At 43.9% G+C, this 113,601-nt stretch overlaps 5 protein-coding genes and 2 long non-coding RNA genes across 10 annotated transcripts; 2 read left to right on the top strand and 5 right to left on the bottom strand.

Annotated features, from left to right (window-relative positions):
• Positions 1-397: 397 nt before the first annotated feature.
• On the bottom strand, positions 398-9,228 carry LOC121838995. Its single transcript, XR_006078522.1, has 4 exons — positions 9,044-9,228; positions 8,854-8,889; positions 8,571-8,718; positions 398-929 (listed from the first exon to the last, which is right to left on the bottom strand). It is a non-coding gene; the product is annotated as an uncharacterized LOC121838995 (long non-coding RNA).
• An 11,887-nt stretch (positions 9,229-21,115) lies between these two features.
• gpr186 (G protein-coupled receptor 186) lies at positions 21,116-23,725 on the top strand. The gene is made up of 2 exons (XM_024443421.2): positions 21,116-21,444; positions 22,232-23,725. The coding sequence occupies exon 2, from the start codon at positions 22,250-22,252 to the stop codon at positions 23,249-23,251; it is 1,002 nt and encodes a 333-aa protein (XP_024299189.1). The 5' UTR covers positions 21,116-21,444; positions 22,232-22,249; the 3' UTR covers positions 23,252-23,725.
• A 20,384-nt stretch (positions 23,726-44,109) lies between these two features.
• wasf2 (WASP family member 2) lies at positions 44,110-61,302 on the bottom strand. Its single transcript, XM_024441135.2, is given in 10 exon segments — positions 44,110-45,317; positions 45,405-45,721; positions 45,723-45,890; positions 46,109-46,270; positions 46,479-46,600; positions 52,547-52,664; positions 52,759-52,912; positions 53,328-53,462; positions 53,961-54,124; positions 61,170-61,302. Coding segments are annotated over 9 exon segments (1,467 nt in total). The 5' UTR covers positions 54,094-54,124; positions 61,170-61,302; the 3' UTR covers positions 44,110-45,159.
• Positions 61,303-61,718: 416 nt separating this feature from the next.
• On the bottom strand, positions 61,719-79,473 carry LOC112264496 (methyltransferase-like protein 24). Of its 2 annotated transcripts, none has more exons than XM_024441134.2 (5): positions 78,941-79,473; positions 66,841-66,939; positions 65,990-66,120; positions 65,262-65,454; positions 61,719-62,934 (listed from the first exon to the last, which is right to left on the bottom strand). In XM_024441134.2, the coding sequence occupies exons 1-5, from the start codon at positions 79,208-79,210 to the stop codon at positions 62,623-62,625; spliced, it is 1,005 nt and encodes a 334-aa protein (XP_024296902.1). In that variant the 5' UTR covers positions 79,211-79,473; the 3' UTR covers positions 61,719-62,622. The 2 variants fall into 2 exon arrangements, with proteins under 2 accessions (XP_024296902.1, XP_024296901.1); XM_024441133.2 differs by having other exon boundaries at positions 65,262-65,514; positions 78,941-79,471.
• On the top strand, positions 69,298-75,161 carry LOC121839048. 3 transcript variants are annotated; one of them, XR_006078586.1, is made up of 8 exons: positions 69,298-70,146; positions 70,244-70,380; positions 70,472-70,601; positions 70,879-71,021; positions 71,180-71,425; positions 71,558-71,759; positions 71,861-71,988; positions 72,072-75,161. It is a non-coding gene; the product is annotated as an uncharacterized LOC121839048 (long non-coding RNA). The 3 variants fall into 3 exon arrangements; XR_006078585.1 differs by having other exon boundaries at positions 70,879-71,425; XR_006078587.1 differs by having other exon boundaries at positions 70,879-71,425; positions 71,846-71,988.
• A 1,184-nt stretch (positions 79,474-80,657) lies between the features above and the next one.
• LOC121839047 (AT-hook DNA-binding motif-containing protein 1-like) lies at positions 80,658-85,634 on the bottom strand. Its single transcript, XM_042295422.1, has 3 exons — positions 84,823-85,634; positions 82,654-84,562; positions 80,658-81,845 (listed from the first exon to the last, which is right to left on the bottom strand). The coding sequence occupies exons 1-2, from the start codon at positions 85,632-85,634 to the stop codon at positions 82,660-82,662; spliced, it is 2,715 nt and encodes a 904-aa protein (XP_042151356.1). The 3' UTR covers positions 80,658-81,845; positions 82,654-82,659.
• A 121-nt stretch (positions 85,635-85,755) lies between these two features.
• ahdc1 (AT hook, DNA binding motif, containing 1) lies at positions 85,756-100,248 on the bottom strand. Its single transcript, XM_024443388.2, has 4 exons — positions 100,084-100,248; positions 88,694-88,855; positions 86,694-88,212; positions 85,756-86,556 (listed from the first exon to the last, which is right to left on the bottom strand). The coding sequence occupies exons 3-4, from the start codon at positions 88,047-88,049 to the stop codon at positions 85,756-85,758; spliced, it is 2,157 nt and encodes a 718-aa protein (XP_024299156.2). The 5' UTR covers positions 88,050-88,212; positions 88,694-88,855; positions 100,084-100,248.
• Between the last annotated feature and the right edge of the window lie 13,353 nt (positions 100,249-113,601).

Raw genomic sequence — 113,601 nt, 5'->3', positions numbered from 1 at the left:
GTTCAGTGGGCACTAAACGGGATAAAGTGTTTTGAAATGGAATGAAACAGGGAGGTACCAACTGGACTTTCTAAATGTTGTCCAACTGAACCTGGCAACTGTTCCCCGATCCAGGCTCTGTTCCCTCTACTATCCTCATGTTGAGGCACACAGACACACCCAGCTCTACTAGCCTCATGTTGAGGAACCCAGACACACCCAGCTCAATGTCACTTCATATCCGTATCATCACATCTAAACACACACACACTCCTTTTTAACTCACTCTCTCTCCCTCTTTATTTCACTCTCTCACACACACACACACACACACACACACACACACACACACACACACACACTCACATAAACCTATTATTTTGCATGATCTTTATTTTCATAAACAACACAACAACAGAACAGATCCCAGATCCCTCCCTCCTGAACGCAGCTCAAGCCAAACCAGTTCAACAACACAAATTAACAAACATGTTTTAACAAGATTGAAAATCATTACACATTCACATAACTACAACCTTCTAAGACAATACTATTTGCCAACTGTAAATTCAGGAGGCATTTAGGCCAACTGACAGGAAAAAGGGAATACACACACACACACACACACACACACACACACACACATGGGCACACACACACATGGGCACACACACACATGGGCACACGCACACATGGGCACACACACACACACACACACACAAACAGGAGTTACACAACATAATGGACGGTCAGTCAAACAAACAAAATGACCGACAGGTGCACATCTGGGACACACAAAAAAGTATAACACACGCACTGGAGTATGGTAGATTGACGTCATGCAAAGCATTGTGACAGCATGGTGAGTCACAGCTCCCACTCATCCCTCCCTCCTTCATCTTTCACTGTCCTCCTCTTCTCTCTCTCCTCTCCTCTAGGCTGGCTGCTCTCTGTGGAGGGGAGAGAGAGAGAAAGAGAGACAGAGATTATTGTTCAGCCTATTATATTACTTCAGCTCTCTAGATGTCACTGTGATGCAAACACACACACACACTCTCTCTCTCTCTCTCTCTCTCTCTCTCAATTTTTTAATTTCAATTTAAGGGCTTTATTGGTATGGGAAACATATGTTAACATTGCCAAAGCAAGTGAATGAGATAATAAACAAAAGTGAAATGAACAATACAAATTAACAGTAAACATTACACTCCAAAAGAATAAAGACATTTCAAATGTTATGTTATGTGCAAATAGTTCAAGTAAAAAAGGTAAAATAAATAAACATAAATATGGGTTGTATTTACAATGGTGTTGTTCTTCACTGGTTGCCATTTCAAATCAAATCAAATTTTATTTGTCACATACACATAGGTAAGCAGATGTTAATGCGAGTGTAGCGAAATGCTTATGCTTCTAGTTCCGACCATGCAGTAATATCTAACAAGTAATCTAGCAATTTCACAACAACTACTGTCACGCCCTGGTCTTAGTATTTTGTGTTTATATATTTATTTGGTCAGGCCAGGGTGTGACATGGGTTTATTTTGTGTTGTGTTTTGGTACTGGGGTTTTAGTAGGTATTGGGATTGTGGCTGAGTAGGGGTGTCTAGCATAGTCTATGGCTGCCTGAGGCGATTCTCAATCAGAGTCAGGTGATTCTAGTTGTCTCTGATTGGGAACCATATTTAGGTAGCCTGGGTTTCACTGTGTGTTTTGTGGGTGATTGTTCATGTCTCTGTGTGTGTTAGCACAAGACAGACTGTATAGGTTTTCACGTTTCTTGTTTTGTATATTTAGTTATTTCATGTTTGTTCATTTTTCATTAAAGAACATGAGTAACCACCACGCTGCATTTTGGTCCACTTCTCTTTCAACGGAGGAAAGCCGTAACAACTATCTTATACACACAAGTGTAAAGGAATGAATAAAAATATGTAAATAAAAATATATGGATGAGCGATGGCTGAACGGCATAGGCAAGATGCAGTAAATGGTATAGAGTACAGTATATACAGTGGGGCAAAAAAGTAGTTAGTCAGCCACCAATTGTGCAAGTTCTCCCACTTAAAAAGATGAGAGAGGCCTGTAATTTTCATCATAGGTACACTTCAACTATGACAGACAAAATGAGAAAAAAAATCCAGAAAATCACATTGTAGGATTTTTTATAAATTTATTTGCAAATTATGGTGGAAAATAAGTATTCATCAATGTTATTGTCCGACGCTATGCGGAACATATCCCAGTCCACGTGATCAAAGCAATCTTGAAGCGTGGAATCCGATTGGTAGGACCAGCGTTGAACAGACCTGAGCACAGGCATTTCCTGTTTTAGTTTCTGTCTATAGGCTGGGAGCAACAAAATGGAGTCGTGGTCAGATTTTCTGAAAGGAGGGCGAGGGAGGACTTTGTATGCGTCGCGGAAGTTAGAATAACAAGGACCCAGGGTTTTGCCAGCCCGGGTCGCGCATTTGATATGCTGATAAAATTTAGGGAGCCTTTCCCTGTGGCAACAGGTCACAAATATTGCTGCTGTGATGGCACACTGTGGTATTTCACCCAGTAGATATGGGTGTTTTCAAATTCTTTGTGGATTCTTTGTGGATCTCTGAGGGAAAAATGTTCACAGACATTTTCACGCCAGAACTTTAACATGTTCTAAAGCGAATACTGGAACAATATTTCTACATAGAACCTGTGGAATGGACAGAGGCGATCCAAAGACCACTAACGTCATTTGGTTGTTATTTTGCGATGTCATTAAAAATGTCATAAAGGAAATATTGTAACTTGAAAAGTAGACACTATATGTGTGATGTTTCCATCCTCTACGTTGTGTATGAAATAGGAAACATAAAGTATTTTTGTTTAGAGAGGGATGTGATCTTAGAAAATATAAGAGGAAATTGTTTCTATAACTTTGTACAAGTAATTAATCACGGCCCCCTTTGAGTGAGGTCAGAGAAAGTGTCAGCCACACGAACCACCCCTTTTGAATAAACTGTATAAAATGATGGGTTAAGAATTAACGTATCAGACCAGAAAGACATTGCTCTGCAGCTTACGTCCAAAGTGGTTCGAACTCTGAAATCTCAACACGAGGTAGAGACGATGAAGTCACCTCCCAGACAATCACTGGTATGGCTGATTAGCTGTCCTAAGTAAAATATGTTGAAAAGCTTATTTAAGTGGGACCATTCTTACTACTCTCATCACCCCACTGAGAGCCATCGACACGTCTGGCTAGCCTATCTACAAAGAATCATCTTCCAAAGCAAGTGGAAGTAGAGTGAGCTCTGTAGCTCTGTTCAGGACTACATGATGGGTCGCCAGATACCGGACCACAGCAGAGGAGAACAACAGTAGAAGAGATGGGTGGGGACACCCTTTGGACAATCAGAGCTTTACAAGCGTGCCACAAAAGGTCCAACATCTTTTCCAAGAAGGCCTGGTTCCATCAGAAATACACAGTGAAACAAAGCATTTACATGTAAATACATTCATGATTTCTTACTCCAAACAGGTGGTGGTTTGTGTGCAAAGTATATGATTACTAATGTTCCAAAATTAAGTGTCTTTATCTCTCGCTCTCTCCATGTCTTTTGTAAGAAGCCAGCATATTGTGTCAGTTCCCTAGGGATTTGTTTCTAATGTATTAAGTGTGTATGTTTATATTTTAGTTAGCTACTAAATAAATAATTAAACCAATTTGTGTAGTATTGAATCATAAGTAAGGCCGGGTATTTGCAGATGCAAGGAGGATACAAAATTCTGATTAATAAGTTGACTGTTTATGGATGTGATAGGTAAAGACCTTAAAAGTTTAATTTGGGAGATGGTAACTCTTTAAAGAACCGCTCTCGTGGTGCCCCAAATCTTAATGAGTTAATAGTTACATGATTAATTTAATCGGGTAAAGATTAAACACAGTTAGTTGATTAGATAAATAACAGTCATCAGATTAATGAAAGTAAAGTCATGACAGTGGCCTTTCTCAATAGCAAGGCTTTGCTCACTGAATCTATACATAGTCAAAGCTTTCCTTAAGTTTGGGTCAGTCACAGTGGTCAGGTATTTTGCCACTGTGTACTCTCTGTTTAGGGCCAAATAGCATTCTAGTTTGCTGTGTTTTTTTGTTAATTCTTTCCAATGTGTCAAGTAATTATCTTTTTGTTTTCTCATTATTTTGTTGGGTCTAATTGTGCTGCTTTCCTGGTGCTCTGTGGGGTCTGTTTGTGAACAGAGCCCCAGGACCAGCGTGCTTAGGGGACTCTTCTCCAGGTTTATCTCTCTGTAGGTGATGGCTTTGTTATGGAAGGTTTGGGAATCGCTTCCTTTTAGGTGGTTGTAGAATTTAACGGCCCTTTTCTGGATTTTGATCATTAGCGGGTATCGGCCTAATTCTGCTCTGCATGCATTATTTGGTGTTTTACGTTGTACACAGATTATATTTTTGCAGAATTCTGCATCCAGAGACTCAATTTGGTGTTTGCCCCATTTGGTGAATTCCTGATTGGTGAGCGGACTCCAGACCTCACAACCATGAAGGGCAATGGGTTCTATAACTGATTAAAGTATTTTTTAGCCAGATCATAATTGGTATGTCGAATTTTATATGTCAGGTGTGCTCCCTCTCCAGCCTCTAGGTCACCAGGCTGCTCGTTATGGTGCACACTTGTCACCATTGTTACGCGCACCTGGACTCCATCACTTCCCTGATTACCTTCCCTATATATGTCACTCCCTTTGGTTCCTTCCCTATATATGTCACTCCCTTTGGTTCCTTCCCCAGGCATTATTGTTTCTGTTTCTGTGCGTTGTTCGTGTTTCTTATTTTGTATTATGTTGTGTTTATTTATTAAAACACTCACTCCCTGAACTTGCTTCCCGACTCTCAGCGAACAACGTTACAAAATAACGTCTCATCTAAGGGAAGCATCAGGGAGTGTTTTTTTTGGTTTGTTTCAGCGGGAATGAAGTCTGGTCCGGGAACCGCTACAGGCTCTCATGCCTCAGACAGATCGCCAGGCTCCCCTGCTTCCACCGGCTCATCAGGCTCTCATGCTTCAGCCGGTTCGCCATGCTCCCCTGCCTCAGCCGGTCTGTCAGGTTCCCTCGCATCAGCAGTGGTGACCAGTCCGCTCCTGATCCTCAGGATAATCCCTTTGGTTGGCGTCCTGTGGCTGGAGCCGAACGCACCGGGGAGGGGGTACCATCACGTATGCTCTCTCTCCAGGGCTCTAGGTCGCCATTCTCCCGCATCTCAGCCGGACTGACAGGTTTCCCACGCCTCAGCAGAGGTGACGGGTCCGCTTCTGATCCCCGGGATCGTCATGTCTGTGCGTTGTTCGTGTTTCTTATTTTGTATTATGTTGTGTTTATTAAAACACTCACTCCCTGAACTTGCTTCTCAACTCTCAGCGCACAGTGTTACATTATGTTCCTTTTGATGGCATAGAAGACCCTTCTTGCCTTGTCTCTCAGCTCATTCACAGCTTTGTGGAATTTACCTGTGGCGCTGATGTTAAGGCAGAGGTATGTATAGTTTTTTGTGTGCTCTAGGGCAATAGTGTCTAGATGGAATTTATATTTGTGGTCCTGGCAACTGGACCTTTTTTGGGACACCATTATTTTTGTCTTACTGAGATTTACTGTCAGGGCCCAGGTTTGACAGAATTTGTGCAGAAGCATCTAGGTGCTGCTCTAGGCTCTCCTTGGTTGGGTACAGAAGCACCCGATCATCAGCAAACAGTAGACAGTTGTTTGAGGATAGCAGGCATTTGTTTAAGGATAGCCCCCCCCCCCCTCCAAGAGGAGAGGGGGGGGTTTGGCCTGTTTTATTACTTAAATACCTTGCAGACACTTTCCCACTTTCCCAAAATTTCAACATCAAACAATGGACACTGGGACAATATATTTCAACATCTGAATGATGAGAGATGGAATATGGAAAATGAATGTATATTTTGTGATGTAATTGAAATAATCAGCAAGACCTTATAACAGAAATATTGTAACTTTAAGAGCTTTCACACTGTATATGTCAGATTTACATGTTGTACAAATTATATGATTAAATATGAAACTATTTTTGAAAAGATAGAAATGTGATTTTAGCCTTCTAAATGAGATAATGACTTTTCATATAAACATAGGCCCAGTCAGTAACCACGCCCACGTGAGCACAGACATTGCGTCGGCATGTTGGAATGCCCCTAAGATCAGAGTGCTTAAAAGGACTTGCTAACGAAATGTATATTAGACCAAAACATGCCGGGTTGCTGTGGTCCTAGCTGTACCCTGAATAATCAACCATTGAGACCAGAGAATGTGAGGCTATGGTCCACACGTTGAAATGTTTAGAGCTTTGTAAACTAGACTGAAACATGCACCGTCTGCAGCCGTGCGTGTAAAGTAGTCTAGGACATTTTGACCAAAGACGAGAGAAGAAGGGGCGGCAGGTAGCCTAGTGGTTAGAGTGTTGGGTCAGTAACCAGCAGGTAGCCTAGTGGTTAGAGCGTTGGGACAGTAACCAGCAGGTAGCCTAGCGGTTAGAGCGTTGGGACAGTAACAGAAAGGTTGCTCGATTGAATCCCCGAGCTGACAAGGTAAAAACCTGTCGTTCTGCCCCTGAAGGCAGTTAACCCACTGTTCCCTGGTAGACCGTCATTGTAATTAAGAATTTGCTCTAAACAGACTTGCCTTGTTAAATAAATAGATCGCTCAGAACACTGTGTGTGGTACATCTGAAGAACCTATTCTAATGAACACTCCAGAAGAAAAGAAGTCTACAACTAAGAAGGACATTGTAACCTATGGTGGAAAACCAGAGACTTACATCAAACCACTTCCCATAGATGGATCGAGTGGTGACGACAGAGAAAGACATCTACACGTAAATATATATTGCATTTCTGTGGTTGTTAGTGTGCTGATATTCTGTATTCTGGTTACAGTGAGCACAGTTTCCATATGTATGATAAGTTGACTCTTTGTCCCTCCCTTTCCATTGCGTAACCAAACGGTCATGCTTTTGTTAGTCAACTAGGGACCTGTTTTCATTGTATGTGTGTTTACGTATTTGGTGTGATGATTTAGTTGATAAATAATTAAGCCAATTTGTGTATCGCTGATTCATCACTTAGGTTAGAGTTCGTGCAGATATCCAAGGTTTATGCGACATTCAGAATGTGACTGATGAGGTAATAATTATTATTTGTCTATAATTGATGTAAGAGATATTTAGATCACTTTTAGAGTTTAATTCAGGAGATAGTAACTCGGTAAACAACTGTTCCCGTGGTGCTCCAAATTCCGAATGAGTTAATTGTTACATGATTAATTTAATTGAGTAATAAGTAAACGTAGTAGGTAAATATTCAGTAAATAGCAGTCATCACATTAATGATAGTCACATCACCTTTTTTTCCAAACACCACTTTCCATCAATTTGTATAGCAGACCCTCGTGCCAAATTTTGTCCAAAGTTTTTTTGAAATCAACAAAGCATGAGAAGACTTTGTCTTTGTTTTGTTTTGTTTGTTTGTCAATTAGGGTGTGCATGGTGAATACGTGGTCTGTCATATGGTAATTTGGTAAAAAGCCAATTTGACATTTGCTCAGTGCATTGTTTTCACTGAGGAAATGTACGAGTCTGCTGTTATTGATAATGCAGATGATTTTCCCAAGGTTGCCGTTGACGGATATCCCATGGTAGTTATTGGGGTCAAATTTGTCTCCACTTTTGTGGATTGGGGTGATCAGTCCTTGGTTCCAAATACTGGGGAAGATGCCAGAGCTAAGGATGATGTTAAAGAGTTTAAGTATAGCCAATTGAAATTTGTGGTCTGTATATTTTATCATTTCATTGAGGATACCATCAACACCACAGGCCTTTTTGGGTTGGAGGGTTTGTATCTGTAGTTCATTCAAAGTAATTGGAGAATCCAGTGGGTTCTGGTAGTCTTTAATAGTTGATTCTATGATTTGTATTTGATCATGTATATTTTTTTGCTGTTTGTTCTTTCTTATAGAGCCAAAAAGATTGGAGAAGTAGTTTATCAATACATCTCAGTTTTGGATAGATAACGCTTCATGTTGTTGTTTGTTTAGTATTTTCCAATTTTCCCAGAAGTGGTTAGATTCTATGGGTTCTTCAATTACATTGAGCTCTTTTCTGATGCTGTTCCTTCTTTTTCCGTAGTGTATTTCTGTATTGTTTTAGTGATTAACCATAGTGAAGGTGTAGGCTCAGGTTTTCTGGGTCTCTGTTTTTGGTTGGATAGTTTTCTCAATTTCTTTCTTAGGTTTTTGCATTCTTCATCAAACCATTTGTCATTGTTGTTAATTTTCTTCAGGTTTTCTGTTTGACATTTTTAGATTTGATAGTGAAGCTGAGGTCAAATGTACTGTTTAGGTTTTCTACTGTCAAGTTTACACCTTCAGTATTACAATGGAAAGTTTTGTCCAGGAAGTTGTCTAAAAGGGATTGAATTTGCCTAATTGTCTCTTGCTCTCTCTCTCTCTCTCACACACACACACACACACACACACACACACACACACACACACACACACACACACACACTCACATGGGGTCGTAGGTGGTATCTTTCTTGAGGAAGCGCATGGCGAAGAATCCCCCAGCCTGTACACACAGCACCAGGATGATGCCTCCTATGAAACTGGACATGTCAAAGCTGGCCTGGGAGAACTCTGATGGCTCTGGAGGAGACTCATCTGACAGGCGGAGATATATGGGGAGGGGGGGGAGAAGGAGAGATATGGGAAGAGAGAGAGGGGGAGAGGGATGAGTAATAATAGAGAGATCAATAAGGGATGGATAAAGTGGTGGAATGTTGAGTTTAATCTCACCTGAGTCCCCTTCACCTTCTTCCGCTATCTCTATGACTAAAAACACATAAGGAAATGTAATCAATGTTATTGTTATTTAGCGAATAGTTTTTACTCACATTGTCTATTTTGTGTGTGTGTGTGTGTTTTGTGTGTGTGTGTGTGTGTGTGCGTGTGTGTGTGCGTGCGTGTGTGCGTGTGTGTTACTCACCTGTGCACATGGCTGGGTCGTTTGTCACATTACAGTTCTGAGAATCACCCTGATCGGATACACACCCAGTATCATTACCTACGAGAGAGAGGAGGGATGGTGTGTGTGTGTAGGTCAGATCCTGACACACTGAATAATTTAATCATCTGGTAAAGACCTGGAGGGTTGTCTTACCTGTGTGTGTGTGTGTGTGGTGTGTGTGTGTGTGTGTGTGTGTGTGTGTGTGTGTGTGTGTGTGTGTGTGTGTGTGTGTGTGTGTGTGTGTGTGTGTGTGTGTGTGTGTGTGTGTGTGTGTGTCTCACTGTTCCCGCAGACCCTCCAGACACAGCCAGTCAGATTTAAGGTGGAGTCTCCGACACACAGGTCACATGACTCAGCCTGGGAGCAGTCTATTGGAGGCAACAGTTGTCAATCAATCAACCAGTGCAGAATAACACACATAAACACACTCAGGGCAGACCTCTGCTTTCCTCATAACAGGAATCAATGAATCATTCAAGATAAATTGAACTTTAGTCACAAAATATTTTGCCGCAAATTGTTTTTTCTCATCCAACAAATACAACCAATAGTAGATGGGGAGGGGAACACAGAAAAAGACTAAATGAGCTAAAACCTAGGATTCACTTAAATCCTAGGCATTGAGCTACACTCATTGAGCTAAACCCTAGGCATCAAGCTAAACCCTAGGAATTGAGCTAAACCCTAGGCTTTGAGATCAACCCTGGGCATTGGGCTAAACCTCGAGGCATTGGGCTAAACCCAAGTCATTGAGCTAAACCCTAGGCATTGAGCTAAACCCTCGGCATTGAGCTAAACCCTAGGGATTGAGCAAAACCCTAGGCACTGAGCTAAACCCTAGGAATTGAGATATACCCTAGGCATTGAGCTAAACTCGTTGAGCTAAACCCCAGGTATTGGGCTAAACCCAATATATTGAGCTAAACCCTAGGCATTGAGCAAAACTCTAGACATTGAGCTAAACCCTAAGGGTTGAGTTAAAACCTAGGTGTTGAGCTAAACACTAGGTATTGAGCTAAACACTAGGCATTGAGCTAAACTCATTGAGATAAACCCTAGGCAATGAGATAAACTCTTGGCATTGAGCTAAACCCTAGGATTTGAGCTAATCCCTAATCTTTGATCTAAACCTTAGGCATTGAGCTAAACCCTAGACATTGAGCTAAACCCCAGGAGTTGAGATAAACCCAAGGCATTGAGCTAAACCCAAGGCATTGAGCTAAACCCAAGACATTGAGCTAAACCCAAGACATTGAGCTAAACCCTAGACATTGAGCTAAACCCTAGGCATTGAGCTAAACCCTGGGCATTGGGCTAAGCCCTAGGCTTTGAGCTAAACCCTAGGCATTGAGCTAAACCCTAGGCATTGAGCTAAACCCATGGCATTGAGCTAAACCCAAAGCATTGAAATAAACCCTAGTGATTGAGCTAAACACTAGGCATTGAGCTAAACCCTAGTGTCTGAGCAAAACCCTAGGAATTGAGCTGTACCCTAGGCATTGAGCTATACCCTAGGAATTGAGCTAAACTCATTGAGCTACACTTATTGAGCTAAACCCTAGGTATTGGGTTACACACTATATATTGAGCTAAACCCTAGGGATTAAAAAAGCCAATTTGACATTTGCTCAGTGCATTGTTTTCACTGAGGAAATGTACGAGTCTGCTGTTATTGATAATGCAGATGATTTTCCCAAGGTTGCCGTTGACGGATATCCCATGGTGGTTATTGGGGTCAAATTTGTCTCCACTTTTGTGGATTGGGGTGATCAGTCCTTGGTTCCAAATACTGGGGAAGATGCCAGAGCTAAGGATGATGTTAAAGAGTTTAAGTATAGCCAATTGAAATTTGTGGTCTGTATATTTTATCATTTCATTGAGGATACCATCAACACCACAGGCCTTTTTGGGTTGGAGGGTTTGTATCTGTAGTTCATTCAAAGTAATTGGAGAATCCAGTGGGTTCTGGTAGTCTTTAATAGTTGATTCTATGATTTGTATTTGATCATGTATATTTTTTTACTGTTTGTTCTTTCTTATAGAGCCAAAAAGATTGGAGAAGTAGTTTATCAATACATATATTGAGCTAAACCCTAGGGATTAAGCTAAAAACCGAGGTGTTGAGCTAAACCCAAGGTATTAAGCTAAGCTAAACTCGTTCAGCTAAACCCTTGGCATTGAGCTAAATCCCAGGAATTGAGCTAATCCCTAATCATTGAGCTAAACCCTAGGCATTGAGCGAAACCTTAGGCATTGAGCTAAACCCTAGACATTGAGCTAAACCCCAGGAGTTGAGCTAAACCCTAGGCATTGAGCTAAACCCTAGGTATTGAGCTAAACCCTAGCCATTGAGCTAAAACCTACGGATTGAGCTAAAACCTAGGTGTTGAGCTAAACCCAGGGCATTAGCTAGACATTAATCAATGAGATAAACCTGTAGGCTTTGAGCTAAACGTATTGATCTAAACCCAAGTCATTAAGCTAACCCCTAGATATTGAGCTAAACCCTGGGCATTGTGCTCAACCCTAGGCATTGAGCTAAACCCTAGGCATTGAGCTAAACTAATTGAGCTAAACCCTAGGCATTGAGCTTAACTCATTGAGCTAAACCCTAGGCAATGAGCTAAACCCAAGGCAATGAGCTAAACCCAAGGCATTTAGCTCAACCCTAGGAATTGAGCTAATCCCTAGGCATTGATCTAAAACCCAGGCATTGAGCTATACCTTAGGCATTGAGCTACACCCTAGACATTGAGCTATACCCTAGGCATTCACCTAAAACCTAGGCATTGAGCTATATCTTAGGCATTGAGCTATACCCTAGGCATTAAGCTACTCTCATTTAGCTAAACCCTGGGCAATGAAATAAAGGCATTTAGCTAAACCCTAGGGATTGAGACAAACCCTAGGCATTGAGCTAAACCCTAGGCATTGAGCTAAACCCTCGGCATTGAGCTAAACCCTAGGGATTGAGCAAAACCCTAGGCACTGAGCTAAACCCTAGGAATTGAGATATACCCTAGGCATTGAGCTAAACTCGTTGAGCTAAACCCCAGGTATTGGGCTAAACCCAATATATTGAGCTAAACCCTAGGCATTGAGCAAAACTCTAGACATTGAGCTAAACCCTAAGGGTTGAGTTAAAACCTAGGTGTTGAGCTAAACACTAGGTATTGAGCTAAACACTAGGCATTGAGCTAAACTCATTGAGATAAACCCTAGGCAATGAGATAAACTCTTGGCATTGAGCTAAACCCTAGGATTTGAGCTAATCCCTAATCTTTGACCTAAACCTTAGGCATTGAGCTAAACCCTAGACATTGAGCTAAACCCCAGGAGTTGAGATAAACCCAAGGCATTGAGCTAAACCCAAGACATTGAGCTAAACCCAAGACATTGAGCTAAACCCTAGGCATTGAGCTAAACCCTAGGCATCGAGCTAAACCCTGGGCATTGGGCTAAGCCCTAGGCTTTGAGCTAAACCCTAGGCATTGAGCTAAACCCTAGGCATTGAGCTAAACCCATGGCATTGAGCTAAACCCAAAGCATTGAAATAAACCCTAGTGATTGAGCTAAACACTAGGCATTGAGCTAAACCCTAGTGTCTGAGCAAAACCCTAGGAATTGAGCTGTACCCTAGGCATTGAGCTATACCCTAGGAATTGAGCTAAACTCATTGAGCTAAACTTATTGAGCTAAACCCTAGGTATTGGGTTACACACTATATATTGAGCTAAACCCTAGGGATTAAAAAAGCCAATTTGACATTTGCTCAGTGCATTGTTTTCACTGAGGAAATGTACGAGTCTGCTGTTATTGATAATGCAGATGATTTTCCCAAGGTTGCCGTTGACGGATATCCCATGGTGGTTATTGGGGTCAAATTTGTCTCCACTTTTGTGGATTGGGGTGATCAGTCCTTGGTTCCAAATACTGGGGAAGATGCCAGAGCTAAGGATGATGTTAAAGAGTTTAAGTATAGCCAATTGAAATTTGTGGTCTGTATATTTTATCATTTCATTGAGGATACCATCAACACCACAGGCCTTTTTGGGTTGGAGGGTTTGTATCTGTAGTTCATTCAAAGTAATTGGAGAATCCAGTGGGTTCTGGTAGTCTTTAATAGTTGATTCTATGATTTGTATTTGATCATGTATATTTTTTTACTGTTTGTTCTTTCTTATAGAGCCAAAAAGATTGGAGAAGTAGTTTATCAATACATATATTGAGCTAAACCCTAGGGATTAAGCTAAAAACCGAGGTGTTGAGCTAAACCCAAGGTATTAAGCTAAGCTAAACTCGTTCAGCTAAACCCTTGGCATTGAGCTAAATCCCAGGAATTGAGCTAATCCCTAATCATTGAGCTAAACCCTAGGCATTGAGCGAAACCTTAGGCATTGAGCTAAACCCTAGACATTGAGCTAAACCCCAGGAGTTGAGCTAAACCCTAGGCATTGAGCTAAACCCTAGGTATTGAGCTAAACCCTAGCCATTGAGCTAAAACCTACGCATTGAGCTAAAACCTAGGTGTTGAGCTAAACCCAGGGCATTAGCTAGACATTAATCAATGAGATAAACCTGTAGGCTTTGAGCTAAACCCTAGGCATTGGGCTAACCCTATGCATTGAGCTAAACCCAGGGAATTGAGCTAAACTCATTGAGCTAAACTCTAGATATTGAGCTAAAACCTAGGTATTGAGCTAAACCCTAGGCATTGAGCTAAACCCAAGGCATTGAGCTAAACTCATTCAGCTAAATTCTAGATATTGAGCTAAATCCTAGGTATTTAGCTAAACTCTAGGCATTGAGCTCAACCCTAGGCATTGAGAAAAACTTATTGAGCTAAACCTTACCTATTGAGCTAAACCCTAGATACTGAAATGAAACCTATGCATTGAGCTATACCCTAGGTATTGAGATAAATTCATTAAGCTAAACCCTATGCATTGAGCAAAACCCCAAGTATCAACATAAACCCTAGGAATTGAGCTAAACCCTAGGCATTGATCTAAACACTAGGCATTAGGCTAAAATCAATGAGCTAAACCCTAGCTATTGAGCTAAACCCTAGGCATTGAGCTAAACCGTAGGCATTGAGCAATAGCCTAGGCATTGAGCTTAAGCCTAGGCATTGACCTAAACCCTAAGAATTGAGCTAAAATCATTAGGCTAAAATCATTGAGCTAAACCCTAGATATTGAGCTGAACCCTATGCATTGAGCTATACCCTAGGTATTGAGCTAAATTCATTAAGCTAAACCCTATGCATTGAGCAAAACCCCATGCATGAGCAAAACCCCAAGTATCAACATAAACCCTAGGAATTGAGCTAAACCCTAGGCATTGATCTAAACCCTAGGCATTAGGCTAAAATCATTGAGCTAAACCCTAGCTATTGAGCTAAACCCTAGGCCTTGAGAAATAGCCTAGGCATTGAGCTTAAGCCTAGGCATTAACCTAAATCCTAGGAATTTAGCTAAAATCATTAGGCTAAAATTATTGAGCTAAACCCTAGATAGTGAGCTGAACCCTAGACATTGAGCTAAATCCTAGGCAGCGAGCTAAACCCTAGGGATTTAGCTCAACTCTGGTCATTGAGCTTATCCTAGGTATTTGGCTAAAACCTAAGTGTTGAAAAAAATCCCTAGTTATTGAACAAAAGCCTAGGAACTGAGCTAAACTCGTTGATCTAAACCAAAGTCATTGAGCTAACCCCTAGATTTTGAGCTAAACCCTAGATATTGAGATAAACCCTAGGCATTGAGCTAAACTAATTGAGCAAAACCTTAGGCATTGAGCTTAAGCCTAGGCATTGAACTAAACCATAGGCATTGCGCTAAACCCTAAACCCTAAGGCATTGAGGTTAAGCATTGAGCTAAACCCTAGGTATTGAGCTAACCCTGGGCGTTTAGCTAAACCATAGGTATTGAGCTAAACCCTAGATATTGAGCTAACCCTAGGAATTGAGCTAAACGTATTGATCTAAACCCAAGTCATTAAGCTAACCCCTAGATATTGAGCTAAACCCTGGGCATTGTGCTCAACCCTAGGCATTGAGCTAAACCCTAGGCATTGAGCTAAACTAATTGAGCTAAACCCTAGGCATTGAGCTTAACTCATTGAGCTAAACCCTAGGCAATGAGCTAAACCCAAGGCAATGAGCTAAACCCAATGCATTTAGCTCAACCCTAGGAATTGAGCTAATCCCTAGGCATTGATCTAAAACCCAGGCATTGAGCTATACCTTAGGCATTGAGCTACACCCTAGACATTGAGCTATACCCTAGGCATTCACCTAAAACCTAGGCATTGAGCTATATCTTAGGCATTGAGCTATACCCTAGGCATTAAGCTACTCTCATTTAGCTAAACCCTGGGCAATGATATAAAGGCATTTAGCTAAACCCTAGGGATTGAGACAAACCCTAGGCATTGAGCTAAACCCTAGGCATTGAGCAAAACCCTAGGCATTGACCTAAACCCTAATCATTGAGCTAAACCTATAGGATTTGAGCTAAACCCTAGGTTCTGAGCTAAACCCTAGGCTTTGCGCTAAACCCAAAGCACTGAGCTAAACTCATTGAGCTAAACCCTAGGTATTGAGCTAACCCTGGGTGTTTGGCTAAACCCTAGGTATTGAGCTAAACCCTAGGTATTGATCTAAACCCTAGGCATTGAGCAAACCCCTAGATAATGAGCTAAACCCTAGTTATTGAGCTAAACCCTAGTTATTGAGCTAAACCCTAGTTATTGAGCTAAACCCTGGGCTTTGAGCTAAACCCTGGGCATTGAGCTAAATACTGAGCGTTGAGCTAATCCCTGGGCATTGAGCTAAACCCTGGTTATTGAGCTAAACCCTGGGTGTTGAGCTAATCCCTGGGCATTGAGCTAAACCCTGGTTATTGAGCTAAACCCTAGGCATTGAGCTCAATCCTAGGCCTTGAGCTAAACCCTAGGCCTTGAGCTAAACCTTAAGGATTTAGCTCAACCCTATTCATTGAGCTAAACCGTAGGTATTGAGCTAAACCCTAGGCAGTGATCAAAACCCTCTGCATGGAGCTAAACCTTAAGCATCGAGCTAAACCCTAGGCATTGAGCTAAACTCGTTGAGCTAAGCCCTAGTTATTGAGCTAAATCCTAGTTATTGATCTAAACCCTAGGCATTGAGCTAAACCCTATGGATTGAGCTAAACCCTATGGATTGAGCTAAACCTCAGGGATTGAGCTAAACCTTAGGCATCGAGCTAAACCTTAGGCATCGAGCTAAACCCTAGGCATTGAGCTAAACTCGTTGAGCTAAACCCTAGTTATTGAGCTAAATCCTAGTTATTGATCTAATCCCTAGGCATTGATATAAATCCTAGGCATTGAGCTAAACCCTAGGCATTGAGCTAAACTCATTGAGCTAAGCCCTCGGCATTGATCTAAACACTAGACAATGAGCTGAACTCTAGTTATTGAGCTAAAACCTAGGCATTGAGTGTAACCCTAGCCATTGAGCTAACCCCTAGGCATTGAGCTAAACCCTAGGCATTGAGCTAAGTGCAATGAGATAAACTCTAGGCATTGAGCTAAACTCATTGAGCTAGACCCTAGGCATTGAGCTAAACTCATTGAGCTAGACCCTAGGCATTGAGCTAAGTGCAATGAGATAAACCCTAGGCATTGAGCTAAACTCATTTAGCTAAACCCTAGGCATTGAGCTAAACTCATTTAGCTAAACCCTAGGCATTGAGCTAAAGTCATTGAGCTAAACTCATTGATATTAGCCCTAGGCATTTAGGGGGTCCGAGCATTGTTTGCCAAACTACCAATGTTTCATTTGCTTACACATATCATGTCATTTCAAATGAGAGGTCATGAAGAATAGGAGACAAGGGAAGGAGTCAAGGGAAGGTTGGAAACAATACTATAAATGTAAGTGGGGCCAAGAGGAACAGAGGGGCCAAAGTTGAGAGTCAGGAAGTTCAAAGGGTGACAGACCACAAACACACACACAAACATGCTCACATACCTACCTGAAGAGTCCGACTGACAATGAGAGGTGATAACCACTGAAAGGACCAGCAATGCTGCACCGAGGGCCTTTAGCTCTAACCCTCGCATCCTGACCACTACAGACCAGTTCAGACTAGTACAGACCAGCAAAGACCAGTACAGACAGGTAGAGACCACAGACTAGTCAGAGAAAAACAAAAAATAGCTTCAGTTCCTCAGGTGGCTTCAAGATGTCAACAGGGATCATAAGGTTCTAAAAGGTTCCAGAAGGTTCCAGAATGTTTCAGAACATTCCAAATGTAAGATTAAGTACTTTTCAGTTGGTTGTAGATCCCTTGCAGAGGCCTCAAACTCAACAAAAAAATAAATGGGGTACTAGCTTTAGAAAAGATTAAATGAAGAGGAGAGGAGTTATCTGCATTTGGGAAAGAGAGAGACAGGAACCGGTGTAACTCGACCCTAGTATACTTGGTTACCTAGCCATCCCCCTCCCCTTCTCCACCACCCTGAAACCCACACCACTGAGACAGATTGACACCTTTTTACCTCAGAGCCCCAGGACACACACACAAAAGCACGCTCACAAGCACGCACACAGGCACACAAACACACACTCATATGCCCGCACACACACACACAGGAATGTGCACACACACACACACAGGCGTGTGTGCCCACACACGCTGATTATCATTCCGACACAGATATTACAGGTACTGTATAGACACTGTCACACAAGGACGTGTATTTTGTCAAATGCGTATTTATGTGGTGTATATATGCAATGTGTTGTTAATTCCTGTCTATACATTGCTTTCTAACTCTATAATTAACATGTTGATTGACACACACACATTGCAATGAATAATGCTTTAAGTCAATAAACACTTGTCACCTTCACCTCATACCAAACCCATGCCTTCTCCATCACATACACTCCTCCCACACACACAACCCAACCTCCTCTCCCTTCTCCTCCTGTCCATCCTCTCCCTCCTCTCACACATCGATTTGAGCTGGAGTGTCAAAGAGGTGTGTATGGGTGTGTGTGTATGAGGAGAGGCAGTATGTGTGCCTGTTAGATAACCGAGGAATTTCCGCAGTCATATGAGCACGAGCTTGAGCTTCCCGTTAACAGCTAATAAATCCCACCTGAGGGCAGTCAGACAGTAAGGAACAGATCTAACTGCCTGTCTCCTCTCTATCTATCCCATCTAGGTGTTAAAAGGTAGTGTAACAGAGGTGGTTCGGTGAACCACATATACTTGATTAGGAGGTTAATCACGCCTGAAACCTGAACACTTGTGTAAGCTCCCCTTGTTGCTGCCTAGGCTTTAGCTCATCGGGTTACTGTGGTGCAACACGCTGAAGTACACTAAACAAAAATGTAAAAGTGTTGGTCTCATGTTTCATGAGCTGAAATAAAAGAGCTGTTGCCAGATAATTTAATGTTTATTTCTCTACCATAAGACACCTCCAACGTAGAGATTTTGGCAGTAGTTCCATCCGGCCTCACAACTGCAGACCACGTGTAACCAGTCCAGCCAGGACCTCCACATCCGGCTTCTTCACCTGCGGGATCGTCTGAGACCAGCCACCCGGACAGCTGATGAAACTGTGGATTTGCATAACCAAATCATTTCTGTACAAACTGTCAGAAACCATCTCAGAGAAGCTCATCTGCGTGCTCGTCGTCCTCACCAGGGTCTTGACCTGACAGCAGTTTGGCGTCGTAACTGACTTCAGTGGGCAAATGCTCACCATCGATGGCCACTGGCACGCTGGAGAAGTGTGCTCTTCACGGATGAACCTCATTTTCAACTCTGCGAGCCATTTGCTGATGTCCCCGTTGTGAACAGAGTGCCCCGTGGTGGTGGTGTGGTTATGGTATGGGCAGGCATAACAGACAACGAACACAATTGCATTTTATCAATGGCAATTTGAATGCACAGTGATACCTTGACGAGATACTGAGGCCCATTGTCGTGCCAGTCATCTGCTGCTCTCACCTCATGTTTCAGCATGATAATGCACGGCCCCATGTTGCAAGGATGTGTACACAATTCCTGCAAGCTGAAAATGTCCCAGTTGTTCCATGGCCTGCATACTCACCAGACATGTCACCCATTGCATGTTTGGGATGCTCTGGATCGACATGTACGACAGCATGTTCAAGTTCCCGACAATATCCAGATACTTCGAGCAGCCTTTGAAGAGGAGTGGGGCAAAAATCCACAGGCCACAATCAACAGCCTGATCAACGGTATTGGAAGGAGATGTGTCGCACTGCATGGCTGGTTTTCTGATCCAAGCCTCTACATTTTTTAAAGGTATCTGTGAAAAACAGATGCATATCTATTCACAGTGATGTGAAATCCATTGATTAGGGCCTAATGAATATATTTCAATTGATTGATTTCATTATATGAACTGTAACTCAGTAAAATATTTGAAATTATTGCAAGTTGCCTTTATATTTTTGTTCAATGTCATATTCAGTGGCTGAATTATAATATCTCCCTCTCCCTCGTCTACCTCTCTCAGTTTTTCCTTCTAATGTGTAAATGACGTAATGCTATATATTTCTCCCAAAGAGAACCGGAAGTCAGTTTCCTTACATGGTTCTATGACAACGAGAAAACGAGGGTCCCCCTCTCTGCGCAGTGCCGTGGCCCGTGCGTAATCACGTAGACACATTGCAGCAACCACTGCAGCCCACGCACGCTGTTTTGTATTACCGGGGAAACCGAGAATCTCAGTTGCCAGGTAAATCATCCATGACCGGGTTTCCCAGATATATCTATCAATCATCTCTCATCAGATAGCCTACATTATTAACCAATCAACAGTAATCAGCTGTTCATGTTTCAAAATAGATAGTAAGCCTATACATGTTCAATTTCGTGCTTTTCAAAACACCCAAGGCCACGTAGGCCTAGAGAGAGAGAGATATATAGTCTACGCACTTTTTCTCAAATCGAGACCTTGGGACTATAAGGTTCTATCTGACATTTAAAAACAACAATTGTATAGTCATATTTAATTGATCTTTAGATGGTTCTTCATATATCTGTGAAGATAGATGTTTGAAAAAATACATTTTAAGTGAAAAAATGAAAAACTAGAATGTTGATGTTGTCATGTGCTTGTTCAGTGACGACAGTAATTCGTCTAACGATCATAATACATTTCTTAATAATGTGCTCTGACTCTATATTGGTAAAATAGTGTTATTCTATCATTTATGTATTCAAATAGCTACAGTTGTCTTAATATCTTAATGTCTAATTCAGAAGTGTCATATAGAACCTTATAGCTGAACCCAGACTGACATTTCGGAGCCAGGATCGATCTGCGATTGCACCCATCCTAAAAAAACGGATTACAAATGTTACAAGATTTTGATACTCTGCACTTTAGGTACCTTTAAGAAAAAACAAAACACTACAAAACAGTTTTGAATTCTGGGATGTGAAAACTTTGATGCTCAATATCTCAGAACTATGCCTTGCGCATATAGGTCAAGAAATTATCATGTATGATTCATCCGAGACAAAGGGTGCTTAGCCAGTGACTCACCTTAGGACACTGCATGTAGGCTATTCATGCACTGAGATCCTATTTTGCTCTTGCTTATTGAATGACGTACACGTTTCTGTTAACTTTTCTAATTCTGCAGAGACAACTACACTTATGAACTCAAATGTTTTCTTATAGTCGTATTCAATACTGCCAAAAAATAAATGACAACAATAGATTATGCAAGCAAATTCTAGCATACAATTACGTTTCAGAACCTTGGACAGCTCCATTAGGTGCGAGCCCCCCCTCTACGCCCTTTTCTCGCTGTCAACCATTTACACTTACAATAATATTTACTGCGGTGTGTGTGAGTGTGTGTTTGTGTGTGTGCGCGTGCGTGCATGCGAGAGTTTCGGAAGCGCCTGTCCGAAATTTTTAAGGAAAAGTTGCGCGCGAGGCAAGCCGCAGTGGGAGGGGCGGGAAGCTGCCGCATTTTTATGAATGAAATTACTCTACAGGAGCCCCCCATCCCACCCCACACTCCCGTCTCTCCGAGCGCCTCATTGGCTAAAGCCTGCCATCACTGACGTCAGTCAGACCTTCCCTAGTGAAGGAACATTCGCGCAGGAGATTCATCCAGTCATTCCGGTGTTCACCACCAGAGAAACGGAGACAACCTAATCGCAAGGAGGATATGTTATTACTCTGATGGGGACAGACAAGCCTTACTGAGATATTACCAACCATCGATATACCACGAGACAAGCTGGACACAGACAGCATCACTGCATCACAGTTTCCTGGATTCTCTGTCAACAGAGCTGATTTGAAAGAATCGTGATCAAGGTCTTGTTAGAAGGTAAGATCTTCTGTTCTGTCTGTCTGTATGTCAGTCTGTGTGTGGGGGCAGTGTATGTAAACCTCAATTTATATCAGAGATAAAGCATGAGGACATGGTTTTCCAAGCTAGTGGGCATCTGTTACACAACACACCACAAGGCACTGTAGGAGAAGAGTGGAGAAGAGACACCAGAAGGGCTGCATTCCAATTCTGTCTTCTCCACCTTCTATCTTGAGTGTGTACTCGTTCACTCCCCCTTGTATATTTAAAAGCATTGGCTAGACATACATATAGGCTAGACAGGGCTTCGTCATCATATATCTCTTACATTTCTTGAGGGGAGTGAACAAGTGCACACATTGGAGAGAGAAGAGTAGATATCAGGCAATGAAATGGAATGGTCCCATAGTAATGTGAGGAGCATGCAAAGTCTCTCCTTTGAGATGAACCAGTATCACCATCACTTGTGGTTCAAGTGCACTACCTCCTGTGCCATAAATGCCCAGACCTTTTGGCAGATGCCGAAGTGGCCTAAGACCCAAGAGAGGAAGCCACTGTAGACTATTGAGATGCAGGAGAGGAGACGAGGAGAGGAAGCTACTGTAAACTATTGAGATGCAGGAGAAGAGACGAGGAGAGGAAGCTACTGTAGAGTAGATGCAGCCCCAGTGCAGGGTGTCTGTCTGCTGCTGTTAAGTAACAATAACAAACCACATGCAGGAACAGAGGGAGAGGGAGACTTGCTGCTAGTCTGTGACATTGTTTGTTAACATCTCTGTCTTCTCTCTCTCTCGCTCTCTCTCAGGTGTCGTGTGTGTGACTCATGATGACCCAGAATGACTCGGACATCTGGTTCGAGGAGTCTTCAGGTTCAGGGATGACTTCGCCCCTTTCCCAGCTGGACCAATCAGATCCCACAACCATTCCTGAGGCCTCTCCTCTCAGCCTATGGGGAGTGGCACTGTGCGTCTCCGGAACCCTCATTGTGTCCGAGAACACCATCGTAGTGGCGGCCATCTTGGCCACGCCTTCTCTCCGTGCTCCTGTCTTCCTGCTCCTCGCCAGCCTGGCATTGGCCGACCTGCTGGCGGGCGTGGCCTTGATCCTGCAATTCCTCTTCCTGTTCTGTGTGGAGCCCACGGATTGGTCAGATCTGATGACGTCGGGGCTTCTGGCGACATCACTGACCGCCTCCCTCCTCAGCCTGATGGGCGTGGCGCTGGACCGTTACCTGTCGCTAAGCCACGCCCTCACCTATGGCTCCCGCCACTCGCGTCGATGCGCTGCTGGTCTGCTGGCACTCGTCTGGCTGGGGTCATGTCTGATCGGCTTGGGCCCAATGCTGGGGTGGCACTGCCTCAATGACATCACATCCTGTTCCGTGGCTCGACCCCTGACCCGGACGTACCTGTCGTTGCTTTGTGGCGGCTTCCTGCTGGTCATCATGGTAACGCTGCAGCTATACACCGGGATCTGCCGCGTCGCTAGGCGGCACGCCCATGCCATCGCCACGCAGAGGCACTTCCTGCCTGACGACCAATCGTACAACAGCAAGCACGGGGGCCGGGGGAAGGGCCTATCTCGGCTGTTGTTAGTCCTCGGAGTGTTTGTCAGCTGCTGGACGCCCTTCGCCCTTTACGGTTTGCTGGGCGACGCATCTAGCTCGCCCCTGTATACGTACGCTACGTTAGTGCCGGCTGCGGGGAACTCTCTGCTCAACCCTCTGCTGTATAGCCTGAGGAACAGAGACATACGCAAGGTGCTGCTGCACGCCTGCTGTCCTCACAGACACACACACAACACACACAGGCCTGTTGACGTGTAGGATGGAGACACACATAGACACACACATACTGTCCCATATAACTGTAACGCATACAAATAGCACATTCTCATCATCACTTGCACTTCAGATAAGAAGCAATCAGAATGTACTGTTCCAGAAGGCAGCCATCTTGGAGTCAGCTGGAATAAGCTCTGTCATTGGCTGTGAGACCTGATGTACTGTATCATTTCATCATGTGCCTCATCCTCAACTAACATGAAGACAATCCACTCTGATGCAATCACAGAGGTGCAACTATCGTAATTCACCTGGGTCCTTGGTGGGACTATACTATGCTGCTGTCGGTGATCCAAAGGTCAAATGCAGAGTAACTTGAAGGACTCTTAAACTCTTATAAAGGGTTTGCACTAATACTGTAAAAGGCACCTCAACTATCTCTGAAAAGGTTTGAGTTTGCCAATGTTTTTTAAAATAAAATGTATGAATGTTGCCTTTTTCTACTTCCTAAATAAAAACGACTTTATTTTGTACTAAAAGTGAAGTGGAGTCTCCTTCTTTCTATACGCACTCATGCATGCGCACACACACACACACACACAGACGTACTTGACTTAAGCCTGTTGACAATTGTCCTGCATCTCGGTTTGGAGCAAGTTTTCCCAGGTCACACCAGTTGAGGCCGCTCTCAGTCATTTCTGCCTGGACTTTCTGGGTTTCTGGGTTTCTGGGTCGCCCTCTGTTTCTTTTTCCCTGTGGGTTCCATTTCAACCACTGGGACAGATGTCAATTAAACGTCTATTCCACGTTGGTTCGATGTAATTTCATTGAAATGACGTGGACATAACGTTGGTTCAACCAGTGGGCAGGGACTGGCGAGTGATGATGGTGGTCGGTTTCTGAAGGGTGTCCAATCCAGCTCAACTCATCTTTTTATTTTTCAGGAGGATGGTGGATGAACATGGTGGATGACTGTAAAGCTGAAAAATGTGGACCTGTGGGAGAATTGACCTACACAAAAGTTTTAATTATTTTCTATGAATCCACAAATCACATTACAGTTGAGAGGGATTCAAATATTTCATAGGTAATGGATATACAACACAAGAGGTTGGTGGCACCTTAACTGGGGGAGGACGGGCTCGTGGTAACGGCTGGAGCAGAATAAGTAGAATGGTATCAAATACATTGCCATTTCCTTCGCCGTTCCAGCCATTATTATGAGCCGTCCTCCCCTCAGCAGCCTCCACTGATATACAGTATGGACACATGGATACAGAAAGATACTTCTTCTCCATTCAGAAAGGCTACCCATGACACCTGACACAGAGCAGTACCTCGCTAGCTGCTTTGCCTTTTTCCTATGCAGGCCTGCAAGCTGAAGGCCACGCACTGTCAGCCTATGTACATGGCCAAGACTCCCAAATATCAGCACTACAAGTTTGCACTGATAACCTGGTATTCCTCCCTCCAGCACCTCCCTCCAGCCTCCCTCACAACAACACTATCTGAACCCCTCCCTCTGGCCTCCTCCAGCACCTCCCTCCGGCCTCCCTCACAACAACACTATCTGAACCCCTCCCTCTGGCCTCCCTCCAGCACCTCCCTCCGGCCTCCCTCACAACAACACTATCTGAACCCCTCCCTTTGGCCTCCCTCCAGCCTCTGCCACAGCAACAACAACATCTGACATATTTGGTATACAAGAAAACATCATCAACATGCAGGAATATGCACTGATGGTGTTACTGCCTATCTCACCTCATTAGCTATCAGGTTGACAAAGCGGTCATGTCTAACGATGTATAAGTCCTTGTATGAACAGCAACCACTAACAATATGTGAAACAGACTCCATTACATTTGACTCATGTAAGATACAAAACGGATCATGGTTTGCAGGGTACCAGAGTGCTAGGTTGTATTTTGTTGGTAGAACCTGAAGCCTTAACAGTGGTGTGAGTGTCCTCGCCAATAGCAGCGTTCTTGTACATGGGATGGTAGCTGGTGGGTGGAGAGAACAAGTTGAAGAGCTTGACCATGAGTATTCAATCAGGCTTGATATGATTGACATTTCCCCTCTGCCTGTGGTCATGAAGCTAAAGGCTGTGAGAGAAGTGGCTTTAGCAAAGGTTCAACATATGTTTGCCAATGTGCATATCCCACAGAAGGTTTTAAGGGAAATAAAGTGGTGAGAAAGTGTCTATCCTTAAACACACACACCACACGTGAAGTTATTTTCCTGAGCCCAAAAAAGGGAGGGGTTTGGGTGTCTTGAATGGAGGATTTAAATATTTATAACCCAGTGTGAATATTCATGATGTTCTTTGTGAAGTGTCAGAACACACGCGCGTACACACTTAGGGCGCGTTCCTTAATTAAGGCGAGGCGATGCAACAACCAATGGGCGAACTTTACCGGTTCACGCATAGACCAAAAAGGTATCCAGAGACAGAAGAGAAAGCGAGACACCCCTCTCAAATGTTATTTTCTGGTTGAATGAAAGTTCAATGAAAGTCAATGAACTAAGTAGACCAGACCCAGCTGGGGTCATAATCTTAGAGCATGAATATAAAATGCTAATATCTTCAGCTGTGAGTGATGACGGCCTTGGTGACAATTTAAATAATTCTGGAATTTGACTTCTCTGTGGGATCGTCTCTATTGGAATTGTCTTTTTCGGCTATGATTCAGTTAAACTGCAGCACCGAAGCAATACTGTAGGTGTATTCAAAAGCGTGCTTCCAAACTGGAACCTTGGGCTCTTGGTCTCAACCGCCGAGGTCATGCAGCAACGCTGCTCAATGACCAAAATATTTTTTGGTGGAAAAACAGAGCGGAGCATCAAGAGTTATGCTAATTATCTACATTTACGTTGGAGGTGTGAATTGCATGCCATTACCACTGCTATGTGACAGGTAGCCTAGAATCCACATTAGCCTAGCCATTAGCCTAGCCATTAGCCCAAACAAAGAAAACAATGTTTGTGCATCCAGGTATACTTATATGGGTGAATCAACTTATTTTTATAGACATTATTTCATATGATTAAATACATGTTATTAACAAAGTTTGCTCCATTTGAAGTATAAATAAGTGATAATGCCGAGAAGCCGTGTTTGGAGGATATATTTTCACGGGTGTTGTCATCGAGGGCCGGCAAACCGTGCCAATATATCCTTCAAACACTGGCTTCAAGGGCATTATCACTTTTATACAGGGTTGGGTAGGTTGCTTTCTAAATGTAATTCATTACAGTTACTAGTTACCTGTTAAGTTGTAATCAGTAACATAACTTTTGGACTTCCCAAACTCAGTAAGGTAATCTGATTACATTCAGTTACTTTTAGATTACTTTCCCCTTTTAGATTACTTTCCCCTTGTACATTTGCCCACTGACAAAGAAATGATCAGTCTATAATTTTAATGGTAGGTTTATTTGAACAGTGAGAGACAGAATAACAACAACAAAATCCAGAAAAACACGTCAAAAATGTTATAAATTGATTTGAATTTTAATGAGGGAAATAAGTATTTGACCCCCTCTCAATCAGAAAGATTTCTGGCTCCCAGGTTTCTTTTATACAGGTAACGAGCTGAGATTAGGAGCACACTCTTAAAGGGAGTGCTCCTAATCTCAGTTTGTTACCTGTATAAAAGACACCTGTCCACAGAAGCAATCAATCAATCAGATTCCAAACTCTCCACCATGGCCAAGACCAAAGAGCTCTCCAAGGATGTCAGGGACAAGATTGTAGACCTACACAAGGCTGGAATGGGCTACAAGACCATCGCCAAGCAGCTTGGTGAGAAGGTGACAACAGTTGGTGTGATTATTCGCAAATGGAAGAAACACAAAAGAACTGTCCATCTCCCTCAGCCTGGGGCTCCATGCAAGATCTCACCTCGTGGAGTTGCAATGATCATGAGAACGGTGAGGAATCAGCCCAGAACTACACGGGAGGATCTTGTCAATGATCTCAAGGCAGCTGGGAACATAGTCACCAAGAAAACAATTGGTAACACACTATGCCGTGAAGGACTGAAATCCTGCAGCGCCCGCAAGGTCCCCCTGCTCAAGAAAGCACATATACATGCCCTTCTGAAGTTTGCCAATGAACATCTGAATAATTCAGAGGACAACTGGGTGAAAGTGTTGTGGTCAGATGAGACCAAAATGGAGCTCAACTCAACTTGCTGTGTTTGGAGGAGGAGGAATGCTGCCTACGACCCCAAGAACACCATCCCCACCGTCAAACATGGAGGTGGAAACATTATGATTTGGGGGTGTTTTTCTGCTAAGGGGACAGGACAACTTCACCGCATCAAAGGGGCGATGGACGGGGTCATGTACCATCAAATCTTGGGTGAGAACTTCCTTCCCTCAGCCAGGGCATTGAAAATGGGTCGTGGATCGGTATTCCAGCCTGACAATGACCCAAGGCAACAAAGGAGTGGCTCAAGAAGAAGCACATTAATGTCCTGGAGTGGCCTAGCCAGTCTCCAGACCTTATTCCCATAGAAAATCTGTGGAGGGAGCTGAAGGTTCGAGTTGCCAAACGTCAGCCTCGAAACCTTAATGACTTGGAGAACATCTGCAAAGAGGAGTGGGACAAAATCCCTCCTGAGATGTATGCAAACCTGGTGCATTTTTCTGGATGTTTTTGTTGTTATTCTGTCTCTCACTGTTCAAATAAACCTACCATTAAAATTATAGACTGATCATTTCTTTATCAGTGGGCAAACGTACAAAATCAGCAGGGGATCAAATACTTTTTTCCCTCACTGTTTATGCATAGTCCCTTTAACCATGTCTACATGTACATACTACTTCAATCAGCCTGACTAACCGGTGTCTGTATGTAGCCTCACTACTTTTATCGCCTCGCTACTGTATATAGCCTGTCTTTTTACTATTGTTCACCTAAATACCTTTTTTTCACTATTGGTTAGAGACTATAAGTAAGCATTTCACTGTAAGGTCTACACCTGTTGTATTCAGCGCACATGACAAATAAACGTTGATTTGATTTGAAGCAAATGCGACTGCTGTCATGACTGTTGTTGACTAGGCTAGCATTAGACACTGGACAACTTTGTTGCAACTCTAGGTAACTAGCTAATTGCGTCTGTAGTGTTTTGTGTAACATCTCCCAGCAAATAATGTCAGCAAGCAACTCAACTGCAACTAAAATTGCTACATAGTTTATCTGTGTACTCCTGTTATTAGGTAGTTACTGTAGTGACCTTCCACCTCAGATAGTCAAGTACTGTAATACATTTTGTTGACAGATTTGATTTTGTAATGTTTTGATAGCTCCACCTCATTTAGCTAGACTGAAGTTGACATAGCTAATGTTTGCTGAAAAGTAAGTGTGTGTGTGTGTGTGTGTGTGTGTGTGTAAACCATACAAGACAGGTAGCTTGTTAATGCCAACTGATATATTTGGGTTCAGTTGGCTTAACAAAACGTTTGTGTGTTTTCAGGATGACATCTTCATCCATGAAAAGGTTTTCATCCTAGAGGAGACTGTGCAGGAGACAGAGGAGGTACATTCAAATTCATGTTATTTCTAAGGCTATTGTTTATTTCAAGACACCGCCTTAATTATTTTCTACCAACAGGAAAGAACGGTTAGTACAGCATGCCAAACTGACCACTGGGTGGTGGCTGGTGTTCCCGAAAATGGGGAAGGACCAGGCCATTCAACAGCGAATTAAAAGATACACCCATCCATAAAGGGAATCAGAGTGGAACTGTTTTTCCACTGTTTTTCCATTTTTTTTACCTGTTTCAACAGACCTGCTACCTTGTCCCAGTCCTGCTGTTTCAACAGACCTGCTACCTTGTCCCGGTCCTGCTGTTTCAACAGACCTGCTACCTTGTCCCGGTCCTGCTGTTTCAACAGACCTGCTACCTTGTCCCGGTCCTGCTGTTTCAACAGACCTGCTACCTTGTCCCGGTCCTGCTGTTTCAACAGACCTGCTACCTTGTCCTGGTCCTGCTGTTTCAACAGACCTGCTACCTTGTCCCGGTCCTGCTGTTTCGACTCTCTCTCAACCTATGAATGCTCAGCTATGAAAAGCCATTTGCTCCTGAGGTGCTGAACTGTTGCACCCTATATAACCACTGTGGTTATTATTTTCATGTAAAAAGGGCTTTTGTAAAATACATTTGATTGATTGGTTGTTTGCTGTGCTGGATGCTGTGTATTCACTAACTGTCTGAGTGATGGGACATTTATACTATCAGTAACATATATTTGTGTGTATTTAATCTGCATTTTAATTTCTTAAAGTGGCAATCTGCAGTAGAAGCAATAACAAAGTGTCTCCCTGTTCCTCTTTCAGTAAAACGCTGAGGGATGGGGCTGGAGAAATGTAGCTCCTCTCAAACTTATAGACAGAGCTATAGATGCAAGGACTGACCATCCATGATATCAAAATTGAAATCCTGTTTCTGTGATCTATTTCCACCACCATCTACCCAGTTTGCTTTAGATAAAGGCATCTGCTAAATGGCATACATTATTAAAGTCTACTTTGACTGTGCCAACTGGCTGCCCAGTGTAGTTACCAATCCTTTCCAATAGATGGCAGCCAAAGCTAGTTGAAGTCACTATAGCCACAGGGACACGGGTTTAGTGCGAGTTGAAAGTCGTTTTATCTTCAAAGCAAGTTTATCTGGTTATGCTTGAACCAGTTGTTATAGTGGACAAGCTAACTAATACTATTTTTACATAAGGTGCCGGCATTAGGTCTTGAAAAAAAATTACAGCAGGCTAGATTTACTAAATTAACTGGTTTTATTCAAACCCTTTGTAAATGCCTTTGTTTCTACGTTGCGTGCCTTATGGAAGAAACGACACACGCAGGGATGAGATGGCGTTCACCTCGTCCAATTCTCCCCTGTGCCCATAGGGTGAACTGGTGATAAACTGCCAGCCTGTGTGCTCTGCAAACAAAATCACAATGTATTTATAATGAACACGCCCCATTATTGGTTAGAATGAGATTTCATGAATCATGACGCTGTCTGCATTCGAACTCCGGTCGTATAATCAAAACGTAAATGTGTTACCATCACGCCAAACAACGCTGGTGATAAACACCATTGTAGGATACTGATTATATATACTGAGCACCTACCCACTATTGATATTAACCTTAAACAATATATAATCAAGCAACATTTCAGCAATTATTTAACTGGTATATCTGCTGCTGACTGGTCGAGTAACCCCTTCTGCCAGGAAGTCCTTCATAAGGATTAGTGGTGCATGTATACTAGATAGCTGTAGATTTTTATTTTATTTATTTATTTATTTTACCTTTATTTAACCAGGTAGGCAAGTCGAGAACAAGTTCTCATTTACAATTGCGACCTGGCCAAGATAAAGCAAAGCAGTTCGACAGATACAACGACACAGAGTTGCACATGGAGTAAAACAAACATACAGTCAATAATACAGTGTAAACAAGTCTATATACAATGTGAGCAAATGAGGTGAGAAGGGAGGTAAAGGCAAAAAAGGCCATGGTGGCAAAGTAAATACAATATAGCAAGTAAAACACTGGAATGGTAGTTTTGCAATGGAAGAATGTGCAAAGTAGAAATAAAAATAATGGGGTGCAAAGGAGCAAAATAAATAAATAAATTAAAATTAAATACAGTTGGGAAAGAGGTAGTTTGGGCTAAATTATAGGTGGGCTATGTACAGGTGCAGTAATCTGTGAGCTGCTCTGACAGTTGGTGCTTAAAGCTAGTGAGGGAAATAAGTGTTTCCAGTTTCAGAGATTTTTGTAGTTCGTTCCAGTCATTGGCAGCAGAGAACTGGAAGGAGAGGCGGCCAAAGAAAGAATTGGTTTTGGGGGTGACTAGAGAGATATACCTGCTGGAGCGTGTGCTACAGGTGGGAGATACTATGGTGACCAGCGAGCTGAGATAAGGGGGGACTTTACCTAGCAGGGTCTTGTAGATGACATGGAGCCAGTGGGTTTGGCGACGAGTATGAAGCGAGGGCCAGCCAACGAGAGCGTACAGGTCGCAATGTTGGGTAGTATATGGGGCTTTGGTGACAAAACGGATTGCACTGTGATAGACTGCATCCAATTTGTTGAGTAGGGTATTGGAGGCTATTTTGTAAATGACATCGCCAAAGTCGAGGATTGGTAGGATGGTCAGTTTTACAAGGGTATGTTTGGCAGCATGAGTGAAGGATGCTTTGTTGCGAAATAGGAAGCCAATTCTAGATTTAACTTTGGATTGGAGATGTTTGATATGGGTCTGGAAGGAGAGTTTACAGTCTAACCAGACACCTAAGTATTTGTAGTTTTGTAGTTTTGTTATTTGTAGTTAAATTGCTGCGTGTCGCTCCAGCACGCCCACCATTGTGACTCGCTGGTGGGCGTGCTGTCAGCATATAGCAGCATGTTGGATCGTGTGTCAAAAATGCATCATAGCACGTTTGTATGGTCTGGTTATTAAATGGGTACATAGTTCAATAGTAATATCATCTAAAACTCAAATGAGACAGATAGTTGGCTAGCTAGCTATCTAGCAAACTTCGCATACTGTATAGATAGATAGCTAGCTAAGTTAATTAAATATCACCAGCTACCTAACTTCATATTAGCTAGCTATCTTGATGTATTTGCCACTGTAAAAAACAAACTCAAAATGCATTTATAGGTAGCGAGCTAACAGCCATGGAGGAGGGTGAAAGGATAGCAGCCCCAACTGTCAAAGTGAGAGAGTAGGCTATTCTGGACAGGGCAGGTACTTTTGTGAAGTTCCTGTCCCTATAAGTGAGGACGGAGATAATAGTAACATAATATTCAGTTCGGTGTAATTTGACTATAATGAAGTCTGTTTCTTGTGAGGTTTTCCGTCCTCAGATAATGAAAGCTATGAAATCGTGTCTACATATGAAGAGCAGTGATTCTCAGTTCTGGTCCTAGGGACTCAAATGGGTGCCAATTCTTTGTTTTTGTCTTAGCACTGCACAGCTGACTCAAATGATCAACTCATCATCAAGCTTCAAGTGGTATTTATGTATTAATTTGTGATGCTATCCTTAATATGATCATGTTATTGTCACATGCTACACATGCACATACAGTTGAAGTCAGAAGTTTACATACACTTAGGTTGGAGTCATTAAAACTAGTTTTTGAACCACTCCACACATTTCTTGTTAACAAACTATAGTTTTGGCAAGTCGGTTAGGACATACAGTGGGGCAAAAAAGTATTTAGTCAGCCACCAATTGTGCAAGTTCTCCCACTTAAAAAGATGAGAGGCCTGTAATTTTCATCATAGGTACACTTCAACTATGACAAACAAAATGAGGGGAAAAAATCCAGAAAATCACATTGTAGGATTTTTTATTTATTTATTTGCAAATTATGGTGGAAAATAAGTATTTGGTCACCTACAAACAAGCAAGATTTCTGGCTCTCACAGACCTGTAACTTCTTCTTTAAGAGGCTCCTCTGTCCTCCACTCGTTACCTGTATTAATGGCACCTGTTTGAACTTGTTATCAGTATAAAATACACCTGTCCACAACCTCAAACAGTCACACTTCAAACTCCACTATGGCCAAGACCAAAGAGCTGTCAAAGGACACCAGAAACAAAATTGTAGACCTGCACCAGGCTGGGAAGACTACATCTGCAATAGGTAAGCAGCTTTGTTTGAAGAAATCAGCTGTGGGAGCAATTATTAGGAAATGGAAGACATACCAGACCACTGATAATCTCCCTCGATCTGGGGCTCCACGCAAGATCTCACCCCATGGGGTCAAAATGATCACAAGAATGGTGAGCAAAAATCCCAGAACCACACGGGGGGACCTAGTGAATGACCTGCAGAGAGCTGGGACCAAAGTAACAAAGCCTACCATCAGTAACACACTACGCCGCCAGGGACTCAAATCCTGCAGTGCCAGACGTGTCCCCCTGCTTAAGCCAGTACATGTCCAGGCCCGTCTGAAGTTTGCTAGAGAGCATTTGGATGATCCAGAAGAAGATTGGGAGAATGTCATATGGTCAGATGAAACCAAAATATAACTTTTTGGTAAAAACTCAACTCGTCGTGTTTGGAGGACAAAGAATGCTGAGTTGCATCCAAAGAACACTGTACCTACTGTGAAGCATGGGGGTGGAAACATCATGCTTTGGGGCTGTTTTTCTGCAAAGGGACCAGGACGACTGATCCGTGTAAAGGAAAGAATGAATGGGGCCATGTATCGTGAGATTTTGAGTGAAAACCTCCTTCCATCAGCAAGGGCATTGAAGATGAAACGTGGCTGGGTCTTTCAGCATGACAATGAACCCAAACCCACCGCCCGGGCAATGAAGAAGTGGCTTTGTAAGAAGCATTTCAAGGTCCTGGAGTGGCCTAGCCAGTCTCCAGATCTCAACCCCATAGAAGATTTTGGAGGGATTTGAAAGTCTGTGTTGCCCAGCAACAGCCCCAAAACATCCCTGCTCTAGAGGAGATCTGCATGGAGGAATGGGCCAAAATACCAGCAACAGTGTGTGAAAACCTTGTAAAGACTTACAGAAAACATTTGACCTCTGTCATTGCCAACAAAGGGTATATAACAAAGTATTGAGATAAACTTTTGTTATTGACCAAATACTTATTTTCCACCATAATTTGCAAATAAATTCATTAAAAATCCTACAATGTGATTTTCTGGATTTGTTTTTCTCATTTTGTCTGTCATAGTTGAAGTGTACCTATGATGAAAATTACAGGCCTCTCTCCTCTTTTTAAGTGGGAGAACTTGCACAATTGGTGGCTGACTAAATACTTTTTTTGGCCCACAGTATATATGACTTGCATCCATGGCACAAAGTTATATTATATTCTACTCAATCCATAGGCTTCATTAATGTAATGTTATTCAGACTGTTTTGAAGTTAAAACAACTGGCTATGATATCAGAGTTTCATATCTAGGTTCTGAACTAATATGTATACCAAACGTTTGGGTACATACACAGATCTGCTAGATAGCTAGCTACACATCCATAGGCATACAGGGATTTTATCCTCCACTTCACAATAAGCAAGAACATAGCTAGCTACGTTATTTCATCTATCTGCATTGCATGGCAAATATCAGCAAGGGAAGCTTAAATTGTACATTCAATTTGCAGTTAATGCTTTAGCTAGCTAGATTCTTTACAGTGGCTTTTTCGCCCCCTTGGCATTTTTCCTATTTTGTTGCCTTACAACCTGGAAGTAAAACAGATTTGGGGGGGGGGGTTGTATCATTTGATTTACACAACATGCCTACCACTTTGAACATGAAAAATATTTTTTTGTGAAACAAACAAGAATTAAGACAAAAAACAAAAAACTTGAGAGTGCATAACTATTCAACCCCCAAAGTCAATACTTTGTAGAGCCACCTTTTGCAGCAATTACAGCTGCAAGTCTCTTGGGGTATGTCTCTATTAGCTTGGCACATCTAGCCACTGGGATTTTTGCCCAAAACTGCTCCAGCTCCTTCAAGTTGGATGGGTTCCGCTGGTATACAGCAATCTTTAAATCATACCACAGACTCTCAATTGGATTAAGGTCTGGGCTTTGACTAGACCATTCCAAGACATTTAAATGTTCCCCTTAAACCACTTAAGTGTTGCTTTAGCAGTATGCTTAGGGTCATTGTCCTGCTGGAAGGTGAACCTCCATCCCAGTCTCAAATCTTTGGAGGACTGAAACAGGTTGCCCTCATGAATTTCCCTTTATTTAGCGCCATCCATCATTCCTTCAATTCTGACCAATTTCCAGTCCCTGCCGATGAAAAACATCCCCTGCTGTGGGGATGGTATTCTCGGGGTGATGAGAGGTGTTGGGTTTGCGCCAGACATAGCGTTTTCCTTGATGGATAAAAACCTAAATTATAGTCTCATTTGACCAGAGTACCTTCTTCCATATGTTTGGGGAGTCTCCCACATGCCTTTTGGCGAACACCAAACGTGTTTGCTTATTTTTTGCTTTAAGAAATTGCTTTTTCTGGCCACTCTTTCGTAAAGCCCAACTCTGTGGAGTGTATGGCTTAAAGTGGTCCTATGGACAGATACTCCAATCTCCGCTGTGGAGGTTTTCAGCTACTTCAGGGTTATCTTTGGTCTCTTTGTTGCCTCTCTGATTAATGCCTTCATTGCCTGGTTCGTGAGTTTTGGTGGGCAGCCCTCTCTTGGCAGGTTTGTTGTGGTGCCATATTATTTCATTTTTTTAATAATGGATTTAATTGTGCTCCGTGGGATGTTCAAAGTTTCTGATATTTTTTTATAACCCAACCCTGATCTGTACTTCTCCACAACTTTGTCCCTGACCTGTTTGGAGAACTCATTGATCTTCATGGTGCCGCTTGCTAGGTGGTCTCCCTTGCTTAGTGGTGTTGCAGACTCTGGGGCCTTTCAGAACAGGTGTATATATACTGAGATCATGTGACAGATCATGTGACACTTAGATTGTACAAAGGTGGACTTTATTTAACTAATTATGTGACTTCTGAAGGAAATTGGTTGCACCAGATCTTATTTAGGGGCTTCGTAGCAAAGCGGGTGAATACACATGCACAAACCACTTTTCTGTTTTTTATTTTTTTAGATTTTCTTTAAACAAGTCATTTTTTAAATTTCACTTCACCAATTTGGATTATTTTGTGTATGTCCATTACATGAAATTCAAATAAAAATAATTTTAAATTACAGGTTGTAATGCAACAAAATAGGAAAAAGGCCAAGGGGGATGAATATTTTTGCAAGGCACTGTACATCCACTGTTTCCGAAGACGATAGCCTGGTTTGCTGGTTCTTTCAGTTGTCCCTAAAACATTAAACAACTAGAATTACAATTTCATACTCATGTCACAAGACCAATAAAGCTAGCCAGCTAGCTGGCTAATGTTAGCTAGTCAGCTAGCTTGCTAAATCACAATTTTCATAAATTATTTTTATGATAAGAAGAAATAAGAAGAAAATATGCAGAATCGTTTGTCTCTACAATAACTAACATATTCCTGTCAACTACATTTTTGCATGATTTGTTATGATGTTATAATCACTTACATTTGCTTCCATCCTAGTATTTTTGTCAGCCATCCTTGCTGAAGAAAGTCCCCAGCCTTGGGTCACATAGCGTCAAATTCGTCATGGGATCCACTCTATATGATTGGTCATCGCCCAGTGGTTGCCGCTGGTGATTTGTATAAAGTTGGGAAAAGTTTTCCCTTTCTCACTGCCTCCCATGCCACCTTCGCACCGCCCAAAGGTCCCTCACCCTCTCCGCTTCCACCCATTGAAATGAGTGGGAAGTGGTGTTTCACCGCGTGGCAACCTGTGCTAGTGTATCATGCCCGTGCCACGTCCAGTTAATATATTGCCATTCAGACATAACTGACAGGAACCTCTGTCTGGATGTAATACAGCCAACAGATCTCTCTACAACACACAGTCAAAATTAATGAAGATAATAGCGGACGATATTGCCACTCCTATTTGCCATATTTTCAATTTAAGCCTACTAGAATGTGTGTGCCCCCAGGCTTGAAGGGAAGCAAAAGTCATTCCGTTACCCAAGAATAGTAAAGACCCCTTTACTGGCTCAAATAGCCAACCAATCTGTTAACAAGCCTGTAACAAGCCTGTTAACAACCCATCTTAAACTTTTGGAAAAATTGTGTTTGACCAGATACAATGCTATTTTAAAGTAAACAAATTGACAACAAACTTTCAGCATGCTTATTGAAAAGGACATTCAACAAGCACAGCATTTATACAAATGACTGATGATTGACTGAGAGAAATTGATGATGAACATTTTGTGGGGGCTGTTTTGTTAGACTTCAGTGCGGCTTTTGACTTTATTGATCATAGTCTGCTGCTGGAAAATGTGTTATGGCTTTACACCCCCTGCTATATTGTGGATATAGTTACCTGTCTAACAGAACACAGGGGGTGTCACACCATGATCTGTTTCACTTGTCATTGTGCTTCTCTCCACCCCCCTCCAGGTGTCGCCCATCTTCCACATTATCTTCTGTGTATTTATACCTGTGTTTTCTATCTGTCTGTGCCAGTTCATCTTGTTTGTCAAGTCAACCAGCATTTTTGTTTCAGCTCCTGCTTTTCCTCAGTCTCTTTTTTCTCGCCCTCCTGGTTTTTGACCCTTGCCTGTCCTGACTCTGAGCCCGCCTGCCTGACCACTCTGCCTGACCCTGACCCTGAGCCTGCCTGCCGTCCAGTACCTTAGCCCCACCTCTGGATTATTGACCCCTGCCTGCCCTTGACCTATATTTTGCCTGCCACTGTTGGATTATTAAACTGTTGTCAAATCAACGTTGTCTGCATCTGGATCTTACCTTCAAACCTGATAGTGCGAACCAGCCATGACTGACCCAGCAGACCCGGGGCAGCTGCACAATGTCATCTCCTCCCAAGTAGCCACCATAGGTAGGCACAAGGAATTGCTTCGTGGCCTTATGGAGGGGGGGAAACGTTGGTTGAACGCCATGACCTTCCTCACCCTTCTGGACATTTTGCTGGAGCAATTCCGTGGGTTGTCTGGGAGGCAGCCTACCATGGTGGTAACCCCACAGCACCTCAGTATACTCAGCTGTGAGCAGCGCCATCTCGTCGGTCATTCCATCTTCTTGAGAGCCCCACTCATCTCCCACGAAACACTTCAATGGAGAGTCGAGCACCTGTCAGGCGTTTCTAGCTCAGTGTGCCCTCATCTTCGAGCTTCAGCCCTCTTCCTTCCCCTCGGATCGCTCCAAGATAGCCTACCTCATCACGCTGATGTTCAGGAGGGCTCTCACTTGGACTACTGCTCTATGGGAACAACAGCCAGCCATATTTGTTAGCCTAGAGGGGTTCGTGGGAGAGGTGAGGAAGGTTTTTGATGCCCCTTTCTCCGGGAGAGAAGCTGCTAGGAAGCTAATCCAGCTTCGGCAGGACTCCTGCAGTGTGGCAGACTATGCGGTGGATTTCCGCAAGTTGGCAGCGGAGAGTGCTTGGAACCAGGAAGCGCTGTTCTATATGTTACTGAACAACGTCTCGGACGAGGTCAAGGACGAGCTTGCTGCTCGGGAGTTACCTACGGATCTCGATTCCCTCATCGGTTTGACCATCCGAATCGATGGGCGATTACGGGAACAACGGAGAGGAAATTCAATTTCACTCGCTCATCAAGATTTTCCACCTTGCCTTCAAGTCCCGAGAGAACCCGAGGCTTCCCGACCTCCCCCGAGAGTCGCCAAAGACGGTTGAGTCACCGCTTCCCGAGCCTATGCAACTAGGCAGAGCTGGGCCGTCGGGGAATAACAGCGAGACTATTCCATTTCTGCTAGTCAAGTCTCCTCAGATTCCCGTGGTTTTGAGATTTTCCTGGCTCCAGCGACACAATCCTCTAATCAACTGGTTTACGGGTCCCATCATGGGCTGGAGTCCATTGTCTGAAGTCAGCGCAGCTCACCCCATGACGTCTTCTTGGGGGCTCGGAAGGTGCCCCGGACCTCTCCACCATCCCCGTGGAGTACCAGGACCTCCGGGAGGTTTTCAGCAAGGCCCGGGCCACATCGCTTCTGCCGCACTGACCCTATGACTGTGGGAGTTACCTTCTCCCTAGCACGGAGGACGTCTGTACTCTCTGTTGACACCGGAGACCAAGGCTATGGAGAGCTATATTGGGGACTCCCTAGCTGCAGGATTTATCCATCCCTTTTCGTCTCCCACCAGCGCAGAGTTCTTCTTCGTGGAGAAAAAGGACAAGACCCTGTGCCCGTGCATTGACGACTGGGGACTCAATGACATTATGGTTAAGAACTTTTACCCACTACCACTCATCTACTCGGCCTTTGAGTCGGTCAAGGGTGCCACAGTGTTTGTTGGAGTTGGAGTTGGATCTACGGAACACCTACCACCTGATGCGGATACGAGAGAGGGACGAGTGGAAGACCGCCTTCAACACGGCCGGCGGCCACTACGAGTATCTGGTCATGCCTTTTGGCCTCACCAACGTCCCTGCTGTGTTCCAGGCTCTGGTAAATGATGTTTTCTGTTATATTTGAACCGGTTCATCTTCGTCTACATTGATGACATCCTCATCTTCTCCCGCTCCCCCCAAGAATACGTGCTCCACGTCTGGCAGGTTTGTCAATGCCTTCTGGAGAATCTGCTGTTTGTGAAGGTGGAGAAGTGCGAGTTCCATCGCTCCAGCATCCCCTTTCTGGGTTACATCATCTCTGCTGGGAGTGTCCAGGTGGTTCCTGGGAAGGTGAGAGCTGTGGTGGATTGGCCTCAGTCTACGTCCAGGGTGCAGCTGCCATGTTTCCTGGGGTTTGCCAACTTTTATCGACGTTTTTATCTGGGTTTACAGCACACTGGCTGCCCCCTGTCTGCACTCACCTCTACCAATGTTCCGTTCGAGTGGTCCTTTGCCTCTAACCGGGAATTCCGGGATCCCAAACACAGCTTCACAACTGCTCCCATCTTGGTTCATCCTGACCCTTCCCGTCAGTTCATGGTGGAGGCCAATGCTTTGGATGTTGGAGTGGGGGCTGTCCTGTCCCAACGTTCTGCCCTGGACCTTAAGTTGCATTCCTGCGCCTCTGACAAATTGGTGCGGCTGGCTTCCAGGTTGGTCCCTCACCATCCCTGGTCCCACATATCCCTGGATTTCGTCACGGGTCTCCCCCCGTTTGAGAACAACACTGCCATCCTGACTATGGTCGACTAGATTTCCAAAGCCGCCCAATTCATTCCTTTCCCCAAACTACCCTTGGCAAAGGAGACGGCCCAGCTCATGGTGCAGCGCGTCTTCCGGATCCATGGACTGCCCGTGGACATGATTTCTGACCGGGGTCCTCAGTTCTCGTCCTGGTTCTGGAAGGCATTCTGCACCGTCATTGGGTCATCGGCCAGCCTGTCCTCTGGGGTTCAGTCCAATGTCCAGTCGGCGCGAGCCAACCAGGACCATGAGACTGGTCTCCACCAACCGCACCACCTGGAGCCAGCAGCTTGTATGGATGGAATACGCCCACAACACCCTTCCCTGCTCTGCCACGGGCCTATCGCCCTTTGAGTGTTCCCTGGGGTATCAGCCCCCACTCTTCCCCGAGCAGGAAGAAGAGGTCGGTGTACCTTCTGCTCAAATGGTTGTCCGCCACTGTCGTCGTACAGTCCGGTCGGCCCTTCTCAAGACCACCTCCAGGTATCGACGACAAGCGGAACGCCATCAGACCCCGGCTCCCCAGTATCGTCGTGGACAGAAGGTATGGCTATCCACCCGGGATCCTCCCCTCCGGGTGGAATCCTGAAAACTCTCCCCTGGTTTCTCGGCCTGTTTCCCACCTCTAAAATGATTAGCCCCTCTGCTGTTCGTCTTCTGTTGCCCCACACCCTTCATATTCATCCCACCTTTCATGTGTCCATAGTTAAACCCATGTCTCACAGCCCTTTGTCTCCTGTTGCCCCTGACCCTGAGCCTGCCTGCCGTCCTGTACCTTTGCCCCACCTCTGGATTATTGACCTCTGCCTACCCTGACCCTGCCTGCCGTCCTGTACCTTTTCCCCACCTCTCGATTACTGACCCCTGTCTGCCCTTGACCTGTCTTTTGCCTGCCCCTGTTGGATTATTAAACTGTTGGCAATTCGACGTTGTATGCATCTGGGTCTTAACAATCTTTACTTATGTCACTGTGTATGCGGATGACTCAAACCTATACATGTCAGCTACCACAGCGACTGAAATGATCTCAACACTTAAAAGAGTTGCAGTTAGTTTCAGAGTGAGTGGCAAGAAATACATTAGTTGAGGTTTAGGGTTTAGTGAATGAGGACTAAATCTTGTAATAAATAATGTGGAAATTGAGCAAGTTGAGGTGACTAAACTGAAGTAACCCTGGATTGTAAACTGTCATGGTCAAAACATATTGATACAACAGTAGCTAAGTTGGGGAGTATATCCATAATAAAGTGTTGCTCTGCCTTCTTAACAGCACTATCAAGAAGGCAGGTCCTACAGGCCCTAGTTTTGTCAAACCTGGACTACTGTTCAGTCGTGTGGTCAGGAGCCACAAAAAAGGACTTGCAATTGGCTCAGAACAGGGAAACACGGCTGGCCCTTGGATGTACACAGAGAGCTAATATTAATAATATGCATGTCAATCTCTCCTGGCTCAAAGTGGAGAGATTAACTTCATCACTTCATCGCATTGAAAAATGCCCATGTTTTAGATCGATTAGGATATCATTTAGAATCTTTGGTAAATTTAACCACTTCAGGATTTTCGATAATAAGACCGGAATTGTATGCCGCTCGCCTCATGGCTATACAGAATAGGGTAGCGCTTGACATGTTGCTAGCATGGGAGGGAGGAGTGTGCAAAATGATAGTTGACCATTGCTGTACATTCATACCCCGGGGTGAGGGTAACTTGACTATGGTGGTGGAACATCTGAAAGAGCTCAGCTGTGATCTCGCTAATGAACACCAACCAGACAACGATTGGAATCCATTTGGATGGGTTTAGTCATTATTGGATGTTATGGGAGCTACAATATTTCATTGGTTGATTTATGGCTTAGTTATTTTTTTTACAATAATGCTTATTATAACTTGTGTTAAGAAATTGTGCAGCAAAGCCGTTGAGACTATTCTTGCCATACCATTACTGACCCCTGAAGGAGACGCCTCAGAACCCTATTTACCTGATTTATTTCCTATGTCTGATTACATGTCTGATGAAGACGATGATGATCCCTAACGCCAAGGAAAAACATTGAGGTAATGGTGCAGCATGACCATAGGCCATGCTCACGGTGGATGTTCTGTAAATAATGCTCCCAAGGTAGAGTTAAGCGCCTACCGTCATGGTGACCCTTTGGCATATGGACAGTCTCAACGAAGCTATTGCCTTGTGTGTGGTGATAAAGTATGTACCAATGTTTATATTCATATGTTCCTTTCCCCCTTTCTTGCACTATGTGAACATTTGAAACTCAATGACCATGGAGGTAATTTACAAATTGTAATGTTTTGTAATGTACTAAGTATAAGAAATCTTTCCTTTTCCTCTTTTTCCTCATGTTTAAAGCTTGTTTAATGAAAACGCTTGTAAGTAATTTTATATTAGGTTGAGACTTAGTCTCAAAAGGGAGGAAATGTCATGGAAAATTACATAATTAGTCATGCTATCCCATGTTTTACTGCTTAAAGAATAGTCTCTTGTTATATGCTAGTGTTTTTCTAACCTGATCCAAACTTCTCTTGGTGTGACGTAGTCATAAAATGGGGCTTACAGCTAGCTAAGAGACGTTTGGGTGCAACCGCAGCATGTGAAATCCTGTGGGTTTACGATCTACAGAAAGTCACATGTATGGAACCTTGCAGAAAGGAGTACAATATAGTGTTTGTTGTTGTGAATGCAGTTTGCACGAGGGCTCAACAGTCTTTCTTAAAGTCTGCACAGACAACTAATGACCTTTTACACACTATCTGCTGACTACCATGTATACAGAAAGGGGTTGTATCTATCAAAGCAGAGACCTGGCTATGTTTGTTAAGCTTTCAACTCTGAACCAGTCTTGGTGATGCTGATTGCTTCATTTTTGCAAATCTTATAATAAAGCTGTTGTTGGAAGAATTTAGTCTCTGTTCCTCTAGAATTTCCCTGACAACACCCATGCATACCCCACAAGACATGCCACAACAGGTCTCTTCACAGTCCCCAAGTCCAGAACAGACTATGGGAGGCATGCAGTACTACATAGAGCCATGACTACATGGAACTCTATTCCACATCAAGTAACTGATGCAAGCAGTAAAATTAGATTTAAAAAAACAAAACAAAAAAACACCTTATGGTACAGCAGTAACTGTGAAGCAACACTAACATAGGTACAGACACATACACACACACGATAACATATGCACTATATACACACATGGACTTTGTACTGTAGATATGTGGTGGAGTAGGGGCCTGAGGGCACACAGTGTGTCGTGAAATCTGTGAATGTATTGTAATGTTTTTTAAAATTGTATAAACTGACTTAATTTTGCTGGACACCAGGAAGATTAGCTGCCGCCTTAGCAGCATAATAAATATAAATAATCATACTCTCTTGCCATTATCTGGCAGAATCCACATTCACACCAGTTTGTGTTTGGCTACGTCGACCCTCTAGCTGAGGTGTTTCAGGCGGCATGCCTGTGTCGTTACTGCTACGAGAACAAACTCTTTGATCTGAGGCAACAATCGGCTCAAACATGAACAGTTTCAGTAGGTGTATCGTCTCCCTAACTAACATGATTTCATTATCTGTAATAAACTCATTCGCAGTCTTGGAGCTACTCTGTAATTTCAGCCATTTTTGGGAGTTCCAAAATTGTCTCTCCTGCCAGTGACGCAACAATGCCAATACGGCGATTTACAGTAACAGTTAGCTGGCATTCTAAATCCTAGGTGTTTCCATTTCCCTTTAACCTCATACATTTAGCCTGTGGTAACTTGTGGAATAAATACTTGCTGGAATGAGCTTTTAACTAATCAGCATTCAGGATTAGACAAACCCGTTGTATAAAACAAAAATAAACATCATTACATGAAACAAAACATTGTCATTTTTGAGACTATAGGAATACGTTTACCACTATGTAAACAACTGCAATAATGTATGCGTTGGTTTTCAACAGCATGGTGGATATTGTAGTCTTTTGACTGTAGAAAAACAGGGATCTCTTAAACTGTGCCAGGATGCGCAGGCAGCATGCGAGGGAGGGAGGGGCAACTGTGCAGGCACCATAGCTAGTCAGTCTGGAACTCACCCATATACATAATTTACACAGCACAGAAATGCACTTGAAACAGCAGTATAGTTCATTGTATCTTTATTATTGTAATAATCGTCACTGATAAAGTTGAGAAAGAGAGGACAAGCAGAAACAGGTGGTTGGATATTAACATGCTCAGGTCTGATTGTGGCATTACACTTTGGCTTTAAAACAAACAGAAGGCACTTAAACAGAAGAGGATCAAGTTGTCTCTTAGGCACAGATCTAGGATCAGGTACCTTTCATCCAATCCTATGGTTATGATGGGAAAGAAACAGACCTTAGATCAGTGTCTAAGGTTAACTTTCTCCTCCTCGCACATAAACATGAAAAGCAAAGGCACTTATGGAGGGGCGGGACTAGGGCAAGAGAGGGATCGCTGATTGGTCAGATAATGTTTTGATTGATAGGGGGCAGCATAGGTTCAGTTTTCAGCTTGGGCTGACTCAGAAGATTACAGACATTTTAGATACGATTCAGAACCCCCCCATCTGTGAATGAGACCCTCTGTCGCCCAGGTAACCATTCCCATGCCAACCACAGAGAGAAAGACAGGTAAAAAAAGAAAAAGGAGAAAACAGCAATAAAAACCTTTCTTTGTGCTCTTGGTATTATTTAACACATCTTATAATTATCTTAAAGTAAAATATTAATACAGTTCATCAATCATACCATAATTGTACTGTCTTTGTATGCATGTAAGAATCAATATCTGTACGGTATACTGTATGTTTGTTGATATCTGTGTGTAGCCTATGAGGGTATAATTATCATTACCTTTGGCCCTGTGCCCCTTATATTAATAATTGGCTTTTTGATATTTGTACTGTTCTCATAATTAAATCATTGGCTTCTCAGTTCAGTTCTACATACAACATACAGGGAATGTGATTGGCTTAGACAGGAGTGGGGAATACTGAGGAAGAGTGTAGTAGTGACACACACACACACACACACACACACACACACACTTATCTTTGGACCTCTACTCCTTAGATCATAGATTATAAAGAAGTAATGGGATAAGGATATGATGCATTCTCTCTGACGAGGACCGAGGAAGACCATGAGGGTGGAGGTGATGAAGGTCTCATTCGGACCAATCGTCATCTCCCAACTCTGAGGAGTCGTCCTCGCTGTCGCTGCACTCCACAGCAATACGGCGAGACAAGATGGCCGCCACATCGTTGCCGTAGTTATCCTTTTTCTCCTGCTCTTTCTGTTCCTCCACCTTACGTAGGTTAAAACCTGCCAGAGAGAAAGGGAAAGATGGGGGATTAGGGTGTGTGTTTATGTGTGTTCATATCGGTTTGTCTGTGTGTATGTGTGTCGTACCTTGCCGGATAGCCGACAGGAGGTCACTGTGAGCGTCAGCGGGGGCTTCTGGCTGAGCTTGGGTGGATTTAAGAGGAGGGGGAGCCCCAATGGAGAAGGAGGGGGGAGGAGGGCCAGAAGTGGGAGGAGGAGGGCCTGGGGGAGGCGGGGGGGAGGAGGAGGAGGAGGTGCGCCACCACCCTGGGGGAGAGAGGGGGAGGAGGCGGAGAGATGGAGGCCTGATAGGAAAGAGGAGGTGGGGCAGGGGGGGAGGGATAGGCGGAGGAAGAGGGGGAGTGGGAGGGGAAGAGTCAAATCCAGAGGGGGAGGGGGAGGGATACCGAAGCCAGGGGAGGGGGAGGAGGAGGTGGGGCAGGAGGAGGGGCCAGGTTGGGCCGTGTGCCAATGGGAGCAGTAGAGGGCATGGGAGGGGCTGGAGGGGGGTGTGTGGGGCTAAGAACGCTGGTGCGCTTTTGGCTTGATGCTCCGTACTGTCCGTCATGATACCTGCCAATGAGAGAGCAGGGGAAGGATTAAAGGTCAGCACACGGATTCTCCAAACACAACTGTCTCCAAACGATTTTGTCCACTTGAGATGAAGGGTGTTGACTGGAGAGTAAACACGAATGCCAAAATGCTAAATTAGCATAAAATATGTGTAAAAACTACAGTATATGCACAATTTAAATGTGCATACACTACTCCACTCCATCTCCATTACTTACGCCATGTCTGGGGGTGGAGGGGGCAGGAAGTCGTCCGGGGCGGGGGGAGGGAGGGGGGAGCCAGGATCGAAGGCGTACGACCCAGTACTCTGGTCCAAACCATCAGGGGAGTAACAGCCTTCTCCTGAACCAATACTGCCATTCAGACCCTCAAGAGATTCTCTACACACAAGATGCCCCAAAAAAAGAGTGAATATTGTCATCAATAACACAATTAAACAGTTTAAAATCATTCTATAGGACATCACTCTCCCTGATACACTCACAATCTCCCTCCCTCATATTCTCTTTCTCCTCATTCCACTTCATACATTCTCACCCCATCCTCTTTATCCTCATCTCTCGCCCTGTTCTCATTCTCATCGCTCACCCCATGTCATTCTTGGGCACCACAAACTCCTCTCCCATCTTTAGCCGTTCCCACTCATCCTTCCTGGTTTTGATCTTCCTGGGATTCAGAGTCCGCATATTCTGATTGTCCTTCTTCTCCTTCTACTCAGACAGAGAGACAAAGTGAGGGGGGTGACAAAGAGAGAGGGAAGGAGGGAGAGAGTGAGAGGAGTGAGAGAGAAAGACAGAGGGAAAGAGAAGAGAAACAAGAAAAGGCATTTAACAGCGCTATAAGTGCACTTCCTTGTTTTGTTTAAGCAGAAGATGGGATGCATTTCCCAACAGGCCAAAAACAAACTCCACTGTCTCATTGAAGGATGTGTGTGAGCGTGTAAACTAACAGGTGTAGACTAACAGTGAAATGCTTACTTACGGGCCCTTCCCCACAATGCAGAGAAACATAGAAACATAATAACACAAGGAATAAATACACTGAGTAACAATAACTTGGCTATATACACGGGGTACTAGTACCCAGCCGATGTGCAGGGGTACGGGCAAATTGAGTTAGATTTGTACAGTGCATTCGGAAAGTATTCAGACCCCTTCCCTTTCTCCACATTTTGTTATGTTAGAGCCTTTTTCTGAAATGGATCAAATAAATTGTTTTCCTCATCAACCTTCACACAATAGCCATGACAAAGCAAACACATGTCTTTAGAAACTTTTGCAAATTTATAAAGAAAAATATGAAATATTACATTTACTTAAGTATTCAGACCCTTTGCTCAGTACTTTGTTGATACACCTTTGGTAGCGATTACAGCCTCTAGTCTTCTTGGGTATGACTCTACAAGCTTGGCACACCTCTAACTCCCATTCTTCTCTGCAGATCCTCTCAAGCTTTGTCAGGTTGGATGGGTAGCGTCGCTGCACAGCTATTTTCAGGTCTCTCCAGAGATGTTCGATCGGGTTCAAATCCGGGCTCTGGCTGGACCACTCAAGGACGTTCAGAGACTTGGCTATGTGCTTCGGGGCATTGTCCTGTTGGAAGGTGAAGCTTCAACCCAGTCTCAGGTCCTGAACGCTCTGGAGCAGGATTCCATCAAGGATCTCTCTGTACTTTGCTCCGTTCATGTTTCCCTCAAGCCTGACTAGTCTCTCAGTCCCTGCCGCTGAAAAACTCACCACAGCATGATGCTGTCACCACCATGCTTCCCCCGTAGAGATAGTGCCTTCAGATGAGACGCTTGGCATTCAGGCCAGAGTTAAATCTTGGTTTCATCAGACCAGAGAATCTTGTTTCTCAGTCCTTTAGGTGCCTTTTGGCAAACTCTAAGTGGGCTGTCATGTGCATTTACTGAGGAGTGGTTTCCATCTGGCCACTCTACCATAAAGGCCTGATTGGTGGAGTGCTGCACAGATGGTTGTCCTTCTAGAAGGTTCTCCCATCTCCACAGAGGAACTCTGTCAGAGTGACCCTCGGGTTCTTGGTCACCTCCCCGAACAAGGCCCTTCACCCCCAATTTCTCAGTTTGGCCGGGCGGCCAGCCCTAGGAAGAGTATTGGTGATTCCAAACTTCCTCGATTTAAGAATGATGGAGGCCACTGTGTTCTTGGGGACCTTCAATGCTGCAGAAATGTTTTGGTACATTTCCCCAGATCTGTGCCTCGACACAATCCTGTCTCGGACCTCTAGGGAGAATTCCTTCGACCTCATGGCTTGGTTTTTGCGCTGACATGCACTGTCAACTGTGGGACCTTATATAGACAGGTGTGTGCCTTTCCAAATCATGTCCAATCAATTGAATTTACCACAGGTGGACTCCAAGTTGTAGAAACATCACGGATGATCAATGGAAACAGGATGCACCTGAACTAAAAATTCAAGTCTCATAGCAAAGGGTCTGAATACTTCTGTAAATAAGGTATGTTCATTTTTTATAAATGTGCAAAAATGTATAAAAACCTGTTTTCACTTTGTCATTATGGGGTATTGGATGTAGATTGATGGGGAATTTTTTAAATTTAATCAATTTTAGAATAAGGCTGTAACATAACACATTTTGGAAAAAGGGAAGGGGATCTGAATACTGTACATATACAGTAGGTGTACAAAACATCTAGAACACCTTCCTAATATTGAGTTGCACCCCCTTTTGCCCTCAGTACAGCCTCAATTTGTTGAGGCACGACTCCACAAGGTGTCGAAAGCATTCCACAGGGATGCTGGCCCATGTTGACTCCAATGCTTCCCACAGTTGTGTCAAGTTGGCTGGATGTCCTTTGGATAGTGGACAATTCTTGCTACACACAGGAAACTGTTGAGCATGAAAAAGCCAGCAGCATTGCAATTCTTGACACATTCAAACCGGAGCGCCTGGCCCCTACTAGCAAACCCCTTTCAAAGGGAGTTCAATCTTTTGTCTTGCCCATTCACCCTTTGAATGGCACACCAACACAACCCGTGTCTCAATTGTCTCAAGGCTTAAAAATACTTCTTTAAATCAGTCTCCTCCCCTTCATCTACACTGATTGAACTGGATTCAACAGGTGACATCAATAAGGGATCATAAGTTTCACCTGGATTCACCTAGTCAGTCTTTGTCATGGAAAGAGCATGTTTTGTACACTCAGTGTAGGTAGGGGTAAAGTTACTAGGCAACAGAATAGATAAACAACAGCAGCGAGGTATGTGATGAGTCAAAAGAGTTAGTCAATGTAGATTAATATTTAGCCTGGGGAGCTATTTGGTTATCAGTCTTATGGCTTTGGGGGTAGAAGCTGTTCAGGGTTCTGTTGGTTCCAGACTTGGTGCATCCTTACTGCTTACCGTGCGGTAGCAGAGAAACAGTCTATGACTTGGGTGCCTGGAGTCTTTAACTATTTTTAGGGCCTTCCTTTCACACTGCCTGATATAGGAGGTCCTGGATGGCAGGGAGCACGGCCCCAGTGATGTACTGGGCCGTGTCCACTACTCTCTGCAGCGCCTTGCTGTCAGATGCCAAGCAGTTGCCAAATTAAGCTGTGATGCTGCCAGTCAAGAAGCTCTCAATGGCGCAGCTCTCAATGGAGCAGCTCTCAATGGAGCAGCTCTCAATGGAGCAGCTCTCAATGGAGCAGCATTTTTGAGGATCTGAGGGCCCTTGCCAAACCTTTACCGTTGTCGTGTCTTCTTCACGACCTTGTTGGTGTGTGTGAACCATGTTAATTCCATAGTGATGTGGACACAGAGGAACTTGAAGCTCTCGACCCGCTCCACTAATGTGGATGGGGGCGTGCTCAGTCCTCAGTTTTGCTGTAGTCCACGATCAGCTCCTTTGTCTTGCTGACGTTGACAGAGAGGTTGTTGTCCTTGCACCACACTGCCAAATCACTGACCTCCTCTCTATAGTTGGTCTCATCATTGTCGGTGATCAGGCCTACCAGTCGTGTCGTCAGCAAATTTAATTGTGTTGGAGTCGTGCGTGGCAGCGCAGTCGTGGGTGAACAGGGAGTACAGGAGGGGACAAGGCGTCCGCATGCTTCTCAGCCAAAACAGTTTTGAAGAGACAAACAACATTTTGTGCCGTTTTTGGTTTGTTTTGTCCTTCGGCTAGGTTTTTCTTTCGGCTGTTCGGGGACACCAAAAAATTATTGAGGCAAGCCAAAGTCGATGATTAGTCAACAGTAGGGATTCTTCAATATAGTCTTAATCAACGAGAGATGACTCATTTTCATGCACATTTTTTCATTGAGAAACACTGCACCAAAACATCTTACTTAGATGTAAAATTCCAGGACTAAGATCTCCTTGGCAAAAACTGTCAAAATTAATAACAAATTTCTTAAATTGACTAAGATTAATTTGGACTATTTTGTGTAAAATGGACAAACAGTACTATTGCTGTTTTTTTCTTGTTTTTCAAGCGAAGGTATTTTATGGGAGTATGCAAGCACACGTGTTCAGGCCACCTGAAATGAAGCATTCTGAAGCCTTAAGCACGCACCCCTGAGGGGCCCCCGTGTTCAACAGCGTGGCAGATGTGCTGTTTCATACTCTCACCACCTGGGGGCAGCCAGTCAAGAAGTCCAGGATTCAGTTGCAGGTGTTCAGCCTCAGGATCCTGAGCTTAATGATGAGCTTGGAGGGCACTACGGTGTTGAACGCTGAGCTGTATTCAATTAACAGCATTCTCAAATAGGTGAAATAACCGAAAGGTTGCAGGTTCGAATCCCCAAGCTGATTAGGTGACAAATCTGCCAATGTGCCCTTAAGCAAGACGCCTTGGACAAAAGCATCTGCTAAATACCTAAAATGTAATTGTAATGTCGGGGCGAATTTGAGTGGATCCAGGATGTCTGGGATGATGGTGTTGATGTAAGCAACAACCACCCTTTCAAAGTGTTTCATGGCTACAGATGTGAGTGCGATGTGCCAATAGACAGGTTACTTTGGTGTTCTTGGGTCTACTTGAGTCAGGGAGAGGTTGAAAATGTCAGTGAAGACACTTAACAGCTGGTCAGCGCATGCTCCGAATATGTGTCCTGGTAGTCCCTCTGGTCCTACAACCTTGTGAATGTTAACCCGTTTAAAGGTCTTACTCACATTGGCTACGGAAAACGAGATCACACAGTAGTCCGGAACAGCTGGTTGCATGATTTAGTATGGCTTGCCTAGACGCGAGCATAGAAGGCATTTAACTCGTCTGGTAGGCTTGCATCACTGAGCAGCTGGGTTTTCCTTTGTAATCCAGGATAGTTTGTAAGCCCTGCCACATCCGACGAGTGTCAGAGCCGGCATAGTAGGATTCGATTTTAGTCCTGTATTGGCGCTTTGCCTAAAATCCTTAGCGGAATTTCTTAGAAGCGTCCAGATTAGTGTCCCGCTCCTTGAAAGCTGCAGCTCTAGCCTTTAGCTCAGTACAGATGTTGCCTGTAATCCATGGCTTTTTGTTGGGATATGTACGTACAGTCACTGTGGGGACGACGTTGTTGATGCACTTCATTAATGACGCTGGTGATTGATGTGGTAAACTCATCAATGTCATCAGATGAATCACAGAACTTATTCCAGTCTGTGCTAGCAAAACAGTCCTGTAGCTTAGCTTCCGCTTCATCGGACCATTTCGATATTGAGCGTGTCACTGGTACTTCCTGTTTGAGTTTTTGCTTGTAAGCAGGAATCAGGAGAATAGAGTTATGGTCAGATTTTCCAAAGGGAGGGTGAGAGAGAGTCTTGTATGTGTTTATGTGTGTGGAGTAAAGGTGTTCTAGAGTTTTGTTGCCTGTAGTTGCACAGGTGACATGCTGGTAAAAATTTGGTAAAACGGATTTCAGTTTCCCTGCATTAAAATCACCGGCCACGAGAAGCGCTGACTATGGATGTGCATTTTCTTGTTTGCTTATGGCCCTGTACAGCTTGATGAGTATGGTCTTAGTGACCGCATCAGTTTGTGATGGTAAATAGACAGCTACAAAAAATATAGATGAAAACTCTCTCTTGGTAAATAGTATGGTCTGCAGTTTATCATCAGGTATTCTAACACAGGCGATAAAAACTCAAGACTACTTTAAAGATTGCGCACCAGATGTTGTTAATAAAGAGACACACCGGTCCCCTCTTCGTCTTCACCGAGGCTACTGGTCTAGACAATGGATTGAAAAAAACAGCGTCCTTGTTCAGCAACGACTCCGAGAAACATAGAATATTACAGTTCCTCAGGTCCCGTTGATAGGATATTCTCCAACGGAGCTCGTCCAGTTTTTTAATCATGTGACTGTACGTTCGCCAATAGAACGGAGGGTAGAGGCGTTTTATTTGCTCGCCATCGTAGTCTCATCAACGTAGTCTCTTCTACCTCTCTTGCACCGTCGCTTCCCCTTTCGAGTTCCGGGGATTAAGGCCTGGTCAGGAGTAAGCAGAATGACCAGAGCTGCCGATTCGTTAAAGTAGAAATTTTCATCCAAATCAAGGTTAGTGATCCCCGTTCTGATGAAATGATGGAGGAGACATGTACAATTATATATTATATATATATAATATATATTATATATATATAAGAATTGGTCAGGAGCCCGTAAAACGGCTGCTATCCTCTGCAGCGCCATTTTACTTGTGTGTGTTACCCTGTGTTTGCGTCTCTCCTTCATGATGTCCTTCGTGTCCTGCAGCATCTTCTCCTTCCACAGATCAAAGAAGTAGGAGGGATCGGTGTAGAACTTCAGAGCATCCTTACCATCATCCCTAGACATGACAACAACAACAAACAATATCAATGTGTGTGTGTGTGTGTGTGTGTGTGTGTGTGTGTGCGCGCGGCGTGCGTGTGTGTGTGTACCTGTACTGGCTGAGGTTGTTGAGTGGTGGAGGTGGGTTGCAGGTCAGATAGGTCTCCTGTACAGGCAGCGGTAGAGAGGGTCTACAGAACAACTGCTGGTCCTGAGTCAGATTACTATGAAACGCTTTCTTCTGGGTGATGGCCTGCAGAGAGACTGAGCGAGAGATGGAGAGAGATCGATATGGTGAGAAAGAGACAGAGATATGGAGAGAGAGAGAGCGATGTGGAGAGAGAGAGAGATGGAGGATGGAGAGAGGGAGAGAGAAAGAGAGAGAGACACAGTTAGGGTTAGTATTCTGTTTGTTTGGGACAAAGGTATACAGTATGTGCCAGTATGTGTTGCATTACATTATACTTAAAGTCCACTGAATTCTCACTTTGAATACTAAATACATGGCACTGTTTGCTTGTAACATACAGCGGTTTTCCCAGACACAGGTTGAGCCTAGTTATAAACTAAAGATCATGTTCAATGAAGATTCTCCATTTAAATTGCTTTTAAATCTAATAGGCTTAATCAGCATGCGGGAAATCACCCCATCGTATATAAATGTCAGTCAGTCTCTTACCCTCCTCCTCTTTAGGGTCGAGCTGGGTGACTTTGACCTGTAGACGGTCCACTCTCTCTCCCAGTGTGTTCACCCGGACAGCAAACACCCCCGCCTGCACAAACAGCTCTCCAAACACATCCTCTGCATACTTACCTACACACACAAACAAATGTATATTATGGCCTAAATTCACTGAGTGTACAAAACATTAGGAACACCTGCTCTTTCCATGACAGGTTGACCAGGTGAAAGCTATGATCCCTTATTGATGTTAAATCCACTCCAATCAGTGTAGATGAAGGGGAGGAGACAGGTTAAAGAAGGGTTTTTAAGCCTCGAGACAATTGAGACATGGATTGTGGGTGTGCCATTCAGAGGGTGAATGGGCAAGACAAAACATTAAAGTGCCTTTGAACGGGATATGGTAGCAGGTGAGGCTGTTCTAAGGGCAAACGGGGGAGCTGCAACTCAATATTATGAAGGTGTTAATATTTTGTACACTCAGTATATATACACACGATTACATATCACAAGATACATACTTGCAATTTACACACAATCTCACAATTACACAATTACAATACACTGCACTGTTTTGCATGTAGCACTTCCCTAGGTATAAACTCACTCAACACATAGTTAGTAACTTACTGAGGCTGCCTAGCTGGCGTATGATGTTGGCAAGGCTAATGTTGGTGACACACTCCAGCTCGCTGCGGATGGTGTTGGGGATCGTCTGGCGGCACACATAGCGAGGCTCGATGTTCCTCGTCACCAATGGCATTCTGGGACGGGAGGGGTAGCGGGGGGCTTCCCTGGAGGGGGGGCAGCATGTGAGAAAGGTCCATCACTCTACTTGGTTATATTATGTAAGAACAATGGTGCAACACTAAAAAAAAATTGATTATTTTATAACAAATGCGCTTTCTTCTGCGTTGGATCACGGTCCCGGTCTGTGGTTCTGAAACATCAGTGCGCTGTTGAATTGGCTAGAGCCTTTTCCTAGACCATGTTGCTATGTGCATAATAGCAAAGTTAACCAGCATATTGGTGTTGAGAACAATGTGGAAGAGGCAGCAGAGGAGTGAGGAGATGAGAAAACAGCCCTTGCCTTAATTGTCTAAAAGTGAAGAGAGAGGAAACTAACTTAAATAGTCCTATAATCAATAGTCTAACTTAAATGTGCCTGACTTTATAAATCATCCATATATATCTACAGAAATAAGACAGATCCTGCTTCTGTTACCTGTTTGAGTGTTTGCTTAATAGCCTGATTCCGTGAGCTCCAAACCTCATGCAACCACAACATGTCAGAAAAAGCAATTTCACAAATTATTTTTTAATCTTTGTTATGTTGTAATAAATGCTTTATATTGTTTTTGTTACTACAGCTTCTCTGGTATAATTTATACAGTGGGGCAAAAAAGTATTTAGTCAGCCACCAATTGTGCAAGTTCACCCACTTAAAAAGATGATAGAGGCCTGTAATTTTCATCATAGGTACACTTCAACTATACCAGACAAAATGAGGGGAAAAAAAATACAGAAAATCACATTGTAGGATTTTTTATGAATTTATTTTCAAATGATGGTGGAAAATAAGTATTTGGTCAATAACAAAAGTTTATCTCAATACTTTGTTATATTATATACCCTTTGTTGGCAATGACAGAGGTCAAACGTTTTCTGTAAGTCTTCACAAGGTTTTCGCTACAGCAGGGAGTAGAGAGAGACAAGGGGTGCTAGTCACACAGGCAGTCACTGTCTTTTTCTAACACAGCAAGTCTGACACGAAACCCAAACCGGCTGCGCGCGTGCGCCATCGTGCATACATTTATTTTGCCCCCCACACCAAACGCGATCACGACACGCAGGTTAAAATATCAAAACAAACTCTGAACCAATGACATTAATTTGGGGACAGGTTGAAAAGCATTAAACATGTATGGCAATTTAGCTAGCACTTGCTAGCTAAAATTAATCTGTCCTATTTAGCTAGCTTGCTGTTGCTAGCTAATTTGTCCTGGGATATAAACATTGAGTTGTTATTTTACCTGAAATGCACAAGGACCTCTACTCAGACAAATTAATCCACACATAAAACGGCCAACCGAATCGTTTCTAGTCATCTCTCCTCCTTCCAGGCTTTTTCTTCGTTTAACTTATATGGTGATCGCATCTAAACATTCATTGTTTTACCACAACTACCGGCAAACAGTTCGTCTTTCAGTCACCCACGTGGGTATAACCAATGAGGAGATGGCACGTGGGTATCTGCTTCTATAAACCAATGAGGAGATGGGAGAGGCAGGACTTTCAGCGCGATCTGCGTCAGAAATAGGAATTAGTTCTATTTTAGCCCTTGGTGTCGCAGACGCTCGTTGGCGCGCGCGAGCAGTGTGGGTGCAATAATTGAATAACATGGATTTCTACATTTAATTTGCACCGCTCGCGCACGCGACGTGTCCGGTCTGGTCAGCATGTGAGCCTGGCACAACACAAACAAATCAATTTCGGTTAATTGTCTTAATTATTTCAAACAGTGCACGTAAAACATCAGACAAGCTCAGTGCATATAGTTGATTTTATTTAAACACATACAGTACCAGTCGAGGGTTTTTCTTTATTTTGACTATTTTCTACATTGTAGAATAATAGTGAAGACATCAAAACTATGAAAGAAACATATGGAATCATCTAGTAACCAAAAAAAGAGTTAGACATATTTCATATTATTCAAAGTAGCCACCCTTTGCCTTGACAGCTTTGCACACTCTTGGCATTCTCTCAACCAGCTTCATGAGGAAGTCATCTAGAATACATTTCAATTAACAGGTGTGCCTTGTTAAAAGTTCATTTGTGGAATTTCTTTCCTAATGCTTTTGAGCCAATCAGTTGTGTTGTGACAAGGTAGGGTTGGTATACAGAAGATAGCCCTATTTGGTAAAAGACCATGTCCATACTATGGCAAGAACAGCTCAAATAAGCAAATAGAAACGACAGTCCATTAGGTCAGTCAATCCGGAAAATGTCAAGAACTTTGAAAGTTTCTTCAAGTGCAGTCACAAAAACCATCAAGTGCTATGACTAAACTGGCTCTCATGAGGACCGCCACAGGAAGTGAATACCCAGAGTTACCTCTGCTGCAGACGATAAGTTCATTACAGTTACCAGCCTCAGATTGCAGCCCAAATAAATGCAGACACATCTCAAAATCAACTGTTCGGAGGAGACTGCGAGAATCAGGCCTTCATGGTCGAATTACTTGGGCCGATAAACATGAACAATGGACATTAGACCCGTGGAAAAGTGTCCTTTGGTCTGATGTTCAAATTTCCAAATCCAAATTTGTCCAAATTTGAGATTTTTGGTTCCACAACCTCTGTGTCTTTGTGAGACGCAGAGTATGTGAATGGATAATCCCCACATGTGTGGTTCCCACCGTGAAGCATGGAGGAGGAGGTGTGATGGTGCTTTGCTGGTGGCACTGTTGGTGATTTATTTACAATTGAAGGCACACTTAAACTGCATGGCTACTACAGCATTATGCAGCAATTCGCCATCCCATCTGATTTGCGCTTAGTGGGAATTTAATTTGTTTTTCAACAGGACAATGGCCCAACACACCTCCAGGCTGTGGAAGGGCTATTTGACCAAGAAGGAGAGTGATGGAGTGCTGCATCAGATGACCTGGCCTCCACAATCACCCGACCTCAACCAATTTGAGATGAGTTGGACCGCAGAGTGAAGGAAAAGCAGCCAACATGTGCTCAGCATATGTGGGAACTCCTTCAAGACTGTTGGAAAAGCATTCCAGGTGAAGCTGGTTGAGAGAATGTCAAGAGTGTGCAAAGCTGTCATCAAGGCAAAGGGTGACTACTTTGAAGATTCTAAAATATTAACTGTATTTTGATTTGTTTAACAATTTTTTGGTTACTACGTGATTCCATGTGTTAATTCATAGTTTTGATGTTTTCACTATCATTCTACAATGTATAAAATATAAAAAATAAAGAAAAACCCTTGAATGAGTAGGTGTGTACAAACTTTAGACTGGTACTGTATATGGAAAAATACACGTTTAAAATATTTATTTTAGTCTGGGACAGCTCAAAAGATGCTACTCTAACTACTTTAGTGCCTATTGACGACTGTATCACTATCTTCGGACCGAGTGAGTGTTGTTGAGAGCCCCGACTCTGGTACTGTTTTGGAAACATATATATTTTTTAATTATAAAAACTAGATGGTAACTTTACAAGTAAAGTTGGTGGGGCTAGCTAAAGCTCTTTAAACTTTTGCGGTAGTGAAAGAAGTGAAGAAATGTCATTTTTAATTCCCATCGAAAGTCAGTAGTTTTGGTCAGAAGTTGTGGTAGTAGTGGTCAGTAGTTATGTGGTTCAGTAGTTGTGGTCAAAGGCTGTTTGGATATGGTTTGTAGTTAAATGTGTGATCAGAAGTTGTGGTCAGAAGTTGTGTTGTTGTGGTTTGTAATTGTGTGGTTGAGGTCGGGAGTTGTGTGGTTATGGACACTACATGTGGTCAGAATTTGTTTGATTGCGGTCAGAAGTTATGTGGTTGAGGTCACTAGATGTGGTCAGAAGTTGTGTTCAGTAGTTGTGGCTCAGTAGTTGTGTGGTTGTGGTAAAAAGTTGTGTGTAAATGGTAAGTAGTGAGATGTGTGGTCAAAAGTTGTGTGGTCAGAAGTTGTGTGGTCATGGTTTGCAATTGTGTGGTTGTGGTCACTAGATATGGTCAGAAGTTGTGCGGTTGTGGTCAGAAGTTGTGTGGTTGCTGTCAGAAGTTGTGGGGTTGAGGTCAGAAGTTGTGGGGTTGAGGTCAGAAGTTGTGGGGTTGAGGTCAGAAGTTGTGGGGTTGAGGTCAGAAGTTGTGGGGTTGAGGTCAGAAGTTGTGGGGTTGTGGTATGTAATAGTCTTAGTCGTCAAAACAGCAGCTGTTTGGGAAAGTTTGAAAAACACTTGGTAATGCAGTTACAAAAACAGCTGTACCCTAAGTTCCATATTGACTATTTTGATTCTGCTCACAGCTATGAATAGCAGAGAAGTAGATGAATATCCCATATACTATATATTTTTGTCTAACTTATTGCGGTAGTGGTCAAAACGGACGTTGTTTGCAAAAATGTTACAGAAAATGTTGTTGATGCCGTTACTTAAACTGCTATAAATTGATCCGAATGTTATGTTTAGTCCACACGCCAGCTTCGAGTAGCAGAGAAGTAGACAAAGCTGGTAAGCTTGAAATATTTTGTCTACGTGGTTGCAAAGTGGAGTTACTAGCTGATTTGTGTCAAAAGCTGCATGATTTCACTTAAAGAGAATGTCAGTTGGAAGTGATGATGTCACAATTGGGAACTTTGGAATCTTGAGAAATCCAATGAAAGCGGGTGGAGGAGAAAAAGAGGACAAGAAAGTGAATAACGGAAAAAGTATAACAGATATCAAAAAGTTGTATACAAGCATCTCGATCGAGACCGTTTAGGGATTTTAAAAAAATGGGATCTGCGTTTCTAGCTTAAACCGTGTAGGGGGAGTCTCTGTTCTCTCTCATGACTTGTGGCAATGTGTGCGAGTATCCTAGCAACGGCTCCTTTTTGGAATCTCAGTATTCAGAGCTGTTTCAGGAAGACGGGGGCTCCAGTTACAGATTGGTAGCCCCGATTTAAAAACCGACTACTAAACAAAGAAGTAGGGGAATATTTTAGGTAGGATTACTTTTTTCTTCTTTAAAACACTCCGAAAGTGGTCAAAACGGCCATTGTTTGGGAACGTTTGAAAAACACATGGTATTGCAGTTACAAAAACAGCTGTGCAGTAAAATGGAATATTTCAATTCCGCGCACAGCTATGAAAAGCAGAAGTAGAGGAATATCCCATGAACTCAAACTTTTTGTCTATTGTTGCGGTAGTTGTGAAAACAGACGTTTGCCAAAATGTTATAGAAATGTATGTTGATGTGGTTACTTAAACTGCTGTAACTTGATGCGAATATTATTTTTTTGTCCAAACTCCAGATTTGAGTAGTAGAGAAGTATACGAAGCTGGTAAACCTGAAATATTTTGTCTTAGTGGTTGCAAGAACAATTATTAGCTGATTTGCGTCAAAGGTTTCGTGAGAAAATGACAGTTGGAAGTGATGATGATACAAAGGAGAGGATTAAAATCTTGAGAAATCCCATGTTACCAGATTTTTTGGGGGGGGGGGATTGACGAAAAATTGATAACGTAAAAAGTTGTATACAAGCAACTCGATCGAGACCGTTCTGCACGTTTTGACCTTGGAATGGCGTTTCTAGCTCAAATGCTGTATGAGTAGTATGTGGCGGCAGGAATAATAATAATACCTATTATAAGTATGTCGAATACTGAAGAGGACCAATAAGGTAAATTACTATACACCTTTATAGGATTAGGATTAATGTTTCCACACGGCCATATCTCCATGTTACAGCGCGTGTTTACGGAAAACAGGCCGCCATTTTTGCTAATTAGCCATCTTGAGTGCTCCGAACACCTGTGTGTAAGCTAACTGGGAGGAAGTGTAGTTGGTCAACCGGAGGCACACACAGTGATGGCTCAAGATGGCTAATTAGCAAAAATGGCGGCCTGTCTTCCGTAAACACGCGCTGTAACATGGAGATATGGCCGTGTGTGATACCGTTTTTATTTGCAAGTTTATTTTTTGCTGACAAAGATAAGAGGCATGTCAGCATATCTTTCGAAAACCGTTTGATTATTGACGTTTAACGTTAAAACAGCGTTGGAATTGAAAGTTTACACTGAGCCAAATGTGAATGAATGTAACGTTAACGGCCCCTAACTTACGGAGAGGAAAGGTATCGTCTAGAACAGACATGTGTCTTTGTACGCTCCATTTATATCTACCGTTACTGTTTAAAAAAAAGGTACATTCAGACACACAGCAGGGCTAACTAAAGCAGAACCAAAACCACAGCCTAGTTCTATTCTGGTCATGCCCCTTCAATGGGTACACTGTACACATCTGAGAGGAGTGAAAACAATATGGTGGACTGGTGGTCAAGGATCAACGTACACAGGGAAGACTAAGGATTTATAGATGTTACATCAACTTTAGCACCAGAATACTGTAATGTACCGGGCAGCCCCACATCGCTCTAGTCAACACCAACTCCTTTATAACAACCACAGCCTAATGGAATTATCCACGGCTTTAAAAAGAAAGTGTTTTTTTTGTTGCTCAGTCTCCGGAGTCTGTAAACTATGCAGCGCTTCTATTGGCTTAAAAAAATAGCCAACTTTCTAGCGGAGTAAAGTTACTAACTTTACAAGTGCATTTCACTTGACAGGCAAGCTCATTGGTTTACTATTTAATCGTTAATTTAAACGGGTTGGATGTGATGTAAACACGAAAAACGCCCTTTGACCAAACAGAACGTTAAAGTAGTCAGATGATCCCAGATGTTCCATCGCCCAAACTATGTAGCAGGGAGATTGAAACATTGTACTACCAACACCCTACTACCCAGCCACAGTGGAATGCACCGGTGAGTCACAACAACTTCACTTTTACACTGACACAACAAACAAGAAAGCCTATCCCAACTCTGTTCCTGACAAATAATTTATTTATCATGATAAAACTCGTCTAAATGAGAGCTGTTTTTAAATCTCAAGCTCAGAAACGGCATTACAATAATTAGGGCGAGGGTAGGTGACATGAAACTTCGTCTCTCGGCCTTGTCAATGTAGCAGGAAGTGAAGTTGAAAACGCCCCTCATTATGTCCGAAAATCGTCGGGAAAACCTATTCTTATTTAGTAACTTATGAAAAAGGCGCAAATTAAACACTGATCTCTTACCGTCAGCCAAATCAGTCTTGTTGCTTGGTTGAGTCTTTCAGTAGAAACAAAAATGACGGTTTACTGTAACCAGGGTGGGGAGACTTGGGATAACACAGAGTAGTCCCAGATTTGTTAAACTTCTGATTGGACAAGGCTTCGACATTCCAGGCGCTGATTGGTTCCTCTCACTGTCCGTCTGTGTCAGCGGCGTGGACGTACAATAGGTAACTCCACCCAGTCTAGTCGTAAACATCTGTCCAGTTTGCGTAGGGAAGGGTGGAGATACGTAACGTGCATTCCATTCTGCCCAAGCGGGTTGCAACCTGTTCCAGAAATTATGAGTGAATATTGAATAAGAAGGTTATAATGCAGAATACGAAGTTATGACGGTTTATAACATCCCCGTGTCAACGACATGTGTAGTGTACGATCTGTGAAATGTTCGAGTGTGCTGAACATTCTAAGTGGAATTGCACATTCTACGTAGAACATTATACACATAGAACACTCACTCATTATGAAACCAGTACAATGTAGCAGACTCTACAAAACGACATACAGGACAAATGGGGGGTCAACTGTTTTTATTGCACTTGTAAAAATATGAAAACATCTTTGAAATCAATAAATGTCTTTACATTGCACATGTCGGCAGATAATCAACCCCACCCCACATAACACTGTAATTATAACACAAAGAAAGATTATATTCATGCTCAACTCACATAAGTAGATTATACAAATTTATAAAAAGTACATAAAACCTTAATGATAAATAAAGCAAAGGTGACTAAAGTGTTTGAATGAAGGTCTGGCGTTGACCCCTGATCTGTATTTCTGCAGTGTGAAGTCCCAGATAGAATAGATTACTTTATTACCATTCAACAGTTGTCAGGGGTGTGCTCAATGCCAAGCTATGCCAGCCAGTATTGCCTGTACTGGGTTATTAGAATAGGCAGCCTAATCTCTAGCAGTGCCTGGCTGGTTCCCAGAATTTTGTTGAGCCCACTGCCCAGACTTTTATTTATTTGTTTGTATTTTTTGGCGGCTGGGAGGCATCAATGAGGTTTTAGGTGAGGGACCTGCCTAAACCTTCAAAATAAAGCCCTGACCCAATAGGGAGTGGTTTTGGTTGCAACCAACTAATAGTTCCAGACCCTTCCACTGGGTAACACTGGTGTAGATTCCTTTTTTCACCACCAGAGGGACACACTGCAGTGGAATTTTACTGACAGACAGTGAGAGACTGGGCTAGTTCGACATTGCCTTGCGACAGTGCAGGCGACTGCCGGCTGACTGATCTACAAATCACCTTGCATCATAAATAACGACTCATTATTACTTGTAGATCAGTCAGTCACAATTTACCCATGACACATCATGGTCTTGATGATCTTGAACATAGCCACGGACTATTCTGATTTGTGTGTTCGTGCGTAAGCCATGCACAGGGTGTGCGCATGTGTTTGTCTCAGTGTATAGGCCCAGTGTTAACCCAGCTTAGTGTATAAGAGCTGTGTGCGTTGTCCACTTTGTGCCTTAGGACGCTTTTTCCCACCCCCGGAGAGCTATGGACCAATCGAAACCCAGCGTCCTGGAGCCCCTGTAGAACGCTGAACCAATAGCGGACCACCTCAGCCTCTGTCCCGCCGACCTCAAAGCCGGCCCACTGGAGGTGCACCGTGGCAACCAGGTGACGGATGCGCCCCAGAGTTCCGAGCTCTGCCCAGTTTTGCAGAACCCTCCACTCAGCACTCAGCAGGTCAGCATACAGGAAGTCCACCTGGCAAAAACAGACAACCATGTGTGTGTATATATACACATCATTGGTCACAACACACTTTTGACATCATTAAAAAGCAGCAAAACAATGAAAAGACAGCTTAGGGCTATGTTTCATCAGTGTGTGTATATATACAGTATATATGGCTCTTTGTTCTAATTACCACCATGCTCCAGAGCAGGTGAACAGAGCACAGCAATGGGTTTGGAAGGTCAGTGTATGACTTCCATTCTTAGTGGGGAAATCTGCCCTCTCTTTATTTCCTACCTCCTATGCACTTGTGGAGATGTGAGAGGTTAGATAAGCAATATGGAGAATAAAAGGAACATTCTACTATATTGCTTATACCTAATCAATGGTCGGAGATGTACACAGGGGCTAGTGCAGGGTTTCCCAAACTCGGTCCTCGGGACCCCAAGGGGTGCACGTTTTGGTTTTTGCCTTAGCACTACACAGCTGATTCAAATAATCAACTAATCATTAAGCTTTGATCGTTTGAATCAGCTGTGTAGTGTTAGGGAAAAATCCAAAACATGCACCTTTTGGGGTCCCGAGGACCGAGTTGGGAAACGATGGGCTAGTGGGATCCATTTGGGAGAAGAAAGTGAATTTCACTCCCCTCCAGTGGTTGCAGTGTGTAACTGCAGCAGTGGTGTGATTCACTGTTGCTATGGTAGCCAGGGTCAGCTCATCCCTGTTGCCATGGAAACGGAAGTGCAGGCAACCCTGTCTGTGAGTACTGTGAATGTTACATGTGTATATCTGTTGTGTACTGTAGTGTGAGTTAATGTATGTGTTACTGTGTTGGTGTGTGTCTGTTAGTAAAAAAAACAAAGATTTATGCTTGATCTGGCAATGTGATCCGGAGGGTGTGACGCAATTGCGTAGCCTCTGGAGGCTTGCGGAGGCCAAATCAAGTTCCGTACGGTGATGCCGTGCACCTCCAAAATGTTTTAACAATGCGGAGGGCTTCGCAGAGTGCCGTATAGCTCCACATTGACATGATCGGTTGATGGTAGGTAGTGGCTATACATCCTGTATAAACAAGCTCACTTCCTTGACAACTTCCTTCACAACAAACATGCAGAACTTTGACGATATGCTATCAGGACAAGTTCACGAAAATGTATTTGAATGGGAAGGCAATGGGGTTAGATGTGGTAAAGACATCAATGGAATGCAGATGGTAGGTTCTGGATTAGCGCACAATCAACTACTCTAGGTAGGGGCGTGGATTAGAAAACCAGTCAATATCTGGTGTGACCACCATTTGCCTCATGCAGCGCTACACATCTCCTTTGCATAGAGTTGATCAGCACACAGCTCTTAAAAAGCTGGGTTAACACTGGTGGAATGTTGTTCAATGGCTGTGCGAAGTTGCTGGATATTGGCAGGAACTGGAACACGCTGTCGTACATGTTGATCCAGAGCATCCCAAACGTGCTCAATGTGTGACATGTCTGGTGAGTGTGCAGGCTATGGAAGAACAGACCTTTTCAGCTTCCAGGAATTGTGTACAGATCGTTGCGAAATGGGGCCGTGCATTATCATGCTGAAACATGAGGTGATGGCGGCGGATGAATAGCACGACAATGGGCCTCAGGATTTCGTCACGGTATCTCTGTGCATTCAAATTGCCATAGATAAAATACAATTGTGTTCATTGTCCGTAGATTATACCTGCCCATACCATAACCCCACCGCCACCATGGGGCACTTTGTTCACAATGTTGACATCAGCAAACCGCTGAATGCCGCCCCACAACACCTTACATGTGTTCTGCGGTTGTGAGGCCAGTTGGACTGCAACAGCTCTGGTGGACATTCCTGCAGTCAGTTTGCCAATTTCACACTCCCCCAACTTGAAAGATCTGTGGCATTGTGTTGTTTGACAATACTGCACATTTTAGAGTGGCCTTTTATTGTCCCCAGAACAAGGTGCACCTGTGTAATGATCATGCTGTTTAATCAGCTTCTTGATATGCCGCACCTCTCAGGTGGATGGATTATCTTGGCAAAGGAGAAATGCTCACTAATAGGGATGTAAACATAAGCTTTTTGTGAGTATCACATTTCTGGGATCTTTTGTTTCAGCTCATGAAACATGGGACCAACCCTTTACATGTTGTGTTTATATTTTTGTTCAGTGTAGCTAGAAGGCTATAGAGATTAGACCTGAATCACTATGAGTGGAGCGTTTGAAGTGGTGCAGACTCATTTATTTGACGCGCAAGAAGTATGAATGTTCTGACTTCTGCAGAGGCCGCATTGCCGTAAATGCCGTATGGCCACTGCAGAATACGGATTGACCATAAATCGGCTTTTACCGTGTGATGCCCCAGAGTCTCCATGATGTCCTTGAGTGTCTGGGACCCGCTACACAGAACCCCCTTCTTCTTCTGCTTGCGTCCTCTCGCTGCTCGCCAGTCCAGCCATGCCCGGTACTGTCGAAACCCACCAGAACCATCGTCACGGTAACCACTGCTGGCTCTGTCACCATGCTGACCACTGGGGTCAAATCTGTGGACATCACAGGCCTTTGAGAGAGCCTCCAGAAACCCTGTATCACCCTCATCCATACTACACACAGAGACAGACAGAGAGAGAGTTGTAGATAAGAGAGAGATATGTGGAGGAAGAGATTAGGATTTGTTTAAAACTGTTTTACATTATTAACTACTTGTACAAGTTTGGGGGAGGGAGCATGTCAATTATGTTATTTTTGTAACCTTTATTTAACTAGGCAAGTCAGTTAAAAACACATTTTTATTTACAATGACGGCCTATCCCGGTCAAACCTGGACGACGCTGGGCCAATTGTGCGCCGCCCTATGGGACTCCCAATCACGGCCGGATGTGATGCAGTCTGGATTCGAACCAGGGACTACAGTGACACCTCTCACACAGATGCAGTGCCTTAGACCGCTGCGCCTTTCGTGAGCCCATGATGATATTGTAGAATGATGGTAACAAACTGTTTGGTTCACATTGCTATAGAATAGGCTACATTGTATTGAAGTTCCAGTGGCACGTATAGAGAGACGCATATACACACCTGAAAGAGTATGCTACACACGGAGGACCCTGGCTTGGCAGGCTCCAGCCTTCCACACACAGCAGCCAGAGAGCTCCAGAGGCCTGTGAAGCCTGGGACTCACCTGGTAAAAGCACCCGGGAACAGTTAACCTGCAGGGGAACAGGACAGAATAATGAGGGGCCTGGCTGGAGAAGTAATGGAAGTGCTGAGTTATCATTAGGCCCAGAGAAAGTCATGTGACACAGATTTCCTGTCTGAGCAAGAGAGGGGATGTTGGGAAAAAATGCGGCCTTTTGCCCCTAATCTGCTTTTTAGAGGGCTTTTTTCCACTGACCTCACATGTTGGGAAACCCTGGGTCAGAGCTTTTTAGGTCAAACATATACGATGATGGTTTACAGTGACATGTTAAGTGTCTGGTCTCAAATACCACACTGTCATTACTCTCTGACCCTAGCGTCTTTGAAATATCTCAGAACCTAGGCTGTATGTGTCAAGCCTCACAAAGTAGGAGTTCTGATCTAGGACAGACCTGGGTTCAAGTACTTGAACAATAATTTCTAATACTTTGAGTGTTTGCTTGAGTCTGTCTGGAGTGCCAGACAGGCAGGGTTCGCAGTTTTAGGAGTTTATTGGTTTATTAAGCCAGGCGAGCTTTAACAGGCACACGATAAAATGTTGCAAGTATTTGAAACCTAGGTCTGATCTAGGATCAGTTTTATAATTAAAAATATTATATAATGAAAAAGATCAGCATTCCTACTCTAAGACGCTTCATGACTACGGGCCCAGGTCTGTTCTATACAGTGCATTTCTATCTGAATTATTTATGTTGTGTGGGACAAGGTGTAAAGTGGGCATGGTTATGTACCTGTGGTGTGGTAATGTAGGCGATGACACGTTCCAGCTCTGCAGTGAAGGAGGGCTCACCTGATGCCCACTGCTGCAGCTCAAAGCCTCTACCTCTCTCCTGTGGGTAGACACACGAGTCAGCAGGGTAACACATGCACGCCACTCGCAATCACAAACACACATAAGCTGTGTTCGAATACCATACTAACATACTGTGTACTACATACTTCATGAGTATATACTACATGCTATTAGTTCATTTTAGTATACTGTAAACGAAGAGTATACTTTCAGGTGAGTGTACTAGCGCTTCGCCGGTCTACCGGAAGTTGATGCTGTTGCTATGCAACTTCTTGCTAGCTTGTTAGCATACCTAACAAATTACTAGCTAGACATCTTACGACTTCAGAAAAAATGTCCATTGAGAACGCACAATGACTATACCGCCTACAGTGCATTCGGAAAGTATTCAGACCCCTTGACTTTTCCACATTTTGTTACGTTACAGCCTTATTCTAAAATTAATTTAATAGTTTTTCTTTCATCAATCTACACACAATACCCCATAATGACAAAGCAAAAACTAGGTTTTAGAAATTTTAGCAAATGTATCAAAAAAGCGGATCATATTTACATAAGTATTCAGACCCTTTACTCGGTATTTTGAAGCACCTTTGGCAGCGATTACAGCCTCTAGTCTTCTTGGGTATGACTCTACCTGCTTGGCACACCTCTAACTCCCATTCTTCTCTGCAGATCCTCTCAAGCTCTGTCAGGTTGGATGGGAAGCATCGCTGCACAGCTATTTTCAGGTCTCTCCAGAGATGTGAAATCGGATTCAAGTCCGGGCTCTGGCTGGGCCACTCAAGGACATTCAGAGACTTGTCCCGAAGCCACTCCTGCGTTGTCTTGGCTGTGTACTTAGGGTTGTTGTCCTGTTGGGACGAAGGTTCACCTTCCAGTCTGAGGTCCTGAGTGCTCTGAAGCAGGTTTTCATTAAGGATCTCTCTGTACTTTGCTTCATTCATCTTTCCCTTGATCCTGACTAGTCTCCCAGTTCCTGCCACTGAAAAACATCCCTACAGCATGATGCTGCCACCACCATGCTTCACCGTAGGGACGGTGCCAGGTTTCCTGCAGACATGACGCTTGGCATTCAGGCAAAGAGTTCAATCTTGGTTTCATCAGACCAGAGAATCTTGTTTCTCATGGTCTGAGAGTCCTTTAGGTGCCTTTTGGCAAACTCAAAGCAGGCTGTCGTTCCTTTTACTGAGGAATGGCTACCGTCTGGCCACTCTGCCTGATTGGTGGAGTGCTGCAGAGATGGTTGTCCTTCTGGAAGGTTCTCCCATCTCCACAGAGGAACTCTGGAGCTTTGTCAGAATGACCATCGGATTCTTGGTCACCTCCCTGACCAAGGCCCTTCTCCCCTGATTGCTCCGTTTGCCCAGTTGGCCAGCTCTAGGAAGAATCTTGGTGGTTCCAAACTTCTTCCATTTAAGAATGATGGAGGCCACTGTGTTCTTGAGGACCTTCAATGCTCCCAACATTTTTTGGTACCCTTCCTTAGATCTGTGTCTCACAAAACAGACAATTCCTTATGGCTTGGTTTTTGCTCAGACATGCACTGTCAACAGTGTGATCTTATGTAGACCGGTGTGTGCGTTTCCAAATCATGTCCAATCAGTTTAATTTACCATAGGTGGACTCCAATCAAGTTGTAGAAACATCAAGGATGATCAATAGAAATAGGATGCACCTGAGCTTAATTTCGAGTCTCATAATGGCCATAATGACCATTATTATGTTTAGAGGAAAAAGGGGGAGGCTTGCAACACCATCCCAACCGTGAAGCATGGGGGTGGCAGCATCATGTTGTGGGGGTGGGTGGCAGCATCATATTGTGGGGGTGCCTTACTGCAGGAGGGACTGGTGCACTTCACAAAATAGATGGCATCACGAGGAAGAAAAATTATGTGGACATATTGAAGCAACATCTCAAGACATCAGCCAGGAAGTTAAAGCTTGGTCGCAAATGGGTCTTCCAAATGGACAATGACCCCAACCATAATTGCAAAATGGCTTAAGGACAACAAAGTCAAGGTATTGGAGTGGCCATCACAAAACCCTGACCTCAATCCCATAAAAAATTTGTGGGCAGAACTGAAAAAGTGTGTGAGCAAGGAGGCCTACAAACCTGACTCGGCTCTGTCAGGAGGAATGGGCCAAAATTCACCCAACTTATTGTGGGAAGCTTGTGGAAGGCTACCCAAAATGTTTGACCCAAGTTACACAATTTAAAAGCAATGCTACCAAATACTAATTGAGTGTATGTAAACTTCTGATCCACTGGGAATGTGATGAAAGAAATAAAAGCTGAAATAAATCACTCTACTATTATTCTGACATTTCACATTTATTCAAATTAAGTGGTGATTCTAACTGACCTAAAACAGGGTATGTTTACTAGGATTAAATGTCAGGAATTGTGAAAAGCTGAGTTTAAATGTATTTGGCTAAAGTGTATGTACATTTCCGACTTCAACTGTGTATATTGAGGACTAATCTGATTAAGGTGAGTTGTTTGTTTAGCCAAATAATAACTACATTTTCGATATGTGCGTGATGCTTTTAAATATTGTGGCCATTGCATCGGCACCAAGCTAACTGCGTTTCGCACTCGCTCTGCAACCAGTTCATTTTAGCAGTCTTATGAGTGTATTTTACTGGACTAATTAGGCCATGTCCATATTTTGGGACAGTGAATGTGAGTTGAATAGTCTGTTTGCTGTAGTTTGGGACCTGCTTCAAGTAATATCAGAAAAGTTGTGGTCATGATCCAATATTTTCAAAATATACTTCGAAATGATCATTGCTAAGTAAAGGAGTATTGGTGAAAATGTTTGTAGTCATCCTGATATAATGTGTCATGATTGAAATACAAATGTAATGCTTTTCATCCATGCTGGCCTTATCTCCTGCTTTCAGACCTAGTCATGCTGATCAGAGTGAAATTCAATGGTGAACAAAATATGTCAAGATCATTAACCTGACACTTGAAACCCTTTTTGATTGGAAATAAATGTATTGTTTTCATACCAGTCAGTCTGATTACTCATACCATTACAATTGCAATTCTAATTGTAGGTTGTTGTCTTAATGTTTGTCACAGTTTTCCTGAAATTTGAGATCCCACTTACTAGTTTATAAAAGACAAAGCTGTGTGATGGGTCTGGAACTGAAGTTGATGGGGATGTGTTTGAGAAGGTGGTGACATGGACAGATCTGGGTGTTTTCAAGCTCACACTGAACAATGATGCTAAAGGTATGTGCTGGTTTTCAAGTCTTTGGTTACCTGTGGCATCACTTTCAATATAACCATACATTTGACATGTCTGTATTGTTGTCTTTGTGTATTTCAGAATCTTCCCTGATGAGTCCTGTCTCTGCCAGTTCTGTGATGGGTGGTTCAGACCATGAGTCGGTTGATACAATCATTTTGAGTGAGGATGGAAGCCCCTCACGGAAGTGTCAAAGATCTGATGATGAAGCAAAAAATGTACGTTTGTAATTCATTCTTCAATTAACTTGGCATAAAATGGATTTCACACTGACGTTTATTTTTACATTTTATTTTTTACTGCTAATAGAGAGCATACTGAAGAAAAAGCCAGGTGGAGAGGTTGTCATCAAGGAATACTCCAAAACTAAAAGACTAACTGACTGCACCAGACGAAAGATGATCAACATTCTTGTTTCGGCGATGACAGAGACTCATGGGTAAGTTTAAAGGAAAGATTCATAATGAAAATTGTTGAGCATTACTTGCTCCCATATCTGCTGAATGTTAAAAATGACTTCTCTATCAGTATCTCAGTCACATAATTGGTTAGGCTACTGCTGACCATCCACTGCTATTGGTAGAAGACTTCTCTTGTATCAAATTCAATGGGCATGATACTGATTCAAAAATCACTCCTGATATTTAGCTCTGGGGACCAACGCTGCTTGTGGAGATTCTGATTGCCGCCTAAACATAACATTATATTCTTGTCAGGACATCACCACCGCGCAGTGTGAGAGAAACGTTTGCACAAGGCATCGTCTCCTTGTTCCCATACCTGAAGGATCCCTGCACTGAAAATGGATATGCAAGTGTACATTACGACTGATAAAGGGCATCTGCGTTTAATTAGTCTGGTATGGTATCTGAGCAAATGGGACTTGGTTATTTGTTTTTTCTTTCAAGATTAGTAACCATGTTCATTTTCATAAGGAACATTATTACGACCCTAATAGTGGAGAAGGGTACCTCTCGTATAGAATCAAAACCATTCAGAGGAATTTGGTTTCATCAGAGAAACGGCCCACTCAACTATACTCTGGAGGGCCAACTGCTGAGAGGGAGTCCAGTCCACTTTGGCTACCCTGAGTGAAGACCAGTGCCGAGAGGCCATTTCTCTTATGAAGCATTCTTCTGATGAAGAAACAGAAGATGAGATTGACCTTTGAGTACAGGAACATGACCCACAACCCGAGTAAATGCTCCACCATCCTAACCGAATTTCCACGCTTTCTGGATGTGAAGGGCTTGGTAAGAGTTGGTAAGTTGTATAAATTCTGTTTAATCTCTAGATGCCAATTCAGGTTGGCCAGTAATAGTAGTTCAATTAATGTGTAGGCTGGTGATTTACTCAAACTTGATTTGGAGGTTAAAGTGGAATGTTTTTGTCTAGTTTCAGATTGAACAGGATTTTGTGCTGCTGTTTGGAGAGGGAACATCAGCCAAGGTTTTGGAGAGGTGGCCAACTACATTCAAGCAAAAGATTGTCATGCTAAGCAAGGCCCTAAGCAAGGCCACTCAGGGAGCTGAACTTCAGGAGCTGATCCAGATGGCAGAATCTGCAGTTGATGAGGGAACTGACATGAATGCTTACGGTTAGATGATCATAATTTATCATTTATATTTCAAATGACTCTGAAATGTTAATGTCACTGATGATGGAATTGACCATTTTAATCAGGATCTCTTTGATTAGGATGGGAAGGTGACCTTTCCTCCATCCTTCTCCTGCTCCATTTGATTCCTCATTCATCACAAGGCCGCAAAAGACCAGGCAAGATGTCTGCATCTCAAGCTGAACAGCATCTTGTGATATTCCAAAAGGTTTGTATTGGCATACTTATTCTTGGACAGTGCTGCAGCCGTTATGATGAACTAATGATGGTGTTCGTTTTTGTCGTCTTCAGGCAGAAACCAGTATCCAGGAGCACCTTGACGCGATTGACCAGAGCCGCCAACCATATCTTCTTGCAGTCGGGACCAGGAAGAGCAGCATCCATGCTTACTTCATCATCCTGGACAAGAGCGCCTTGCAAGTCAACGAGCGCTCTTGGTGCTTCGATGAGCTTTTCAAGACTCACTTTGTCTTTGGTACTGCTTACAATACAATGCTGCGCAACATGTACACCTTCATACAGACAACTGTGTACATCATAGACATTGGGAAGGTTAAGGAGACTCCAAGGGTTGCTGAGCTCAGAGCTAGACCTCTGCGCTAATGCTGATATGTTTTGTTTGCCATGCTAGTCATGGAAGTACCAACTTGCTCGTAAGGCATCTCAAGTTGATGCATGGAATGTGCCCTGGTAGAACTCTTAGAATAAAATGTGGTCAAGCAGATTGTTGTCGTGTATTTGGTTGTCGTGTATTTTCAGACTTTAGGAAGCATTTGAACAGAGCACAATCCAGAGACTGTCAAATTTTGTTAAACGCTAACTTGAATGCTAATACAGCTGTTGATAATTAGCCAAGTAATGCTGATTTTCCTTCAAATTCTAGTTGTAACCATGTACCAATATCTAACAAGAACACACTTGATATGTGTGTGTCTGCTATTGCACAGATGCAGGTATAGGTCAGACTGTAAATAGTTTTGTATCTTCCATGGAAGAAGCAGTTCAAGAGATACAGGGTCAAGCTAATGCGACCGCTCTTACATGTATATCTTCAAAAGACACACAAATTGTCAGAAAAATACAACATTATTTTCAGGATATTGAAAATCCTTTCACATTGTTGAATTCAGTATCAAAACGAAGTGCTTATTTTATACAAAAATGGGGAACAAGTCAACCAGTTGAGAGTCCTTGGTGTTAGATTTGACAATAGAAGAAACAACACTACTGGAACTTATGATCAAATGGTCATAACTGATCAATTTTCTTACGTTCCAATTCTCCAGACATTGCAGTTCATTTTGAAGAACCCAAATACAAGTGGCATGTTTAACTCGGGGGACAATTTAAAAATTGAGTTTACTTTGATTTGAAAGCTGAACTATATATGAAGAGACATCCTCTCTTTTCTAAAGAGTAAAGAGTTGAATTTCCAATGCATTTATGATGACTGACACTGCTAATCCATTGGGATCAAAAAAGTGAATTCACAAGTTGGGAGGTACATACTTTACTTTGAGAAATTTTACCCCAAAGTTTAATTCAATTTTGGTAAATATTCACTTATGTGCACTCTTCCATACCCAGGACCTTAAACGTAGGGATTTGATTCCATTCTTGAGCAAATAGTTAGCGATTTGAAAGTGCTTGAGACTGAGGGTATTGAAGTTCCCTTCTTCAGTGGTCGTATACATGGCAGTATTGTCCAAGTAACTGGAGATAATCTTGGTATACGTTGCCTGTTTGGTTTTGTGCTCGTTATTGTTGCCGTTTTTGCCTCACTGAGAAAGTGGATTTTCAAACTGTGTTCTCTGAGGATGACCCAAGAGTGACTTTATGAACGAAACACATGCAACTCAGACTATTGTCAAACTATTAAGTCAAACCCAACACGGTGTGAAGCATGCTTGCTTATTGAACTCTCTCCAGTACTTCAATACTACAGACAGCTTTTCTGTTGATATTATGCATGACATTTTAGGAGTTGCACAACTTGAGGTAAAACTTGTGTTACAGTATATACAAGACAACTTTGTGACTGCTAAAGATGTGTACGGTAGAGTTCATTCATTTAACTATGGCTATCGTCCACCTGCACTCAAATTGGATGATGGGAGCAATGATTTGGGTCTAAATACTATTCAATCTTGGTGTCTTCTCCGTAATTTGCCATTGATATTTGGTGATCTGGTACAGAAATATGATAAATACTGGCAGCTGCTTCTGTTACTACTACAAATTGTAAATATTGTGTTTTCTCCTATACTAACAGAGGGCATGACTATCTATCTGAAGCACTTAATTGCTGAACATCATAGGCTTTTCAAGTATTTGTTTCCTGATAGAAATCTGTTACCGAAACACCACTTCATGATACATTATCGTCGTTGTATAAGGAACATCGGGCCCATTCTTCATTCGTGGTGTATGCGCTACGAGGCAAAACATTATTTCTTTAAAAAGCAACTGAAGTGTTTTAAGAATAGCTATCAGCCAGGATGGACTAGCTACAGGTCCAGGATGGACTAGCTATAGGTCCAGGATGGACTAGCTATAGGTCCAGGATGGACTAGCTATAGGTCCAGGATGGACTAGCTATAGGTCCAGGATGGACTAGCTATAGGTCCAGGATGGGCTAGCTATAGGTCCAGGATGGGCTAGCTATAGGTCCAGGATGGGCTAGCTATAGGTCCAGGATGGACTAGCTATAGGTCCAGGATGGACTAGCTATAGGTCCAGGATGGACTAGCTATCAGCCAGGATGGACTAGCTATAGGTCCAGGATGGACTAGCTATAGGTCCAGGATGGACTAGCTATAGGTCCAGGATGGACTAGCTATAGGTCCAGGATGGACTAGCTATCAGCCAGGATGGACTAGCTATAGGTCCAGGATGGACTAGCTATCAGCCAGGATGGACTAGCTATAGGTCCAGGAAATATGTCAAGGCTTAATGAGCTGAAAGAAAGCCATGAGATTGCTGCCAAGTTGAATGTCTCAGTGCGCACACATGTTTTGTCAGTTAAATGGGTAAAGCCCCATGGTACAGAATATCATCTTGATTTGGTCATATGTGGTGAAGTAGTCATTGAAATGCCACTATTTTACAAAATGAAGGCTATTCTGAAAGAGGAAAATGTTTTTTAGGTTGGGTCAGCTCTTGAAACCTTATGTTTTGATGATCATTTGCATGCATTCAAAGTTTTGAAGCAAAGTCCACCATGCAAAGTATTTTATGTAAATAACATGTACCACAAACCTTTTCATTTGCTCATGTCATATGGAGCAAGGGATTATTTTGACTACATTCTACTGTCACTTGATAACAGTTTAAGCCAGGGCTGGGACTTGTGGTTTGGTCATAATAAACATAATTGAATGTTGAAACAGCTTTGCTTGAGTTTATTGTGAAATTCCAAGTGCTTTTCCAAAATACTTTTTGCACTCCTCAGTGTTAAATCAACACTAGAAATGTAACACTTTGATCAATGTACTTTTTACTCTGTGTACAGTGGGACCATATGTACTCGCTGATAGTGTTGATTTAACACTTTCAAATGTACTGTGTAGAAGTCCACAAACGAAGGGAAAAGGTGAGAAGAGGAGTGCATAGATGTGAGAAGAAATTCAATGTGGATGCTATAAATGTCAATTGTGTTAATGTGTATCCAGGGGTTTATTCATTCTGTTAAACATTTCTTAAACTGAAGCAAACTAAACAAAATGGGGACAAACATACCCGAATTTGTGCAACTGGTGTACTAATGATTACACCCTAGATCAGCTAGATGCAGGCAAGGCTGTGTCACTGTCTTGTCACAACATTTTCACTCGACCTGTGTGCACTTACGTTGTAATCTTTCATTCATAGGCTAGTTTGTAGCAACCTCATGTTAGGGAACATTTGAGTATCATGTAGTAGTCTAAACCTATCGATGTTACATTGAGCTGGATGAATGGAATATGAATGACAGTCATCCAATATGCTGTAATAGAAATAAGGCCATGCTCATAAAAAACAAAAACAACATTGCCCTCCATCTTAAAACAGCACAGACCTCCACTGACATACCGGTACATACAAGCAAGCAGTGGTGACCCGTCATTCGGGGCAGGTGGGGCAGAGCACCCTCTTGTTTTGAGCTCTACCTGTTTAGCTAAAAAAAGAAAACAATTTATTTTTTGCCAGTTTTGCATGTTATTTCGACATTAATACATGCCACATATGAGTTTGCAAACAATGTAAAAATGGTTTTATTTTTGAGTTACTCAAAGCAATGTGGCTTTATTAAGGCAGCTCCAAAATGCAGGTGTTTCAGCCTAGGTCAGTGCTTTCTGTGGTGGGGCAGCCAGCAGAAATTCGGAGTGCAGGGGTTGGTAATGTTCTCTAGTTGCACCATGATTGGCTCAATGTTCTATCACTCATGTGGACCATACGTCACCGCAATATCCATAGGGAGAGCTCAAATTCAAGCCCCTTGGGTGCTGTGATAGTTGCATTAGAAGTGCCCATCCAAGAAGGCTCAAGGTCATTGGCCACAGATAAAATGTCAAATCACGTTATATCTACCGTAGCTTTGATTGGACTGATCATGTCAACATCACACTATCAAAATCTTAGCTAGCAAGCTAGACAAGCAGTCATCATGAATCAAGTCGACAATCTACTGGCAAATCCTTTTCAATCCTTGTCATATGAAGGGAAATTCTAGATAAAATATATAGGTGCTCATCGGCCATTGAACATAAACATTACACAACAAGATGTAAATCGCAAATTCAACAATGAATGGTTTGGAAGGAATCGGTGGCTAACTGCAAGCATTACAAAGCAATCACTAGCCTGATATTCAGTGGAGTGGGTGGGAGTGTGGTTCAAGTCTGGGTTTTAGGGTGTCTTTTCCAAGCTTAAAAGGATAAACATTCACATGCAACACCATGGGCCAGAAAAGGTTGAACACACTGGCCATGCTGTCAATCCAGCATGACTTCTGCTGCATTCACAACAACTGGAAACTCAGAAATCTCAGACTTTAGTGAGTTCAAAACAACTGGGAACTCTGAAAAAAATCTCAGCTCTGACTGGGAAAATACATTTTGAATGGTCATCCAACTCAGAATTCCAAGTTGGGAACTCTGGCCTCTTTCTAGAGCACCGAACTGAAGATCACTAACGTCATGATTCGACCTTATTTTTTTCCAAGTTCCCAGTTGTCTTGAAAGCACCATAAATCCAGAGAATGACAGACTTTGATGACAAAGTTTGATGACAAAATTTGCACAAAAGAAGGACCGCCGCGCCACCTTCCTGTTCAAGTGAGCACAAGACAACAACGTGAGTCCAAAAATGTTTTGTTTGCTGCTGCATAAGTGATGCAATATGCCAGGGAGATATGTGTACTTTAGCTAAGAAAGTAATACTAAATGTGTTGTGTAGTAAGCTGTTAGTAGCCCATGTACCTCACCCTAATAATTTGGTCCCTTTCCCCTTCATAACTTAGCCTACTGTTCTGACTTGGTGGTGCACATGTAGCTCATAGCCTGTTTTAGAGAAATGTAATTAAAATATTGTAAGAGCTTTCATTGTCTGCTTATATGCCCCCTTTATGTATCCTTCGGTTCTGACTTGGTGTACAGGGATAATACTGTAAGAATGGCCCATGTTATGAATTCTGTCGCTGTACATTTTAAAAGTCCGGAAAAAATAGTTATATTGACTACGTCTGTCCTAGCTCTTTCATTAATGTCTTAATCGAAATTACGGATTGCCTAAGTAAGTCAGCAATATCAGCTATGTTTTTTAAAAGGCAGTAAATGAGGCTGAATGAACTGGTTCAATGCTAGACACGGCTCTGCTGAGAGCCAGGTGTAGCAGTGGTAAGGATTCACTCCATGGTGCTGAAAAGAAAGCTCTGCTGTTGGGACAGCTTTATGTAGGCTCTAACAGTTTGTGGGCACTGTTTGTCATAGTGCAATACATGTATTGTGTTGTGTAATGGCTTTCCTGGCATACATCTAAAAAAAATTGGGGGGACTTTGCCCCACCGAGATTTACATGATAAAATCGCTGCATACAAGCAATGGCTGAAATGATATGCTATGCGGTTCGTAAGGCTACCGTAGCTAACAAATGTTCAGCCAACATAACGTGTAACGTAACTTATTTGAAAACGCATGACTTTATTACATTGCTCAACACTTTGTCATAATTAGTTAAAGCAATGAATTTGTATCCACTTTCGTCAGACTCCTGCTGCATATTTTACCGCCATTTTTTTTATCTAAAAATGTTGTGAAGCCAAGCCCATTTTCTGAAGAATTTCATTATGGGCCCAAAAAGCACAGAAATATTGTCCACTGCTTGTATACTTCGTATTTTGGTGAATGTAGTACAACATCCGGGAACTTTTGCCATACTAACTATCCATACTGACCACTAAGCATGCTACATAATCAATTTATGTCACAAATAGTATGGTCAGTATGAACATTCAAACACAGCTAGTCAATACATGTCAGCTCAATATTTGTAAATGAATCAAATGTAAATGAAACACACACATACTCCACAGGTTGAGGGGCCACTTAGGTGTCAGTGGGAGTGGAGATCAAAGAGCATAGAATAAGTCATGTAGAGGAATGTGTGTGCGCGAGCGAGCGTGCGTTGGCCCCTCAGGTATGGGAGATGTACAGACAGGTCAAGGGCTGACTCCAGCCCTGCTAGTGACATGCATGCCTGAGGCATACTAACACACACACACCAACAGGCCACCTCACCCCTAGAGATCACTGTGGTCACCATGGCAACCCAGGAAGGAGGAGGGAGAGGAGTAGATGATGACTCACCAGACTGACTGGGAGCTAGCCTTAGGAGGGGAGAGAATTAGAGAGCGGAAGCGAAAAATCATAAATGAGAGGGGAGATGATGATGGGGGATTGACAGGAAAGGAGAAGAGGGGGTGAGTGGAGAGATGGGGATGTATTATTGACATACCAACAAAAACGAGCAGCTGAAACCTGCTCCTCCCTGACCACTGACACACACGCAGCTGATCACTACAGCTGCAGGACAGCTGCCACTGTCACTGATCGGGGGTCAGTCTGCCCTATCTTGTCCTCGTCTCAACTGTGTGTGTTTGCGCGCTCGTAGTTTGCTCTCACCCGGTCGCCAATGGGCATCTCGTTTTCATCTTCGTACACGCGGCTCGCTCCCGACTCATCCCGTAAAAATTCCAAAGATCCCGTTTGGCGTGCGCTCCTTCTCTCCGGTTCTATGCTGATCACGGTGAAGGCGACCCCGTCCTTAAAGGCCCCGGGGCTACCTGCGTGGTCTGCTCGCGGCAACCGGAGCCCGACCAGGAGCTGTAGCGCGAGTAGAAACATCGGGATAATTAACAGCAGCACGCGCTGCACACCGCTACCGGCTGACATGCCTCCTCCGGGAAACCGGTGAGCATCTCGTGCCTTTGTTCTCCTTCCCAACTGGACCGGTCTGGTGCCTCGTGGGAGTCAACTGACCGAATGGCTGCTGCGGAACTGTGGGGAGTTAAAAACAGTAGCGTGAGGCAGTCGCTAGCCTTTCAAGCACTCCGCTTTCCTTTGTTCTGCCCACTTTCAACTGGAGGCTCCAGACCCTTTCTCCTGCTCTGTGACCAGCCGGAGGGCAGAGTGGTGACGCAGAGCTCCAGGGTCAGTGGCCGATTGGTTGATATCTAGCCTATTACGGTATTTTTAGAAGTCTGTTTCTCACAGGAAAACAGACCAAGCTCCAAATATGACCTTTATTAGCCCATTGGCGTTCTCATCAACAAGCTAAGTGAAGTCTCATGGGAATTACGGAATAGAAAAGTAGCAGGGCCATGGTGACGGAATTACACTGAGCCTCACTTAAAAATGTATACCAAACAAAACCCATTGATTTCAAAGTTTAAAAAACCATACAACTCTATGCATAAAGACTACTTTAAACAATTTCCACTGAGGATTTTACAAAAACAAATTTACAGGAAGATACAAACGTTGCATCTACACAGCTTTTGCATACTTTCTTTTTATTACTGTATAAATAGTTCAAAGTAGCCATTGTGCATAGAGTCATATGTTCTGATCTACTTTGAAATCAATGGATTTGGTTTGGAATATACATTTTAAAGTGAAAAATCGGGGGCTCAGTGTAATTACTCTACTGTGGAATCTTTCCTAACACTGAACAGTGACCCCCCCCCTTCCTGCCCTCTCCCATCCACTCTCTTTCCCTCTATCTTGCCTCCTTCCTTTCTCACCCGCCATCTCTCTCCCTCTCCTAGTTGTCCCATAGACGACCCCCCCCTTCACTTCCGTCCAATCACCAGATGAGGAACATCAAACACTCTGTCCAGTCAGCCTGTTGACAAACTGCTTCATATGTAAACACGGTCAAATATACAAATACAGTAAAGCCCATCACAAACACGCACACAAACACAATACACACCACACACACACACATATTGGCAGACTATCCAGTGGGTGGGGAAGCGTGACTGCCCCTCAGGGTTTAAAGGCCCTCTCAGGATTAATTTTAGACCGATTATGGACTCATGAACAATGTAGCCAGTCTTTCTCATCTTTCACCCCAGTCTCAATCCCAACAAGTTTCTGTTTTCCTGTCATCTTTCTATTTCCCCTTGTCCCTTCCTCTCTCTGTGCCACTCTCTTAACTCCCTTTCTTTCACTCCTCCTCACTCTCCCTCCCTCTCTCTCTCGCCGCCTCCTTCCCTCCCAGCCGTGTCCCTGTCTAAACTCGCTCCCTGCACTGCATGAGCAGCGCTGAATACCAAGGGGCTCACACACACACACATCCCTCCCCCACCCTATAAAGCATTAGGAGTCCAGGCAGTTTACCAATGGCCAGATCAGAGTGTATTTAAATATTGGCACTGTAGATACATCATGACATTAACAGACATATACAACTGTTCATCACAAAAACCACCAAACAACACAAGACCACGGAAAAAAAGGAGAGAGTAAAAGAAGGAAGAGAAGCCCTGTTCATCCATCCACCATTTCAGATGTAGAGCTCTACCCCTTTAGACCCCAAACACACACATACATACATACAGAAGTCCATCCGCGTGGTTACACACACACAAATAAACACACGTCAGTCTCTTTGGGGTCAGAGTGTGTGTCGGGTCTCTTTCCCTCCTAGTAAAAACAGTGAAACACAGGATGTAGAGTCTCCATGCTGGAGTCCTTCCATCAGAGCAGAGACCATGGCAGAACAATAGAGAAGCGATGATTGAACGTTGGGTAGAGCTGTTGTAGCACAGCTGTGGTCAGGGATGGACTTGGACCAGAAATTGGCCCTGGCATTTCTAACACATAGGCCCATTTCTTTCCTCAAGGCCCACACACTGGCCCCTTTTTCCCCTTGAGGCACCCATTATTAGCCAAATAATGATCTTTTTGCGTGAAAAAAAGTTAGATAGGCCCACGGAGCTTAAAATGGACCAGCCCATCTGGAATTTGCCCAAAATGCCAGATGGCCAGTCCGCCCCTGGATGTGGTTGTGGGTCTGTGGTCCTGGCTAAAAGCCTGAACGTTAGAAAACACTGATGGAACATTAGTAACGTTGTCTTAACTGTTTCAATGTTGTGGTGAGGTTATGGGTCTGTGGCTGGAGTTGGAGTCTATGTACAGATGCTGGTAATTCAAGAGATGATGCTGTAGTCCACTCCTCTCATAGAGCACACACAGAGCGAAGGGTGTATGGTTTCGGGGATAGGGGATTAGTGTGTTTAGCGTTGGGGGCGGAATTTTTACATTAGGCCCCGCCTCTCTGTTCCTCAGCGTCTGTCACTCCTCCCACAGCTCCTCTAGGCCACTCCCTCTTTCCAGTTGTGTCTGTGTGTCTGTGTGCGCCTTTGTGTGTGTGTTGCAGTTGGCTTTTGATTGTCATAGCTGGAGAACTGAAGATCTACTGTCCAGAGTTAGGAGATAAATTCTGATCCATCATCTTGTCTCTGAAAGTCTCTCCTTAAAAAAAGTTTACAAATCTGAAAAAAGTTGAGATTTAATGCGCCTGAAAGAGAAAGAGAGAGGGAGAGAGAAACCGTAATTATGATGTGATTGTTAAGACAGTAAAACCTTTACATAGCTAAATGGATGAAACCAATGTTAATAAATGTCTTTAGGTGTTGTGTCTAACCCTTTAGTAGAGAGAGAGAGAGTGGGTCCTCTTGTGTCTAACCCTTTAGTAGAGAGAGAGTAGATCCTCTTGTGTCTAACCCTTTAGTAGAGAGAGGGAGTAGGTCCCCTTGTGTCTAACCCTTTAGTAGAGAGAGAGTGGGTCCTCTTGTGTCTAACCCTTTAGTAGAGAGAGAGTAGAACCTCTTGTGTCTAACCCTTTAGTAGAGCGAGAGAGTGGGTCCTCTTGTGTCTAACTCTTTTTTAGAGAGAGGGAGTAGGTCCTCTTGTGTCTAACCCTTTAGTAGAGAGAGAGAGAGTAGAGAGAGAGTGGGTCCTCTTGTATCTAACCCTTTAGTAGAGAGAGAGAGTAGGTCCTCTTGTGTCTAACCCTTTAGTAGAGAGTGGGTCCTCTTGTGTCTAACCCTTTAGAGAGAGAGAGAGTGGGTCCTCTTGTGTCTAACCCTTTAGTAGAGAGAGGGAGTAGGTTCTCTTGTGTCTAACCCTTTAGTAGAGAGAGAGAGTGGGTCCTCTTGTGTCTAACCCTTTAGTAGAGAGAGAGAGAGTGGGTCCTCTTGTGTCTAACCCTTTAGTAGAGAGAGGGAGTAGGTTCTCTTGTGTCTAACCCTTTAGTATAGAGAGAGAGTAGATCCTCTTGTGTCTAACCCTTCAGTAGAGAGAGAGTAGATCCTCTTGTGTATTACCTGCAGCTACAAGCTGGTGACACTGAAGCTGTCATCGCTGGGGGGGTCTAGTAGCTGACAGAGCACCCCTCCTCCTCGAGGCGGGGGCTGTGGGTGGTAGCGGGTGTGCATCCCGGGGTACGGGGGGTAACCCATGTCCTCAGAATGTGGCGAGGACACCAGGGGAGGCTTGGGGTGGGGGATGGGTACGGGGAGAGCTGCAGGGGGCTGGTCGCAGCCCTGAGTTGAGGTGGGGAGGCAGGTCCCGTTTGTGAGGTTGCGTGGGCATGGCGCTGTGAGGGGGCGCTCCTCATAAAGCAGGGGGTGAGTGTGGGAGTGGGGGGAGAGGTTAGGGTGGGGGTGAGTGTGTGGGGAGAGGTTAGGGTGGGAGTGTTGTGTGGTGTTGGGATGGGGGTTGGGGTAAGTGTTCGGGTGGGGGTGTGGATGTGGATGTTGGTTCTGGTTTGAATGAAGGTGTGTGTTGATGTGCGGGTGTGTATTGATGTGGGGGTTGGTGTGTGTGTGCGGGTTGGTGTTGGGGTTAGGGTGTGTGTGTGGGCTCAAGCTTGTCTGAGGTGGGTGTGGACTCATGTTTGCATGAGGGTTGCTGTTAGGGTGTGTGTGTGTGTTGATGTGTGCGGTAGTGTGAGTGTTAGGGTGATTGTTAGGGCTAGCGTGAGGGTTAACATTAGCGTGTACATGTGTATTGCCGTGTGCATTAGCATGTGCGTGTGTAGTGGTGTGTGTGTTAGCGTGGGGGCTGCTGAGCGATGCCCCTCCGTACCAATAGGGGGAGCTACAGTAACTGGGAGAATCATACTGGGACGGGAAGTGGTCCTTGGAAACGGTTGCCAGGTTACGATGGGGGGGGCTCAGCGCTGTTCCACAGTGTGGCAGTAACCGTGGCGATGGTGAGCAGGAGGGGGAGAAGGAGGCAGGGGGAGGAGCAGGGGTGAGAGGGGGATGGTAGGGCTGGGGAGCGGGGGATAGTTTGGGAGGATAGGAGGAGGATGTGGAAGTCATTCCAGGGGAGAGAGAGGAGGATGAAGCCTCACCAGGGAAGAGGGCTGGGTAGTGCTCCTCTGAGGACGGGGTGGAGGGATGGGCGGAGTAAGGGCACGGGGAGGGGTACTCACAGGGCTCGGTGGGGTAGCCGAGATGTGAGGTGGGGTTAGGGAGGGGGGAGAGGCTGCTGCTGTCTCCACTGTAGTAGTCAAGGCCTTCCTGGAACAACCCCCCCTGAGCAGCACTCCCTCCACCTCCAACCCCACCCCCAGTAGCCTTACCCTTCTTCCCCCCTGGGGGGCGCTCTCCAGGGGACGGGGACAGCCCCCCTCCTCTGCCTCCTCTTACCCCCCTGGCCTGCCGTCCCCCCATTCCACTGCGTTTTCCACCAGAACCCTGGGTTGGGGTGGAGGGCTGGGTCTGGCTTGGGGGGCTGTTGGGAGAGTCTGGGGTGGTCCCTGGTCCTGCTCCTGGTCCGCCACCCCCCTCCTTCTCCGTTTGGGGCTCGGCAGCATTCCGTTTCCTGCGCCCCCGGCTGGGCTTCCCCTGCCCCTGGAAGAGAACGTTCTGGCTCCAGTTGTAGGAGGGGCCTGAGGCGCTCTCATGCCAGTCCATCATCAGTTTCTCCAGACTTGATAGGCTGGACTGTCCTTGACCTCCCTCTCCACCAATAGGAAGAGACTCCCTCCCTCCACCCTGCCTATAAGCCCCACCTCCAGAGCCTGACCCCGAGCCTCCGCCACTGACCCCACCTCCTGACCCGGTGACCCCTAGGTGGGAGGAGTCAGAGGAGGACTCTGATAGACTCTCGAGGAAGGGTTGTCGCTTGGCCTTCTGGGGGGTGTAGTTGGAGATGTCCAGGATGTCTTTGGGCTCGCTGGGGCCTGGGTCACTGCAGCCTCCTGGGTAGCCACCATAGCCCGGCCTGCAACACACACACACACACAGCAGAGGATCAGTTTTAGCAAGGCAAACCACAGAAACTCTAACCTTGATGACACAAGTACTTATTTGGAACCCAAGGTGATTTTGTAGATCAGGGTCCTGAGCAGTCCAACTGCAATGTAGCGTAATGTATCTCAAACACAATACACACTTATAAGAGGTTAGGGTAGGATTGTAGTAGAGTTCTCTAATCCAAATTTTGTGGTTCCAGGTCATTTAGACCTACCTGAATCTACTTACCTGTAGTTACACTGGTTGGAGGGGTAGTGTCTATATCCCTCTGGGGAAGATGGGGAGGGGAAAGGGCTGTTCTTGGCCATGGCCATATACCCCCCTCTTCCTGGAGAAGATGGTCCAACCTGCCCAAGGTAGCCCCCATAGCCCCGCTTGGAAAAACTGGAATATCCCATCTGACCCTGGCCCACGGGGGAGGCCGTGGAGGCCTTACTCAGCCCTGCTGCCCCATAGGCTGCGAAGCTGCAGTCTGCGGGTCTTTGTGGCACTGCGCTGCCCCCTGCAGGAGTGGAGGAGGAATAGCCAGGCGTGTAGTGACCGTAGGAGGAGGAGGGATGGGGGGAGCTGGGGGAGCGGGACGGAGGGAGGGAGGGAGGGTTGGACTTGGGGAACGAGGAGGAGGTGGGGGAGTTCTGGGACAGGTTATAACTGTAAGGAGGTCTGGAAGAGGAGGAGGAAGAGGGATGATGTAGGGTTGGGTTCTCCCTTGGCTCTCCTTTGGGGCTGCGTTTGGGGCAGGCTGGGGACCAGCGAGGGCCTGGTCCGCGGGCAGGGCTGGAAGAGTCGTAGCTCAGGGTGGGAGGAGGTTTCCTGGGGTCGGGGCGAGGGGAGGAGATGTCCAGGAGGTCTGAGGAGTTGTCAGAGTCCAGCAGGGAGCGGAAATATCCGGCGAACAAACCCTGCGCCTCCTCTCCACCTCCACCGCCTCTGCTTCCGCCAGGGCTGCTGTACGCACTCCCTCTCCCCCCCTCACAAGACAGGAAGACACCCCTCGGGGAGCCACAGACCTGGTACCCTCCTGGCCCTCTCTCCCTCATGCCTCCCCCCTCCTCCCCCAGACACCTCCCCCATTAAACCAGTCTTGTTCCAGCTGCCCCCTGCCTCCCCCTTTAGAACCCCGTTCTTGCGCGAGCGTCGTTTCTTAACCGCCTTCCCCCCTCACCCCCAACCCCCATCTCCCCCTGCAGCCCCTCCTCCCCTGCCTCCCCCACCCTTCCCACGTTTCTTGAGTAACCCTGGTTCTGACAGAGCGGGGGTCACTTTCCTTTTCTTCCCGATCGTCTCAAAAAAGTCACTGAAGGAGCTCTTGAAGCCCTCTCCGCCGGCTCCTCCTGCTCCTCCCCCTGCTCCTCCTCCCCTGCCTCCAACACCTCCCCCCCTGCCTCCCCTGCGTCTGAACCCTGTGAGTCGGTGGAGCAGGGCGGAGATCCCAGGGTTGTCGGACGGCGTGTGAAAGCTGTCCGGTTCGCTGGGTGTCCAGCAGCGTGGTGGGGAGCAGCGGCCAGTGGCCGGCGGTTGGCGGTTGAGGAATGCCAGTTTGGACAGAACGTCTCCGTACTCCGTCTTCACGTCGTTGGTGTCATTCACGTACGACGGTTGCGGAGACGGGAGCTTGGCCCGCCGGCGCCGACGAGGTTTCTTGGGCTCACCATTCCCACCGGTGGTTTTATCCGGCGTTCCAGGTACAACCTGTTTGGGAGGTCGGCCACGGCGACGTTTCAGGATCACAGGAAGTTCTCCAGGCGGGAACATGACCATCACACTCTTCCCGTTGTTCTTCATACGGAGGAGCGCAGTCGGCTCTCGGACTACCGCTGTCCCCCCCTCGGCTCCTTCCAACCTGCCATCACTACCTGCCCCGCCCTTCTCAACTGTCTCCATGGAGGAAATCTTGTAGCTCTTCTGGCGTCGGCTGAGGTTGACTGGGATACGAGCTACCTTCACCACGATACGCCTCACCTGGGGAACAAACACAAACAAATAATATTTCCTGGGTGAAATCTAGTTGTCAAGTGATGTCAAATCAACATGACAAGATGGGTTTTGGTTTCTTTTGACTGCTATGTGATTAATAATATCATAGAACTTGAACTTACACCAACAAACCGGCGTTTCCGTTTGGTGAGGGGATCTAGTTCACCAGGCTCCTCCTTCTTCACTACCGGCCGGGGCACTGTATTGGTCAATGGACGAGGCAAGGGATTGGTTGCTGGTCTGGGATTGGTAGCTGATCTGGGCAAAGGTTTGGGTGAGGCTTTCATTGATGGTCTGGGTTGGGATTTTGGTTTGGCAACGGTTGAAGATTTGGGTTGGGGTTTGGTTGAAGTTCTATGTTGGGGTTTGGGCGATGGCCGGGGGGCGGAGTGAGAGGAGGGGCGTGATGAGGGGTGTGTTGAGGGGAGTGGTGCTACAGGTACTGGTGCAGGTGAGGCTGCAGGCTTGGAGGCTGCAGGCTTGAAGGCTGCAGATAGACACTCCTCCACTGTGGGGCGCTCTACCTTCACATGTACACTCACCCTCTCTTTCTCCTCTTCCTCTTCCTCCTCCCTCTCACTCTCCCTCCCTCCCCTCCTCTCTCCATCCTCAGTGCATCGGCGGATGCGGGAAGACTTGCGTAGCTGGCAGGGAAAGCGAGGTCGACCGGAGCTACGAAGTGCATACTTTCTCTCACCTTCGACAGGTACAGGGGAGGGGTCTACAGGGGCTGGACCAATAGTAGAAAGGTCTGGACAGGCTGGACCGATAGGAGAAAGGCCTGGAGGATTTGGACCAGTAGCTCTTGAGGGTTTAGAGAGATCTAGAGGTGTTGAACTAATATTAGGGGCAGGGCTAATGGCTTGGGGCATGTCTCTGTTTGCAGAGCGTGAAGGAGCGGGGCTGCAGGGAGAGAAAGCAGCTTGCTGATTGGTGCAGGCTGAATGATTGAGAGGCAGGAGGACCTGTCGCTGAGGTGATCTGGTGTGTGTCTCTGGTGATGAGTCAGTTCTGGGCTGCTCTGGACCGGCAGAGTCCAAGTGTGTGTGAGCATCCATTTGTCTGTGAGCACTTGTGTGTGTGTGAGCGTCCATGCACGTCTCTGCAGGTGTCTGCATTTGGATGTCCTTGTGTGTCTGCATGCCTATGAAGGTCTGTCCAGGTGTGTGTGTTGGAGCGTCGTTGAGTGTGTGTGTCTCTGTCTGCCTCCGTCTGCGTGTTCCAAGGACAGGCCTCCTGTGCAGGTGAAGACCGTTAGACAGGGAGGGGGGTGAGGGGGAGGGTAAAAGTTCAAGGGTCTCCTGAGCTCCAGCCTCAGCGCTGGGTTCCACTGTGACCTCCTCCTGTACACCTACAGCCCTTTCCCCCTCAAACGCCACCCGCGACCCCTCGCACCCCTGCTCCTCCACTACGGCCCTGCCGTCGCACCCTACCCTACCCCCTCCCCCCGACCGCAGGCGTCCAGACAGGCGGCTCATCCACCCAGGGCGACAGCGATGATAATGTCAAAGTGAGAGTGTCAGTGTTGGTCCCCAGTGATCCTCTTCGGAGAGGTTAGGGAGCTCTCTCCCTCTCTCTGTTTGTCTGTGTTTATGTGTGTTCCTCTGAAGTCACAGACCTATATCCTGAAGGGTTGGGGACCTGAGGAGAGCGAGATACATAAGATCAACACACTCCGAACAGTAGATTCTAACAGAGAATTAACGTAATGTTAAAGGGAGAAGTTGGGATTAGGTGTCAATCATTCTCATTCATATAGGATTGGGATCATTTTGTAAACAGATTTAGGGCTCCAATCAATCCGTATCTCAGACGTTTAGCTTTACAGCGAGAAATTTAAAGGCAATGTTCCCACATTAGCGGAGACTGCATTCACAGTACAGGCGGCATATGTCTGCTCAATCGAAAATGACCTTTTACATTTTTATCAAGCAATCTGTAAGGCTTCAGCGATCCAGATTGAATAGAGCCTATAGTTTGGACCACAAATACTTTAATGTAACAGATCAGTAACTTTGATGTATGATAGTTTCATTTTTGGGTGAAGTGTTCCTCTACTGTTACCAAGAAGTAACGTTGATAGAACATTGACACATCATAACATCCCAGTGCTGTCATTTACCATTCTGGTCGAGTTTATCCAGGCCGGCTGTCTGTCTGCTGCGGTTCTTTGGCTCGCCAGTATGTCAGTACAGTTCATGCACACATACTACACACTCGTCTCTAACACACACTATAAACTCTCCTCTCTTTCTCAGCTGATGCTCTTGACTGCCCATCACTTCTGAGGAGAGAAAGAGAAAGCACAAAGGGGGGAGCCAGAGAGAGAGAGAAAAGGAGGAAGAGGGAGATGGACAGCCATTAACAGGACAACCGTGATGTTTGACTAGAAGGTTACACACACACACACACACACACACACACATTGTGACTTTACAGTCCCAAACAGGGAAAGAGAAATGTGTGAATAACCAGCAGAGGGAGGCAGAGAAATGATGAATAGAAGTCAGATTATGTTTGGTAGAGAGGGAGAGATGGAGGGATGTATACAAAAGAAACACAGTAAGACCTTGTGGGAAAAAAATGAAAAGCCAAATGAGAGTGGAATGGTATCTTAAAAACCACATTCACACACAATCATTTCCATTGTCAGCAGTGTTGGGGAGTAGTGAACTACATGTAGTTCAACTAGTAATTAAAATACATTTTTTTCATAGCTTGGTGGTGGTTGAACTAAATAAAAATCTTAGTAGTTATTATATATAATATAATAATAATAGTAAGTTATATGTTTCAAAAGTACTTTTTGCCATGTAGTGGTGCAGCTAACAGCTGGAACGACTGTACACACTACTTGTTTTGCAAAAAAGATAAGAAAATATGAGTGAAAAAGACTATTTATTTCATATTCACAAACCTCCTAGTTAGCACATTTGGTTTCTTGGAAGTTTTGGGGAACGTCTGTTTTTGGTTTCTCATTGGTTCTGGGAACGAAGCCATACTTTCCCTGACCGGTAAAACAGAACGTTTAAAAAACACGTTTCGAAAAGACTTTTAATAACACTGCTAGCTTAGGTTAACTGTTTTGAACTCGAAGCACAGGACACCTTAAATGAATTTGCTTCATCATGCAAACACATATTTTTTTATTGTGGCACGGCGTCAGCGTACGGAAGTCCAGAGAGGACATATGAATGAAACAATTATTCCCACGTTATGTCGAGATCACAACTTATTTATCTCATTATCACGACATAACAAAAGTTGTTTTGTCGAGATCACAAGATAAACTATAAATAGGAGTGGACGTATTGATGACAGATTGACAGTATGGCTGAGACGGCAGCACATAAGTTTTTATTGATTGCTACACTAAGGGATGGTACATTTCATGCTAACATCATGCTTTCATTTGTGTTTGGAGCTCATTATCAGTTTATAAGTTAGAATGTTAGCAAGCTGAATGTCCCTCACCTTGAGCTAAGAGCTCTTGTAGCATCTAAACCCTTGTGGGGCATTTAAGCCATGAATGATGGCTGACAGGCAGCCCTGTCTCCCAGTCTGTGTGCCACCCCCAAGACCACAGCCAATCGGATTCAAACAACAGCACAACTAACTTGACTAGTCTTGTGGTTGGGTAAGCTAGCTAGGTAGTTTTGTTAGCTAGCGAGCTTGTAATCTATCTTGTTATCTAGCTTGCTTAACTGATACAGTATGTGTATAATTGTAAGGGACACCATGTTTTATGGATAATATTTAAAAGTACAAAGTGGGTGAGCTCCATTCCTGACAGGCTGATCAGATACAGTAGCAGCCTTAGAGGCTGATAAATCAGGATTCTGCCCTTTTGGCTGTTTCATGGGTCAAGCTCCTTGCAGGCAGATTAGCAGTCAAGGGCATTATGTATATGTGACCGACCGCCTTGATTCGGTCTTATGTAGCAAAATTTGAAATGGTGTTTTTTACATTGGATAAAAGCAGAGAAACAGAGCTACAACATGGTACATCATACACTGCATCTGAGGAACAATGGGAAAGTCATTCTGCTTTGAAAATGTATAAACTTGTCAAATCAAATCAAACTTTATTTGTCACATGCGCCGAAAACTACAAGTGTAGACTTTACCGTGAAATTCTTACTTACAAGGTTCAAGAAGAGTTAAGAAAATATTGACCAAGTAGACTAAAATAAAAAGTAATAATGAAAGGTTTCACAATAAGAATAACAATAATGAGGCTATATACAGAGGGCCCTGGTACCGAATTAGTGTGCAGGGGTACAGGTTAGTTTGTACATGTAGGTGGGAGTGAAGTGACTATGCATAGATAATAAACAGCGAGTACCGCTTGCAGTGCGGTAGCAGAGAAAACAGTTTATAACTTGGTTGACAGTTTTTCTCTGACAATTTAATGGGCTTTCCTCTGACACCGCCTATTGTATAGGTCCTGGATGGCAGGAAGCTTGGCCCCAGTAATGTACTGGGCCGGTCACACTACCCTCTGTAGCGCCTTACGGTCAGATGCCAAGCAGTTGCCATACCAGGCGGCTCTCAATGGTGCAGCTGTAGAACCCTTTGAGGATCTGGGGACCCATGCCAAATATTTTCAGTCTCCTGAGGGGGAAAAGGTTTTGGAATGCCCTCTTCACGACTGTCTTGGCATGTTTGGACCATGATAGTTTGCTGGTGATGTGGACACCAAGGAACTTGAAACTCTCGACCCACTCCACTACAGCCCCGTCGATGTTAATGGGGGCCTGTTCGGCCCGCCTTTTCCTGTAGTCCACGAACAGCTCCTTGTCTTGCTCACATTGAGGGAGAGGTTGTTGTCCTGGCACCACACTGTCAGTTCTCTGAGCTCCTCCCTATAGGCCGTCTCATCGTTGTCGGAGATCAGGCCTACCACTGTTGTGTCGTCAGAAAACTTAATGATGATGTTGGAGTCGTGTTTGGCCACGCAGTCGTGGGTGAACAGGGAATACAGGAAGGGACTAAGTACACACCCCTGAGGGGCCCCAGTGTTAAGGATCAGCGTGGCAGAAGTATTGTTCCTACTCTTACCACCTGGGGGCGGCCCGTCAGGAAGTCCAGGATCCAGTTGCAGAGGGAGGTGTGTTTAGTTCCAGAGTCCTTCGCTTATTGATGAGCTTTGTGGGCACTATGGTGTTGAACGCTGAGCTGTAGTCAATGAACAGCATTCTCACATAGGTGTTTCTTTTGTCCAGGTGAGAAAAGGCAGTGTACAGTGCGATTGAGATTGCGTCATCTATGGATCTGTTGGGAGTGGTATGCGAATTGGAGTTGGTCTAGGGTGTCTGGGAGGATGCTGTTGATATGAGCCATGACCAGCCTTTCAAAGCACTTCATGGCTACCAACGTGAGTGCCACAGGGCGGTAATCATGTTACCTTCACTTCCTTGGGCACAGGGACTATGGTGGTCTGCTTGAAACATGTAGGTATTACAGACTCGGTCAGGGAGAGGTTGAACATTTCAGTGAAGACACTTGACAGTTGGTCAAGCACATGCTTTGAGTACAAGTCCTGGTAATCCGTCTGGCCCAGCAGCTTTGTGAATGTTGACCTGTTTTGTTCATATTGGCTACCGAGAGCGTAATCACACAGTCATCCAGAACAGCTGGTGCTCTCGTGCATGCTTCAGTGTTGCCTGCGTCGAAGCGAGCATAAAAGGAATTTAGCTCATCTGGTAGGCTCGCGTCACTGGGCAGCTTGTGTCTGGGTTTCCCTTTGTAATCCGTAATAGTTTTCAAGCCCTGAATTCAGAGTAGATAGCCAGAGCGAATTTACCAGCTACGTCTATCAACAGTTTTCGCAGTGACATTCTATTGAAATGGTTACTTGCATGTAGCTAGCTAGCTAAACAATGAACCATAATCCCAACTCATGATGTAATAACCTGCATGAATCTGCAGGTAGCTAACCAACCAGGTTCAATGTTATCTAGCTAACATTAAGCTATATCTAGCAAAGCAATTGGCTCTGAGATACAAATAATAAGATCATACACATAACGTTAGCTAGCGAGCCAGCCAGCTAACATTAGCTGGCTAGCTAACAGTACACTTTAACTTGAAATGAAAACGACTTTCTGTCAAAATTACAAACGTTTAATATCTGAAAATGTAGCTAGCTAGACTATCTTACCTGTATACATCATTGGTGGATGCTTCTCCCTGTCATGGATGCCATGGTTGCCCTTAGTTTGAAGATGTAATCCAGAGACAGGTGTTTTCTTCATCTCCTCACCTATCATACTCTAATTCCACTGATTTCAAAACTAGGTCCTTCAGAAAGTGAAGATAGGGCCTCCCAGGTGGCGCAGTGGTTAAGGGCGCTGTACTGTTCAGTATATACAGGGCATTCAGAACCCTTTTTCACCTTTTCCACATTTTGTTACAGTCTTATTCTAAAATGTTTTTTTCCCCAATTCTCTGCAGATACTCTCAGGTTGGATGGGGAGCATCGCTGCACAGCTATTTTCAGAGCTGTTAGATCGGGTTTAAGTCTGCGCTCTGGCTGGACCACTCAAGGACATTCAGCGACTTGTCTCGAAGCCACTCCTGCATTGTCTTCATCTCTGTGCTTAGGGTCGTTGTCCAACAGTCTAAGGTCCTGAGCGCTCTGGAGCATGTTTTCAGCCAAGGATCTCTCTGTAATTTGCGCCGTTCATTTTCCCTTGATCCTGACTAGTCTCCCAGTCCCTGCCGCTGAAAAACATCCCCACAGCATGATGCTGCCACCACCATGCTTCCCTGTAGGGATTTTTTTATTTTACCTTTATTTAACTAGGCAAGTCAGTTAAGAACAAATTCTTATTTACAATGACAGCCTTGGAACAGTGGGTTAACTGCCTTGTTCAGGGGTAGAATGACAGATTTTCACCTAGTCAGCTTAGGGATTCGATCTAGAAACCTTTCGGTTACTTGCCCAACGCTCTAACCACTAGGCTACCTGCCGCCCCATATATGGATGGTGCCAGGTTTCCTCCAGACATGACGCTTGGCATTCAGGCAAAGAGTTCAGTCTTGGTTTCATCAGACCAGAGAATCTTGTTTCTCATGGTCTGAGAGTCCTTTATGTGCCTTTTGGCCATCTCTAAGTAGGCTGTCATGTGCCTTTTACTGAGGAGTGGCTTCTGTCTGGCCACTCTATCATAAAGGCCTGATTGGTAGAGTGCTGCAGAGATGGTTGTCCTTTTGGAAGGTGCTCCCATCTCCACAGAGGAACTCTGAGACTCTGTCAGACTGACCATCGGATTCTTGGTTACCTCCCTGACAAAGGCCCTTCTCCCCCAATTGCTCAGTTTGACCTGGCGGACAGCTCTAGAAAGAGTCTTCCATTTAAGAATGATGGAGGCAACTGTGTTCTTGGGGACATTCATTGCTGCATAAATGTTTTGGTATCTTTCCCCAGATCTGTGCCTCGACACAATGCACTGTCATCTTTTGGACCTTATATAGACCGTTTTGTTCCTTTCCAAATCATGTCCAATCAATTGAATTTACCACAGGTGGACCCCAATCGAGTTGTAGAAACATCTCAAGGATGATCAATGAAAACAGGATGCACCTGAGCTCAATTTCGAGTCTCATAGCAAAGGGTCTGAATACTTATGTGAATAAGATATATGTTTTTTATTTGTTATAAATGTGTTTATTACAAATACAAAAAACTGTTTTCACTTTGTCATTATGGGATATTTTGTGGAGTTTGATGAGGGGCAGCAGGTAGCCTAGTGGTTAGAGCATTGGGCCAGTAACCGAAAGATTGCAAGATCAAATCCCTGAGCTGACAAGGTAAAAATCTGTAATTCTGCCCCTGAACAAGGCAGTTAACCCACTGTTCCTAGGCCGTCATTGAAATAAGAATTTGTTCTTAACTGACTTGCCTAGTTAAATGAAGGGGGAACATTATTTAATCCATTTTAGAATAAGGCTGTATTGTAACAAAATGTAAAAAAGTCAAGGGGTCTGAAGACTTTCTGAATGCACTGTATATTTCCAGGCTTGAGGTCAGAGGAGAGTTACCCCACAGAGAAAGAAGAAGAGCATAAGAAGAGTGTAGAAAGCAGATGATATGTTTGAATCCGATGAAGATAGCAACGAGGGAAAAAGTATGTCGAGGAAGATTGATGTCAGAACCAGAATGAGCTATACTCCAGACCGAGCTGATTCAGAGGGGTTGGGTTAAATGCGGAAGACATATTTCGGTTGAATGCCATCAGTTGTGCAACTGACTAGGTATCCCCTTTCTTTGTAAAGGAAGAGAATGAGGATGAATTATCTGAAGTGGCAAGTGTGGTGAAGATCTCGATGGTCATGATAAAGATGAATCTGGTCCAGTAGGAATGAAATCTTTGGAGAAAGTGGACCCCTGCCCTTTTTTGGGTACTGTTGAATCGGTGAAGATAACCCAAAGTGGATTTATGGTGGGTTTTTTTGTTGGTGTTTCTTCCGCCCAGAGGGAGCAGGCAGTCCGCATCACGTGGAAGAGGACAAGACCTGTTACTTGAGGTGATTACTGGGGTAGTGGTAATGGTGCAGGTGGATCAACTGGAGTTGAAGATTCCAGGTGTCTGTGACGCCCGCCATTTGGTGCGACACAAACCCGTTGGCAAGCGTGGTGAAACAGTAGAATCACTCTCTGTCCTTTTGAGTTTTGATGTTGAAAAGTAATGTTACGAAATATCAGTTATCCTGTACGAGCTTTTGTGCCAAACCCATTATGTGTTTTCAGGTGCCAAGCTCACGGTCATGCCGCAGCAGTGTGTAGGAAGGCAACTCCTAGATTTGAGAAGTGTGCAAGAGGGCATGGGACAAAGGAGTGCGTAGTATCGGTGAAAGAAGCGGTATGTGTTAACTGTAGGGATGCCCATGTTGCTGGGGATCAGAAGTGTCCGGTGCGAGAGGCAGGTTGAGGTTGCCAGGGTGAGAGTTGTACAGAAGGTGTCGTATGCTGAGGCAGTGAGGAAAGTAGAAGAAGATGGGTCAAGTGTGAGGGATCCTAAGAGGCTCCTGGTGAGTAGGAGACTTTTGTCAGTACAGAGTGATAGGCCTACAAATGAAATGTGCTTCAGTAATGTTGGCTTTGTAGCATTCATTGTCATGGTTATCAACTGTACTGCAGGAATCGAAGTCACCGAAAATAGTGTTGTGGTGGCAGGTGAAGAGAAGTACTTGGGATTACGAGATTTTATTGCAGAAGAGTTACGGGGCCATCAGGGCCATCGGCCTGGTGTAGGATTAGATGGGGTCAAAATAGTGGAATGAGATGGTGGGTTTTAATGAGTGTAAGGTTAAGTTGGCAGGATAATTCTTTCTCTTTTCCCCTTTTTGTATTCAAAGAATGTCCTAAGAATGTTATTTAAAAACAAATACATTCTGTTCTCAGCATCTACAAAACGCTTTTCTTCTTGTTTGGTGGGGTTAAACGGTGGTTGGCATCCAATATTAATGGTGCATTACCGTTACCAACTCCAGTCCAGTTGGTGGCAGTAGTGCATCATTAATATTGGATGCCAACCACCGTTAAACCCCACCGAAGAAGAAGAAAAGCGTTTTGTAGATGCTGAGAACAGAATGTATTTGTTTTTAAATAACATTCTTAGAACGTTACTAATGTTTTTCTTGTGGTTTTTATGGAAAGTGTTGTTAATGTTCTGAGAACATGACTAAGGTAACCAGAAAACGTTATGTTGAAGTACTGAAATTCCCACAGAATGTTGTTTCTGAACGTTTGACATTCCCACAGAAGAACGTAGTTTCTTAACGTTCTCTGAACAATTTGAGAACTACTTTAAATAGAACCATGAGGAAACGTTATGCTGTAGTACTGACATTCCCACTAAGAAACATATGGTTCTCAGAACATTAGGTGCTAGCTGGGCTGCTAAGATAAATTGCACATTATGTTAACACCTGACCCCAGAGTGATCTGTTCTTGGAATTTGTAGTCTATGACATTTCAGATTTAGATATTATATTTTTTCCCAAGTAGCTTGGATGTAGTGAACTACTTAAACAAATGACAATTCTTAAGGGTTGCTTTAGTGTAGTTGAACTTCTTCTAGTGTGAAGTAATTGGTAGTTTGGTAAACTATGATTTTAGAGTAGCTTCCCCTGACATTGATCGTCAGCCAGCCTTCTTTTCCAACATATGGCTCTGATTATAGTACAGAGGGAGAGAGAGCAACTTGACAGAGGGGGTGGGGGTAGAGGGAGTAGAGAGATAGAGAGAGCAGCACAGAGGTTATGAAGGGGAGAAGAGAGAGAGAGAGAGCAACACAGAGGTTATGAAGGGGAGAAGAGAGAGAGAGAGAGCAACACAGAGGTTATGAAGGGGAGAAGAGAGAGAGAGAGCAACACAGAGGTTATGAAGGGGAGAAGAGAGAGAGAGAGCAATGCAGAGGTTAAATGAAGGGGAGAAAAAGAGAGTGAGAGAGAGAAAGGGAAAGAGAAGTTTGGGGTTGCATACAAGAAACAACATCTACATTCCTGGCAAAACTGGGACACACACACACACACTCTCACAAAGACACAATAACACCCATAGATCTTTTACAACATTCAATGCCCTATGTGCACCCACTGGGGAGCCAGGCCCACCCAATCAGATTGTTTTTTTCATACTCTTTACTTGTCAGTGTTACAAACGGGACATGATTTGTCTTTTTACCTAAACATGCAAATACTATCAGATAGAATTCATAGCAAGCAGTGCACTGGAATGACATTCACTGTCAGGGGATGGGTGGCAAAAAATAACTAACTGAAAGCCACACCCCCATTAATCCATTAATATGTCTGCATATGTCACGGTGCTTCTATGGCTATATGCACCATGTCACGGTGCATCTATGGCTATATGCACCATGTCACGGTGCTTCTATGGCTATATGCACCATGTCACGGTGCTTCTATGGCTATATGCACCATGTCACGGTGCTTCTATGGCTATATGCACCATGTCACGGTGCTTCTATGGCTATATGCACCATGTCACTGTGCTTCTATGGCTATATGCACCATGTCACTGTGCTTCTATGGCTATATGCACCATGTCACTGTGCTTCTATGGCTATATGCACCATGCCACTGTGCTTCTATGGCTATATGCACCATGCCACTGTGCTTCTATGGCTATATGCACCATGTCACTGTGCTTCTATGGCTATATGCACCATGTCACTGTGCTTCTATGGCTATATGCACCATGTCACTGTGCTTCTATGGCTATATGCACCATGTCACTGTGCTTCTATGGCTATATGCACCATGTCACTGTGCTTCTATGGCTATATGCACCATGCCACTGTGCTTCTATGGCTATATGCACCATGCCATTGTGCTTCTATGGCTATATGCACCATGTCACTGTGCTTCTATGGCTATATGCACCATGTCACTGTGCTTCTATGGCTATATGCACCATGTCACTGTGCTTCTATGGCTATATGCACCATGCCATTGTGCTTCTATGGCTATATGCACCATGCCACTGTGCTTCTATGGCTATATGCACCATGCCATTGTGCTTCTATGGCTATATGCACCATGTCACTGTGCTTCTATGGCTATATGCACCATGTCACTGTGCTTCTATGGCTATATGCACCATGTCACTGTGCTTCTATGGCTATATGCACCATGTCACTGTGCTTCTATGGCTATATGCACCATGTCACTGTGCTTCTATGGCTATATGCACCATGCCACTGTGCTTCTATGGCTATATGCACCATGTCACTGTGCTTCTATGGCTATATGCACCATGTCACTGTGCTTCTATGGCTATATGCACCATGTCACTGTGCTTCTATGGCTATATGCACCATGTCACTGTGCTTCTATGGCTATATGCACCATGTCACTGTGCTTCTATGGCTATATGCACCATGTCACTGTGCTTCTATGGCTATATGCACCATGTCACTGTGCTTCTATGGCTATATGCACCATGTCACTGTGCTTCTATGGCTATATGCACCATGTCACTGTGCTTCTATGGCTATATGCACCATGCCACTGTGCTTCTATGGCTATATGCACCATGTCACTGTGCTTCTATGGCTATATGCACCATGCCACTGCCTACTTCATTTGTTCATTTAGCAAACAAGACAGCTCAGAATCCAGTGCCTTTATCACAATAAACACACATATATTTCAGTTTTAATGAGCTTTATGGTAAAATTTGTAGAATTGTAGGAAATGAGCTGTTTCACCCCAAAAATTGCATTTTTTGCATTCATCTTTTGGCCAACACATTTCTGGCTATGGTACTACTTCTGTGTCATATTGACCCCTGTCTCCCTCTCCTTGTCCTTTAACACCGTCTCTCCCTCCTTTCCTTCCTTCCTTCCTCTCTCTTTCACTGGCCCTCCCTTCATCTCTCTCGGTCTCCCTTCCCCTCTCTCTCACTCTCTAATTAACAGTATTCATTAATTAAGGTTCTATCTGGCCAGAGACAGGAAGGAGCCTAACCTCGGGACACAAGTTTTAATTACACACACACACACACAGTAATCTACACACAGCCTCTGTGCTCCATGGGGTTTGTCCAAACACCCAGACTTGGCCGGCCAATCAAAAACTCCTTCCTAGACTTGTTGTCCTATCAAACTCCCCCACCTGTCATTCACTACCAATCAGCTGAAGCCACTCGCCATGGCAACTAAACATCAGCTCAGATGAGTTCAGGTAGTGTGAATGTTGATTGAACATTGTTTGAAGCCCTTGATCCAATGAGTCAGGTGTGCTAGTTCTGGAATGGAAAATATGTGCCACGTCTGGGGGTCCCATGACAGGGCTTGGAAACACCTTGTTGACGAGTGTCAGTCTGACAGAGGCAGAGCATCAGATCTCTAACCCATCTATCACTTCAGACACTATGAGGAGATGAGAAGATTAATGGAGAGATTAATGAAGCTGATATCTGAGCGCTAAGGCCTTCTATGAGTAAGGGCATGTGTCATAGGATTAAATTGAAGTCTTCAAAGGGTAATGAGGTAAACTATAGATATAATCACTGTATTCATTTATCCAAGTGGGTAAACAGTTTTAGTTATTGTAATTCTATATCTAATCCCTCTACATCAGGGAGGGGCAACTGGTGGCCTGTGGGCCACGCCCCCCTTTTGTAGGCCTGCAGATCAATAAAACTCAGTCGGGGTCTCAACTTAATGTTCAGAATTACAGTAGTAAAATATACAAGGTGCAAATTCAAAATTTGGTTGGGCACCAGCAGTTATTCTCTGATGTCAGTCATACTGCAGGTGGTGGGCCAAAGCCGAAAAACGTGAAGTTGATCGATCCCCGGCGAGGGAGGAGCAGATTTTTTGTATATGACAGTAAAACATTTTTATGATGACTATAACATTTGTTGGCACCATCAATTCTTGCACATTTTCTCATAAAAAGAATATCAACATTCTGTCTGCTTAGGCAAATTGGCCGAACTGCTAAACTTAGAACCAATCAGAACTCCAGTACATACCCTTCGTGATGAAGGCAGCCAATGGCCTGATTCTATCCAGGATGTAAGCACAGCGGAGCCTCTGGTGAACACAACAAACTGCTGTCTGATGAAGAGGAACAGATTTTGTATTTTTGTATTTATGATGGATCCCCATTAGCTGCTGCCAAGGCAGCCGCTACTCTTCCTGGGGTGCGGCAAAATTAAGGCAGTTATACAATTTAAAAAACATTACAATACATTCATTACAGAATTCACAACACACTGTGTGCCCTCAGGCCCATACTCCACTACCACATACAGTTGAAGTCTGAAGTTTACATACACCTTAGCCAAATACATTTAAACTCAGTTTTTCACAATTCCTGACATTCCATCCTAGTAAATATTCCCCGTCTAAGGTCAGTTAGGATGACCACTTTATTTTAAGAATGTGAAATGTCAGAAAAATAGTAGAGAGAATGATTTAGTTCAGCTTTTATTTCTTTCATCACATTCCTAGTGGGTCAGAAGTTTACATACATGAATTGAGTGTAACGGTTTTCGTCATCTGAAGAAGAAGAATCGGACCAAAGCGCAGCGTGGTAAGTGTTCATGCTTTTTATTGAAACTGACCACTAACAAAAATAACAAAGAGAATAACCAAAACCGAAACAGTCCTGTAAGGTGCAAAACACTAAACAGAAAATAACTACCCACAAAAACCATGTGGGAAAAAGCTACCTAAGTAGGGTTCCAAATCAGAGACAAAGATAGACAGCTGTCCCTGATTGAAAACCATACCGGGCCAAAACAAAGAAATAGAAAAACATAGAAAAAAGAACATAGAATGCCCACCCAAATCACACCCTGACCAAACCAAAATAGAGACATAAAAAGCTCTAAGGTCAGGGCATGACAATTAGTATTTGATAGTATTGCCTTTAAATTGTTTAACTTGGATCAAACGTTTCAAGTAGCCTTCCACAATAAGTTGGGTGAATTTTGGCCCATTCCTCCTGACAGAGCTGGTGTAACTGAGTCAGGCTTGTAGGCCTCCTTGCTTGCACACGCTTTTTCAGTTCTGCCCACACATTTTCTATAGGATTGAGGTCAGGGCTTTGTGATGGCCACTCCAATACCTTGACTTTGTTGTCCTTAAGCGATTTTGCCACAACTTTGGAAGTATGCTTGGGGTCATTGTCCATTTGGAAGACCCATTTGCGACCAAGCTTTATCTTCCTGACTGATGTCTTGAGATGTTACTTCAATATATCCACATAATTTTCCTGCCTCATGATGCCATCTATTTTGTGAAGTGCACCAGTCCCTCCTGCAGCAAAGCACCCCCACAACATGATGCTGCCACCCCCGTGCTTCACAGTTGGGATGGTGTTCTTCGGCTTGCAAGTCTCCCCCTTTTTCCTCCAAACATAACAATGGTCATTATGGCCGAACAGTTCTATTTTTGTGTCATCAGACCAGAGGACATTTCTCAAAAAAGTACGATCTTTGTCCCCATGTGCAGTTGCAAACCGTAGTCTGTTTTTTTATGGCGGTTTTGGAGCAGTGGCTTCTTCCTTGTTGAGCGGCCTTTCAGGTTATGTCGATATAGGACTCGTTTTACTGTGGATATAGATACTTTTGTACCTGTTTCCTCCAGCATTTTCACAAGGTCCTTTGCTGTTGTTCTGGGATTGATTTGCACTTTTCGCACCAAAGTACATTATTCTCTAGGAGACAGAACGTGTCTTCTTCCTGAGCGGTATGACGGCTGCGTGGTCCCATGGTGTTTATACTTGCATACTATTGTTGTTGCAGATGAACGTGGTACCTTCAGGCATTTGGAAATTGCTCCCAAGGATGAACCAGACTTATGGAGGTCTACAATTCTTTTATGAGGTCTTGGCTGATTTCTTTTGATTTTCCCATGATGTCAAGCAAAGAGGCACTGAGTTTAAAGGTAGGCCTTAAAATACATCCACAGGTAAACCTCCAATTGACTCAAATGATGTCAATTAGCCTATCAGAAGCTTCTAAAGCCATGACATCATTTTCTGGAATTTACCAAGCTGTTTAAAGGCACAGTCAACTTAGTGTATGTAAACTTCTGTCCCACTAGAATTGTGAACCAGTGAATTATAAGTGAAAATATGTCTGTAAACAATTGTTGGAAAAATGACTTGTGTCATGCACAAAGTAGATGTCCTAACCGACTTGCCAAAACTATAGTTTGTTAACAAGAAATTTGTGGAGTGGTTGAAAAATTAGTTTTAATGACTCCAACCTAAGTGTATGTAAACTTCTGACTTCAACTGTATCTTCAACACAAAGTCCATGTGTACGTGTGTATAGTGCATATTTTATCGTGTGTGTATGCATGTGTCTGTGCCTATGTTTGTGTTGCTTCACAGTCCCTGCTGTTTCGTAAGGTGTATTTTTATGTTTTTTAAAATCTGATTCTACTGCTTGCATCAGTTACCTGATGTGGAATAGAGTTCCATGTAGTCATGGCTCTATGTAGTACTGTGTGCCTCCCATAGTCTGTTCTGGACTTGGGGACTGTGAAGAAACCTCTGGTGGCATGTCTTGTGGGGTATGCATGGGTGTCTGAGCTGTGTGCTAGTAGTTTAACCAGACAGCTTGTGCTTTCAACATGTCAATACCACTCACAAATACAAGTAGTGATGAAGTCAATGAGCCAGGAGAGATTGACATGCATATTATTAATGTTTGCTCTCTGTGTACCTCCAAAGGTCAGCCATGTTGTGCTGTTCTGAGCCAATTGCAATTTGTGGCACCTCACCACATGACTGAACATGGGTCCAGGTGCGACAAAACTAGAGCCTGTAGGACCTGCCTTGTTAACAGAGCTTTTAAAAACCTCTTAAGGGTCTGCCCCCTTTTTTCCCCATTTTTCCCTTAAATGACATACCCAAATCTAACTGCCTCTAGCTCAGAGCCTGAAGCAAGGACATGCATATTCTTGGTACCAGTTGAAAGGAAACACTTTGAAGTTTGTGGAAATGTGAAAGGAATGTGGGAGAATATAACACATTAGATCTGATATAAGATAATACAAAGGAAACCCCAATCATTTTTTTGTACCATCATCTTTGAAATACAAGACAAAGGCCATAATGTATTATTCCAGCCCAGGTGCAATTTAGATTTTGTCCATTAGATGGCAGCAGTGTGTGTGCAAAGTTTTAGACTGATCCAATGAACCATTGCATTTCTGTTCAAATGTATCAAGATTGCATCAAATGTGCCTAATTTGTTTGTTAATAACTTTTTATGTTCAAAACTGTGCACTCTCCTTAAACAATAGCATGGTATTATTTCACTGTAATAACTACTGTAAATTGGACAGTGCAGTTAGATTAACAAGAATTTAACCTTTCTGCCAATATCAGATATGTCTATGTCTTGGGAAATATTCTTGTTACTTACAACCTCATGCTAATCGCATTAGCCTATGTTAGCTCAACCGTCCCGCATGGGACCCACTGATTCTGAAGAAGATTTATTAAGAAGGTGGAGCAGCACTTTATTATGGACAGACTGATCCCCATCTTAGCTACTGTTGTATCAATATGTTTTGACCACGACCATTTACAATCCAGGGTTACTCCAAGCAGTTTAGTCACCTCAACATGCTCAATTTCCACATTATTTATTACAATATTTAGTTGAGGTTTAGTGAATGAGGACTAACTTATTCCTTGCCACCCATTCTGAAACTAACTGCTGCTCTTTGTTAAGTGTTGCAGTCATTTCAGTTGCTGTGGTAGCAGACGAGTATAGTCTTGAGTCATCCGCATACATAGACACGCTTTACTCAAAGCCAGTGGCATGTCGTTTGTAAAGATTGAAAAAAGTAAGGGGCCTAGACAGCTGCCCTGTGGAATTCCTGATTCTACCTGGATTATGTTGGAGAGGCTTCCATTAAAGAACACTGTTAGACAGGTAACTCTTTATCCACAATATAGCAGGGGGTGTAAAGCCTTAACACATGCGTTTTTCCAGCAGCAGACTATGATCGATAATGTCAAAAGCAGCACTGAAGTCTAACAAAACAGCCCCATCAATTTCTCTCAGCCAAACATCAGTAATTTGTGTAAGTGCTGTGCTTGTTGAATGTCCTTCCCTATAAGCATGCTGAAAGTCTGTTGTCAATTTTTTTACTGTAAAATAGCATTGTATCTGGTCAAACACCATTTTTTCCAAAACTTTACTAAGGGTTGGTAACAGGCTGATTGATCTGCTATTTGAGCCAGTAAAGGGGGATTTACTATTCTTAGGTAGAAGAATGACTTTTTCTTCCCTCCAGGCATGAGGGCAAAAGGAAATCCGCTACCTAAGACGATATGGAAAATAGGAGTGGCAATATCATCTCCTATTATCCTCAGTAATTTTCCTCTCAAATTGTCAGACCCCGGTGGCGTGTCATTGTTGATAAACAACAATCTTTTTTTTACCCCTTCCACATTCATTTTATGGAATTCAAAATTAAAATTCTTGTCTTTCATAATTTGGTCACATATACTTGGATGTATTGTTGCTGGCATGTCATGCCTAAATTTGCTAATCTTGCCAATGAAAAAAATCATTAAAGTAGTTGTCAATATCAGTGGGCTTCTGACTCAATGAATGAATGCCTTTTTGCCCAACATTTCATTTAAGTTGGTCCAAAGCTTTTTACTACCATTCTTTATGTCATTTATCTTTGTTTAACAGTGTAGTTTCTTCTTCTTTTCATTCAGCTAAGTCACATGATTTCTCAATTTGCAGTACGTTTGCCAATCGGTTGTGCAGCCAGACTTATTTTCCATTCCTTTTACCTCATCCCTCTCAACCATACACATGTTAAATTCCTCATCAATCCACAGGGATTTAACAGTTTTTACAGTACTTTTCTTAATGGGTGTGTCACGTTCTGACCTTTATTTCCTTTGTTTTGTCATTATTTAGTATGGTCAGTTGGGGTGGGCAGTCTGTGTTTGTTTTTCTATGATTTTGGGATTTCTATGGTTCGGCCTAGTATGGTTCTCAATCAGAGGCAGGTGTCATTAGTTGTCTCTGATTGAGAATCATACTTAGGTAGCCTGGGTTTCACTGTTTGTTTGTGGGTGTTTGTTTCCGTGTCTGTGTTTTTCACCATACGGTACTGTTTTGGGTTTCGTTCGTTCCACTTTTATTGTTTTTGTATTTCAGTCGTGTTCATGTGTAGTATTTCTTATTAAAAGAACCATGGACACTTACCACGCCGCATATTGGTCCTCCGATCCTTCTCGCCCTCATCTTCGGAAGAAGAGGAGGAAATCCCTTACAGGGTGCATGCTTATTACTAACTGGGATAAGCAATTTCATAAATGTGTCAAGTGCAATGTCTGTTTGCTCCTTACAAAGCACAGACCAACAAATATTATTTACATCAACAACATAGGAATCACTACAAAACTTATTGTATGACCTCTTATACACTATATTAGGCCTAGTCTTTGGAACTTTGGTTTTCCTAGATATGGCTACTATACTGTGATCACTACATCTGCAGAATTAGTAAAGATGTGATCAATACATGTTGATGATTTCATTCCTGTGCTGTTTGTAACTACCCTGGTAGGATGACTGATAACCTGAACCAGGTTGCAGGCACTGGTTACAGTTTGAAGCTTTTTCTTGAGAGGCAGCTTGATGAAAGCCAGTCCATATTTAAATCACCCAGAAAATATACCTCTCTTGTTGATAGCACATACATTATTAAGCATTTCACACATGTTATCCAGATACTGACTGTTAGCACTTGGTGGTCTATAGCAGCTTCCAATGGGCTATAGGTGAGGCAGATGAACCTGTAGCCATATTACTTCAACAGCATTTAACATGAGATCCTCTCTAATCTTTATAGGAATGTGGTTCTGAATATAAACAGCAACACCTCCACCACTGGCATTTCTATATTTTCTTTAAATGTTAAAACCTTGTATTGCTTCCACTGTATCATCAAAGGAATGGTCTAACTAAGTTTCAGACATAGTCCGAATATGAATGTCATCTGTTCTTTGCAAGTTTCCTGAACCTTGTTTCTTAAGCTACATAAACTCAGCAAAAAAGAAACATCCCTTTCTCAGGACCCTGTCATTCAAAGATCATTTGTGAAAATCCAAATAACTTCACAGATCTTCATTGTAAAGGGTTTTAACACTGTTTCCCCATGCTTGTTCAATGAACCATAAAAAAGAATGAACATCCACCTGTGGAACGGTCGTTAAGACACTAACAGCTTACAGACGGCAATTAAGGTCACAGTTATGAAAACTTAGGACACTAATAAGGCCTTTCAACTGACTGAAAAACACCAAAAGAAAGATGCCCAGGGTCCCTGCTCATCTGCGTGAACGTGCCTTAGGCATGCTGCAAGGAGGCATGAGAACTGCAGATGTGGCCAGGGCAATAAATTGCAATGTCCATACAGTGAGACGCCTAAGACAGCGCTACAGGGACACAGGACGGACAGCTGATCGTCCTCACAGTGGCAGACCACGTGTAACAACACCTGCACAGGATCGGTACATCCGGACATCACACCTGCAGGACAGGTACAAGATGGCAACAACAACTGCCCGAGTTACACCAGGAAAGCACAATCCCTCCATCAGTGCTCAGACTGTCCGCAATAGGCTGAGAGAGGCTGGACTGAGGGCTTGTAGGCCTGTTGTAAGGCAGGTCCTCACCAGACATCACCGGCAACAACGTCGCCTATGGGCACAAACCCACCGTCACTGGACAAGACAGGACTGGCAAAAAGTGCAAGATGAGCGTTACACCGAGGCCTGTACTCTGGAGCGGGATTGATTTGGAGGTGGAGGGTCCGTCATGGTCTGGGGCGTTGTGTCACAGCATCATCGGACTGAGCTTGATGTCATTGCAGGCAATCTCAATGCTGTGCGTTACAAGGAAGACATCCTCCTCCCTCATGTGGTACCCTTCCTGCAGGCTCATCCTGACATGACCCTCCAGCATGACAATGCCACCAGCCATACTGCTCGTTCTGTGCTTGATTTCCTGCAAGACAGGAATGTCAGTGTTCTGCCATGGCCAGCGAAGAGCCCGGACCTTAATCCCATTGAGCATGTCTGGGACCTGTTGGATCAGAGGGTGAGGTATAGGGCCATTCTCCCCAGAAATGTCCGGGAACTTGCATGTGCCTTGGTGGAAGAGTAGGGTAACATCTCACAGCAAGAACTGGAAAATCTGGTGCAGTAATTCAGCTGTTGGCCACACCAGATACTGACTGTTACTTTAGATTTTGACCCCCCTTTGTTCAGGGGCACATTATTCCATTTCTGTTAGTCTGTGGAACTTGTTCAGTTTATGTCTCAGTTGTTGACTCTTGTTATGTTCATATAAATATTTACACATGTTAAGTTTTTTGAAAATAAACGCAGTTGACAGTGAGAGGACATTTCTTTTTTTGCTGAGTTTATGTTAACGTGGGCTATTTTCGGCACTTTTCTGGGATGCTTGCTTGTTTTCATTGCTTTACTGGAAAGTTTAGCAGAAGTAGATATCCTCATGTTTTTTATGTTAGTGCAGGGTGAGCTACACACAGTGGACTTCCTAATAGGAAACACCACCTCAGTGCTAACAGCATAAATCTGGTTCATAGACACATGATTGCTGCATATAATAGCAGTTAGAGAGACATAAATTAGGTTACTTACATTTTGTCTACCCATGCCCCTGGTATAATGTACATTTGCTGAAGCATTATGATGATTTAGGGACACAATGGTAGGGATTAACTGAACTGGGCTTGATAAGTCATTGTCTCAACGCAGCCTTACAGATCTATCTCCCAAAGACTGAAGTAAGACACATATCTGTTTTCGAGTGCACTTGAAATATGCATCATGTAATACGAATTGTCTTGATCGTATGAAGAGGTAACACCATTGACCATTTAGCCAATTTATTAAAAGCTAGCCAATGTTAGTTTGACTAGCCTAGCCAGATACTGTACATGTCACTTTGTGTTTGTCTATCCCTATGCAATGGAATTACATTATTTTTATATCATGTTTGTCATGTCTCATTTCAAGTAACTGTCACGTCTGCTCCCTCGCCCCCCTGGCGCGCACTCCTGTCATCCATTACGCACACCTGCCTTCCCTCGTCGCGCGCATCAGTGATATTGGACTCACTCATCACCTGTTATTACCTCCCTTATATTTGTCAGTTCCTCAGCTCTGTTCCCCGCTTCTGCGTTAATTGTTTTGTATTGCTAGTTTGCTGACGCTGTTCCTGTCTCGTTCCATGTCCGTTGTTTAATAAACGTTTGACTCCCCGTACCTGCATCGTCTCTCCAGCGTCATCCCATGTGACAGTAACTAGCTGCAGGCTTATAGAAGCATTCAATCATATACTTTGCATAGAAACCCAAATAAAAGCGTGTCATGTATGCGAGGTTTAAAAATGACCGCTGCATATGCATATTAGCCAATACATACTGTATGGCATAACCTACACATATAGCATACCTTGAAATACAATCTTCTCTAAAAACTATAGTTGTACAATGTGCTCTGCAATAAGATAACCAGAGTTTGATTTCTCAACCAGATGAGTTCTCAAATAGCAGCTCCCCAATACCATGGTGGGCATGCATAATGTTGGATGCTTTGGAATTTAAGGTATGGAGAATGATACAGACTGTGGGATTATAGAAAAAGCATTTGGGAAAGGAATGTTTGAGTTTCAAATACTACATGTTCCATGAATGTGAGTATATTTAGGTGGTTTAAATTATGAACTTTCTTACTAACATTCTAAAAGTTGACGGTGCCAAAATCTTGCCAATCAATTCATTATTCTACTAACTATGACTGTGTGAGACATATTTTCCATCATTTACGTTACATGCATATACATACGAACAAAGAAAACCATCACAAATATTGTTTCACCACTTATTGAGTATGGGGACAAATAGCAAAGGTGTCTCAGGCAGTATTTGAAGTATCTAAATATTAAGTGTAATCTACCATTCAATGTATATCAAGTGTCGTGGAGGGCACAATCTTACAATGTTGCGGTCCAGAAATTAGAGCTTACCATCTATGCCAAAAGTCTGGGCCTCTGATGGTGACTATAGAACTGTCATCAACACGTGCTTCAGTATTCCTCCTTATCTCTATAAGCATTTGTGTGCCCAGGCCTCATAGACGTATTGAAAGGATCCCACCCTGGTAACCAATGTAGCTGACCGATGTAGAGTGAGACAAATGCCTGAGCAGAATGCAATCTAAAGCTTGTGTGGTCCAGAGATGAGAACTCTACCATCTATGGCAAAAGCCTGGGCTCCTGACGGGGACAATAGAATTCTCCCCACTGCATGTTACAATAGTAAAATAATCTGCTTGTAAACTGTTACATTTATTCTACATTGAATATGGTCTTTGAGATGCTCAAAAAAGCAAGTATTTCTGTAGTTGGTGTTCTTCAACTCTACAATGACGACAGGTAAATGCATATGTGGTTCCAATGTCTAAATAGTGACGGCAGGGCTAGTTCAAACTGCAGTAGGATGGTTCTCCTCACAGATGAGTTAATCAGCTCATGATTGGTGAATAGCACTTGGTTGATCTCTGGGAGCAGGATACCGGAGAGCTGAATAGATCATATGAGACAAAAATGAGAGATGAGAATTTAATCAAATAAATCATCACAGAAAAGGAATGTAGTTTGTGAGCTAGAAAATAAACATCCTGACAGTCTGAGGCAGGGTGCTCTGCAATCATCCTACTTCAACTATTGACAGGGATAAAGTGGCGTTTGTTATTTGTCAGTATGAATGAAATTACTGGGTCCTGCCTTGATGACTGTATTAGATTTACACTACTTGTCCTATAGATTTTTGTAGTCTTAAATGATTACTTGGAACTAACTAAAATGCTCCTTGTCTCGGAATGACATGCTAGCTATTGATAAAGCTATCTGCTCCTGCAAGCTAGCAACAAATCTACTTATTGTAACTAGCTAACTAACTAGAAAGCTAGCTACATTACTAAGGTTGCTGTGTTCTAAGATGGGAGTCAATTTACAGTTTGCACTGATGGTATCGCGTTTCTATGACTAAATAGTTTGATTACAATTTTTTTTAAATACTTTACCTGATAGCAGTTTGTCAGACGGATTGATTCCGATAACGTGATTGGCAGACGACATGATCAGCAGAGATGGTACCATGGATAGTACACAAGTTTTAATTGGTTTACAGTTTAATACTTGGTTGCATTCGCCTGTCAAGTTTAGCGAACATAAAAGTATATTTTACAAATGTGCAAGAATTAATTAACATAACCAACAAAGAGAAATGTGTTCAGAATAAACAAACATACACAATATATAAAAACCAGCTTCTCCCTCAACAGAGATGGATCATCTCGAAAACTAAAGCAGATAGCTTGTTACGGCCCACCCCCTATCACTGATAGTCACTCAATTAGCCCATGTCAGCAAACTTTTTTTAGATCGGGAAGTTATTAGTCCAGCCAACTATCTAAACTTGTTGTAATCAGCAAAAGGCTAGGGCCAGCTCTGACTGCAAGTGTGGGTATGGATGTGGGTACACAGCTACTGTGGCCCCTCATGATAAGTTCTGATTTTATGTGGCCCCCACCCCCAAGTTGCCCATCCCTGCTCTACATCAATATCTGTCTCTACGTCACATTGAACTGCAGTAACACTTCAGACACACTCAATGATCCAGACACTGTGTGTGTGTGTGTGTGTGTGTGTGTGTGTGTGTGTGTGTGTGTGTGTGTGTGTGTGTGTGTGTGTGTGTGTGTGTGTGTGTGTGTGTGTGTGTGTGTGTGTGTGTGTGTGTGTGTGTGTTATGCGTGCTTGCGTGCGTGTGGAAAAGCACTCACTCAGCTCTAACGGGTGTGCAGTTGTTGCTAAGAGACAGGCAGCAGCCGAAACTGAGGGAGAGGGAGAGATGAATTGAAATTGAGAGAAATAGAGAGGCAGAGAGAGGGGGGTAGATAGGGAAAGTAAAGGGGCAGGGAGAGAGTGGTGTAAGGAGTTAAGAGAGAGAGAAAAGGAATGAGGTTTATATAAAGATGGGCAAGCAAGCTGAAGAGAGAGAGAACGAGTGAACTAGACAGAGAAGGAGAGAGGGGGTGGAGAAAGAGATACAGAGAGTCAGGGTGAGTGAGTTTGAGATAAAGAAAGCGATGGTGGAGGGAACGAGCAGAAAAGAGAGGGAGAAGGGGAGAGAGGGATAGAGAGAGGGTGCCGAAAATTGGAGAGGGGAGAAAGAGAGGTAAGTGGGTCAGAAACTCACCTGCCTACCGCCCCCTAACCTTTCAACAACCTAAACGCAACCTTTAAACAATCCATAAATAACCTCAACACAACCCTCCCACAACTTATACACAACTAACCACAACCTATACACAACCTCCAGACAGCACAAACACAACCACAATATGACCTTTGCACACAACAACCCCCTATCCTCCAGAAAACCCCAATCCCTCTCACAAAACCCACTCTAATATGGTAAACTCTAAGTAATATGGTACCGATTCACTTTGCCATCTGATAGGCTGCATATCATTTTTCTCCAATCCTTATAGATCTACAGATCTAGGAGGCTTGGGGGGGTTGTCGCTAGTTACCACAGCTAAATCAAATCAAATTTTTACATCAGCTGATGTCACAAAGTGCTTATGCAGAAACGCAGCATAAAACCCCAAACAGCAAGCAATGCAGATGTAGGAGCATGGTGGCTAGGAAAAACTCCCTAGAATGACAGGAATCTAGGAAGAAACCTACAGAGGAACCAGGCTCTGAGGGGTGGCCTGTCCTCTTCTGGCTGTGCCCGGTAGAGATTATAAGACTACATGGCCATTAAGGCCAGATCATTCTTCAAGATATTCAAACGTTCATAGATGACCAGCAGCTACAATTTATCTTATTAAAATCAGATTTTAAACCTGACCTTAACCCTAAAATTAACCACACTGCTAAATGTATGCCTAACCCTAACCTTAAATTAAGAACAAAAAGCAAATGTTTGTTTTCATGATTTTGTACAATATAGACCATTTTGTGGTAACTAGTAGAAACAAGGCATGGGGGTTCGCTTACTTAAAGTCTCACCCTTCATTCACAACCTCTAAACCCTCAATACCTACACAACCTTAACCCAACTCCCACACAACCAAGAGAACCCTCAGACAACCATCACAGAATGTCTGCTTTATATATTATGCAAAGCCTCATGGGACAGTTGCATTCACAATATAGTACACCAATAGAGTTTACTATGACTATAACTGAGGAACAGATAGAAGTATTCGACTCCCCCTCTCGTCCCTTACCCCCTACCCCCCACACATACCCAGTCCACTCCTCTTCTTCACTAAATGCTCTTTCTCTCTCTATCTACCCTTATTCTTCCACCTCTCTCCCTCTGCTATATTTCTCCCCTCCTTCCCTTTTCTGTCTTCCTCTCTCTCTTATTCCCTCTCTCCCTTACCGCCCTCCCCTCTCTCCCTACCACCCTCCCCTCTCTCCCTACCACCCTCCCCTCTCTCCCTACCGCCCTCCCCTCTCTCCCTACCACCCTCCCCTCTCTCCCTACCACCCTCCCCTCTCTCCACTACCTCCTCTTTCTCTCTCTCTCTCTCTCTCTCTCTCTCATCCCCAGCCGCAGGAAATTCCTAATGATCTTCATCATCAGTCTGTGTTCAACACTACTTCCAGCCAAGAGCACATACTGTACACTCACAGACACACACACATATGCACACACACTCTCACAGACACACACAGCACATTGCATACACAAAAGAGGTTAACGCACAGACAAACTGAAGAAAACATCAGACTACACTGGCTCAGCTTTTCTCTCTCTATGTCTCTCTCTCTTCTAATCGCCCCTCTCTCTTTCTAATGTTGTTTCTACTGGAACCTACATGCTGTAGCTAGTTATTTTAAGACAAGAACCGTATGAGCCCTGTCCCCTGCTCCCCCACCACCACTCCTTCTCCTACAACCTCTCTCACACACTCCCCCACCTATCCTCTCGCCCCTCCCCCCTCCTCCCTCCACATCCATCCTCCGCTCTCCCCTTTGCCTGCCCCCTCTCTTCTTCCCCCCCACCTCTTCTCCCTCCCTCCTCTTTCTCTCTCTCCACCAGGCAGTTTCCTGGCTCTGTTGATGGCCGCCCCTCAGTCGGTCATGTGACGAATAGCGGCAGCTGGGAGCAGCCAGGAGTGCACACACACATGCACATACACTGCACATACACTGCACACACACACACACACACACACACACACACACACACACACACACACACACACACACACACACACACACACACACACACACACACACACACACACAGAGTCAGACCTTGAGGCCAGTGTTTTAGAGAGGGGCTCTGTGCTGCGGCCTGACTTCCTGACTCCTCCCTCTGTTCCACAGTTGCCGTGGGTTACTGCTGCAGCTCCGGTTGCCAAGGAGAAGGCTGCTGGCTGT

The sequence above is a fragment of the Oncorhynchus tshawytscha genome, linkage group LG13 (assembly GCF_018296145.1).
Source record: "Oncorhynchus tshawytscha isolate Ot180627B linkage group LG13, Otsh_v2.0, whole genome shotgun sequence".
Lineage (NCBI taxonomy): Eukaryota > Metazoa > Chordata > Actinopteri > Salmoniformes > Salmonidae > Oncorhynchus > Oncorhynchus tshawytscha.
Note: the sequence above shows the minus strand (reverse complement) of the source record. Positions and strands in the feature narration are given on the sequence as shown.

Excerpts from the sequence above, each read along its gene's own strand:
- gpr186 (XM_024443421.2), top strand. The coding sequence starts at position 22,250 with ATGATGACCCAGAATGACTCGGACATCTGGTTCGAGGAGTCTTCAGGT.
- LOC112264496 (XM_024441133.2), bottom strand. The coding sequence starts at position 79,210 with ATGTCAGCCGGTAGCGGTGTGCAGCGCGTGCTGCTGTTAATTATCCCG. Across the intron at positions 66,121-66,840 it reads CCTACATTACCACACCACAG|GTTAACTGTTCCCGGGTGCT; the intron begins GTACATAACCAT and ends GTTCCCCTGCAG. Across the intron at positions 65,515-65,989 it reads TGTGTAGCATACTCTTTCAG|TATGGATGAGGGTGATACAG; the intron begins GTGTGTATATGC and ends CTCTGTGTGTAG.
- LOC121839047 (XM_042295422.1), bottom strand. The coding sequence starts at position 85,634 with ATGAGGGAGAGAGGGCCAGGAGGGTACCAGGTCTGTGGCTCCCCGAGG. Across the intron at positions 84,563-84,822 it reads TCCAACCAGTGTAACTACAG|GCCGGGCTATGGTGGCTACC; the intron begins GTAAGTAGATTC and ends TGTGTGTTGCAG.
- ahdc1 (XM_024443388.2), bottom strand. The coding sequence starts at position 88,049 with ATGAGCCGCCTGTCTGGACGCCTGCGGTCGGGGGGAGGGGGTAGGGTA. Across the intron at positions 86,557-86,693 it reads GGAAACGCCGGTTTGTTGGT|GTGAGGCGTATCGTGGTGAA; the intron begins GTAAGTTCAAGT and ends TTTGTTCCCCAG.